This window comes from Alligator mississippiensis, chromosome 10 (genome assembly GCF_030867095.1).
Source record: "Alligator mississippiensis isolate rAllMis1 chromosome 10, rAllMis1, whole genome shotgun sequence".
NCBI classification, from domain to species: Eukaryota; Metazoa; Chordata; order Crocodylia; family Alligatoridae; genus Alligator; species Alligator mississippiensis.
In genome coordinates this window covers 71915169-72028000 of record NC_081833.1, presented here as the reverse complement: position 1 = coordinate 72028000, position 112832 = coordinate 71915169, and the positions used below count along the sequence as shown (strand labels likewise).

Sequence of the window (112832 nt, the reverse complement as noted above, 5' to 3'; positions counted from 1 at the left end):
ACCCAGAACGGCAGTTCTTAGGATCGTGGAAAAAAGACAAAAAGAGACATGAACGTGGCTGAAGCAAATTAATTGAAACGTGAAACCAGTACTGCATTAGTCAGAGCCCTCAGGAATGGGTTGTGCCACCAATGAGTGAAAAAAAAGAAGGGGGGAGGAAGAAGGAAGAAAGAATTCGAAGCCACGTTTGTGCCTCCCTTTATGTTGGTTCCAGCTCTTTGTTTAACCCAGAGCAGCCATAAGGATGCTCCGATTTATATCCGGGTGCCTACAGCCCCAAGGGTCCCCTGCCCTGCACCAGGGTTGCTGGATGGAGCAGGCAGGTGCAGGGGCGCCATGGGCAGGGCACATGACCAGGCAGAAGGGATGGGGCCACGGGAGGGTGAGGAGTGGTGTTCGGGAGCAGGACAGGTGGATGGGGCTGGTGCTGGGGCTGGGATCGCAGGGTGGTGGCAGTGCAGAGCTGGGGACCGGGATCTGGGGCAGAGCTGCAATCCTCTCCCATGACATCCCAGGGCCAGTTCTGCAAGCAGGGGCACGCAGGGGGGTGGGTCATGGCTCTGCCTCGGGCCCTGGCATTACACTGTCGCTGCTTAGTGATCCCGGCCTTGCCCCTGCCCCACTCCTGGATGCTGCTCCCCACCTGCCTGCGGCCCCATCCCATCCACATAGCCAAGCGCACCCTGCCTGCAGAGGTCCCATCCCAGTCGCATCTGCCTGCTTTGTCCAGTGCCTCTGGTGGTGTGTGTGGGGCAGACGGGGCTGGATAGGATCAATTGGCTCCCCCCAACCCCACGCCAGTTGGTGTAAGCAGCCGTGACGCTGGGGAGGCTGAGGCTGGGTCAGCACCCCCTCCCAGCTCTCAACAGCTCACCAAAACTCCTGAAGTGGCCCTCCAGCCCAAATAACTGCTCTCCCCGATCTACTTGGTGCCTCTGCCCCATCTCAGGAAACTCTTCCACCCCCACAAAGCACAGAACAAGTCTCTTCTTCCCGTATCACACAAAGTTAAAAAAACAAAGGTTTATTCAACTTACAGCATATTTAAAATTGATTGGCTTTCCACGCCACAACTCATCTTAAAATCACCCCCATAGATTGCAGCTACACAATTAAAAAGCACAATCACATTTAAAAGGCAGCATCAAACGTATAAGTCTCTGTCACAGTCTGCTCCAGCATGACTTGATTATTTAAAGCTACGCTCTAAAAACTGATTTACGCCATATCCCTTTGATCTCAATTTCAATTTCAGAATGCTAACTCACAGTCATTGCTTTAACTGATAGGGACAGAGCAAACACTCCAGGAAAAGGAAAGGCTAGAATATGAAATCTGCTTCTGTCATGTCTATTGCCCAAGCAAATTTATCTTGATGGGTTTTGCTGTAGATTTTCTCCAGCAGAACACCCCAGTTTTTACACCTGGAAACAATGATTATTTAACATTATCACGTGCATGCGATAGGCAGCCATGGACCTTTACCGAGAGAATAAATATGTGGTCCTTAACATAATGGAAATGATAACTGAGGGTCTCTGAACCAAATTTCTTTGATAGCATTAGGAATCTCTCTCTCAGGCCCTGGCATTACACTGTCACTGCCAAGTGATCCTGACCCTGGTCCTGCCCCCTGGTCCCACTCCTGGATGCTGCTCCCCAGCTGCCTGCGGCCCCATCCCGTCCACCTGAACGTCAAACTGCACAAATGCTTTGACATGCCTTCCTGAATCAGGACTCATGGGCCACATCCAGAATGCACTGGAGCTAAGCATATTTCCCATGGACTTAGATCAAGCTACAAGCGATGACCAGGTTTTAAAACCCCTGGACAGGTTGGCAACTTTGAGACTAAGTGGGTCAGAGAGAAATGAGCTTTTGTAGGCAACAACCGACTGCATCAGATGCTGTGAATGAACTACACCAGTATATTTAAAGGATACAACGTTTGTTACTGGACAGTGCCTCTCAGACTTGGGAGGAAGGACTCGCCACGCGACAGTGATCCGAGGATCCAGGTAGTTCAGTTTGGAGGTGCCCAAAGCAATTTGCTTGTTTTCTTCCCGGTCAATCACTTGCACCTCCGGTTTCTGCAAACCTTCTTCTTTTCTTTGCACTGCTTTTTTCTTGCTCTGCATTAACCTGTGGTCAAAGGATGCCATTCCTTTTCAGGTAACTGATATGGGTCTCACCAGAGACGATCCGAACAGGGTGTGGGGCTTGGGGCAAATCAGCTTGTGCAGGGTCCAGACGCAGTGGCAGCGGTGGGAGCGGGGTGGGGTGGCGAGTGGCCAGATGAGAAGCCAGTGGCAGTGGTGGCACGGTCACCAGCACCAGGCAGGCCCTGCAAGATGGGCCGTGGCTGCTCTGCGGGGGTCCCCAAAGCGCGGTTGCCTCGATTCGTGCCCCCGTAGTGATGGCCCTGCTCTCACAGTTCCACTCACTCACTAACAAAGGAATAAGCAAAATAGATCTACAGTTGCCATTAATCCACGCTGAGTTTTAAGCAATAGAAAAGTAGCAAAGTGAAGTTTGGTCTAAAGGAGCTTAAGGGAGCCTGGGAGCAGGCAAATCTGAATACGCTAACACTAGCACGTACTCCCCTCGGACACAAATGCTGGGCCACCTGCATACGTGACATGGCAGCTGCAAGATGACAGTTACGTTCTTCAAGATGCATTGCACATATTGTATTTCCCCACAAACAATACACACCTTTTCCCCAAAAACTAGCTGCTGGAAATTGTAGTGCATAGTATATATGAGAAATATGGTAAAAGCAGTTTCTGTAGTCCACAGAGCAGAAAGATGAGCAGGCTCAGCATCCTAACTGCTGATCCTAAATTACTTTCTAAAAAGAAAGATCTTTTCTTTCTTTCATTCTGCCTTTCAAAAAAACAAGGTGTGTATCTTATTCCAGGGCAACTTCAGTGCAGGAAAAGATGGTATTTACATTCTGCTGTGGGTATGCATTCACCCTGTGCATTTTCAGTAGCAGTACCACTGTAACAAAGCATACTGCGTGCTCTCAGCCAAAGGCCTGCCTGCCCTTAGTTCCTTCTAAGTGGGATACTGTCAAGGACAACTCAAGCTATGAGGGTGGAGGGAGGAGTTGGGATGTATTCTTGCACAACAAACTGCAAGGAGCAGTTAGTGTAGAGGAAGCAGCTGTATTTTCACCTTGGGTTGACTGTGCACATGCACAATCTAATGCAGAGGGCTCCCAAACCATTGACATTGCAGGCACTGGGACTTTGAAGCCACTATATGAACTCCGACTGACAGCAGCAAATGCTGGAACAGCAGCGAACGAGGGGGGCAGAGCAAATTCAGCTGAGAACACAGATGGCAAAGATAGTAATTTGTGGTGCTTCTACAGAAGAAGCGAGTGCAGAAGCAGTTTGTGTTGAAGCAGAGATGGGATGGGATCTTGAGATAGGAATGGATCTCAACAGAGCCATGGAGTTGCCACCTGGGTTAGTTAATCCCAATGACAGAAGATGGTGGTGGTGCTGGTTTCAACAACACTGAGTACACCAGTCCTCATGGGGAAAGTACTCCCGTTGGAATCCTGATTCAGCGCTGGGGAATTCATGGTGGTGTTTGTGGGGAATCCCTTTATGAGAAGATGAGGCAGCCATTCTTGATCTCAACCAAATAAAACCCAAAGACTCTTGCATCCTGGTTTGGAAAAGGAGAGACGTTTCTTCCCTGTACTTGGAGCAGACAGAACCAGAAAGGCTCTCTCTGTGGAGCAGCTTTTAGGTTTCTCAGGGATGAATGCACTTCGTCAGGGGATGTTCCAGCCAAGTCTGTTCCAGCAGGTGCTCCCTCAGGCAAAAAGTCTCTAGATGGCCTCCAGGAAGACCAGAAGAACTAAGACAACCGAGCACTCATCTTTTAGGCAGACAAGGTTCTTTGGGTAAGCCCAGTATCTTTTATTACACCAACTCGAATTTGAACATTGTCTGCCTAGGTCCTTAGACCAGGGGTTGTCAACTAGGGTGCCTAGGGGGTATGTGCAGGTGGGCCAGGACAGAGCGCCACCATGCACGATCCTGCAGTGCTGTACAGGTGCTGCCTGCCCGGCCAGATGTGGGGGGCAGGGTAGGCTTGCATGTGGTGACTGCTGCTGCTCCATGTCCGGCCGTGCGCCCCTGCCCCCTGCTATTTGGTGGCTGGGGGGGGTGGGGTACAATGATCCAAAAAGGTTGAAAACCCCTGCTTTAGACCAACATGGCTACTACCTACACCACTTATCTTTTAAGTGTTCTTGGCCTAATCAAAGCAAGCACAGCTTGAGAGTCCATCGTTAGCTCTACAAGAGGCATGCTGCTTGAAATTTGGAGACTTCTGCTTGATTACAAATAAGTCACAACAGGAGATTGGGAAGAAAAATCTCCCTAAGGGAAATTCCTTATGCTGAAGTTAAGGAGTGTTAACTAGTTACAGTGAAAAAAAACATTACTTGGAAAGAAACTGGAAGCTCCAATTCTCTCAAGGTGCCAAGAGATAGCAAGACACCCAGGCCTTTTCACAGCCTTGCTTGAGAGCATGAGGCCACATTGTGGCGTGCTCTGCCATAGCATACCACGCTCCCATACCAGTCTGCAGCATCACGCCCCCAAACTGAAACTGCAGTCATCTGCTAGTGTATGAATTGGAGCTTTCCATCCATGCGGCCTGAGTGTTCACCTTGCTAACTCTGCAAAGTCCTGCTGCTGTGACTCTGGACTGCAAATCCCAGAGACCTCGGGGGCCGCAGGAAGAAGAAGCAGACACACATCCCATGCTGGCTATGTGCCAGAGAGCTCTGCTCTTGTGCCCCCTCCCTGGTTTCTGGCCTTCGCCACTGCAGGCATATGGCTGCATTTCATGTATCAAAAGTGATGGTCTGTCCAGTTGTTTCTCAGTTTAATCTCTGCACTTTAGACTAACCTGCAAAGACTGGATCAATTCAGCCTCGGGCTTTTTGACTGTCTGTACTTAACCTATATGTTCTCCTCTATTATATGACTAATATCTATACCTACTAGTACAGGCCAAAATATACATTGGTATCATAGGAGTCTGCGACTGTCACTAAGCAAATGGATCCATTGCATTAATGCTTTTTAGTGGTTCGCGGGGGAATACCAAGTGAAGTTAGCAGTATCACAGGCTTGCTTCCTGAAGGGGACTAAGCTGGTGACTGAGGTAAAGTTTTGGTGGTAGGTTGATCCTCCAGGTGGGAAGTTTCTATGACAGGCACCAAATGATTCACTGCTCCCTCGGAGCTATATGAGAAATTATGGACTGCAGCTGCCATACTTGGAGAAGGAGGCCCCCAGCATGATTTTACTCGTCTTTGCTACATTCCAGGGAGGGAAGACCCATAGCTGTGTGTGACTGTTGGAATAAACTGACTTGCAAATCAATTGAATTTGCCAGCAGAGATGGCCAAAAACCACACCCCAGCTCCCAGCTGACTCTTGAAAGCTGGCAAAATTCAGAGCCACCTCCAGTAAAATATTTTAAGCAATCAATGACCACTTATGACTATCCAAGTACTTCAACAGCTACCCCAGAGCTTCCCAATGATACAGGCAGAACCTTGATTTTCCTGTTGCAAAACCCACAGGAGACTTATCATTTTCGCTAAAAGGAAAACCTCTTATAGTCATTAGCCATGAGCTAACAACGTTTGATGCTCATCCGAGTAGACAAAAATCAATGTCATGGACATCTTAGCTCACAGTGTCACAGAGTCATTTGCAAACTGCTTTCTATTCCCTCCATCACAATTCCAGCGCTCTCTGCAAATTCAACAGTCTGTAACTTGTCAGCTTTTAAACCAAAATGACATCTGCAGGAATTGTTTGCAAACAACATCAAATTCGCAGAGCTATCTAAATGCAAAACACGGTCCTCCTCATTTTCAATTAATTCAATTGCTTCTTGATGAGGATTGGTCCTAGAGTTGCTGGAAATATGCATAATGCCCAGCAAGGAGATGGAAGTGTTGTTATGAAACCAGTCGAATGGTCCTCAGAATTATGGACTGAACCACGGAAAGAAAGTAATTGGAAAAGCTTAATAATGTGTTTCAGAAATTCATTTTGTGCAACTCAGCATTGTTGGTATGTCACTCACATTCTCATCGGTTATTTGCTGAGCATCATCGGTGCGCTGGCCAGAGAGAGAGAGAGAGACAGTTACAAGCCAAAGACCTAACAATCCTAAATGAAACATGAGAGCAGAGAGGAACAAGTTGATCTATAAAACTACAAAAGGACAAGATGTTCTTACAAGGGACACAAACCTGTGTCAGCCTGATTCAGTAGATGGCACTCTGTCCTCTGCAATGAAATTCCAGTGTGGTGTTAAAGGGAGCTGGCTGTGCAGCCTGAAGAGGCAGGTTCTCATTGAAATAAAAAAAATCAAGCTGAAGTCCTGGATCATAATAATTAATACTGAGATACTTTGCCAGTAAGCTGAGATATAAAGAGCCATGGCACTTCTCAGTAGCAGAGGTGTCAAATCAGTGGCCATTTTGCCTCCTTAAGCTCCCCCTAAAGTAGAAATTGGGCACAACGGCATCCTTCACTTCCTGTCCTAACCCGTGTCCCCTCATTTTGTTGCAGGATTTCAGCCCAGTGAGGGACTGTGTTCCAGTTTAACGAGAGCGTTCTGGTGAACGGGGGACGAAAAGGCATTGCAAACAGCCAGTGTACGCTGCTTATTCTCAAGAACAGCATTTCACCATTCACACAAGTTTCATAAGGACCCCTGGACAATTAACCAAATTAAATTGTACTCACTTCTTCAATTTTTCACTGTCGCTGCCCTTCACATCTTGCTTAGCTTGCTTCAGCTCTTTCTTTGCTAGGGAAAGCTGTTCCCTCTTGGTCTCAGTCTAAGACAGGAGACAGAAGGGAGCATTTCAACTATGACAGGTCTGTCAAAATACAGGTGTGGCAACAACTGAAAAGTTCTTAGTTGTAGCGAGTGCAGGGACTGATAATGGAGATAGGCCAGAGCAACACCAAATAGCCCAGGCATGAACTCTGTATATGAGGGTTATTTATTTAGACCCCCAACCAAGACTGGGGCTGCACTATGCCAAGTATTGAATATATATATATTTATTTTTTTTTTCTTTTCTTTCTTTTCTTTCAATACTTGGTATAGTGCAGCCCCAGTCTTGGTTGGGGGCCTAAATAAATATCCCTCATATACAGAGTTCATGGCTGGGCTGAGCTATTTGGTACTGTTCTGGCCTATTATCCATTATCAGTCCCTGCACGAGTGTGTGTGTGCGCACATACATACATACATACACATATATATATACACATACACTATATATAATATGTGTGTGTTTGTATGTATGTTTATGTATGTATATATGTATGTATAGAGAATGAGAGAGAGAGTGTGTGTGTGTGTGTGTGTGTGTGTGTGTGTATAGTGAGGGCCAATCCTTTCCCCAGAGAGCTCACAATTCAAGGGACAAGATTTAAAAAAAAAAAAAGTGAGATGATATGGAGCCACACAACAAAGAAAAGCAAGATCAGTGACAGCTGGGATTAGCAACCATATCTAACATCCTCTGCAGACCTGTTTGTCAGCTGGGATTGACAAAGAGCTGCTCAGCAAAAATACAATCTACAAATATCTTTGAATAAGAATATTTCAAAACATCTCCCAATGAGCGGAATATTACTAGCAAAGCAGCCCATAATGAGGGGAAGTGTAGTCATCCATGTCAGACCGCTGCTGTCTTACCTTAGCTTGGAGATTAGCCATGGACTGCTCAAAGGTCTTGGGTGGTGCACGCTGGTGGTTGCACAGGACTGCAACCGCTCTGTTAGCTCTGTTGTAGGACAGGATTTTGGCTGGGATGCTGTCTTGAGCTAGGAAGAAAGAACGAGCACAAGGCTGTTTAGCAGAGGAGTCTTGCTGAATAAGCAGTGTTGGCTTAGAAATGGTATTTAAAAGGTTTGTTTTTTGGGAATTGGCTTCTAGGTATATGTATATGGTCATATATGCATATATTCTTGCTGAATAAGCAGGAGGCCTCAGTTATAACCTAGTTCCTTGGTCTCTCTCACCATGTGCAGCATGCCAGATTCTCTTCCTTTTTTTATACTGGTTCACCAAGAATACAGCTCCGGCTAAGACGATGAGGTTATATCAATGTAACCCAGAGTAAGTGCAAGCAAACCCAGGTTGTACATGTCTACATAGTCCATACTATGGGATATGTGTGATCATATAATTCCTGTCATTTTAGGTGCTGTCCTATAATTCTAGTGAATCTTACCTTTTCTGGATAGATCAACTGTGCAGCCAAAACTCGCAGAAGCAAGGGTAGTGGAAGCAGACTCTTAATGTATAGACAGTGATTATTCTTAAACAACTGGATGATAACTGGCAGACAAGGTTCCTTGGGTGAATTTGATATCTTTTATTAGACCAACCCAAATGGTTGGAGAATAGTTATTAAGCAAGCTTTCGGGTTCAAAAACCCTTCGTCAGGCTAAGGAAGCTGCAGCAGTTGGTGTGTGCTCTTCCTGGATGGAATGAAAACTAATATTCTCATTGTTTCTTAGTTTATACCAGCACAGAACAAGGGAGAGTGGTGGCCCGCTCCCCAGACATTTATGGAAGCACGCACCCCTTTCTAAACTTACAATCTGTGAGCGCTTTCAGCTGTTGTTGCAGGGTAATAGAGGCATTGTACGTTAGAAAAACCTTGGCTGTCAATCCCTCCATCAGACACTGAAGGTACTTATTAAGCATTGAGGTCTGCAATCAGAATGATGCACCTTTAGTTTAAGAATGACTTACTCTGGCTCTACACTTAATCAAGGGAGTTTCTCAAATGCTTCTGTGTTCACAAAAGCTGAGGAAAAGGTGCTCTTTCTCTACGTTTTCTGTAAAACTGTAACACTTTGTCATTGTCTGCTATATGAATCAGCAGGGCCAAAGTGCTTCGAAGAGCTACCGTGGCACCTTCCCAGCATCCTGAGGTTTGGACTCACAGTACACTAGTCATTCTCATCACAAGTAGGGTTTTCTCTTCCTTTGATGTATCCAGGCCCTGGAATACTCATACCCATCTTGAAGTGGAACCTTGAATCCAGGACTTTATTAATGGCTAGCGAATTTCCCGTCAAGAATGATGGGGGAAACAGGGGCAGGCAGGACGAGGCGCCGCGCACCACCACCCCGCACTGCCACCACCTCCCAGGAGCAGGGGGATGGGGGAAGCTTGCACACAGTGGCTGCCAGACACTGGCCCGCACTGCTGCCACTCCATGTCCAGCCACGTGCCTTTTCCTCCCGCATGCTCCGTGTCTGGCACCATGCCCCTCCCCCCCCCACTCCATGTCCAGCATGCAGCCCCTTCCCCCTGCTCCCACCAGTGGAGGGCAGTGGGTGGCCCCCACCCCTGACCCCATGCTGCCACCACTCCGCATCCAGCCATGCACCACAACCTTCCCCCCAGCTCTGCATCCGGCCCCACAACACACCCCCCACGCATGTTCGGCCATCTGTCTGTCTGTGCAGAGCACTCTGATTGGCTGTTTCAGTAAGCATTGCAATTGGCTTCCGAGACAGCCAATCAGAGTGCTCCAAGAGCGTTACGGACAGACAGACAGGTACATAGGCAGACGGACTAAGCCCTTTATGTATATAGAATAACCAGTGTAACAGCAGCAAGTCCCCACATCATTTTGGGGGCTTTATTCATGAGAAAGAACACATGCCTCCAAATCTAGAAAACCTAAAGAAAAAACCATACCAGGAGTGGGGGAAAAGGATACCGCGCACAAGCATGTGATAGATGATTGGCACACCATGTTTTCTTATGGGGCAGGAGTAAGATGACGTGGCAAGAGGGGAGAAAGAAGGAACAGAAAAGATGCCAGTGGGACTAGGAAGGGGACGGGCGGAAGGACTAATCAGGCAGAAAATAAGGATCGCAATGGTAAAATAGTGGCTACATGTTACTTATGTCCAGAGCCCCGGCTGGACTTCCCCTCACCACCCCACAGCAGCTGGCAGTGGTGAAGAGAGTTTGGCTCCAGACGGCTGAGTCCATCCAGGAGAGTTTCCGCTCCTCGCAGACTGAAGGCACGTCAGCATGTTGCAGCCTTTCATTTTGGCTGTCTTGTGTCCTCTCCTTGTTCAGATGCACTTCATACTACTTCTTATTCCATTGTGCCTGGCTCTTTATTATACTAGATAATATAAAGAGAGTAAAGACAAGGAAACTGCACAGACTCAATTTTGCCCTCTCCTGCTACTCTAAGACCAGAAGAACGAGCTTGGCTGGGTATGACGACTCCAGGCCTCATCTTGGCAGAGAAAACCTTTGCCTGCACTGGAAGCCACACATCTTACCCAGCATCCCTGGTGGCTGGCCCTCAGACGCTCTGTCCTTAAATGCATACAGATAGTAGTCAGAGCAGCGATAGTTCACACATCCGCTGTGATCCCACTTCTCACAAGCAAGGATGGAAAATTTGGCAGCTTTAGCGTTTTTCTGCAGAGCTGGATCCATCTGTGTCCCCTGCTGTTTGGGGGCTTTAAATTAAAAGAAATCCAAACCTCCCTTTAGGTTCTGAAAAACATTTTCAAACGCATTGCCTCAGCCATGATTCTTCTCATGACACTCTCCATGGCTTTTCCACACCAGTGACTTTCTAATAGCAGTAGAGAGAAAAGAAGTGCTCCATAAAATAGCATTAAACAAGGACGCTCAGTGGTAATTAAAGTGGGAATGGAGAGAAGGGAACACTGGGTAAAACCTGCAGGAATGTCTCTTTGGGGCATTTCAAAGAGTTTTTTGAAATAACATTTCTGTCTTTTTCTGGAGCTAATTATACATTTGCTGCACACTATGCAGAAGGCTAAATTAATTGGAAGAACAAAGGTAATTTGTTGAGGGTTGGAGTGAGGCCACTGATGCTCATTTCCCTTGGGAGGAAAAAAAAAAGAGTTTCTCTTGAAGTAATGACTTTCCTGGAGTTTGGCATCAATAAGGACAAAAACATGGGACCAGGACTTGCATCCTTTGGCCCCCCACCACCTTCCTCCTATTCCAGGGGCGGGCAATTATTTCGGGCGGAGGGCCGCATACTGAGTTTTGGCAAGTCGTTGAGGGCCATATTACAGGCAGCCAGGGGCAGATATATATTAATTTTCTAATGTTTTAGGGGCCCCGCAGGCTGGATAGTATGGCCTGGTGGGCCACATCCGGCCCGTGGGCCGCATTTTGCCCACCCCTGTCCTATTCCCTGGCTGTGCCACCCAGTGAGTTTAGTGACAGGAGAAAGCAACAGGTAGGAAGACTTTCTCCCTTTTTTTTTCCAGCCTCCCCTGGTTCGTTCACCATCTGGCAGTAGATTGCTTAGATAAGAGCCGCCAAATTCAATACGTCAATATTAATCACTACCACCACCACGATGGCTCTGTGCAAGGCTCATACTCACGTTCAGCCTGTCAAATAGATCATCTCCCCCTTGCTTGTTCTTCATAAACAGCTGGAGATTTTTAAACACCTTATTAAAACAGAATAGATCATCATCAGTCAGCGCATTGCAAAGATAAATGGGTCTTACATCAGTAAACACGTCACTTGACAAAAGCAGGCAGGAGACCCCATTGATCACATCTGAGAGAATCTGCAGGGCTGAAACCACCACAGATCTGAGCCTCCGCCGTTTCATGTCGTACCTAGCAGTGACTACGTTTAGTCAGACTGCGCCGTCCTCCGTCTAGCTCAAGCTGTCAGATGTCCTCGATCTAAAAAGGTAAAAATCCCAGATTTCCAGAACGCCGAAATGCATGAACATGCAGAAGCTCCCATTTCTAATGAAAAACATCTGGTCAAAAATCTGCCGAATGCTTGTACAAATTTGTTATTTCCCTAAGGACAGGAGTGCTTGTTTTGCCAGACTTCGAAGCCAGCCGCTCAGAAAAATGTGTGTTCCAGTCTGAGGTTCAAGTATATTTTTTAAATCAAAACACAAGTGCTTGTTGAGATTGCATTTTGTTCTCTTTAGAGGAGAGATTCTTTTCAAATAAGAAAGCATTGTTTGCATAGTACAAGCCTTGAGTTTAATCTAGAAAAATGCCTGTCAGGTGCTTGGCTAGTATTTCCCGTGAAGTTGAAGAAGTTAAGTTTTTGCAAACACATACGGAGTTCAACTCTAGACCCTTCTCCTTTGAAATGGGACCTGAGACAACCGCGCAGCGCTGGGAGACCACCGTGCCAGGGCGCTCTGCTCCATTCCCAACTTTTCCTCCATGTCACTGCTCGACTTCAGGCAAAGCGTTTAACCTCTATGTGCCTCATTTCATCCATCTGTAAAAGAGTAGATAAGTTACCTAATTCGCACGGATGTTATGGAGATTAATTAACTAACGTCTGGAAAATGTCTTGAGATCCTTCTGTGAAAGGCACTATAAGGGCAAAGTATAGCCGTATAACCATATGCAAAAGGTTTATTGCTTAGCACAAGACAGCCTTGCTTTATCCTCTTCCCTTTGCATAATCATGGAGTGTTTTTATTAGGAAAGTAAACTAATGGCTTATTAAAGTCGCTCTGCATGGAATCACATCCTAAGGCCAAAGAAAAGGGTGCTTACTGCAGTTTCCCCATGGGGCGAGTATTCTCATTACGGTACTGCCTCAAGGTCCCACCTAGGATTAGTTGCTGTGCAGAGTGAGCGGTAGAGACCGATATTTTAAACCATCTTAGAGGAATGCACAACGAAGACTGACTTGTTTAACACAGGCTTATTTTGGTTTGGCTGAAGTAAAACTAAAAAAAAAAAAAGCTTGGTTTAAACCAAAGCATCTTTGCCTGTTGAGCAAATCAGCCCTAAAAATAAAAAAAAAATTAAAAAAAAATCACACTCGTGCAGAGCCCACAATTACTGCTTCCAAGGAGTTTAAGATATAAGGGGTGAGAGGCATGTAGGGGAGGAGTGCTCATGATCAGAGGCACGCAGGGGAGAAGTGACATGCCCCAAGTCAAAAAGGACTTCAGTTGCAGAGCCAGAAAGAGAGCCCAGAGCTCCTGACTTCCAGTCCCAGCCCTATCTCCAAGCTCAAGCTTTCTCCCCCACATTTAGAAGCGATTTTCCTTTGCATTTTACCTTCTTTTCCACAGACACTTTGTTGTAGTATCGGATGGAGTCTTTACCCAGGAATCAAATTCCACCACGTGCTTTTCTCCGCCGAGCCCCGGGTGCAGTTTCACATGCTCCACTCTCAGCGAGCAGCAGCCGACTGTATCGGCCGTCTCCCCTTCTTCCTTTTCATTCCCTGCTCTGACAGCCAGCTTAAAACCAGAACAGCATGTGTCATACCTAAGTTGCCTCGGGCCCTGGAGCATCAAGCTGCAAGGACATTACATCTTTGTGTACTACTAACTTGGCTTTCAAGCTGCTGTTTATATCTTTCTGAGCTATGCTCCCAAATTCCTCTCTGGTTTTCTTTTTTTCCCCTTTTTTGCTTTCAGGTCTTGGTCATCCTTCAGAGTCATTTTCTCTCTGTCAGAATTTATATGAGCTCAGACTCAAACCTGGGAGAACCTCAGTAAATATCATCTTCAAAGTTCATCTTTGCTGGGGAAGGCTTCATGGCCCTAGAGACTGGTAATGGAGTATAGAAGAGTTCGCCTTGCATTGGCCAGTTCATCCTCAAGCCAGTGACAAATGAAATGAGTGGTCTCGATCTCGTTCCCATTGGCTTCACTCATCACAAACTGGCATGCTTGTTGGCCACCACAGCAGGGAAGCTGAAGTCAGTGGCAGAACCAGGAATAGCGCCCAGGAATCCTGACTCCTCTAGTGCTGAAGGGGCATGAAGAATAAGCAGCCTATATCCTCATGAGGCATTAACTCATTGGACAACGATACCTATTTTCTAGTTGATATGGGATGATGTGAAGAGTAAGAGAAACACTTTCAAATCAGATGACTTTGGTTTAGACCAAAGCCTTCAAGCAGGGGCAGTTGAACTGGAAAGACATGAGTGGAAGGACAACTAAAGAAAAGAGAGCCGTTGGCATCTGGTGAAGATGGAAAGCAAATGTGCCTGCATGAGAAGACAAGAAATTGTATTCATGAGCATACAAGAAATTCCACAATTGGGGTGGATGCAACTTATCCAAATCACTTAATGTAAATCAGGAAAAAATGCACCAGAAGGTTACCTGGGAACCATGATTGAGGACACCATTTTGGAGGTTGAGGTATGTTATCTAGTATAATAAAGAGCCAGGCACAATGGAATAAGAAGTAGTATGAAGTGCATCTGAACAAGGAGAGGACACAAGACAGCCAAAATGAAAGGCTGCAACATGCTGACGTGCCTTCTGTCTGCGAAGCTCGGAAGAAAGTAGGAAATGCTAGGAAAGGGAGTCCTGGTGGTATTGAAGGTTGTATCGTTTTAAATTGGCAGTGGACGATCTGTCCGAGTTTGGGAACCGCTGCTCTAGAGAAGGAAGAGGTTCCTGAAGTGCGACTGCCTCCCTCAAATTTCGCTGAAGTAAAAATTAGGTTACCCAAAGTGTTTCTTGGGTCCCAATCCAAGTGCTCCCTTCACTTAATGAGCACTGTTTTTATGGTGATTTAGACGAGAGCTTCAGGCTTCCAGGGGATATCACTGCAGCCATCCTGAAGGGCTAAATCCAAGTTCCCCCAACACAGGGGTCCAGGGACCCAAACACCCATTCCCATTAAAGTTAATGCAACCCAGGCATCTAAATCCTTCAGATGCCTGGGTTGAATGTGCTTTGATAGTGAGTCAGAGCTTCACACTCGCTATCAAAGCACCTTCTTCAGAGGTATTGAGTGACGGGGGGTGGACAGAGTAGGCATCTCGTCAAAAAGGGCATGGACCAAGCATGCCCGTCCAGATAGGGCAACAACAGGTCTGCAGTTTCCTGGTGAAAACCCCAGTACCGATTCAGTGCGGAGAACACACTGGGAAGAAGCTCTGGGTTCTGCCACACGCTTTGTGTAACCTTGTCCCATCATTCAATGTTTTCCTTTCCTAGACAACAACTCATTAACTCGTCACTGTCCTTAAGCTTCAAAGCACTGCAAAGTATACTATGACTACTGATGATCAGCGAGTAATAGGGGGTTGAATGGAAATAAATAAAGCCCTACTCTCTAGAGCTGGCTGAGTCTCAGCCATTGCCAAAGATGCTCTCCTGGGTTGGGAGTTAACTTGCCCATTCCAAGCTTTCCTGCCCAGGAGATGCTCAGGGAGTTACAACTGGCATTGGCCAGCCGGTCCACCGAGGCTGGGAGCAGACTGCTGCTACCAGATAACAGAGTTATTCCTTGGGCTCAAGCGATAGAGACTTGTGCGAAAAGCCTCCGAGTCGGTCCCGGATGGCCTGTTGCAAAGGGCTCATGCAATTCAGAAGCCTGCATAACACTGGTAGGAAATCACCATTGTGGATCTGAACTTCAGAGGTCTACCCCAAGCTTATAACAGAAAGAAGGATGCCAAAGACACTGTGTTCAGTGGCAGCCACTCAAAGTACCCAGAAGCAACAGAGGGGCCTGGAAGGACTGAGCTGAAAAAAAGAAAAAGAAAGAGAGTGGGCACAGCCAAGAAGTATCTTCATCAAACCAGTGCCTGTTTTAAAAAATATATAAGGGAGGTGGAGGGAGAGTGAAGGAGAAGGAAGGTGCTTGGGGACAGGTTCTGTTGGACAACGACGGAAGCACTAACCTTTGGTGAGTGACAAGTGAGGTGATGTGGCTGAATGCTAACTAAGGGGCTTGAATTATTCATGCAGAATTCAGTGTGAAGAGGTTTAGCCTAATAACCTTTTGCAGCATCTCCCTGGGCAAGGGATTTCACTCAAAACAAGATCTGAGAGAGACTTAGATAGGAAATGAAAACAAAAGCACTAGGATCTTCCCCACTCTCCCTCCCATCACTGCTGTGTGACTTGATAGAGGACACAATTCTCTAGGGCTGGGAGCCTGATACTTTTCTCTAGCAACAAATTCGTAGTGTTAGGTAAAGACTGAAACAAAAAAAAGCAGCCTGACATTAAATTCATGACCAGCTTTCTAGTGTAAATCATACAATATAGTACTGAATGTGCCAGGCGATCAGGTGCTCTGCCCTTACCCTGGCACAAGGGAATGGTCTGTGGGCTTGAAGTGGTGATTTCAAGCGCTCCTTGGGTAAAGGTTTCTTGCACAAGCAGGAGATGGACTTCATGGCCCAGGAGGCCCCTTCCAGACCCATATTCCTATGAGTCAGCCTTAGTTTTGGCTTTTGAAGGAGATGCCAAAATGCAAAGCCTTGTTATTTCCCATTGATAGTTGGAAAGATCCCCATCACCAGAGCTAGCACTCATTTGTATCAAGCAGCAACAAGAGATAGACAGGGAATTTTGCTGAAGTGTTTATCTGTAACGGGTAAATATATCAAGTGAGCAAACCACCACCTAAATATCAGCTGTGGGAAACGTTGTCCTCGGTTGTTTTAGAAAATCCACACGGCCACAATATTTATAATAGATTTGCACGGCTCGATGCATTTTAGTGCATCCATGCAGAGGGTTCCCCCATCTACAAGCCAGGATGCCTCAAATGCCTATATTTACTGGCACCCAACACTAAAAAGTCTTCAGAGCTACAAATTTTAACTGGCGTGAATGTGCCAAATATGTTCATTCACCATAGGTAATACCATCTTTAGCCACTGAGAAGTTCTGATGTCAGATCACAATCAATATGACCAGGTTTGCATGACACCCAAGTGCTCTATAATGCGAAGGCTGGGTCTCCCTCAGAAACCAAGCAGGTGCCATCTGCAGTCTGCTGTCATAAGAAAAACATAGAGGTTCTCAGTGCTCAGGGTCCTGCCAAGCCATGGAGGATCGTATTTTTAAGAATGGATAACCTAGGGCCCGACTCTATCCCAGTTATAGCTTCTTAGGCACTGAAGTAGGCGTACATGCCTAAACATGGTTCTCTCCTACCCTGTTCAAGTCCTGAAAAATCCATTAACACATCTATTTTCATTCTCATCTTGCCCCTATGACCCAATCACAACAAAATGTGCTCATCTCCCTTATACGATGGTTTTGAATGATCTTCCACAACTCAAGTAGAGTGGAACAGAAACACGCTTGGGTGCAAACGTCCACTTCTGTGCTTGAAAGCAGAAAAGCATCTGGCCCTTATTGCTCCTGAAAGGTGGTGTATTGACGGCCCTGGGGACCGAAATGGTGCATCCGCCGGTAGAGCAGGTGCAGTAGCAAGACAAACCCAGGGATGGGAATAGAGTTCAGTTTCCACACTCATTCCCTTCTGTCAGCACCAGTGCAAATCAGTGTCAAGAGCCTCAAAGCTAAGAGCCATCCGGGTCATGTCAGGTCATCCGTCCCACTGACTACCTGGCAGACAGAGCATTTCCAACCGAGGTTGTTTTTTTCCCCACTAGCAAGCTGGATCAGAACCAGAGATATCAGATCTACATCCTACTGCCCTCGCATTAGCCATCCAGCCCCACACCACTTTCAGGAAGGGTCTCAGTCAGGGGTCATTTTGTCTCAGGATTTCCTACCTTATCAATGAAGTAAAGTGCAACTGCTCGTTGCCACAGCTTCATTTCCCTGGCTCTCCAGTCCAGGCAGTACGGAGCCCGGATCCTGTCCGCACAGGTCTTCAGCTTCCGGGCAACTTCATACTTTTCCCAGTCCTTTTCTCCCTAGAAAGGAAGAGAATGAAATCAAGTTAAAAGGCAGACTACAAGGTACTAAAAAGTGACTTCATCTTCCAAGATCAGACCAAATGAACCACCTGCTCCAAAATATCCCCAAGTCTTTGGGAGGTTTGGAATCCAAATCCAGCACTGGACTTCATAAAGGCTCTTTTCCTCAGTCTGACACATGTAGTAATGTGCCATGCCTGGTGAATCCCTGGACATTTCCAGGTTTTCATGTGCCCATCTCCCCTATATGGTGGTTTTGAATGATCGCCAATGTATTCACACTCACAGACAAAAGCAAGCACAGGGCGGATCTAACAAGCTGCTGCTAAGCACTTGTCAAAGAACAGCAGCATCTGAGCTCCCCTGGAAATATAAGGGACCCTCCAGTCTCTATTTTCCAAAAGGAGACTTACTTAAAATAATACAATTAAATATTCTGCAGTAACCACATCAGCTCGCAAGCCCTGGTTTTTGACTTGGGTCTGTTACTGATGAACAGCAGAAATTCAGGGCAAAGCTAAATATTGTCTTGCACCTGCTTGCAGCCGCTAGATGGAGCCACAGTCATTCTCCAGGCTGAAACTTGGGGATGTGGATGAATTGGCTTAAAGAGCAATGGAAAAAAACGGTATCTGGTGTAAATAATATATTTGCAACACTTGCGGCGCATTTGCACACGGGGAGGTTCTTCAAATAAGACTGGAATCTCTGCTATAATCAAAGGATATGGAGCAGTACATTATGCAGCTTAAAATAGACCCAGAGATTGGTTGAACCAGTTACTGTAACTGTCTTTCATCTGCAAAAAAACATTTTAGTAAGGGCATAAATAGCAAGCAACTGCCAAGGGTTGATGTGGATCCTGTTTGGTAAATCTTAGCATCTGGCTCTGCTTGGGATGTATGGCTTCATTTACAATGTATAGGGCCCAAAACAAGCCCTGGTGAGCAATATATTCTGGGCTAAGCTCGAGGAGACCATTATTCCAGAATCATTGCACTGAAATATGGGTTTGTGAAGAGAAACCGTGCGACCAAGAGCCAGGCACACAGTGCAAGTTCAGATGCTCAGTAGAGGGATTTGCAGTGGGTGGATGGAGGGTTTGTTTCAATCCACTTTTTGAAAATACTCTGGGCAGGACTGATGTGATGGGAGCCCGGCCGGGAATCAGACACCATAGTCCCCAGTGAAGCACAGCCGTGGCCAAACACAGAACTGAAGGGGTCGCAACCTCCTGCTCTTATGCAGCACTTTCCATCGGCAGATCCCAACGTGCTTTTCCAGAAGAGGCCTCTATTTTTCAGATAGGAACCAGAGGCACAGAAAGATGCACTGATTTGCCCAAGATCATCCAGAGGGCTTGGAAAAATTGGTCCTGTATCTCCTTAGGCTCAGTCAAATGCTCCGTGGTGGATGGTATTAGGTACACAGGGCAAATTAGATCTGCCCCTTTATAGACTGACTAAATCAGAGATGTATAGCATGAGTTTCATGAGCCCGAGCTCACTTCCTCATTCACGAGGTACACAAGCCAAGAGGTCAACATACAAGACTTGACCACATGACAGGTCTATTGCCAGTGGCATCTAATAATTGAATGCGATGGTGCCCAAAGCCACTGAGCAGTGTTAATGCCGTATTATGCCAGGTACCGTAGAAAAATCTAGGAAGACCTGAACTTTCCCTTATATTGACAACGGAGTTTGGAACTGGCACCACGAGACTCCTACCAACCCACAGCCTTCTGCGTGCCCGGACAGAGAACAAGACGGCATGAGGGAGCCTGGCAACCCTTTCCTACAAGTGGCAACGCTATCTCTGGCAAGGACAGAATAGGAGAATCAAGATATGAGATTACCACCCTCAGAGACTGAAGAGCATCTCTCTTTTCTACCCAGAGGCAAATACCCCTCTGCTGTGACCCGGAGAGCATTTAACGCAGGACAGCAGCCGTCTTGCCTATTTACTCTCTTCTGGCCTCTTCGCAGAAACAGCTAATTCAGCTACAACTTTTGATTTTTATGTACGTTAACTATTGAAGCAAAACAACTGGCAGCGAAGCGAAGCTTCAACATTTGCTGTGCTCAAATGCTTGCCTCTTGGCTGTGATCGAGTCCAAGACATACTTCTCCCTCTCACAACAAAAGCACGTTCTGCAATGGAAAACAGTGGCGTAGGCATTTTAAAGGACTCTTTCCCATCTGTATGGCCTCTGACACCCTAGCTTCTGATGATTATTTTTGAAACCACAGAGTAAGACCAACCTTCAGCTTACAGTTGGCATTCAGCATGACATATTTGACTGATCCCTGCACGTTTTCTGTCCAAGATGCCAACCAAGTGACTGTATTGTCATGACGAACTTCTTTCCATGTGTGTCTTGGTGGGGGCACTGGGATGTTGGAATCCCTATACGGGGAAAAATACATACCCACGTAAGCCTTCATGAAGTAGCACTTATCAACTACATTGCTAATCTACTCTATATTTAAATAACTAGTTTAACTCCCATTGAATAGCAAGCGGGCTTTGGGGGTGAAGAGAAGATCAGAACAAAAAATTCAGCTTGTTACAGAAATGTGGACTCAGAAGAAGTACATACAGAGAAAGGGAATAAAGAACAGCGGACATCTGTCACAGTACGGGATGCACTTCTGCTCAGAACATCTTTGGGCAGAAGAAATTTGGGGGGAAAACAATGTCATTTTTCAGACTATAACAGTGCAGCAGATAATAGAAGAGAAGTTTGAAGTAATAAGTTTAAAAGGCTAGTCTATGCACAGAAACTAGTTGTGTCATTTGTTAATGACTAGACTTTGCTTGGATACGTAGAAAAATATATATTGTGGGTCCCCAATCAGCTAACTTTCCATTTATCTATGCTTACACTGGGAATTTATTCTCTTAATGCACTTGCTAATGGGACAGTTATTTACTTTTAAAGGCTTTACTGTGTTCCTGTATTTTGGTGTGGGCAAACTACTGATTTCAGAGGTGCTTTGGCAAGAGGTTCATGAGTATGAACTGACCTAATGTTGCTCCTCCATCCCCAAAGCCTCCCCACTCCCTCCCCCCAACCCAAGATCTCAGCACATTCATATAATCTCCTATTGGACTATAAAGGCCAAGAGACCTCCTCCTCTTCCCAATGTTGTGACCTCCAGCCTTGTTGCTGGTTCCCAGGTGCGGTTCTCAGAGAGACTCGCTGTCAGGTCAAGGTGCAGAGATAACGGCAGAGACGCAAAATGGAAGTGGAGCGCAAACGACATCAGAACTGGGTTTTTGGTTGTAGCCGTGTTGGTCTAAGGACAAAGGCAGGCAAGGTTTTTTGGGGTAGATGTGATATCTTTTATTAGACCAACTGAGTAGTTGGGGGGAAAAGTTCTTTGCAAGCTTTCGGGCGCAATTGCCCTTCTTCTGGCTTTGAAAGAGAGTTATCCAGGAAAAACCAAGTGGTGGGGGCAGCATGGCCTGGGAGAACATGCAGAAAGGCACTGAAAAGCAGACAAGCATCAAAGAGCTCTGAAGCTGGCTCCCCAGCACTGTTGCAAGGACACCAGCCGCGTGCAAACAGACCAAGAGGACTTGACGCTTGCATGAGCTAATGAGCACCAAGTCGGTAGAGGGCTCTTGCATTTTCTGACTGAAGAGGCAGCTTGCCGGCGAGGAAGAAATTTGCAAGCCATCACTTCTTTATAGCTCCGATTTCCCTGGAGCAGGGGTTGGCTCCGCAGAGCTATGCCAGGCAGGGGCGACGTGACTTCCAGCAGATGGCAAGCTTGGGTAAAGCACGTTGCTGAGACAAAAAGTAAGGGGAAAAAAATCTCCAGCTTTCTCAGCAGGGCGGGAAGCCTGCATATTTTACTCCTAATTCACAAAGGAAACAGGGAAACAAGTGCAGTCGCCACCAAGCAGCACAGAGGAGGGCGTAAGGAAAACAAACAGATTAATGAAAATAGCTTTGTGCCATACAGAAACTAGCAACTCCCCCCTTCTCTAAAATCAGAACAAGACCATAAAAATAAATACTTGTGCCAGCAATTTGATGAGGACCTGCTCAGAAATGAAGGGCTCCCTTACTCCTTCTCCCCCTACAAGGGCTTCAAGGCAGCAGAAACTGGGGAAAAAGCAGTAAATAAATTATGAAAAACACACTGAATTATTCACTCCTACCACCAAATATTGTTGATACACAAAAAGACCTTTAGCTTTCATGGGTAGCAATCCACTCCCTCCTACATACTACAGGGAAAAGTTGTTCCCAGGGAAAGAACTGGAGTAGGGAGTTGTTGTATTGAAAAGCTTAATTAAGTAGTGGCTTTGTTTCTCCAGCTCAGCCAGGTGTCTCAGCAATAAAGATAGTTATTTTTAAAACCATCTGCTGCTTACATAAACTTTTCCTTCAATGATCTCAAAGCATTTTACATCCAAAATTCATACTGTTATTCGCCGTGGCAGAGCAAGGGACACCACAAATCTATCTTCACTGCCAAAAAGCTGTTTTCCTTTTAAGACAGTAAGACAATTGCCGTGCCATACTATCCTAGTGAAGACAAAGGTGCTTTGCACTTCTTGCCACAAGAGAGTTAGCACTAACCCTCCTGACCCCATCCGAATTTGCATGATGGGCCTCATAGTAACCCTACCATGCCCTGTCTCTGCCAGGATTTTAGAACAAGACAGCTAAAATGTGTGAAGAAATCCCCCTCTCTGCCCTGCCTTGGGTCATTGCACACGGCCCTTCCTCTTTCTCCTGTGTGCTATTTGGTTTAACCTGGTCATCTAGGTGACTGGACTGTAAAATTTCCTGAGGGGAGAGGGAGCTCGCTCTTTTCCTCTGGCAGGCATTTTGAAAGCAGCAAGCAGAGCCAGGCTCTGGCTGAATGAAACTTTGTAAGTAGAAACCTGGAATCTAGCTAGTAGATCAGTACTAAATAATTCAGACACGTATTAAAAGGGTCCCCAAATCCATTCTCTGTAAAGGTTCAACTTATTTTGGTTTGCTCAAAGTGGTTTTTTTTTTCTATTCCTTTGTTCTACCCCTCCCCCAGTGCCTTGCCCTGATCAATAAAGGCATTGGGTTGCTGCATGACTGGCTGTTTCTTTGTGAAAGGGGCTGAGAGACAGACCTTCATTGCTCCCTTAGCTGGGCCAGCTACATTGGGTTTGGCTTTCTATTTTCCTCCAGTGCTGGAGGCTATCTTTGGATGCTTCAGGCCGGAAGAAACACCCCGAAATATTACCAGTGGGCAAAAGCACCCCCAAGGCTTACACAGTCTGTGTACCCTGGGCTGCACAGAGTCCTAACAGAGACCGGGGCCCAGGTGGTGGCAGCGTTACCCCAGGCTTGCAGGTGTTCTCCAGGAAGGGGAATAGCTCCATGGGGAGACTCCTGAAGTGTGGTTTTGGGTCTGGCACAGTGAGATGGGTGGCTCTGCATAGTAGCATCCCCGAATGGGCAGCCACAAAATGCATTAAGTGCACATGCTTTCTTAAGGGTGTGTCTATACACATCAATGCAATCCTGTGCAGATACTTAAGCTAGCTCTGGTAGATGGAGCGGCATGCCTATCCTAGCATAGTCCAACCCAGACTAGTATATCTCAGCTAGCTCCAAAACTAGATGTTTACTAGAAGCAAAACCACCTGTGTTCACACAGTGCTCCATTTCAGCTCATGTATCCTGCTTCTCTAAATGCACGCTTACTCTTCTAGTGCCCAGCCTGGCTTCCTCCGAGCTGACCCAGATATCTGTGCACAACCGTGCACAGTGCAGTACAGATGCACCCTCCATGACTTGCCAGAGGTCACAGAGTATGTCTACACTACAGACTGTAGTACAGTGAGGAGACACCAGAGCTAGGGCATGCACCAGAAGCAGCGTAGCTGCCACAGCATTCCTGCATTCAGGCAAGGAGTTGGTCAAGATGACCTTTGAGGTCCCTCCCCAACCTACGAGTCAAAAACACTGGAGGCAGATTGCTTAGATTTAGCTTGGGCATTGTTACACTACACTGTGCTCTGCAATGCAGACAGATCCACAGTTATCCCATGGCAGAGCCAGGATAAGGGCACCTAAGTTTTCCCACCCCACCTGGAAAATCCTACAAACTGGTCCCGCACTGTCTCTCCTTTTATTCCTAAGCTGCTATCAGAAGAGGCAGTTATCCTGAAGTACAATGCCTATTTTTCCCCCTGTAAATGGATCTCCACCACTACCAGGTTTTGACCTAGCTGCATGATGAGCTTGCAGTGAAACAGCCAGTTTTTCCCTGGCAGCTCTTAAGCAACCTCACCATGATATAATCCCAATAGGGCCACCTCGCAAGTCCTTGGAAGTGCTGCTTTTCATTTCCTGGACAAGAGTAAAAGTTAATAAACCTGCTATTTTAAGAAGAGCCTTTGACTTAAGTCGTGGGCCTGAGAAAGAACTTAGCAGAAAATAAATAACTAAAATAAAAGCCATCCAGCTCAGAAGCCTCTATTCCCCAATGTGAGAGTCAATTAGTTATAATCAATTAAATAAAATTAAGGGAAACCAGGTCACCGGGGGATGGGGGAAAGAGAATGATAAATGAAATACCAGTCTAGCTGTAGAGCGGGAGGAAGGGAAGCGAGGCGGGAGGGAGGGAGGAGGTCACCAGCGAAAGAACGAAATGGAAGCAATTGAAAAGAAAAGTTCCATTTACAAACTCTCCTTATTGCAGGGAGAGCGGAGAATGCCCTGATGTGTCAGCCCCTGAGGCCTTTGTCAAGCCTTTTTCAATTGATTTAATTTTTCTGCCTTCGCCAACAATTTCTGGTGGGCCTAGGGAGGTGGTTAATTCACAGAGACCGGCGCCTGCGGTGTGCCCTGCTTTGCATCCCTCAGTGCAGCCGGCATCACCTACTCTGAAACAGGCCTCTACAATTTCTGTTTTCACATCTATTGGGATGTTCTGTCCCATTAAAATTAAATTTGAGACTCCTGCAAGGGGCTCCATGGACAAACCTGGACACTGAAATCCACTGTACAATTGCATACCCTACAGCCTCAGCAGCAGCTACGGTCTCCTATGAAGTCTCATTTTAACCTAGATGGATCCTCTACAGTGCATTGCCAGGCAGGTTATGAAATCAATATAATCAGGAGAGTATTCTCCTGTTCACAGTTTATAAATTGTCGTTGCAGTAGCTAACTTCACAGAGCTATCGACTCCAGCATCCTGGCTCAAGCTGTGTGTGTGAAGGGCGCTGGATGCAGCTTTGTCTCCTCCCATTTTGTGTAGGCAACATACACCGATGGGGATATTGCTACACAGAGAAGTTACGTGGCTTGTCCCAGGGTCGCAGAGAAAAATCTGTGGCAGAGTTGGGAACTGAGCCTCTATCCCTCAGCTCTTGGTTCTGCACTGCAATCCTACGGCCATCCTTGTTTCCCCCAAGTGCAGTTTCAACTTGCGCCAGATAAACCAGCATCAAGATGCCCGGAGTGGTATCACATCACCCTTCTCTGTCATTCCGCCCCACCATTTCTGCAGGAGCAACGCGTTCGCAAGGCATGAGTCACTCAGTCACAGCAGGTCTTTTTAATTGAGGACACTTGCCTCAGAGTAATTTGAACTTTCAATTTCTTTCTTTAATGAAAATCATTTCATTAATTTCAAACCACAAAGGTTAACCTATAGCTCCCTAGGTTCTTGCTTTTTCATCTCTCTCTTCCCATGCCTGACATTTGCTACATCTTAAGGAAGAATCTTCATTATCAACTAAATGATGCCAAGGCACCACACATGCCCCTTATTCCCTCAAGCTTCATTTGGTAACTTGATTGTTTGGCCCTGCATAAAGATAGATCACATTACAGATATCCAAGTCCCAAGAGTCTGTGGCAATCCTCCAGCATATCCCATTTGTGTGCACTCACGCCAGCCAACACCACTTGTTCTTCATACTGTTCTGGGAACTGCTTCTCCCAGAAATTAGAGCATGGTATTGGCCAATGAATAAGGACCAACATGAGTCAATCCTGGGTGTAACTTCTATTTTTGAAGCCACTGCCCCCAAAAGCATCGATCTGGATGGAAGAATCCAAATATTAGAACTCCCCACTGTCACTCCCGAAGCCTGGCATTTTGGAGGTCTCACTACATGCTGGATTTATCTGGCTGCCTTTTGCTTCTTCTCAACCTAAACACTTAACTCCCAAATTATCCAGTTTTATAATGAACACCTCAAATGCAGACTGAAGCATGAAGATTATTTTGTAATTTAGGTTGCTGATTTACATTATTGTAGCACCATAAAGCCCAGGTGCCGTAGAAATACAGAAGACAAGACAATCCTTTCTCCATATTTACATATTAAAGAAGATGCATGAATGAAGAGGCCACAGAAGTGCAAACAGTCCTGTAAAAATATAGGAAGGCGAAAGCAAATGATGCAAAATACCGTTTGTTATCTACACATGAACATAACTCAGAAGAGATGGTGCATAGCAGGATGAATAGAGCAGGAATGAAATGGCATTAGCAGCTCGGGAAGTTGCCGTTTCAGGAGGGCAGCACCTGGTATATTCTAACCGTTATGTGTGGAAACACTGGGAAGGCTATAAATGTAGCAAAACCACTCCAAATTTAGCAGCTTCATCCAGTGTTACAGTTGGGCTAAGTACAGACATTTGGGGGTGTTGTGGGGAGGTTAAATCTATTCAAAATAGCTGCCTAATATCAGGTAAGTCAAGATTGGGGGGGCGGTAGCCAAGAGGTTAGGGGTCCATAAATGCCAAGAGCTGCATTTTGCAAGCAACACTTGCTTCTGTCTGACGTGTTTGGAAGGGGGCTGTTCAGGAGCTTTGCTGAAATGGTGCTCGCCTCTCACTTTGCATAATGTAATGGACAGTGACTGATGGATCCTGATACAAATGACTTCCACCCACAGCAGTGTTAACAAAAAAATTAAGATGACAGACACCATGAAATCCCAGCTTCGCAGATTTTTGTCCCCTTCTTTGTTGCTCACAGTGAGCACTGTGTTTGAGGAAGCCCTGAAGCTCTCTTCCAGAAGAACTGCCACAATTTTTGCTACCACAATTGTTTTTCCTCCTACAAAACATAGCAGCCACTGTTGTGATTACTGTAAACGGTATACTGCTGAAGTCTAATGTCTATTTGCAGTGTCTGCCTCTAAAGTCTTTCACTGGGAACTGGCAGGTTTCTGGCCATGGACAAAAGCTCCTGTACATATTTGGCTTCCTTATGAACTATGCACACTGATTACAAGGAAACGAACATGACATCGTGCAACAAGGAAAATCATTTGTTTAACAAGAGTACAGGGCAATTCTTCTTCTAGACATGAATCCATCTTGCACCTGCTATCACACAGCATTATGAATATGTACTTCAATGCAGTTCTCTCGGTGTGCATATACATAGGGTGTACAAACATACAGGCAATGGATAACCTCCCTCTCCAACATAACGGTCTGGATGAAAGCAACATCTAAGCGATGAGAGATAAGAGGTCTGTCTCTTGGCCCTGCCACAGACTGTGTGGGGAACCTTAGGCAAGACATTTAATTTCCCGTAGGCCAGTCAATTTCTCAGTGTTTTCAAATGAAATGGAGAAAATAATGACAGAGCCTCTCAATTCTCTTGCATAGGATGTAATTAATTAATATCTGTGGAGCACATTGTGATCCTCAAATGAAAGGCATGACATCAGCGCAAGATATAATTATTTACATGGTTATTAAAAAGTCAATAGCTACAAGGCATATAACTCCATTTGGCAGGTATCTCACATTCAGATGAAGTTACCATGAGGTCCCAGCAGAGTACTTTCCTGTAATTATGCAAATGACTCTGGTTACAACTACTGGATGTGTTTACATAAATGACCTTGATTTTTAAGAAAGATCCCCTTTTTCAGGTGTAGTTTTGTACCTGCAATTAACTGTGGATTCATGTGAAGCATTTCAGGCATCTACATATCAGACCACACCTGCAAATGATGAAGGCAGACATCTTAATGCTCGAATTTTGGGATCCAATTACTTCAAGAGAGATAATTATGTGGAACAGTAATGAAATTAGACTGCAACATGAGTCTGGCGTACAACCCTAAAACGTGGTCCATGAAGTATGCACTTGGCATGTGGACGGAAAAGGCTAGCGGGAAGGAACAAAGTCAATGAGTGAGTCGTATCTACAGAAGTGCCTGCCTAATGGAAGGTGCAGGGTACTGTGTGAATTTATCTTGATTTATTGCCCAGACTTATATTTACTCACATATTACAGATGCTTTCTCCACTCCATCCACTCCCATCCCTAAAAAATTAGCCTCCCAAAATGTGGATATCTTAAGTTTGATTTTTCTGCCCAGAATAGCTATAGTGGCATGTCTATACCAGAAGCACTGAGGTAGCCTATTGACTTCTTGGCTCATTATAATTTACTCGATTTCTGCTAATTGCTCTTTGCTCAAGAGTTGTTAATGACCCCCCATCCTTTTTAATGACTTTGATGTTCCACAAGTCAAGCTATCCCTTTTTCCGCAATTTTGCAGTTTGTCTGGTACTCCTTTTCTCTCTCCTCCTATTTCACAGTCCAGCATACTGTTTTTAGCTGCTGCTTTTTTCTCAAAATCCTTGATCTCCTTATGGAGTCCTTCAGCAGCAGCTGCAGTTTCAGCTTTTGGCTGAGCACCAAGAACTGCTGTCAATTCAGCTGTGAAAGGGTTAAAACTGTAGCTTTTGCCTGAGCAGGAAAGGGAAGATGAGTGAGCTGAAGATTAGGCTCCGTTCCTGCTGTGTGATGCTATAACTCTGGGAAAATCTTTTTTTCTTCATTCTGCCTTCCAAAAAACAAGAATGTATTGAGGCCGTGACAAAATACAGCATTTAGATATTGTTACCCCGAAGTCACACTGGTTATTGTGGTTAAAAGATGCCACTTTTTGAAACACAAGGAGGCATTTAAAGACGCGAGTGAGCGGCCTAAATGAAAATATGACCTACGTTCCTGTAGTTCCATCAAAGAACATCCCTACTTCCCCCAATGTCGATGCACTGTAACAAGAGGAAACTGGCCTTGCACACTGGCCATTCAGCATGGAAAAATTATACCACAAGCCATGGAGAGAAATCTGAGGTTCAAAGCTGGAGGCATGACATGGCTTCTCATAAATGTGTCATTCAATAAAACCTATGATCTGCCCAGCTGGCAGATTTCCCCATACATACTCATTCCACTTGGGTTTGCTTTCCCAAGCAACTTAACCTAAATGCAAGCAGGATCCAGGTCTCAGAAACAGTTGTGACCATGGCAGATGCCGCTACAAAATACCATCCAGGAGAAATAGTAAAACCCTTACACTTGGAAGTTGATATAACCCAAAGTGTTTTATCTGTAGCTCAGAAAATGAAAGCTCCCCGCTGCTAGGACATGTTGCTGCAACAGCACTTAAGCTCAAAAATGTCACAGGAGAAACAAGAGAGAGAGAGAGAGAAGGCGAGCATGGAAAAAGAAAGCTTTCAATGAAACCCCTTGCAGAAAAAAAACATTAAATACAACAAATTCCACAGTATCAAATCAGCAGCTCACAGCTTTTTGCAGACTCAGGCTTAGTAATGGGGAAGCTGTCCAAGCCAACAGAGCATGGTATGAGAGGGACAGAAAAACCTTGCAGAATCAATACACGAGGAGTCAGAGAACCAAAGAAAACGAGAGGCAGCGGGGTGGAGATAAAGCCTCTGTTTGAAAAGCTATTCCTCTGTCGCTAGCAGAGATCTCCCTGCAGAATCTGGAAGATGACAAAGAACAGCCATCGCACGCAAGAAAGGCCAGAAGCGTGGTCTTCCCTTGTGTGCATAGAGTTACTTGCACTACCTCCTAACCATGGAGAGGAAAAATGACTGGGTTGATCTGACTGAAGCTTTTGCCTCTGGGGAACAGCCGAACTACCCAGAAGATGAACTTCAGCTTTCAGGCCTGTCACTCTCCTCAATGCTCCAAGAGTGAAAAACTAAGCCTCTGAACAGCTCCTGAGCATTTCTACTAGAAGGGAACTATATTCCTATACAGCTCTGGAGCAGCAGCGTAAACTCCCAGGCCTCCAAAACACTCTTGCCTCTAGTTTTCCAATTTTGAAACATCCTCTGAAGCCTTCAGAGTTATTGCGACTTTGAATATTTTCAATGCCTTTTTTTTTTTTTTGGACAGAAAATGTAGTTTTTTTCCATAAACATGTCCGGAAGGCAAATTTTGATTTTGAACTAATTTTTTCAATTTTCTGACGTGAAGGCACAAAGCTTTGCATTTCCGGGGAGTTTGACATTAAACTGAACCTGTCTTTTGTGGCATGATGCCTCGTGGCCCTATAGCTAGGCTCCTTGGCTAGATGACAACTCCCGGGGAGCCCCTCAGCCATGAGACTCTCACGACGTATCAGCCTTCCCAGTCCTCTAGGGGAAACAGCAGGGCGGAAAGCATCTGAACTGCAACTTCAAACGAGGCATCACAGCACAATAAGCAGAAGCACTTTATTGTCAAGAGACCTCAAAGCAAAATGTAGCTGTTGGGTTCAACAAGCCAAAATGAAACATTTGCAGTTCAGGAGCGTCAAAACATTGTTTCAATTAACTTTCATTCTGCCATTTTTTTTACACTCCAAATTTTTTTTTCAGAACACTTTATTCTGTGAAAAATCAACATATTTTACATTTCTTTGTCCCAGTGCAGAATGAAAACAACATGTTTCTATAAAAGAATTTCCCAGATGATGAACATTGTGGTTTTTGCTTGGCTTAGGCCTGTGCGAAGCTTCGGCCGCCGATTTGATTCGGTGGAGATTTGGCCCGATTCAGTGGCTAAAATCTCCAAATCTGAATTGAATCAGGAGACCCTTTAATCTCTCCGAATCGAATCAGAACCCTCTAAATCGATTCGGAGAGATTCGGCGATTCGGACATAGACACAGCTTTAAATGTTTTTCTACATACCTCTAGGTAGCAGGGGCTCGTGAATGCTGTGATGCTGGGGCAGATGGAGCGGCCCATGGGAGTGCGGGGGGTCCCCAGTGTACTCAGCAGCAGACCCGGAAGTGGACCAGAAGCACTTCTGGGTCTGCCAGGGTGTGCGCAGGGCCCCCCCCCCCACGCCTCCCCAGCTCGATGACTGGTGCCTCCTGGATCTGGGGGGGCACCCAGGGTCCCCCAGCAGCCAATCGCCGAGCCAGGAGGGTACAGGGAGGCCCCCCAGCGTGCTCTCCAGTGGACCTGGAAGTGGACTTCCAGTCCACTTCTGGGTTCACCGCCAAGCATGTGGGCCCCCCCCATGCTCCTGTGGGATGCTCCATCCGCCCCACCATCGCAGCATTCAAAAGCTGTGCCTAGTACCTCAAGGTATGTAGAAAAATCATTTAAAGCTGTGTCCATGTCTGAATCGGCATCGACTCTTCAGATTTGGATTCAGCCAAATCAAACCAGGGACAGTGATCTGAATCAACAGATCAAATCACTGTCCCCGATTCAGGCCGAATCCAAATCAGGATCAAATAGGGCCCATTTCGCACACCCCTACTTTGCTCTATTCAGCATACTTCCATGGCAGATCTCTCTCTGTCAGATGCACCACTGAGTGGTTTTGAAAAGTCTTCCACATTGACATAGCTCAACTTCTATTGAAGTCAATGCTTGAACTTCCATTGAGTTAAATTGATGCAGGGTTAAGGCCTGAACATTTCTTAAAAGAAAAAAAATGCCAAAAAAAGGGAATCATCTATGAAAGAGAACTAAAGCATTACAAATACATCACAATTCACTGCAATGGATAGCAGACTTCTCTTCTACTAAAATGGTGTAGCCAACAGTCTGTTGGACTAGTAGAAAAAACCGATGCTTGTGTTGTACTGGTACAAATATCAATCTTGCTATCAGTAAGGAAAAATATGCAAAAGAGATAAAACTCAGCATGATATGAAATGAAAAATCCATTGCCTTGTATTAGGAAGTGAATATTTCCCTTGCTGATGACAATAAATGATTGATGATTATGTGTATTTTAAAGAAGTGCCTTTCAGTCCATTTCCTTAGGGTGGTTTTCATTGCTAAAAGTCATAATGTTAAGCTGTGGTGTCCCAGTAATCTCTACAAGAGCGGCTTACAATTTGATGAGTTAAGAAGGATCTTTTACAGTAATGGGGATAAATAGATAGATCATGAGGGAGACATCTTTTGTTTAAACAGAGATCATAATCTTCCACTGGGTACTGTAGAAATACTCTGACATGAATTACAGCTGAGCAGATACTGGCTATTTTACTAGTTATGGTGCACTGTTCCCTGAGCTGTGTGAAAGTACCCATCCCTTAACCCAGGGGCAGGCAATTATTTTGGGCAGAGGACTGCTTACTGAGTTTTGGCAAGCCATCAAGGGCTGCATGACAGGCAGCCAGGGCAGATAAATATTAATTTTCTAAATTTTTTAGGGGCCCCACAGGCCAGACAGAATGGCCTGGCGGGCTGCATCTGGTCTGTGGGCTGCATTTTGCCCACCTCTGACTTAACCCTTGGTGTGCTGCAGTTCTGCACCTAACAAGACACCTGGTTTTTAAAAGACATCTTTGCAAACAACAGAGACCATTTCTACAGATGAACAAATTAGATAAAATAGGTGCACAGAGCCATTTAAATATCCCTGCTCCTACTTGAAGGACACTATTCTACTATGAAAAAGAAAAACTAAGTTGTCAAAGGCTTCCAGTGCTTAATTTTACAGTCCTTGGTAACAATCAAAATCCCAATGTGTAGTTCAACGATCTCAGGTATGAGGCTAGGAACATTTTGTTAGATCAGTTTAATTCTCCCATGACCCCACAAAACAAAACAAAATGAAACATACTCAGTCTGCACTCTCAAAAGCCTTTCTAGCAAATTGGCAGACAGCCTATTCTAACAAAATTAGACCGTACTTGCTGCAGTTGATGATAACATCTTCAGGGAGGATTCTCTTCTTCAGCATCCCCTGCTTGGGGTGGTCTCCTCGCCCAAACAAACCAGGAGGCTGTATCCTAAGTTACCAATTCGCTCTCGATGATGGTCCAGGACACAGTAGCCAAAGTCCTGAACAACTTTCTCATTGGCTTCCTTTATTCTGTAACAATGTGAAGACAGAATGCATTACAATCTAGTCAATGGAAATGGAAAAACGATCATTGCTTCTTATGTGTATTACAGTATAACATACAGAACAGCTCCTATGCCCTAAAGGTCAGGCCATCTAAAAAATTAGAGAAGAGAGGAGAGAAAAAGCAGAAGAGGCAGAGAGAGACAGGTAACACAGCTGAAAGAGGGAGATCAACCTAATCTGACTTTTTTGAGACTTTATAATCACTTTCTGATGGTGTCTTGCATCCAGTCAGTTAATCCAACACTGTCTCCTTCTATATCATTTCTTGAAAGAGATACTTCAATACTCCAATTCTTTGGAGTCAGAGGCTCTGCAGAAATACCATAACTTACTTTCAACACTGATATGACATCATCATGGGATTCATCTGGCTGGCACATTTTTTTGCTACTATCAAAAAATATAGGCTTGCAGTGACCATATTTTGATGAACAGCCTAAGAGTGAGCAGACACAGGCACTGTTCCTGTTGTAAATGAGTAAATCCTGTTGTCAAAATACCCTGTAGCCTAACTAGAAAAGCACAAGTGCTACTTCTGTCTTGATTGCAAGCTCCTTCTAACGACATCCTAATTTCAATCATTTTCTTTAATGTGCCTCTCATGGGTTGGCTGTTTTAATTAATAAATATTAATATTTATTATGTTTTTTCACATGTGCAATTGGTCACCATTTCATTTCTGCTGGGTTGTCTTAATTAAAAAGAGAAATTTAGGTTGAACCCATGTTTCTTTAATTCTGTTTGTTTGCAAAACATGTATAAAATCCTGTTTCTCTGGACACTGTGGAAATCAAAGAGGAGGTGGTGTCTTTATTCACAGTTCCCACCCCCTTCCCAGCCAACACTCAGCCCATGAGCTATCCCCTTCTGTGCCCTCTCTCAGTGCTCTATCCACAGTTTTTATTATTGCTGCATCCTTATCTTTCTGCTATTTCTCTTTCTCTCCTCCTGCTGTTTCTTAACTTGCTTATCACACCCTTGATCATGAGGAATACACTGGCAGTCAGAAACCTGAGGCCAGAGCCAGGAGTAGGGTCAGAAACAAGCCAGAAGACAGTATGCCAGAATCAGGAAGCTACGAGTTGCACCGGGGCAAAGAAGCCAGTCAGAGTCAAGCCACAGAGTCAAGGACAGCAGCCGTGGATCATACCAGAGCCAAGGACCACGGATCAGGCCAGAGTCAGGAGCAAGCCATGGGTCAGCAGCCAGCTACAGATACCAAGAACGCCAGAATAGGGAACTAGAGGATGGACCAGAGTCAAGGCAAGGTGCTAGGGTGAGGGCAGCTGACAAGCTCACCAGGAGACTTGTCATGCAGACAGCTCACCACTTCTGCTGAAACTGCTGGTCTGGGGTAATGTCCTGCCCACAAAGCAGCTAACTGACTACTGGAAGGCTAACTCATCCCGAACCAGAGCCTCCACTATAGGCCTCCATGTACTTTAGTGAGAGCAGTAACCCCTAAGATCCATAAAGACAAAATCATTGACCACCCAATGCCCAATGGCAATCCCTCTTGATTCCACAGTGGTCTCTCCTTTGCCTTTTTTTCAGGTAACAAGATGTGCCTATGTTTGCGGGGGAGGTTTTTCTATTGTTTTAGCTATGTGAATGAAGACAGTTGTTATACTCAGCCTCTATGATGTGCAATCCAACCAGAACAAAATGTGTGAAATCTCCCTGGGTGGAACATCTTCCATAGAAGACCTTTAAATTGACAGGACTCAAAGTTACGTTTGCTTTCATGAACTACTGTTATAAAAGGAAGTGTGAAGGGACTTGTGAATTGGCAAGCTACCACAGCGGGTTATTCTGAGTTTCAGGCTCTTTGTTTTCAGGCATTGGTTATATCTACATAGACTTTAATAACACGCAGAGCATTTGTTTCACAAACACTGCTTCCGAGTGTGAATGTGAAAAACTATCTGCTCTGCGGACCTATCGTTGCATGCCAAATTTCAGAGCAGAAATCAATTTTACATTAGAGCTGAACTAACTTTCAGCAAAAACGTAATGAAGTGTTTATAACAATCACATTGGCATAGCCTTAAAATGATGGTGGCATTAGTGGTGCTACATATGCACTTCAGCAAAAAGAGAAGAGACGTGATCGTAAAAGTTCTCGTTACAGTCATCTCCAATAATGAACATTAACGGTGAATGGAATGAACACAAACTTGAAAGGTTAATGGCCTTTTTCTAGAATGTTACTGAAGTTTATTCCATTGTTAAAAATTGCTCTTTAGATCATACAAAATGCTATTCTTATTTTGAACATAAGGGCGGGGGCTGAGAGATTAATATACTCAATTTGCAATTAAGAGGGAAAGCATGCAAGCATTTGGGTGCTTCATTTAAAGCACACTTCAGGTTAATTACATGATTTTTATAATGAAGATATTTTCATGAATATTTAGGATTGCTGCATTCAGCTTATTTGATAATGAATAAATTGATAGGCAGATGATTTCAGCATTTCCATTAGAACAACTGCAGAATAAATGCTGAAATGCATTCAAGTGAATTGAGAATGCTACTTCCAATTTCACTGCTTCCCAAGTCTAATTAATAAGTTGCGTTGTTACAATTAATCATAGTTAAATGGCCAAAAGCGTGCATTGTGTATGCTCAGAATACTTTTTATATGCATATTATTTGATATATCGACATCACTCATGTCTGTTCTGGATAAGCATTATTTACCATAAATGTTTAAATACTGGGTATGACAGTTGTGAGGCTACTCTGGGTTACTGGGCTCTGTGCTATATGACTGTAACAAGATGCATATCGTAGGAATGCTGCTTGGCTTCCATTGCATGCTATTGGGAAAAAAAAGCAGGAAACATGGAAGTGGAATGAAATAATCACCCATCTAGTACAACTTCAGCTGTGTTGTCATGGAACCAGCTCTAGCACTATATTTGTTTCAGGTGGAAACACAAAGATGTTAACTAATGTCAGGTCTGCTTGGTCCGGCCTGGACTACAGAATGAAGTTTTTGATGTAGAATGATCCAGTGAATACGACACCAGAGAAGGAGTCCAGAAAGATCTGGCTTCTATTTTGGGTTCAGCCAGTGCTGGGTGACTTTGGACAAAGCTCTCTGTGCTTCTGTTCTGCTTTGGCTTTTTTCTTGCTGATTTATACTGTGAGCTGTTCAGGGCAGGGGCAGTTTTTCAATACATATATAGTGTCTATTGCACAATAGCGTCCCCAGACTGGGGCCTCCAAACCAACCAGCCACTGTTACCAGTGCATTGGAGAACAGAGAATAGACTGTAAAGTTCAAAAGATCAGAAAGTTAAATGATTAAATGCAAATTGCATAGATTTGTAGTTTCAAATAAAAAAAAAGGTGTTTAACTAGCTTTTCTTATTTGACAGATTCTTCTTTTCTTCCATCTTTCTTGTGTAGTAGGTAGCCATCTCATTGAAGTCAAACTTGGTGAGGTCAACGAGAAGCATCCTTTCTTCTATGGTCATTTCCTACAGAAAAAAAACAGGAGACAAAGAAATCATTGCCACAGCAGATGGGGAGATGAGCCATCTAAATTTCACATAGCTACTGAACTAAATGGGTTCATGTTCTTAAGATTTTAGTTGGTCAAATCCAAATGGGTTCTACCTGGTTGAAGCTGAGGAGGGAAATAAAAGTTATGCAAATATTATTCACTGATGGAGAACAGGGAACTTTCCATACAAATTGAAGGTTGGTTTCCTTCCTATCAGCTCTCCCTGTACATCACAGAGAAAAGAGCTTGGAATTTCCTGCCAAGTCTTCATTGGAAAAAAGTCCCTTTTCTACACGCACTTGGCCCACGCACTGTGAAAAGACAAAACAAGGAACTTGCCACCAACACTACTAAATAAAACCAGGTGGAGAAACTTGAATGGAACAGTAGTCCATCAAAATTGAAATGCTTCACAAAATCTAGTCAATGATGAAAAGGAGTGCAGGAATGGGCCTGTTATTTGAAAGGGTCTGGAAAAGGGTTCCAAAAGAAGCAGCTTGCCCACAGACTGTGACTCCTCACCTTTATTGTACAAAGAATGGATTCCCCATTAATCTATTTTACAGTTGACTGATTCACTTCATGATCTAGCTCCACGTTACCAGTTTTCTTAAGCAACTACTTCTCTGTGCATGATCGCTGAGTGAAACTTCACCTTGGTATAAAAGTCTGTACTGGACTCTATGCATCACCTGAGTTCATTAAAGGACCGAAGTGATACATGAAAACTGATGTACACCCTTTACCTTAGTGCCAGTGTTACCCAGGTTATCCTTTCTACTGACTGATGGCTAGAAAATGATATTTAGAGGTTTGCTTTTAGGAATTGCCTTGTAGGTAAAGTAGATATTGTATTAGAATAATGGTCCAAGGGAACAACAAGGGTTAATTGGTTTCAAAAAGCCTGTTTTGAACAAAGTTTCCTTCAAGGCCTACTGTGCCGATAGCCAGCAGACAGCTGGGAAATTGAAGATGTGTACCACACTGTTTTATAACATGAGATAAGGTAGCATTAGGTCACAGTGCCCAACTGCAGAGCCCTTGGGATTTCTGGTTTTGGTGGACAGACCAAGTTAGGAGGCCCTGTAAATGAGTAAATTAAGATGTGTGCATGTGATGGGTTTGTTGGAACAAAGGAATATGCTGCCAGGACAGAATGCGGATAGTATGATGACCACAGGGAGACCAATCAATGATTCCCAGGAATGAACAGTCAGAGGGGAGAAAGAGTACAAAAGAGGGACTTCAGACCAGCAAAGAGTCCCCAATGGGGGAAACCCAAAGTCACACAGCGCAAACCACCAGCCTGTCAGCCTTCCTCATCCATTCTTTTCATTATTCATTACCAAGTGGATTTCTCCCCTCTTCTATTCTGTCCTTGGTGTACTAGCTCTTATAGAAGAGGCTAGTTTTGTAAAGCATTTTGGAATATAGTCTGCAATGATGCCGTGAAAATCCCACATGTTATTCTCAGCTGAAGTCTTTTCTCTTGGTCTTAGAAAAAAGTAGCCTTCTTCTGATCTACCGAGAGAGCATTTAGATTTTATTTTGCCTGGCCATTCTGCAGCTTGCTAATTCTTATTCTTTCCATGTATTAAAATAGTGAAGATTTCTTTTAATATCACATCCAAACAAAGCCTAAGAGCTTCTCTCCACTTGTAAAAGTTGCAGACCAAAAGCCCTATCCAGAGACTAATGAAGTCAACAGAGAGACCTCTATTCACTTTGCTGGGCTTTGGATAAGGCCCTAAAAACAAACAAAACAAACAAAAATTTCTCCAAAAGTACTTTTGTCATGATTCTGCATAACCAAAATGAAGTTCAAAATGCAGGAAGAATGTTATGGAAATTGAAATTAAAATATGCTGACAATTTGTTAATATTTTAGTGTTAAATCTCATATAGAAATACAATTAAAATGGATTATTAAAGGTTTTCTGTTGGAAAGGAGGGAAGGACCTTTTCGTTTCCAATTAAAGTTAAGATGCTAAATAATGCTGAACCACTGGCTCTTTTCAGAAGATCCAAGATAAATTGCTTTCAGTGGATTCTGTTTGGATGTATCCAAAATTTGTGTTAACGTTTACAAGTACCTTTATCTGCAAAGAACACCATGGCTTAATTTCCATGGTGCAGTGATATATAGGCCTCCAATAATGTTCTCTGAGATTATACAGTTTGTTCTTCATTTCAGAAGTGTCATATTATTAGACCTGCTAGCCCTGTAATTTCTTAAGAAGTGATCTCTTATTCATGGACTGTTTTGACATGCTATTTATTTCTGAGTGGTCTTGGGCCAGGAAAGCTTACTTGGGTAACTAAGCAGAAAGTCTGGTGCTATAGAGACTGTTTTGAGGCTTTTTATCCATTCGTTTTACTAATAATGTGTTCTGATTTTTTTTTTCAGTCACTCACAGCTCTTTAGAACTATTTAAAGTTTTGGGGTTTTTTTTTCCATTTGAATATTTTGACAAATAGGTTTGGTTTTTTGGGTTGTTTTTTTTTAACAAAAATTAAAATATTAATGGGATTTTTTTTTTTAAATTTAGGTGAATATTTTTGTTATTTATATAAAAACATCCCAAACCAGAATGTTTTTCACATCACTTTATGGTATTTCATATGATGTGATTTTTAACTGATCAGGACGGCCTCTTTTAGAGAGGCTGTGTGAGTGTGCGTGTGTGTACGTACACACACACACTTGCAGAAATGTTTCAGCTTTGACTTAAGCCTGCCAGGATTTCTCAATTTAAATGCTTGTTCACAGGGGATTCTTGATGAAGCATCAAGCAAAGAAGAAAAGACATTACATTTCAATAAGATCTAAATTAAATAAACTATTCATCCAGAGAAGTGCAAGAAGATAGAACACGGAGTTCCTTTTTAAGAGGGGTCTTTTTAGAGCACTGGGAACTGAATGTTCTGGCAGTCTGTGAAGTACACCACAATTGAAAGCAACCTATCTTATACATTAAAATCACCAATCCACTTCAACAGACAGTTGTGCACACAGAGAGAAATTTTGTGATACAAACTGTAATCCATTACTTTAAAAATAGTTTGTCTGTTTGACAGGTAATGTGCACAGCCTTCTAAACCAGATAATATGATCAAATGTCTGATGCTTTCATGCCATAAAGGAACATAATTAAACCACGCCAGGCAAAAAAATCTGGTAGTTCAATAACCACCTCTGTGCAGTGTATACAAGGTATTGGTGACCTAAAATGCATGGTAAAGTTCCAGAAACATGTAATCAAATCCAGGAAGCCTAACACCTTTAAGTCATACCAAAATGATATAAGCCGAGAATTTATCTTCCAGGGTAGTTCATTCAGGTCATTTATGCTAAAGACTTTCCAAGCCATTAGTAAGGTATATGAGAGCAGACCTGTATTTCTGGGAAGTTCCATTATAAAAAATAATAATAAAAAATGACAGGTTTGTGATGGCTCTCCACATTTAATTGGCTGATGGGGAAAAGGATGTGCAATCAGAACACATCAGTGCACTATGATTTTTTAATTAAACAATAAATTAACAGCGAAGAGATCAATACTCAATTCCGTTTGGAAATGCCAGATGAGTTTGAATTCACCAAAGGTCATACACACTGTAGATTAGCTCTCCCAGAAATAATTAGCAAAAGAAGTTGCACTCCAGCCTCTTAATCTGTTGCTTGTTTTGAAAAATGTGAAAAATTAGTAATTTCTGATATTAGGAAATTAATCATCAAGTTATTTCTATTGATAGGTATGCAATGCTACCAGTTTGAAAAATGGACTCCACATTGACAAACTCATATAAAACTGAACCTCTCATGAAGTTCAATAAGGACAAGTGCAAGGTCCTGTACTTAGATGGCACAATCCCATGCACCGGTACAGGCTGGAAACCAACTGGACAAGCAGCAGCTCTGCCATAAAGGACCTGAGGGTACAGCAGACAGTAAGATGAATATGAGCCAACAGTGTGCCCCGTTGTGAAGAAGGGTAACAGTGTACTGGGCTGCATTACTAGGAGAGTTGCCAGCAGATCAAGGGATGTGGTTCTTCTCCTTTATTCAGCACATGTGAAGCCACATCTGGAGTACTGTGTTCAGTTCTGCACCTCCCTGCCCAAAACAAGATGTGGACAAATTGGAGAGAGTTCAGTGGAAGGCAATGAAGGTGATTAGGGGGCTGGGTAATATGACTTGAGAGGCTGAGGGAACTGGACTCATTTAGTCTGGAGAAGAGAAGAGTAAGAGGGGATTTAATAACAGCCTTCAACTACCTGAAGAGTGAGTCCAAAGAGGCTGGAGCTGGACTGTTCTCAGTGGTGGCAGATGACAGGACAAGGAGCAATGGGCTCAAGTTGCAGCAAGAGAAGTTTAGGTTAGATATTAGGAAAAACTCTCTCAGGAGGAGGGTAGTAAAACATTGGAACAGGTTACCCAGAGAGGTGGTGGACCCTCCCTCCTTAGAGGTTTTTAAGACCCAGCTAGACAAAGCCTTGGCTGGGATGATCTAGCTTGGGCTGGTCCTGCTTTGAGCAGGGGGTTGGACTAGATGTGGCCTCCTGAGGTCCCTTCCAACCCTCATTTTCTATGATTGTACAATTCTAAAACAAAGTTGGAGCTAGTACGACTAGCTGGGGAAGCCTTTCCTCTGGACCCTTTTGACAGAACGTGCTTGTAGAGGTGGTGATGCCCCTGATTCTGAAAGTCTCCTTCTTGGCAGATCCACAACCACACTGAGATGTATCCAACTCCAGGCAAATGGAAGAATGGCTGGGAGGAGAGGTCCACCAATTAAAGAATGTAGCTATAGGGCTTGCACAGAAGTACTTATCTGACCACCTTTAGCATATATATGTTAATTGTTGGAATAATAATGCATATCTCTCAGGTTCCATAGCAAAGGGCGCCCTAAGAAATAATTAGGTAGAATTAGCTATGAGGAAAACAGGACAATTAACATCTGTTCCCCATTTATGTGAATGACAGTGTCCAAGGGAAGCAGGCACCTGAATTAAAGGCAGTTTGTGCAAATTTAATCTAAACAGTAGTAGCTGGAAGCTTACTGATGTAGCCAGGGGAATATGACCCCCCTCAAATGGCTACCAGAGGACAACAGTCTGTTACTATTTTGGCCCACTATTAAGCCTGGACAGACAATCCAAGACCACCGTCCCCAAACTGGACCTAACAGCAGAGATTCGTCTATGTAACCCTTGCAGCCCCAAAACATAGAGTAGCAATAAAGAAGAACTGATGCAGCATTTTGGTGTTTACTGGACAAGAGACAAAGGAACTCGGCACGCCAGTGCTTCCTGCTACACGTTGGCTGCCACTCCAACGTAGGCTCTGTTTTAAATATAGTTGGCTTTATCTTCTAAACCCCAGACAACTCGGTATCAGATACTTTAAGGACTCCTCCTCTTTCCCCTTCTCTCCATAAACACTTCACCTAGTTTTGTGTTGGCAAGACATCCTCCTGGCCAAGAAGTTGTAGTATAACTAAGGAAATTGAAAAAGGCTGCTCATCAAATTAGAAGGCCTTACGCATTGGGGGTATAGTTTGGAAGCCCATAGATTTCTAAAGACCAAAGCTAATCTGGGAAGATTCCAGTTTATTCATACTCAGAAGAAACTGGGTCAAACGGCTGAATATAGATTATCTTCTGTGCTCAAGAGCTCTGATGTTATTGATCAATAAGATATTACCATTCTCCTATAAGGCTTGACAAGGGCACTAGGTGGAAACGGACACCCTGAGGAGGTTTTCTAGTGTGTGCTCATAAGCCAGAGGCACATCTGACAACTCTGAAGTATCGTTCCCTTCAAACAAGTCAGAGCCTGAAATCGTCAAGAAACTGACTCCCTGCAGATAATTAGAGAAGCAAGCATGTAGCTGGAATCACACCTCAATATGGGAATGAATAACTTAGCAATAACTCCATCATTAGTACAGTGGTAGCCTTAGGCCCCAATTATATCTAATTTTTTATAGTCTTAAGGATTTGATGCTCTGTTCAAAGAAAAAAACACTAAAACCAATGAACAAACATAAAAACGAAGGATGACTCTTTAGAAAGAGCTCCTCCCCCCCCCCCCCCCCCTTCATTTTGCAAGGAAACATCTCACCTAGGACAGATAGGATTGATTTTGGCTCTGACAAATGGTATCAGGAGTAGTGTGAAGTCAAAGTGCCGTTCTGACCAGAAGTAGGTGTCAGGCTTTGGCACGTTTGGCTGGATGCAAGTGCTCTTGCTCTTTGTCCTGTATTCTCTAACAGCATGAAAAAACTCAATTCCAGGATGGAAAGGTAAATGAGCATATTAAGCTAAAAGGAAGGCATGCGCATCTACAGACGTGCATAGACACACAAGCTCATGCTCCCGAAAGTTTGTCTTATGACTCTGATGCCTGCCTTTATGTTTATGTGATTAAGGCTTGCAGGACTGCTTCTTACAGTAAGCGGGCATCTTCCCAGATGGGACTTTTAAAGCAGTTCAATCTCCCAAAATGATAGCCTGATCCCACTCTCAATGCTAAATGGAGAGTAGTGCTCAATGAGGCCATTACTAAATGGCCACCATTCTTAATATTTTGTGTGTTGCAGAGACAGGCAATTGCTGTAGAAATCTCACAGAAGCACAGGAAAGCAGTGTAGGAAAAAATACAGGCTGCTTCTGCCTGTGGCTCTACTCCTTGAGTAGTCATAATAAGACTCCTTATCTTGTCTGCAGGTAGCTGAAATCCCTCTCTCCTTCCCGCACACCATTACGCTACTGCAACGATCAATGCAGATGGGCCCTGCCCGAATAGGCAATGCAGCTACTTCATTACTGATGCACACTGCTGTTTTGTATTATGTTCTCACAGATCATTGGGGGGTCTTGAAGAAAGTTAATGGCTGCCTGTGAGTGTAGGAGCAGTTCCTCGGTGAATCCCAATAAACCAGTGGATCCCACCAAAGACGTCCAGGGTCCCGGAGGAAGTGGCTTCAAGATGGCAAAAGCAGTTTTGTCTGAGAAGGAAAGTACTGTTTGATCCTGGACTCTGTGAGCACGCAGCAGCCTCTGACCTATTGCTGTCTGTAACAGCTAAGCAGACTGATGAGAAAGCATCTCAGCTCCAAGCTGCATTTTTGGGTAGACACGCCAAAGCATTTTAAATAGCAGCTTCCCAGAACACTGCTATGACCATCATGAGGGAGGACTGCGCCTTCTGAAATGCAGGAAGCAATGGCAAGGCAGAAGACAGCAGGGAGAGGGACCCCAGTATTGCTATTTGCATGCAACAAAGAGAAACCTGGATAAAACCTCATGTGCCAAGACTGGAACTAGGTGTGCAGAGAAGAGCCTAGGACTACTGGCCAGGCCTGAGAAACTGGTGTGAGAAAAGTCAGCTTGTTTAACTGGGGAACTTCATAACCTGCTGGTGAAGGAAGATAATACACTGGATATACCTAATAGGGCTGTATGAAGCTTTGGTCCCTGATTTGATTTGGCGGAGATTCGGCCAGATTTAGTGGCCAAATCTCCGAATCCAAATCGAATCAGGAGACCCTTTAATCTCTCTGAATTGATTTGGAGATGTTCAGAAAGAGTCGGTGGTTCGGCCATCGACACAGCTTTAAATGTTTTCTCTACATACCTCGACATACCAGACACGGCTTGTGAACGCTGCAATGCTGGGGTGGATGGAGCATCCCATAGGAGCATGGGGGACCTCCTGCATGCTCAGCAGCATGCCCCGGGGGGGGGTCTGTCCCACATCCCCCCAGCTCAGTGATCGGCCACGGGGGGACCCCAGGTGCCCCCCCCCAGACCTAGGAGGCACCTGTCACCGAATCAGGGGGGTGCGGGGGGTGGGCCCTGGCACTCCCCACCCCCCCCACCCCAGGGGACCTGGAAATAGACTGGAAATGCTTCTGGTCCACTTCTGGGTTTACCTCCGAGCACACGGGGGCGCCCTGTGCTCCTCTGGGACACTCCATACACCCGAGTGTCACAGCATTCATGAGCCGCACCTGGTACCTTGAGGCATGTAGAAAAAACATTTAAATCTGTGTCTATGGCCAAATCGCTGATTCTCCGAATCGGCATCGAATCTTCAGATTCGGATTCGACCGAATCGAATCAGGGACAGTGATCTGAATCAACAAATTGAATCACTGTCCTTGATTTGGGCTGAATCCAAATCGAATAGGTACCGTTTCGCACACCCCTAATACCTAATGGGTGAGATTATGCACAGGACTTACTGATGTGGAAATGGGAATTGGGGTTTCCTTAAAGGTACCAGTTCTTAATTCCCAGCCTCAGGGTGACTCCTTTATACCAGAGGCAGTACTTCAGAAGTGACTGCAATAGTGAAGTGACTACAAAACTGGAGAACATCTGGGTGGAATCAGCGATTCACAGGCATCCAGTGGATCGTGAAAGGCATTATTTTCCCAGTGGGCCAGATGACATTTGCCATCAGTGCGGAGGCAAAGGCAGTCAGAAATGGAAATACCTTAAGCAAAAGGAAGCTCCATCCAGAGAAACTAAAGGCAGCTGGTGCTGATTCATTAGGACCACCAGCAAACCTATATCCCTCTCCACCAACCCCTAAAAGCCTTGTATTTTATACCCATTTCACAAAGAGATACATTGAGGCACAAAGCAATGGAGAAGGTCCCCAAACATTACAGCCAATCAGTGGCAATGCTAAAATCAAAATCCAGAGCACTAATTCCCAAATTTCTGTTAGCACCAAAAGGGGAAACAGCAGGTAGAACATGACCATAATAACAAACATCATCTAAAAACAGGAACCATGCAATCAGGCAGATATTATTAGCAAAGAAATAAGGAGAAGGAACATCAAAGCACTTCCATATGTTTGTTTATGACACAAGTGCTCTCGGTGCCATGGGCTTAGTAGAAAATTGACACGCTGCTGAAAAGAAAAATAAAATCTCAATAAACTTTTAACCTCAGCTTAGAGATTTTATTGTATTTGCGGGGCATTTCACTAACTTGGGTTAATGTTCCCTGAAAGTTATAAAATGGCATTTAAAAACACATCAGACAGGGCTAAAAAATTCAATGATTTATTGATGAGAATTACTGCTATCAGGAAAAAACCAAAACAATTACTGCATACAGGAGTCCACGGGAAAAAGCCTGAGAAACGATCTCCCTTCTTTTACACCCAGGTGGATTCATCTACTTTAAATGTAAATGCAAAGAGAAACATTAAACTTCTGTTAAGATTCTGGTGTCTGCTTTAATGTCTTATATCTCCAGCAGCAAGAAAACTGAACTTCTCCTATTAATTACAGGACTCTCCCCCACTACTAAAAGCTGCAGCAAAAATGTTCAGTCCAAGGGCTGGAAAAGCAGCTCAGAAGTGGGACGGCAATTCAGTCTGAGCGGAAGAAACGGATTTGCTGGAATAATGTATCTGCCAAGCTTTGAGAAAACCTGCAGCACCGCGCTAGTCCTGTTGCCGTCGGCATTCATCGCTGCTACGTGCATATCGAAGCAGAGAAGCCTAAATGAGAGCTAGCAAGGGCTGGAGCCGCTAGTTATCGGAAAGGAAATATATAGAGAGTAAGTTAATTGATAGCTGCAGCATTAGGCTGATAGACCTTAAAACATATTCCCATAGACTTCAAGAATCTTAAACCTTACGAGGCATTTCAGATGCCTAAATCCAAAGCGTTTTCTTCCCAAACCCAAACTATAGGCATTTGTTTTAGATTTTTTATTTTATTTTATACTTATTTTATGTAAAATTATTGTGAGATTATATATATAATATCACAATATATATCATATCTCGTATATATCATATATTGTAATATAATATCACAGAACATATCACAATAATTCTAAACAGCCTGTGTGTGGTCTCTCACACATTCATTTAATGGCTCTATGTTGTGATGTATGATCTATGCATGATCAGATAGATCCCAATCTCTCCTCCTAACATATCATGTGTCATAATACCAGGCTCCCCTGGGCAAGTTAAAAGCTGGGTGCCCGACTCCACTAACAGAACTGAGAATCAGCCGAGTGTTGGCCTTGGCCAGGCAGTCTCACGTCCAGTTTGAGACCTAGGGCTGTCTGGGGACCGGGCTGACGGTTGTCGGCTCCAGCCCAGGCAGCTCCGGGATATGTTGCCCTTGATCCCTGGGTCTTGAACTGGACCTGCGGCTGTCTGCCCAGGGCTGACAATGAGCTGATTGTCAAAACCCCACATCTAGCAGCTCTGGCCAGCCTGCTGGGTGAGGGCGAGCTGAGGCTCCCAGCACGGTAGTTAATGAACTTAATTGCAGCATAAATGTAATGAGAAGAGGGAGCCACAGGTACACAGATAGCTCAAAACATGGTTTTTCTTTGGTTATTCCTTTTCAGCTGCCAAGCTGAACAATCAGTTATCCAGACAGTCCTACTTAGGAGTCAAAAACTCCAGAAAAAAAAAATCATTACTCAGATGTTACCTCCCCCACAGTTGCTGAGTTAGTTCAGGTGTCTGCAAATGTGGCAGTTTCCCTACTATACAGGTTTCTTTGAAGTACTCCCAGCACCTCATATATTCAGGCCTCCCCACTCGCAACCATAATTTCTAACCGGGAAGGACAGAAAAGTCTCTCAAAGGGATTGCACTCACTAAGTGCCATCTGAAAAGCCAGCCTGCACTCCCCCAGGGGAAGCAATACCACCTGCATATTGACATACAAATGCATAACAACATAACACGAGTCCAAAAGGATTCTCTTAAAATAATCTAACATATGAAGCGTGACATTTCACACAGATTGACTCAAGCTGTAGTGTTGACATAACAGTAGCCATTTCCCCAAAAACAGATGCTCCTCGGAGGATGCCGACACCGTTGCGGAAGTCAAAAGATTCTATACCGTGACTTAAACAAATAGCAAAAGCAAAGCTGTGGAAAGCAGCATACACATCGGGTTATTTCATTTGGGTTAGTTATTAAAATATACACTGCTCACTCTCTGCTTACACCAAAGCCAGTGTAGAAGGTACTCGGCGCTTTTGTAATCTAAGCCTCTATTTATCTGAGCTGGGTATCAATACCGAGGCCAGATTCCCCGCTGAAATAAACCAGGATATCTTCATTAACTGAGGCTGACCTACTACAGTTTACACCAGCGACTCTCAACCAGGGTGCCGCGGCCCTGTAGGGTTCCTTGAGACCCTGCCAAGGATGCTGCAGGATGCTGTGCAACGTCAGCACTGTTAGGTGTGCAAACGTGATTCACAAGACAACCGTAGAGATTTTAAATAGGAATCTAGAGTGTTTAAAGCATTCTGATCTATTGTGATCCTTCACAGTTGTGTGGTGTTTCTAGCTAAAAAATGAGTGAAAACTAAGAGCTGGCATTTTCCAAAGGGTGTCTTGAGCTTGTCAAGGGGTGCCTTGAGCCCAATAAGGTTGAGAACCACTGGTTTACACATCTAGGCGTCTGCTCCCATGGATCTAAATTCAGCTTGCAGAAGGATCTCCAGAACTGAAAGATTATAGCATTACATCCCGTTCCCCCTCTCAGCAGGTACAGCATCATCTTTGCAACATGCCCGAGATCCACAGACCCACCATAGTCCTCTTACCACATCTTCTCTCTCTCTGGCACTCAGCACTCCTGGTGTGCTGGCTCCTTCTAGAGAAGGAACGGTTTACTGGTAAAAAACAGTATGAACAAGGAGACACTTTAGGGAAATTCTCTGTGAAGAATGTCAATTGGTGGATCTGACAGCAAGGTGCCAGAGCATTAGAGCTGAAGGCCAAAATCCTTGAATTAAAAGGGGGGAAAAATTAGCTTGCTTGAAGGCAGTTTCTAGACCCAAAGAAAAAGGAGAAAACGGAAGGAAATGGCTGTTCTCTTCTCCTCTGAGTATTATAACCCCACCATGACTCCTCTGTGCTATGCAGAGCTGCATGGGGCCACGCATTTAGGGTTTGTCTAGACAAATAAAAGCGCCAACACTTAGCCTTGATGCTAGACAAAAGCCAATACCTCCTAGCTCAATTCAGAGCTGACTTCAGGCAGCTTGACTTGCCTATTCCTAGGCATCCGTGCATGGTAAAAACACAAGGAAAGTCAATTTTTACCTTCTGCCAGTCAGCAAAGAAGTTTTCACAGGAAGTCTTCTTCGTTGTGTACTCATGGTCCAGCATTTTCGCAAAAAAGCCAGCCACCTCCTCCGCTGCCAAGCTCAACTTATTGGGCTTTCCTGAAAGAATCCGCAAAAACTTCAGTTGCTGTAAAAAGTGACGTTCAATTGCAGCTTCATGTAGGTCAAGGATACTAATGTATATTTGGTAGAGAGGAGCACGAGCGAAAACCCGAGCACTGATCACTTCTGAATTTCTGTTTGCATTGGACCCCAACCTGGGCTATTCAAGCTCACGTCCCATTTTTTACAATGTTAATACCCTTAAGTAGTGATTTATTTGTTTCTTCCTGGAACTTCAGTGCTCAAATGCCTTTGGACACAAGTAATCTGTGAAGTAAGCCCAAGTTGGGAGCAGAGGATGCACAAGCAAAAGGAGTTGAGTTGAAGAGTGGAGTTGAGTCTGACCCAACGCGAATGGTTTGTATAAGAGCAGAATTGTAGATTATTAGCGTTTGCTAGGTGTCCCCCATGTTTGCAATACACCACCAGCCCTTCCAATCAACCTAGAAGTCAAAAGCCAATAGAGGACACTCAGAACTGAAACAAACTATTTACTTCAAATCCCTCAAGACAGCAACACTCTCTTCAGACGTCTGTGATGCTGACACTTTGCTTTACCCTTCTCACATGTTAGTCCAATTACACATGAAGCGTGCAGCGGCTTGGACGACTGTCTCACACATTGGCAGACCACTCTGCTACAATTTGCCATATAGAGCTAACACCATCTATATTGTTGTTTTAAAAATCAGGGGGGGGAAAACGTTAAAAAAAACCACAACCTTTGGGAGTTGCTTTCTGTAAAAGGATGATTGGGTAAGATTTCTCAGATTGATTGTTTCTTCAAATGATTCAGCAAGCAACTCACATGCAGAGTGGATAGCGGGTAGTGTCTGGACTGGATTTGGGAGGTTCGGGGGGTTTCGGTTGTTTTTTGTTTTGTTTTACCCCTACGACCAAACTGCTAACGTATCTTCTCAGCATAAAGGGAGGATTTATCCAAATGTGAAGGTGGATTCAAATTCAATTCAATTCCTCAGAGCAATTTTATTATATAGCAATCTTGAGATGCATGGAGAGATTTATTCTCTGTAATTCATGTGTTTTCCAGCTCCAGGATTGAATGGACTCTTGCATGGGTGACACTGTAAATGAAATGACCATTTCTTAAAACTCACGTGAATTTAGGGAATGCAAGAGGTGCAGATTTGACCACCCTAGAGACAAGATGTCTGTTCATACACAGAATAGATATAGTGCTATGAGAAGCAGTGAAACTTTCCCCTGTGCTTCCCTCAAATTGGCCTCATTAAATACAGCTAGAGCTAATGGTGCAGCTGCTGGGGAAGTCTCTGATGCAACACTTTTTCCTTGGAAAGTGTCAGTCCATCAACAATTAATTTCTTTGTGTAGAAAAAAAGCATAACAGTTTCCATGAAACTCAGCGGGAGAGAGATCCAGGATGCAATTTCCTGTCAAAACAAGAAATGCTCCATTTCAAAATACCCAGCAACCCAGTGGTTAACACAGTTGCTTGGGATAGGGGAGACTTTCTCTACCTAATTTAGACTAGAGACCTGGATTTCAGTCTCCCATTTAAGTAAGTGCCCTAACCTCAGTGCTATTGGGTTTTCTGCGATGGGTGTCTCTCTTTTTTTCCTCTTGGGTGTGTTAACTTCGCATAAATAACTAAATGTTCATTAAAACAGAGGCTTGATGCATGGCTTTTTACCCACCAAGTAATGCCCTGATCTCTGGGCTACTGGCTATTCCAGGGATGGGCAAAGTGTGGCCCGGGGGCCAGATGCGGCCCACCAGGCCATTCTATCCGGCCCGCGGGGCCCCTAAAACATTTAGAAAATTAATATTAATCTGCCCTGGGCTGCCTGTCATGCAGCCCTTGATGGCTTGCTGAAACGCAGTAAGCGGTCCTTTGCCCAAAATAATTGCCTGCCCCTGGGCTATTCAGTAGCAGACCTACCTTAAAAAAATAAATAAATAAATAAAAAATCTTGATTTTATTCTAATGCAGGATAGGAAAACATTTGAAATCTCAACCATTTTCAGTAGCATGAGAATACCATTTTATGCCCAGCTCTAGTTAACAGACTGATCTGAAATGTAAACATCTCTTCAAAAATTTTTTGAATTGCTGTCAATGCTAATTATAGTAATGACTGGTGCATGGACATCTAGATGATGGCAAACAAAAACTAAAAAAAAGATAGTGATAACTTTAAATCAGTAACACCACAAGCAGGGTATGAACCATAAATAAGTAGCTGTAGAGGGGAAGACACAGGTTCTGCTTGCGATATTTCCTGTAAGGTTTCACAGGGACAAAACTGCTGGATACGTGGTGTAACTTGATGAGCATGTGTTTGGTATGGAGGGGGTATAAGGAAGGTGGATGTGAATTTGGGAGCTTACCTGGGAGGTTTTGGAAGGTTACCTGGTATACAGGTAACCCCCGCTTAGCACTCTTAATTGGTTCCCAAAAAAACAAGGGTTAAATAGAACAGTATTACGCTAAACCAATTTTCCCATCACGATGTCTGTGAGCATTATAACGAAACTCGCTAAGCACTAAGTGGAATTGGGTATCAATGTAAAACGAGCGTCATAGTGAAATAGCGCCAGGTGGGAGTTGCCTGTCTAGTGAAAGGAATATGACAGTACGTCTCATGCTGCTTGCGTATTAGGAGATTTATTTCAATGTCAGTACTTCTGAGAGGACTCTTCCATTACGATTAGCTTCAAACCTTCTATCTGGAAGTCGGTTCTAAAAGTCATTAGCAGCACTTGATTTTTACTTCTTAATCCTGAAACTCGGAAGTTATAACAAGTGAATGCTGTTTAATCAGTATGTTAAGTTTGAAATATTTTCTGCTGAAACTATAGAATCACTTCAATGGCTTTTCCTTATTCAGCTATACTATGACAGCTATTACAGTAATGCCATTTTGTCAATTAGCCTTTCATCTTTTTTTTTTTAAACATAGATCCATTTTAAACCTATCATAGATTTTATGACACACTACTTTAATGCATCACTTACACACTTGTCACTTGATTTTCAACCTTTGTCCGGGGCTCCAAAGCTACATGACAGTCCGTTCAATCTTAAGAGAGCAACGCAATGTACATAATCCCTTTTCACTTGCATGGGAACCCCATTTCTACTTTGAAATGTTAATAATTTCAAATAATGGGAGGAGGTTTGTTCGGAAAAGAAAGTTTCTCCGGACAAATTTTCTAATGCACATCTTAAAATAAGAGGGTGTATAACAGTGTATTTTAGGAACACTACCGCAGACACACACATATTTAAGTTCTGTTGACTACAGTAGGACTCATGCTTTGTTGCATCAAACACTATGCAAACTAAAAATAAAACTTTGAATACAGAACTTCTGCTTCATTACCAAATAGTGCTACCAACCCCACTCATGGGTAGATAACTTCAGAACATGAATACAATGTCATTTCCAGAAGCAGGCATTTGAAGGATTGCTGTCTCATTGCAACAGGCTGTAATAGATACAGAGAAGAGTCATTTATTTCATCACGTAGCAATGGATGTGCTTACAGTCAGAAGTAGTGCTGCTCAGGGAATAGCAGTAGTCCTCATTTTGACCTCAATGAAACGGGCACAAATCCAGAGAAATCCATCTGAACCCTTGAGAGTTACTAGTATAATCGAGGAGCTGGGTCCCTTTAACTAAAGGTGAATGTTATAGTATATGGATAAAAGCAGCCCAATCTGGTCATAAAGCCATCATGTAATAGGCTTCTAGAGCAATCTTCACAAAAAGCTTGTTTTACAGTGATCGTGTCGAGGGGGATTGTTTAGATACAGAAAAGAGTCCTCGTTACTGAAGACGTTTATGACGCATTAGGTGCAGACAACTGAATGCAATAATGAAAAAAAAATAAGGTCAGAGGTCTGCCCACACCATATAAACCACCAGGATCGATTTCTATTTGGGAAGGGAATAAAGTGATACTACATCTTCCTGCCTCTCCATCCCCAGACCAAATAACCAAGTACCAATTTATACCTAGGAACGACCTTGGGACAAGTCCAGAGCAAGACTCAAATTCATGCCCCCGGATTTGAGGGGACACGAATACATTAGCTATTCTGCCCCTGCATCCTTCCTAAATGAAGCTGTCTTAACAAAACCCAGCAGCCCAGATGTTGCTCTGGAAACGGCCAAAGGAAAACAAAGGCCGACGGTTCCAAAACTCGCTTCCTACTACAGCGTTGTACTTTTAGTACCAACTACTTATTTACTGTCAATGGTATCCAGATAAGGAAAAAGGAGCCTCAGTGAGATTATTTTACTGAAAAAGCTCAGAACAAGCATCCCATTATTTATCCAGCTTGACACCCAGTCATAAGTAATGTGAACTATACATACATATTAATGGTTTCACTGTTAAGCAAATTGAATGTTCTTCAAATTAAGTCAGATTATTGGCCGGAAAGGTTTTGCTTATTGCTCCTGTAGTGGAGAAATACTGTAACATTTTATTGCTTTTTCAAAAGCTGAAGAAGGTCCCCTCCCCTCTGCCAGTTCTAGTGTATTAATTTTCACATTTTATGAGACATTCAATTATATGAATTATGGACGGGAGATCTGACCTTGTTGCAATTTATGTTGTTGACACCCCGGGTCAACTTTTTCCAAATCCGCTGAGCATCTGTGCCTATGTACATTTTGCAAGTAAGTTATAAAATACTAAGATTAGTCATGAATATCTGCATTTGTCTAATTCAGGTTGAAAGATAGAGTGGAAAATATATCAGTACTGACACTGTTGAACCCAATAAAATTTTAATTTCCTCTTCCCCACACACATCTTTTCTTGTTTAACTTTAAATCAGTTGCTAAATCCATGTAAAACTTGTTGGATATGCAATTATGCTACCTGATCAAAGAAATATTTAACGGTAGTTCAATGTAAAAAAAATAAATCTGCAAATTGGAAATGGCTGTATAACAAAATGGCTCCATAAACAAGCGAAGATTTTATATCTCAAAAGCCAAATAAAAAATGCTCCAATATGTATTGAGAATCTTATCGTCACAGAGCTTCAGCATTTTAATTTAAACTGTATGGTTTCTCCTATTTATCCAGCTACATGGGGACAAATTTAGCACTAGTATAAATGAGACTAACTGATGAAGGCAAGAAATTGAAGCATACACACGTGCTTTCCCCAAGCGCCACATGGGCCAATCCAAAGCTCTTCAACAACTACAGGAATTTTTAATGACTCAAATAGCCTTGAGTATCCCCATATTTGAACTATACAGTCATGTGCATACAGAACAGCATACAAATAGTCAGGAAAACATGTGCCAGGGCTTATCAATACTTCATTTTCAAGGGGGAGGGAAATAGAAATTTTGTTCCAAGAACTATATTCAGATGATAAATTTCCCTACATCCACTGTAATTCATGGTTCTTTTAATAATGGTAACTTTAGAAAAGAAAACCATTTTCCTGGCAGGAACAACTTGTGTCGTCTTTGCTTTTCATATGGTATTATTACTTAATTTAATTGGTCATGAATGCAATGTTCAGTTCTCTCTCTCTCAACAGATCAATTATGTGAGCTACCCAACGTGTTTCCAGTGCGGCTAATACCAAAATAAAATCTATAGTGAAACAATTAGTGCACATGAGCTCATTACACAAGACATTAGGACCTTCTGATCAATATTCTTGTCAAGTAGGCAATTACCATTATAATAAAACTTCACATCATCAGGCAGTGGGTCGTACGCTGGGGCAAACAGTGGACCTCGATGTTCCAGAAACTTCCATTTGATACCATCTTCGTATTTCCTCTCCTTCCACCTGTAATTCGTAAGAGGAGAGGTAAACTTTCCACAGGCATCTTCTGGGAGCTGTTCACAAGATAAATATGTTTCTAGGGGCTGAGTGAAAGAGTTTTTGTTCACCTTATTATTACCTGTAGCAGGACTAGAAGTATTTTTAATTCCCAGAAAGACAATTCCTCAGACCAGGAACAGCTAGGATTACATTCCACTATTGCTGAAGGTTTTTTATGTACCATGTGAAGAAGAAAGGGAACATTTAAAAAATGTATTACATTAAGCCGCAGCATTACACTGACTGAAATTCTGAAATTAAAAGGAATTATTCTTTCACTAAGTGCTACTCTTTGCTTTATATTATTTCAACTTTTTTTAAAAAGCATAAGCATATCTTAACTTTTCATTTCAACTACTTAACTTTCCTCCCCACCCATCCTTTTCTCTCCCCAAACAAAATCAATTAAATTTATCAGGCACCAAATATGGAACGTCCTTTATCTTCCCTCTACAAAACCTCATTTGCAAGGTGCTTATGCTCTGTATTCAGCAACACGGACCCAACACCTTTTCATCACCAAAGATTTTGCAAACATTGATTCCCACAGCACTCAACTACAGTATATATTGTATTTATTATTGTATAATAAATTCTATTACAATTTCTATATATTGTAATAGAAAACTATAAAATAGTTTTATGAAAAGAAGAAAAGGTAAGTTAGGTGCTACAGTAATATAATAAGAATATGAATTGTCCAAAATCAGATGTTATGTCCAGTCTTAGAATACAGAAGTAGTTCCTAACTTCCAGAATTACAAGTAGAACATATTGGACAATATCTTTCTCACCATCAAAGAAAGTGAAAGCGTTCACATCTAATTTAACCCGAAGAAGATGATAGCATCGCCTACTGGTGTAACATTATAGCTGATTATCCACAAAGTGTGTTCTACCAAAGGTTAGTAAGGGAGGAAATGACTAATAAGAGTTCTGCTAATTAAGCACAAGTTAAAATACAGGAATGTAACTTTTATTTTTGATTAAAGCTTTTGTCTAAAAACAGTAAACATGTTAAGCTCCACGAAAACTTTGGGATTTGAATGTAAGGATTTTTTTTAAATCAAGGCATCTTTTGTATTTAAACTTGACTTAATAGTATTATGCTAGACGTTAAGAGACAGTTAAACACTTAAAACAGTGGGTATATTGGACCAGTCCCCTGATGAGTAACTTTTGAACTTCACAGCATCATGGGAGTCAGAAAGAAAAGGTATACTAGGTACTGTTCATCCTGTAAAGGTAGATCATTTTCTCTCAGAAGAAGATATCAGCGGTTTGAGATTTGGCTGTGCACATTTATTTAAAAAAAGAATATAAAACCTTAAGAAAGGGAAGGGGAAAACCCTCTTGAAGACAGTAGGCACATACACACAAGATGCTAAATGTGCACTAGCTTAATTTTCACACTTTTGAGAGATGGTGGGATCTCCATCCTTGGAGGTTTTTAAGACCTGGCTAGACAAAGCTTTGCCTGGAATGATCTAGTTGGGGCTGGTCCTGCTTTAAAGCAGGGGGTTAGACAAGATGACATCCTGAGGTCTCTTCCAACCCTAATTTTCTATGATACTATGATCATGGCAAACGCTGTGCTATTTCACTAATGTGCAGTAGAATTAGTCCAGCACATATTAGTGTTACTAAAAAGGTGTGTACTGGTGCTAATGTGTTGTAATACTGGTTACTGCGTATTCAGTTAGTACCTGCTATTACAGGTACTAAACTTAATGCGCAGTAACACATGTGTAGACATGCCCAGCAAGTAAAAATTTTAAAAGTACTTAAATCCTATTGACCTTACCCAACGCTCCTGGAGAGCAGGAGGAGTGTTGGGTAACCTGTTATGCAACGTGCAGCAGTTCATATGGGACAATTCAGTATTGTAAGATACGTTCATTTCCCTGCAACACAAGCCATTGTGCACATTTAATGGTTGAAGTGTGCTATGATTTTGGGTCTTGTATGATGGGAGAGTTCAGAACCATGGGGGGAGTTTACAACCAGAGCTTTCATAAGACAATCTCAGTTTTATGGACATTGGATGATTTTTATCTTTGCTGTTTCTCTCTATCGCACACTGCAAAATTGCAACGTACAAATACAGAATATGCATGAAAATGAAGATTTGTATTGACTTGGCAATATTATGTAGTGTTAAATGAAAATCCCAGCATTGCTAAAATACGAGTCTCTGAACATCTGTACAGTACAATCTGATGCTGCTTAGTTATCAGACAAGTGAAATGTGCATATGATAAGGCCAGATAATACACAAAGGCTACTCACTTGGAAGGTTTTCCCATTCCCTGAAGCAATAAGTGCTAAGTGGAGCTTGAGTATAGTTCAAAAAACGTTGTTAGCATAAATAAGGAAGCCGAGATCTTAGACTAAGGCAGATAGAGAATTGTGCTTTGCTATCAGCTAAAACAGCGGTTCTCAGCCTTTTTGTACAGGACCCATTTGTAAACACTGAGGGCCAGTGCTGACCTAGTAAATAGTTTAACTAGAAAATGGCACCCTGGCCCTGTTGGTGCCCCTCACTCCCTACCTACAGCCCCCTGGTCATGTTGGTGCCCCTTGCTCCCAACCCACAGCCCCCTACCCCCCCATCCCTGCCGGTGCCCCTCACTCCTGACCTAATACCCCCCACCCCCAACCACTCCAGTGTGTTGGGCTGGGAGTGGGTGTGTGGGGGACGGGTGTGGGGCATGGGGGGGGGCATCCACAGTGGGCAGGGGGCTGCAGCCTGACCAGGCCAGCATGGGCAGGAGCTGCCTCCATAACCCAGCAAGTGGGTGCCAGTGTGGGAGGGTGAAGCAGAGCACTGACTCATTGCTCTCACCACCAACCCACTCTATGGCTTGGCTGATGCCACTCCTCTCAGGCTGCAGAGGGGTGGTGGGGTTGCAGACAGCCCAGCTGGGCTGAAGGAAGCAGTGGCAATGGTGGCTGGACCATGGTGACAGGGTACAGCTGTGGTCCAGTGTGCAAGCGACTGGCAATAGGAAGAGGGGAGGGTAGCATGCCCGCCCCCTCCATCTGTTACTCTTCATGCTGCGGGTACCGTGGCTGGCTTGTGGTTCATGGCAGTGGCAGCAATGAGTTGGTGCCCTACTCCACCCTCCCATGCAGGACCCTACTGCTTGGCCATGGAGGTGGCTCCTGCCTGTCCTGGTCCAGCCAGGCTGCAGCCCCATCCTTGCTGTGGGCACAAAAATATGGGAGGCCATATACCTCCCCACCTTCCACTGCATCACATGTGCACCTCCTGCTCCCCAGATGCACCATCTATGCCCCCACAGACTTACCTGCTGTGAGCTGCAGGAGCTGCTCTCCACCCTGCCTGGCGGCCACGTGCATGTGTATGCACACACATGCAGATGGTGCCCCCTGCCTCATCACCCTTCTCCTGCTCCCCCATGTCCCAAGCAGCCCCTTGCAGGCTAGAACTCTGCCAGCCTCAAAGGGGAAACCCACACTTCCCTGCATTTTCCTGTGATTGTTTGTGACCCTTTCAAATATTCTTGCAACCCACTTTTGGGTCACAACCGATAGGTTGAAAAATTCTGAGCTAAAAGTTGGGTGGAGAGCTTAATAATTGGTTACACTATTCTCTTTCTGGCTTTTCTTTACCTTAGAATCATAGAAAACTAGGGTTGCAAGGGAACTCAGGAGGTCACCTATCCCAACCCCTTGCTCAAAGCAGAACCGTCTCCAACTAGATCATCCCAAGCAAGGCTTTGTCTAGCCGGGTCTTAAAAACCTCTTTACTTTTGCCAAGGCTTAGGAACAACCAGGGTTCAAATTACATTTTGATTGGGGGGGCAGGTCTGCAAAAAAAATTGGGCTGCCCATCATAATGGCCTAACAAAAACTGAGACATGCCCCCCCCGGTTATGATTTTCATCTTACAGGGGGCTCAGCTGCCCCTCCCCCAAGCTCTCCCATAATTAAAACCCTGGCAACAACAGGAGAAATTGCTCAGGAAGTAGCACAAGGGATGTGCGGGTCACAGTTCTCGAGCATTTATCTTTTTCACAACTTGGTGCTGCTGTTGGACCATGTTAAGAGAGAGAACTTTGTGGAGTGGCACTAAATAAAAGGTCTAAGTTGAAGCCCATCCTTCTGACTGCTGAACAGTTTAGAGCAGGGGTTTTCAACCTTTTTGGATCATTGTACCCCCTGGCGGCCGGATGTGGGGCCGTGTACCCCCAGCCACTGGGGGTGGGGGGTGTGGCATGCAGCCAGACATGGAGCAGTGGCAACCGCTGCCTGCAAGTTTCCCTTGTCCCCTGCATCCAGCTGGGCAGGCGGCACCTGCACGGCACCGCAGGATCATGCGTGGCAGCACTCCATCCCTGCCTCCCCACATGTACCTCCTGGGGCCTTGTCAAGTACCCCCAGGGGTACACGTACCCCCGGTTGACAGCCCCTGGTTTAGAGATAGTGTTGACATTCATAATACTGTGAGGTGGGATCTTGAATTTGGTGAGTACAACAGCCACTCTTCTTGTGGGATCATTGTAAGGAAATAACAGGTGTCAAACTAAAAGACAAGCATTTTCTAAAGCCAAAAGGAAGAGGCACATGAAGATGCTCAAATTTTGGTCCATGTGGGTGGATGTCACAGGTATGACCCAGGTGTAGAAGATGAGGGTTCAGAAGCTACCAGAAGTCCAGGAGCCAAAGCCAAGTGTCAAAATACTGTATCCCTGCGGAGAAAAGAGACGCATGTAAGTAGCCACCAGCCAGTGTGGACCAGCTGAAGGCATGGAACGGGGAACCTAGGAAGTGCTTTTTCAGCCTGAATGCCGGCTGAAAGGACAGGAGACCTGAAGGAAACCACTCCCTGTGGACAAGCAAACAGAATTCTGGACATTTTTTTCTGTAAATGAAAGAGTCCATCATCAATTGTTGCTCCTAACTGAAAGGACCTGACAGGCCCTGAACGATGGCTAAATTGCTTTGGCCCCAAAAGGCTAATAAGAGTATGCAAGACGCACTTTGAAGGTGAGTGGCTTGGGGAGGAGAACAAAATGACAGGACACGCAACTTTTGCAAGCCAGCCTGAGCTCCCGATGTCAGAAATATTAACATGTTTGTGACCAAACCTCAATCCCCCGGTTCCATGACACTGTGCACAAAGGTAGTGTATTCACAGGTATCTGGATGACATGTGCATCCTGGCAGCCTCTTCCAACCTGAAATACCTCAAGAACAGTCTGTGTTCAAGTAAAGTCAAGCAGAGAAAGGAACCCCCTTTGCATGGGGCTAACTTTCATTTTCTGGCCTCGGGTGAAGCAAACAGGTAGATACCGCATCAAGTCTTCTCCGAGGCCATCAGAAAGAGAATAGCAATAGAACATGTGGGAATATGAAATAAAACATTAATAAAAGCACTTTCCTTACAAGTCATCAAAAGAACCACAGCTACTTTCTATAAGTAAACATCTTTAAAAAGTGATTACCATGAAGATAATCAGGGAATAAAAGTGTCCATTTGTCATTCCTTGTTATAATTCTGGGATGAGAAATCCTTTGCTCAAAGTTAAAACTTTCTCAGTATTGAATTTTCAAGAACCCGTCTGCTTCAAATCTGACAGATTTTATATTGATTTGGTAGAATAACCTTTATCTCAATCAAAAAAGTCTGGCAAAACAGTCCCTTTACAACTTTGAAACAATGAATAAAGGATATCAAAGAGGAAAACCTCTTTGCTTCTAGTCTCTGGAAATAACCTAGAATCCAATACCTGCTGCATACTAAGTCACCCCGGGGAAGAAAAACCAAATAGAATACACACCATAGGAGAATTTTATCATCATCTGCAGAAAAAGAATTTAAAACAAGTTGAAAAAATTTGGGACTACGTTCAGATAGCGAGAATTACAAACACTACACATCAGCAGAAGAGAAAAATGCCAGCTGCAGAACGGGTGCAGATTTTTGTGGCCCCTCGGTATCCTTTGTAATTCCAAAGGATACTGAGGGGCCACAAAAATAGCCACAAAAGGAAATTGCAATAAATTGAAAGACCAGGGGAAGTTTGGAAATGAGTGATTTAACTTAAGGAAGCAAGATCCTCTGCCGAGATATGGAAGCACTTGTGTTATTCTCGTTAGTATTCACTGTTTGTTGCCTACAAGGGCTAGTACCTGGAGGAGTTCAGTGAACAGCAGCTTATCTCCCCAAATAGTGAAAGGGTAGCTTTCTATTACGCTATGTAAACTTCAATTAAAAACTTTCCAAAAAGTTCCCTGGGATAAAAAGCAACCGCTTAATTTTAAAATACATCTTCCTTATCTTTGGCAAAGGCCCAGTGCCCGTTTGATGGACAGGCAGACTTCCCCCACTTTTCAGGAGTACAGTTTTGAAGAAACCTGACAGAGTCTTGGTGCAGATGGGGTATGTTATAAGAGTCGCGGTTAGTCCTTCAGGCATTGACCTTCCAGACCCTCTAGCACCCAACACAATCACATTCGTTATAGATTGGTGGACAGAGCACAGATAGCATCTGCTCCGAAATGAATTCTGCCATCCTTACTGGAAGTAGAAATGCTACAAAAACCAAGTGATAGCCTACAGAACAGCTCTATCAGTGTTTTCCCAAAACAGATGGGCCAATCCTCCGTGCCCTGGAAACTCAGCCAGAGCCACCAGGTGCAGGATTTCAAGTTCCCAGTGGGGAAGCTGCCTCAATGTGCTTTTTAAAAGCCTCCTATGTGCCAAGACCCATGGTACAGGGCATGGACATCTGGGAGTTTCTGGCTTCCCACCTGCCCATGCCCCATATGAAGTGGCTGTAGCTGGGAGTGGAGAGCTCTCAGCCTTATGCCCACTTTTTAAAAGTCTGGGGCACAGTAAGCCTGAGATCATGGACTCACACCATACCTCTCCAATTTGCCTCTGGGAATCAGTCCAGGATCTGGTATTGTCCTCCAACCCAATCCCACTGATGGGGTAGGGGATAGCTGTCCCCCAGAGGCCATGGCGCTGCCTCATGCCAGATCCCTACACTCAGCTGAGCATTGGGATCTATCATGGGTCAATCCTGATATGCTGCACGTTCAATTTAAGGCATGACATAAACAAGCCACGAAGAAGGTACATATTATATGTGTAATATCTTGGTGGTACATTTGATACATTATCATGTCATAAACTGGCTTTAGTGTGTGACTGAGTGGCTATTTATAGTATGATTAACACCTTAGTTGCTATGTAAATGTACCGCATGCATGGTCTTTACATATGAAAGTTTTCTATCTCAGTTGAGCCCCTTCTTTTTCAGAATGTTAGCAAACACATTCTCAAGTTGTTTCTTTTGTTCTGTTTTGATTTGCCAAATTTCATGTACTACAGTTTGCCATTTCACAAGTAATGCCACTTAGCAATGCTTGGCTTGTAAGTCTCACATCTTTATTCTCCAATGGAATGAGTATGACTCTGTCACCACCAGTGGCAGGAATGAATGCTTAAAACACTGATTTAGTATTTGCTTTACATGACTATGGTCACATACAAGCTTTACATTTCTACCAGGAGAATCAGTTCTCCCAGGACAAACCCTAAGGCTGCATCCGTACATGCATGGATGTTTGGTTCTCCAGGGACAAATAGTAGTGGTGCACCTTGTGCTGCTGCTAGTTGTCCCTGGGGCATGCCCATGCTATGCATCCTCTGGCACGCAGCAGGTTACCCTGGGTGGGGTAGGGGAGGCTGGGGCCAGCACTGGGCTGGCCCCAGAAGCCTTACCTGGGGTCCTGGGGGCCTCCTGGAGCTGCAGCAGCGGTGATCCAGGTGCACGGAGCCTGGCCAGCAGCTAGAGTGTGGCTCTGGCTGGCCAGGCTCCGGTTTTGAGTGGCACATGCTATCTCTGCTTTTTTTGTCTGGGTTTTTTGGCCCCTGGATATTTCCCATGCCCCCATGCTGCTTCCTTGTAGTGCTGAGAACACTTGAGCATGCAGTATGTGGCACTGCAGACAGATACCACATGGCCACACTCATCTGGACGCAGCCTAAGTGTACAAAGTTTGACACACTTTCTTCTGGACCAAAAGTGGTGGTTCCTGGACAAAAATAACCCAATTCCAACCAGGTAGAAGTGGCACCCAGGATAGCTTCTCCTGGGAAAGCAGGTACACACTTACTTTCAAGGGAGCTGCAAGGCTATCCTCCAGTATCTCAGCATGCATTGCTGTGCCCCCCACCACCCCTAACTCCATTTGGATTTGGGCTGGACTACACTACTCCAGCTAAGCATGAAGCAAGCCCTTCCCTTTGACCACCTGGGGCTAGGAAAACTGAGCCCCTTTTACCAGCCCTGCACTGTGCTCCAGGGCTGAGAGAGACACAGGGTTGCAAGGCAGCTGTGTCTCCTGCTTATGACCCATACCTGGACCGCTGAGGCACCTATACCCCTAGACACAAACACCCCATGCTCCCGAAGACCCACATTTTGACACTCCTTCAACTGACAATAAAAGATACACTCTTTGAAACTCCTCTCACTGCAAGAAGGGAGAGAGGAAGTAGGGGATGGTGAGCAGAGGTGGTCATTCAGCCAATTTTTCTGCTGGAGAATAATTCATCATTCATTTGAACACTTGCACATGGCTTATGATTAAGCATACAATTTTCCTTTCATGTCCCAATCCAAAACTTAATTAACAAAAACACACCCTTTGCTTCAGAAACCTTTCCATCAGGCCCTCTTTCATCATTAAGAGGGGTAAAATTGAGATGCACAGATGTCAGAAAAAATTAAGAGTGGAAAAAACCTTGCTGAAACAGAATTTGCTTTCCTATTTAAAAATACACAGAACACTTTGTACAGTTTTTACCTGTTTTTAGTGCACATATGGACAGGTGCCATTTTAGGTACAAGATTAAACCAAGAGTGGCAGTACATATGTCTACAAGTCATTCTCCATTGCAGAATAGTTTGATCTTTGAAACTAAACACCAAATGTATTGGCTAATCCTTCAACAGCAAGTGTTAGCAGTAATTTTGCCATGCAGGATCTCTATTTTAAGTTTCCTGTTAAAAGTTTATAGGTGGAAAGCCTCTGATCTATATATAGTGGGTGCATCTACATGTGCATTAATGTACCTTTTCTAATGTGCATTATATTTTGTACCTCCAATATGAGGTAATAAATTAATGTGCATTAGGCTGCCCTAATGCGCAGTAGCATATTTGCATGCTTTTTTAGTGAGGCTTAATGTGCAGTAGACTATTTTACTGTGCATTAAAGCATCATGTAAAAAACTGTGACATTATGCTAATGCACAGGTAAAATAGTTTACTGTACGTTAAAACTCGTATGTAGATGTGCCCACTGGCACATCTAAATTCCCACTTCAATTTGATAGGAACTTAGTAAAAACTTCAGAATGGATCTAGTTCCATTTTCTTTGTACAGGATTCCTTGTGCATTTAACTTAGACTTGAGCCTGACAGCATAAATGAGAATCTTTCCATTTACTTCAGGAAACTTTGGAGCAGGGTTATATCCTGTAAAACCTTTTCAAGATAAAGAGAAAAAGCTAGAGAGAGATGGGGAAAGAGATTCCAAGGTTTGGACAATGGAGAAGAGCAGGTTTTAGATGACTTTGGAAATAAATCAATATTTGCTGAAATGAAGACATTATAGCACCATGTCCTTTTACTGCTAGATATTAACCAGAAAGTATTTAATCAGCAAGACCTGTAATTTTGAAATGGTATTACAAGTACTAACCCAAAATTGAACTGCAATATTTATGGACAATTGGGCAGGGGAAAAAAAATCAAAGCACAGTTGGATTTATTATGAGCACTGAATAGGGAGCGCCATTCATTTTTTAAAGGAAACTGTAGCAGTTAGAAAATGGAGATCCTTAGTAGACTGGAGCTGGTGGAATAGTACAGAAAGGGATTTGCCAATATCTTTGTGACTAAATATTTTGAAGTCACTCTTTGTGTTCATATCTGGAAGTCCATATTTCGATGTGTAGTGATTCATCTGAAAATGTACATGAATCCTGGAAATTGCAAATGGATTTTCAACTGAAAATTCAAACAAAGTGAAAGTCTTCAGCAGTTTTCTTCTGCTTAAAAAGTTTCAGTTCTCCCATCAGAGAACAGATGCAAGACCTTGTTACCTACGTGATAAATCAGAGGATAGTCAAAGATACTCAAAGCAAAGAGTTTAGCCATAATGCATTGTCTGGAATTTAGTTTAACAGCTCTTGAATGAATAGTCTCAGATTCCCCTCTTGCCCTCTCACTCTGGACCATTTTGTGAAATATTGACAAGAAAAATGGACTAAATTCATGATCAATGCCATTATCAATCAATATTTCAACCAGGTCGACTTGTACTGTTCCAACGCAGGAAAACTAAGATTCAATTTAGACTCTAACACTCCTGTTATGTTAGAAGCCATGTGCTTTTGAGTAGATGGAGCAGGGTTGAGGGAGGTAAGTCATGGATTCAAAACCCCGCATGAACTGAAATAAGTATGGCTATATTGCTCTCAGCAAATGAAAATAGAGTTCTAAAGAAAGCTAGTGCAATTCCAAAAGTTTGCTTCCCTCTGATACAAGCCAACATCAGGGATCTTCTAAGCACAGAAGATTTATCTAAGTCTATATCTGAATACCCTGAGTGTATTTTACACAGGCTGTGTGGATACAGGCCTCTTCTCCCTGGTGTGTGTTAATGTTGCTTATCATTGATGCAATGGGAGCAAGCAGTGGAAAAATATTGCCCATAGATATTCATACCAATGCAGAAGGATTTTTCTTCTTCTTCAGTACTCACCAGGGTATCATTCTTGCTTTCCATGAACATTTGTGCTTTAATGCGAATCGACATCAAATGTGAGTTTAGCTAAACAGATTGAATATTGGCTAAAAGCAAATTTGGAACTGCATATTCACAGTTGTAAAATTTACCATTTATACTGTGCCTATAATTAATGCAAAGAGTCTTCCCAAAAGTACCTGTTTTCACTTACGGGTGTATTTGCTTTGGTCACGTATATGCTCTTTGAACATCTATGAAAAGGGCTCCATTTTTACAGGCATGAAGGGCCATGACAAATTAATTATCCTATGACCATGTTGCTGAATGAACAATAAGCCAGATCCAGAATCTCCCCCAAACCTGCACTCATTCCTCAGCGTGGACCACAGCCAAGTGAGTAGAGGTGCCTCAGAGCCAGCAAGATGATCCAGCGAATAAGGAGTCTATTTTTACAGTCATTTTTTCTGAACGACTTGTACTGAAAGTCAGGAGTAAGTTTCCCATAACAGGAGTCCTGCAGAGGCTGGACATACCAATTTCATCCGGCAAAGTGATTTTGACAGATTTTTTTCCTGTTTCCCCTTTTTGTACCTGTCACAACGTTCAGCTGAAAATAGCTTCTAGCATGAAGGGCTGGCAGTTTCATTCACCTTGGCATTGAAAATCCTCATCAGGACGTGTCCTGAAGCTTTGCAGCCTGTCATGCAGCTGCATTTTGGGCGTACTTCCTTCCAGGTCCAAAATGGCTAACTCCAGCCTCTTCACCTGTAACAATGCAAGGCCATGTTACCCTTCAACCAAAGGATCAGAAAAGGAAATCATTCAATTTACCTTACAAGCAGGCTAGATGTAGTTGGAGTCACAATGGCATTTCCTTAGAGTGCAGGTCAAAATGCAGGACTGTCTAAGAAAAAAAAATCTTTTTTCTTTTTCTTTTAAATGTTGACTGCAATGAGTAGTTTCTAGCCATGTACTGTCTCTCACTCATAGGTTTATTTCATTTTGGCAATGCAAAAGACATGTTTTTTCCTGTTGTAAATGTATTTAAAAAAAAAAAAAAGTGGGGGGGGGGAAGTCCATTGGATTAAAAATCATGGAGCAACTCCGTACTCGCATTCACTGGGACCCATTCTGCTCTAAAAGAACAGGAGCTCCTGCTATGGTGCAGGACCTGAAGTGGGAAACAACATCTAGCTTCAAGTCCCTCACATGATCTACATCTCATCCACTTACTCACACCCTCCTCACAATGGATATTCTTGCTTGTGCTCTGGGAATCAATAGACTTACACAGCGCCAAAGCCAGGAATCAACTCCCAATTCTGCTGTTGAGAAAATAGTTGTATACTAAGAGCAGGACCCAGTAGAGCTGGAGTCTCCTATGCCAGTACTGCAGACCTCATCTCTATGGATAGGCTTAATAATGCATATAGCAAGAAGCCTGAATAAAGTTGGTGGGGACAACCTTAATTCTGCTATGTTTTTACTTTTTGAAATCTTGAATTTGTAACATCAACGTTCTTTTAAGCACAGCGGGGGCCAACCTTTTTGGCAGGCAGGCAGGCCACAAATTAGCCCTGCACCCAGCACAAGTGCCGCTCTGATCCACTGCTCTGTTTTTTGTTCCCTGCCCATCTGCTACTCTGCTTCCTGCTCCTGACCCTACCTGGTGCTGTGCTGCCTGTCCCTTCCCTGCTCTGCTGTGCGTCTCGCACAGAGTCTGCCCACGCCACAGGCACCTTTGTTTTAGCACATTTTTAGATGCAGCTGCAACATAGCATGAATTGATTCTTCAGTTTGATGACATATGACTCTATGTGGTCTTTCAGGAGATTCTTTTTAAAACTCTTAGACCAATTCAAGCAAATCAGAAAGAGTGAAGTGAAGCAGACGTGATTAGGAAAATGGAATAGACTGAGACCTTGGTGAAAAGATCCCACAGAAAGGATGCCAGCAGCTAGCCCAGAATTTGTGCTAGGGCAGCACTGAGCTTTCTGAAGTGGAAAGTGCCCAAAGAAAAGTCATGATTTTTTTTAGCATTTTTATTTGCAAATACTGACAAGCAAGAGATAAATCTAATATTCAGAAACAAGTATTCTTGTTATCTTGTGTTCTCCCCCTTGGTATTTAACTCTGCAAGGGAATTAAATATGATTCTGCTTCCTTCTGTCCCATTGCTTTCAGAAAATACAGGATATAGGTACAGATGAAACTACTGTACATTCATTTAAACTTCAGTTCACCTGTGTGGATAAGTAAACCTGCTGCAAACTAATTTAATTCAGGATCATGATCAGGAAAAAAACAGACCCTAAATGTAAAGATTTGAAGAATCAAGTTTGTATCCAGATGTTATTCTTGCCAAGCTGTTAACAAATAAAGAGGAGAAAAAAATTGGACATGTGACCTGTTGGATTATTTATGATGTATAACAACCTGCATATTCAGCCTTCCCTCCATATACTCTGTACCCACAATCTCATCAAGAACTCAGGTCTTTTTTATTCTTTTATCACCTGGAAGTCGGGATCATTGGAGAATTTTAAAATATGAAAATCTCAGACATCAAGGAAGTGAAAACTGATTAACCAAAGGAGAATAATGTGGATGGCAGAGTCCCTGCTCTGTTTTAGATAAGATGGTGATATTACTATAAGAAAAAGCTAAGCACAGACTTTACTATATTATCTAATGTTAGCATCCATTTGATTCCCGTTACGAAGCTGAAGAAAATGTCTTTGTTAAGTATCAAACCACCCCCTCTTCAATTATGTTTTCCATTCTCCTTAACATCTATAGATCATAACCTCTAGCAAAACCAGATGGAACACTTATTCTGAATATTTTTAAGGCTAAAAGCAAACTTTTTTTTTTCATTCCCTCCTACTCATACGAACACACATACACATACTTATTTAAATCAAGTGGACAAGCAAGAAGAAAGGATGCAACCCCAGTTCATACGGCTCTGGAACTGGGAACCTTCCATGCCAAGGCCTACAGAGTTGGGAATAAGCCTTCCATAAAGCACCAAGGCAGGTCCATCGCTTAGGAAAAGTAGACCTAAAAAAAATGCCTTGCATTTGAAAAATTATCTGGCTCTATCTCAATCATGACGTTGGTCCTTGTCTTTAAACTATTTTATTTCCTGACCTTGCAGGCAGGGAGCATGCATTTCAGGACCACCCAATCTTCTAGATTCAGAGAGATGCTCAAGAATGTTCTCATGAAGATCCAAACAATACTAAAATATAAGCAACCGATATGACAACTCTGGCTCGTGCCAGTTAAGAATAAATAGAATTTCCCCTCCTCCAATGCAATTATTATGCAGATAAAGAGTAAGATTACTTATGAGATGCCTATTCCACCATGCTCAAGTCCCCCAAAAATACAGTTAATGCAAACGAAGGGTGCATCTTGCTTCTAGTTGCTGCTTTTGGTCAGACTTAGTCTTCAGACTATTACAAAAGGAGGTACATTCATATTTTTTCAGGGACTCAAGCGGGTTTGGAACAGGTTCATATTTAGGTGTCTAATATGCGAACTAGGAGCTGGCCCTAAGTGTTTTTGTAACAGCACAGCCCAGATGACTTTGATGCCATAGCATTTACCAGCTACGCGATTTCTCACTGGATGCTGGCAGTATTTCAACCCTGTTACATCTGTGAAATGTTTTTAGGGTTCTCTCTAAGTAAACATAGCACCATAAAACATAAGTATAAACATAACAGTTCTGTGGCAATGACAGTCAAAATGTCAATAAATAGTGAAGTTAATGACAAGACATTACATGAAAGAGACCTATCATCATCTTCTGTCAATAAAAAAAGATGAGCACAAAACTGAGCACATAAGAATTCTTCCGGCTCAGCCTTTGGATATATATATTTTTAATGTAAGATGCTAAGCATTTGCTTCCAAGTGTTAGCCAATAAAGCTACCTTTCAATTGTTTATTGCTATTAGTTTTCACCCTTAAGCTATCAATCCAAGAAAAACAGCCACACAAATTATACAATTTACCTCTAAACTAAAAATCAGGAGAGTGGGAGCAAATGATCTCCAATCTCAGTGGTGGAATTAGCAGCAAAATATTTTACAGCAAGCAGTTACTTTGCTGAAGAATCAATTGAGACAGAAATTGTTGGTGGGCATACCAGTGCAATCTCACACTATTAAAAAAAGACAATAAGCACCAACTACACAGAAACTTATGCATCAAGGAAAAAAAAAAATCACATATAGCTCTAGTTCTCTTTATAAATGGTCATTTACTTTAAACTTCACTTACACAACAGATATTGAAGGACCGCTGTTTCAAGACCAACATGCCTACCTGCCTATCGGCTAGCACCTCCAATGGTGACAACTCCACAGCTACCCACGGCAACGTGTTTGAATTTTTGGACGCTTCTTGTAAGAATATTTTTCCTAATATCCTCATGTGTTCTACAGCATCTTCAGCTCGTTACTTCTCGTTTGGTCCCAGTTGACTAGTGACAACCATGGAACCCCTCCCGTTTATAATGCACAGTGTGTTTTATAGCCTTTTGCATTTCCCCTCAAGTCTTTCCTTTAGCCTAAATATGTTTGGCATGTTCTCTTAACCTTTCCCTGTTATTCAGTCTGGTCACCAGAGATACATTTGACTGAATACCAATGAGCAGGAAACTGAGGTTAGCTGCATAATATTTTGTTATTGGCTCAGCATGTATTTTTCAGACTGCTTAAAGTTTACATCCTTGACAGTGCAAAGCAGCCCTCAAGCCGGCTTATCTGGCTACCTGACTAATCCCGGCATCAAAGCAAGTCTTCCTACTTTCACCAAATAAATGGAAAGACCCCCATTGCTTTCAGGAGGTTTTGGATCAAACCCTCGAATAGACATGGAGGGGATGGGCCGGTGCTTTGCAAGGTAACAATCAGGGCCCTCCCCTCCATCTCTGAGCAGCACAAAGCATCTCTTAGCCACAACTCAGAACCTGGCCCAATGCAATTATTTTTACATGTTGAACATGAATCTGACACAACATTTCGACTTTAGCTTCTTTCTTGGCTTTTGACAAGACACATTTCACCTTACAAGGAAGGACATCAGATGTTAAGGAGAATAGCAAAGTCCCGCTTACTGCAAAATCCCAAAAGGTGCTCAGTAACAAGGTCCTTGAGGGTTGGTTTTGCTTTGGGGTTTATAGCCAAACCACTAAAACATTTTGACTGCAGAAGTCTAACCCTACCGCCGTCACCGATTTTGATCTGACAGTCATAGGCGGTGCTTGGAAGAGCTATTGCTACTTCATAGGCGACAAAATGATTTAAATCTGTAGAGACAATTAGACATAAAAGCATCCTCAATATAAACCCTGGGTTTTTTTCGGCTGTTTTGATCTCTTTTTGATCACAGAGATGAATCTGAAAAGAGCTAAGTGTATTCAACAAGAATTTTCTTTTATAAGGGCATAAGCATGATTGTCAACTACAGAACAGATTACATCTTGTCAGCAAAAGACAACTGACATCTCTTAAATGGTGGTTTGTGTATATTTACCCAGGCAACCTACAGGTGTTCAAATGAACCACAAAAAATGTCATGGTTTTATTTTCCTGGTAGAAAAAACCTCACAGGGATAGCACTGAGCGAATGTTACAGGGGCCAGGTGGGTGCTGCAGAGGGACCCCTGTGCACACATCCTGGTGTGTTCTGCAGGCTCCCTGGGCTGCTGGGGAGTCCCGAGAGCAGCCAACCACCCAGGGCAGTACTGACTGGCGAGCTGCCCTGAGGGACCACATCCTCCTGGGGAACTCCTGCTCACAATCCCTCCCCTCACCTTCATTCCCTGCTGTGAGGTTTTTGAGAGGAGACCCAGAGTGCCTCTCTTCTTGTTAGTTGCAGGCGCATCAATGTCCACTCCAGCAATTGACCCCGTGCACAAACTCACTGACTCTGTTCCTGTGTTGGCAGCTCCTTTTCCTCCCGCTCTTGTCCCTCCAGAGTACTAGGCACAGAGTTGGCATGGCCTTTTTGAGCTCATGCGACAGAAGTTTGGGCAGGGGGCTGGACTCGATGATCCTCCAGGGTCCCTTCCAGCCCAAATGTCTATGAAATCTATGAAATGTGGTCCCCATCTTTAAAAAAGGGAGGAGGGAGGACCTGGGCAACTATAGGCCCGTCAGTTTTACCTCAATCCTGGGGAAACTCTTTGAGAAGATCATCAAGGAGCACATCTGTGATGGGCCGGCATCGGGGATGATGCTTAAGGGCAACCAGCACGGTTTCATTAGGGGCAGGTCATAGATTCATAGATGTTATAGATTCATAGATGTTAGGGTTGGAAGGGACCTCAATAGATCATCGAGTCTGACCCCCTGCATAAGCAGGAAAGAGTGCTGGGTCTAGATGATCCCAGCTAGATGCATATCTAACCTCCTCTTGAAGACCCCCAGGGTAGGGGAGAGCACCACTTCCTTTGGCAACCGGCCCCTGCCTCTCCTGGACATGGGCCAGCCTGACAATGCCCGCCCAAGACCAAATCTGGCCTGGCCCCATCCTGCCAAGCTGGCCACACCACATGCTGGCTCTTGGTCTGCCTGAATTTGGTTGGGTTGCCCTGACTGTTCAGGGTCACTTGCAGGGACCAGAGCTGCCTCAGCACTCTGCATCTCTCTGTAGCCTTGGAGCACAGTGCAGGGCTGTGTTTTCCTGGCCCCAAAGTAGTCATGGGAATGGGTATGCTCTGTGCTCAGTTGAAGCAGTGAACTCCAGCTCAAATCTCAAATTGTCTCCTTGGAGCTGGGGGCGGGGCAGAGAAACGCACACTTGGATGTTGGAGGACACCGATGCAGCTTATCACAGAGGTCTACACGCATTCAACAAAGCCCATGTGTGTGCTTACCAAACCAAGTGTTCAGGCATATTAATGGCTTTCCTATCCTGCCAAAAATTCAAAAATTCAAAAAAGTGTTATTGTTTTGCATTGGATGAAGCAGACACCTTTGAAAAGCAAGAGATTAGAAAAAGAGTGCACCTCACCAACCCCAGAATATTTACTAGGTCTTCCCCCATCTACTAGGCTACTAAATAAGGCACTCATCTAGGATTTAGGATATCCAGGTTCAAATTCCTGCTCTGCCTGATTCAGGCAAGGAACTTGATCCAAGGTCTTCTTTTTCCAAGGCAGGTACCCCAAATCCATGGGGCTGTAGACTTAGTGTCTCTCCTCCCACCCCCTTCCTGTTCTGGTTGCTTACAGAAATATTTAGTTGCTTACAGAAAAGTGAAACATCTCCAATAGGGGAGAAAAAGGCAGGGATTGAAGCTACAGTCCAAAGATAGGGCACTTAAATAGGACCTGGGAGACAGATGAAAGTCTTTATCTGAATCAAACAGAACAGTGACTTAAAATTGGGTCTCTCTAGTAAGTACCCATTCATGCTGGGCTGAAAGAGTTAGTGAGCCTCTTCTCCCCAGTTCTGATCAGAAATTTTACCCTAAACCCAAGAAACCGTTCCCATGTATATGCGCCAGGAAAAGTTTCAGTTTTTGTGAAAGATTGCTTAGATGAAAAGTTTCATCAAACAAATTCCTGACCAATTTATTGGCAAGAACTGTCAAGCATCATTGCACTTGGAGAAAAAAAAAGTGTTATATTTAACTTAATTTAAAACCTTTCCAAAAACTCCTGTAATTAATTTAGAATTAAACACAGAGAGAGACAATTATAATTAACAGAAAGTTTAGTCAAGAAAAATGGGGGGGAAATATATATCTTGATTTATTGACATGAATTATAGCACTACAATTTACAAAACACCTTGGTCACAACTCATTAACCAGACAAGCCTCTCCATATAAGACTATGAAGAAGCATAGAAAAATTATTGAGAATGACCCTTTAACTTATTCATGATGAGTTTTCTATTCCTATCTCAACTTAAAGGGCCAAATTCTCAGCAGACTGAAACTTGGCCCAGTTTTCTTGGTATACTATCATCAAGTTCATGGTCATTAATTACTTTTGATGATGGAAGATTTTAATGGGCATTTTCTTTGTAATTGATCTTTTAAAATAATTTTTAAAGTAGTTTTAGATCTCAAATAAGTTGCTTCAACACTTCAGGCTTTAATTATGGTGTAAAAATTCACCTACTATTTTATCTTATTGCTTAATAATCCTACAGTTACTTGAGAGCAACTTAATTAAGCAGTGGTGTTGCACTGACAGGGAGTTACAAACTAATTAATGACTTCCTTTCTTCTGATTAAATGCAGAGGCCACTGGTCCTGAGAAGCATACCCATCAGCACAGGAATGATTTACTGTTTCTTAAGCTCCGGCCTGCTGCTGGGGCACCATGGCATTGCATGCAATAACTGGTTTTAAAGTTAAAATGTGGATTACTTCTGCACTGCCACTCTGCTAGAGGCACATGAGATATTAATATATCACATAGGGAGGTTAGAGATGACATGCCTGTCATGTTTTGAATAATATCCCAAGGGACTAGAGACAGCACCCTGCTCTCAGTACTCAACATTCAATTAATGTAACCAATGCAAAAGGGGTATTTATGCCTTCCTTTTGGAGGTCTTTCGGTAGTTTTGTCTTTTTCTTTTGGCACGTTCATCCACCCTGGTGCAACCCTACAGTGCAACCCTACAGACTAGAAAGGGCTGCACCGTGTGCAAGAAAAGCAGAATTTCACTCAATCCAATGAAGATAGTAACTCTACGATCAAAGATTTGAAAATACAGGCAGAAGCTAGGACAGGCTGGCACCTTAGAGACTAACTGGTTCAGAGAGACATGAGCTTTCATAAGAAACAGCTTACTTTGTCAGACGCTACGAACGGCTGTCACCCTACCTTCTGCCTGACTTCAGATTAGCGTGGTTCATCCACCTCTCTGCTCATACTTGAAATAGTAAAGGCTTGGCATAAAAAAAGTCTTTATCATGCTGTTTTGAAATCTGCAGGTTATGAAGCACCCTATAAAGAGCAGATCTAGGATACTCACTGGAAAAACACTAAAGCCTTTATTTGTGCTAGTATTCCCACAGTTCTCCTGATTGGGAGAAACAAATGGGTAGCTGGCTTCGGAGAAAGGCAGATGCAAGATTTGTTTTTCATTTCTCATTGAAACTGCTGTGTGGGAAAATTCCCTCGAGCAATTTGGAACTTATAATAAAGGCTGTTGTCTCAAATCTTTACCGTCTTCTGTATTTAATTACGGAGTTAAATTATGGTGTTGAATTCTGCAAACAATAATGCACCTTAGTCTGATGGCAAGGCTCACACAAGTCAGATTATGCACGCATTTGTTTGCAGGATCATACACTCCAATTTCGAAGAGTTTACTTTTTAAAGAAGTGGAGGTAAGTTATTTCGTTAGCAAGGCTGACTGAGGCAGTCTGCTGGGAATAAAAAGAGGTCATTGAATACCGACTGCAAAGCAGGTTATTCTTTTTTTATTCCATTCAAAATGAAATAGATGAGGAATTTGTCTACCATATATTTTTAGAACGCTTCTTTCTAGAGCTCATAAAGCATAAGCAAATGCAACATGGCTCTTACATTTCCCAGTGGTTTTAAAGTAATCCTGGAAAGGAACACTGACGAAAACAGATAGGACGAGCATTAGCAAGTTTCCTTTATATATATTTTCCTGTATATTTTTCTGTAGAAATTAATTTTGGCACTTTAGAATCAAGTGCCAAAGTGCTTTATTTGGTGTTCCTTTCACAGATTAGCATTGCTAACCAGTATATCCTCTTTTGTTGCAAGAATACAATCTTCTCGAAAAAATATCACTGTGGGTGTGGGACTAAAATGCTTTCGTGAAAATGAATACAGAACAGCTTTTGTAGTTCATATGGAATTTACTGCAAATTTATAGCAGTCACAAGGAAGGCCTTTTATAACTCACTTAGCCGCATTCCCCAGTTCTCTGGGGAGTAGTTTTTTAATCTCCTGAACTTTTACAATTACTGAGGCAATTGTTCAGTAGAACTCTCCTGGGTAATTAGGCGCTCCAGATAAAAAAAAATCCTTGTGTATTTCAGATGGTGCTACATCCAGGGATAATTTATACCCCAAGTCTGAACCTTCCTAAGAAATATAAGAGCGCTGGAATTCCAATTACTGAATTCCAAAGCAGCAGGAATTATAGGCTGATGGGACCTAATAATCCCGCTATTTAATATACCGAAACATCTTTTGCTCAAGAAAATAAAAGTTTTACTTTGTCTAGAAAGGATTGACTAAGCTCCACTTAAAAAGAGAATAGACCATGGAATTTAAACAGTGTCCATTTCCACGTTACTCATTTAATTCACTCATCAGAGCACACATCACATTTAAACCATGTTCCTTAATCTACTTCTAAGGGTGCAACTGTTCAAAATTATACAAGCTGATAATTCTAAACCACTTTGAAAACACAGGAGCTGCTCGTTTCTGCTACCTAAATGTCAGTTGACATTTAGGTTCATATTATCCTCTTGCACTCAAATTATCTATTGGCCTGTAAAGTAAGGTGGCCCAGACCTTAAATTCTGTTTGGAAATAAAAGGGTAACAACATTTCTCAGTTGCTGGAATAAAAGGAGTGTGAGAGATCCAAATCTCAGCATTTTAAAAGTCTGGATCAGCCACAGGCACAGAAGAGCAGCCACAATCTGCACGCAGCCAGGAATGCATCCCAGCTGGGTGTAGAGCAGCAACCTGCAGGTAAATTTGTGGAGGGAAAGGGCGGGGGGGGCAGATTGAAGCCCCCACAGTGAGGGAGGGAGTCCTGGGGCTGGGGCATGTCATGGGACGGAGCCATGGGTGGCTCATCCAGGTGTGCAGGTGGAGGGGGCACAGCTCCTTCATGCACCCCCAGGGGAGACATGTGGGGGGGGGGGCATGTGCCCCCTAGATTTGTGTGCAGGGCAGAGGTGGGCTGCCCTCCTCAGGCTGGGGCTTTGTGCTCTACTGCCTTTGCCCCAGGAGCCATGTGGTGGCCGCGCCCTGTGTCCCCTGCCTGCCTGACAGTGGGTGACATGACATGGGGTTGCATGGCTCCTGGGGCAAAGGCAGCAGTGTGCAGAACTCCAGCCCACCCCTGTCCTGCACACAAATCCAAGGGGGTATGTGCCCACATACCTCTCCCAGGGCTGCAAGCAGCAGCAGGGAGCCACACTCCCCCACTCCCGTGGCCCTGGATGAGCCACCCATGACTGCATCCCATGACCTACTCTGGCCCTTGGGCCCCATTCATCCCAGCCCTTGTCCATGCCCCACTACCTCCCTCACCATGGGGGCCTCAATCTGCCCTCCCCACCCCTTCCCTCTCCCCCTGCCCCTTCCCTCCACACACATATCTGTTGGATTCTGTGTCTGTCTGTGTGTCTGCCCCTCACTCCTAAGCCACAGACCCCTCTCAGCCCTGCTGCTGCCCCTCACTCCTGACCCGCAGTACCCCACATCCTGCCAGGGCGTGTAGGGATCCCCCTTCCCGTGTTCCAAACCCCCCACACACCCACAGGCCCCCACGCCTTCACAAATTCCCTCCCCACGCACACCCTACACCTACCCCCAAGCATACAAAGTACATGCATAATTCTGAGTTTTTCTGCACATAATTTTGCATTAAATTGTGATTCATTGCAACTATTTTTTTCATTGCACAACTAATGGCAATCACATTTTTAATCCTTTGACAGCCTTAGTTAATAGTTATATTGAATAAGGGCTGTTCCTGTATGGGGAAAATAGAGGACAATAAGCATGGGCACTGTATAATAACTCTATTATAATTCTAGAATGGCCTGATCCAAAACCCATTGAAAGTCACTGGGAATTTTCAGTTAACTTTGACAGACTTGGCATTCAAAAGCAAAAGAGAGAGTCTGATTTTTAGGAACAGAATTTCACTCAGTTATACTTTCCCCTCAAAATGTTGTACCTGGAGGACTTTTTTTCTCCATCTACCTCAACCACCTTTAAATTGAATGATAGACAAAGCTAAAACCTTTGTGCAATATATTGAAAAGGTTCTCTCTCCTAATTAAATCAATAGGGGAAAACCAGTCAGCAGCAATTTTGTTTCAGTGTGATCTCACTTCAGCAGATCACTGAGGAAGCTGAACATTTTTTGCCCAGAGTTTACCCTCTGAAGTAAAAGAGTTGAAAATTAAATCACTGAAAGAAGACGGCTTCACTACTCACTCCATCATTCTGGTTATTCTTTTGTGGCATTTCCTCCTCTTTTTCTGTCTTTATTTTCTTTTTCCTTCTGAAAATGCATGAGAAAAAGTTGGCAAAATTTAAGACGACGTTGCACAAAGGGGGGAACATTAATTAGCTTAACATTAAAAAATACTATTCACTGGCATCTTTAGGATTATTATTTCTATTTGACAAATCTCAGAAACTTATACCTGAAGGTACCTTATCATTGAATTAGGCTGGTGCTCTTACATCTGTGGAATCCCAGGCCCAGGCTCAGAGGTTTAAAGGGAACCTGAATTTATCAGAGCTCCCTCAAAGGCTAGGGACAGAAATTACACAAACCGGTACAAGTGATCGGAAACCAGTTCAAAACTGTAACACAACAGAAGTTCAGTGTACATAAACTGCTTTCAAAATGGAAGAAACTAGTTTAAGATAAACCTGGATGGATGTAGTATCAGACTTAACTGAATTAGTTTCAGTCAGTTTACTGAACTTCTGTCCCAGATTCCCTCCAACTCCAAGTTACCTCTCAGTCATCCCAGGATACTTTCCATCTCCCCACAACCCTCTACCCCCACCCCCACCCTTCGTAGGGTGGGCAGTCTAGCTTTGGCCAAAGCGGTTTGCTCCAGCCGGGAGGGGAGGCATGCTCTAGCACCCCCCTCTCCCTCCGCCAGCTTCTTGCTTGAGCTACTCCAGGCATGTGGCTACATTTCCAGAATCAAAAGTGAACGTCTGTTCACTTGCTTATTGGTTCAATCCACACAGCTTAAACTAACCTACAAAGATTGAATCAATTCAACCTTGGGCCTTTTGACTACCTGTACTTAGCATAAAAAATTATTTGGTTAGTTCAACATGAAAGACAGGGCTGCTTCAGGTGAGGACTGACAAGTCCAGACACAGGGATTCATCTAGGAAAGGAAGAAGTAGTATACAATATCACCTTGCCTGGCCCTCAACCAGAGCTTCTAATGTCTTATTTTCACATACGCTTTCTTCACTCCAAACATACTAAAACTAAATGGTCATCTGCAATTATTGTGACAACAGCAGCCATCTACCTTTAAAAGGTTTAATCTGCTGGTGACAGAGCAAGATCTGATCTCATCCCTTTTTTTATTAGGTCAAAAGCAAGACATGTTGAAGAGCCTTAAATCAAAATATATGGTTTTATTTTAGGTTCATATTCAGGGCTTTTAAAATATTAGCTATTTTAAACTTGTTCATAAAATTTTCATATTAGTGCTGGATTATAGTGAAAGAAAACTCTCGATTGGTGCCAGCCAGAGACTGAAGGTGAAAGAATCATGGTAAGCAGAGCCTTTCCAACACTGATGATCTCAAACTACTTTCTCTATCCCTTTCACCCGCTGTTGACTACCTGTTCCAGACAGCCTTTCCAGACTCCACTCCCTCCCATACAGCCTCTTACCTTTTGGCAACTTCCATGACTTTATTTACCCATTCCTACCCTCCACTAAACTGCTTCCTCTTGTCTCTCTTTTTACCTGACTCCAATCTGTCTTCACATCTTTGTCCCAAATACATTTAATAAAAGCGCAAAATAACTAGACCCCACTAGAAAATAATATTTAGAAAACAAAGCTAATACAAAAATAATGCAATTTAAGGGATGCTTGTATCCTATTCATTCTGTTCACCCATCCACCAACTGGTCAAAGACATGGAAATTTCATGTCACGGGAAATTCTGACATTTTAAAGTTTTTCTTTCACCCCAAACAAAACCAGGAAGTTGGTATTTCAAAATTTTCCATGAAATAGATTAAAAAAAAATACTTTGGGATCAACTGAAAACATTTTGTTTCTATTCTAGCATTTCAATATTATTAAAAAGATAAAATACAAAATAAAATCAAATTAAAAAAAAAAATGTTTTGACCTAATTAAATATTTTTCTTATTTCCCCCATGCCACAAAACAAGATGCCATTAAAACTGGCATATTCCTTTGGAAGTTTTAATTTGGACAAGATGGCATTTTCCTCATCCTTTTTTGACCAGCTGGAATTGTATTTGCTTTCTCTCCTCCTTCCTCTGCATCATCCAATTAGACTGGAAACTCTTTGAGACAGAAATTGTGTGTTACTAAGCTTTTGAATAGCCTCTAGCACTGTGGGGCCCAGGCTTTGTTCAGGGCTTGTAGGCACCACCAAAATATAACACAGTGGGTTAAGTGAAAGTCAGAGTTACCCAGATTAATGTTTTGCTGAGATGCTTGACCATCAGTACCTCAAAAGCCAATAGAAAAATGCCTGGGGATAAAATTCCTCTATAACATCACGTAAATACCACATTGTCTGCAATGTATCACAGTGCCCCTGTACTCCCAAATGCCAGAGAGTAATAAGTAGAAAACATTTGTGTAGAACCTAATGCCTGTCACAGCAAGAAGGATTTTCCACTAAATTTATATTCTACAGAAAGTTCCTTGCAAGCACCTTTGTAAAGAAGCCTCTTATTTTGTACTGATATTAAGATGCACTCAATTGAAAGATTCACATATATTTCCTTAGCTATGGTATTAACAGTCATCAACTTCAGAATCTTCTCTTCCTGGAAATGGAACGGGTTATTTCAAAGCTGTTCTCTCTGTTTGGCCTTTGTTGCAGTGTAGCAGGGTGTCTTTTCTTTTCAAAAACAGAATATACATTAAAAAAAAAAAAAGCAGATTATTTAACTATGACTACAGTTCCATCATACAGAGAACATCTTGAGATAAAACGAAATGTTGGGATTAAACTTTGACTATATCCTCAGCATGACTCACCTTCCCAATAACTGAGTCAATTATCAAATACCATGCTTTAGTGGTCTGAGCAGAAAACTGAAAAGCAGGAATTATAATCCTGATCTCAGCAGTGATTCCCTCAGTGGTCTTGGACGAGTTATCTAAATCTCTTGTGTGTGCATGTGTGTGTGTTAAATGAGGATAATACTTACCTCCCTCATAAAAACAGAGTGAAAAACTTCATCTGCTAGGCAGCTGAAAATGCAAAATAACAGGTTGGAAAGGAATATAAACTCCCTGGAACCGTGCTCCTATGTACACAGCAGGAAGATTCTGCATACTGTTCTTACCACCTGTTATTAAGAACCAAAAGATGCTGTGCCTTTTAAACGGCATTCCCCCACCAGCCCTAAAAAAACCCCTAAATACAGCAAAGAGCACCCAGCAAATACTGTATTAAGAACTATAACCCAAAGAAAAGCAACAGCAAGTGATCCCACCTCCTACTTTTCCCCCCACAAAATACCTCCACTGGGAAGAACTCCCTAGAGCCAGCCAAGAGAAGAGCTGACGGCCACATGCAATCCATTTGCAAACTTACTGTACTAACCTAATTGTAACAGGGGGCCTGCTCCACTACTGATAACTCACTGTGGCCTGCCCACCTGTTTCTGGGCTAGCTGCCCACCTTCTTGCCCACCATGCCTTGATGGTAATTAGTTAATTGATCTTAATAAGCAGGAGGCTGCTCATTTCTTGCCCCAATGCCAGGGGGTGCTATCTGAGGCTCCGATCCTCCCCTACACAGTAGCCCAAGCCTTGCAGATGGCATCCATAGTTCTCACAATCACCGGCCCCTCGCTGGGCCCCAGAATCCTACTGTTGAACCCCTCTACGATCCCTCCATTCTGGCCGCCTAATCCGCCTTCATTTTCAGCAACATAGCTCCCTGACCTGCTTCCCCCTCACGGGTGTGGTCCCTCCTGGGACCTTGGGCTACTAGCCCTGGCCAGTTGAAACCCCAGGCCCTCAGCTCTTGGGCGTTCCTTGTGGTGGGCCCCCTGGCCCTTTGACCCTTCTGGTCCTGGCCCCAGCATCGACCAGTCGGGGGAATGTTCAGACAGGTTCATGAGTCCATGGCCTCACACTCTTCCTCTGGGGTCCACCTTCCAGAGCCTACAAAGGGGTTAACCCACACGGTTGTGGGGGCTAGGGGTTAAGGCGCCCCAACCCACCTTTCACCAGGGTGGTAACTGGCCTGGCATTTCCTGGGGGCTCCCGCACCACTGACAGCCCCACCAGGCCACCCACTCCCGGCAGGGTATAGTTTGAGGTCGTACCCAGGACCAGGAGCCTCCTGATCATCCCCTACAGCTCCTCCCTTACCTCCAGATGATACCAGTAACTCTGCAGCGAGGCTATGTTGTTGCTTGGCTCCCAGCAGCGAAATGCCCTACTTATATGGGCAGCCCTAAATCTAAAATGGCTGCCCCCATCAGGCACCTGCTGGCTGCTGTCTCAGGCCCTTAAAGTGGCAGGCACAAACAGTGCCCTGCCACACTAATGAACCTGGCTGGCATTTAGATACAACAGCGATGCCCTGGGCACCACTACCAAGTCTGATTGACTGCTGAGGAGTTTATGCTTGGTTAGGGTCAGTAAAACTGGACTCTGATAAGAAAGAGTAAAGTGATTAGTCTATGCTATGGTGACCCACGATGCTAAAGTAGAGGGGCTGCTATGCTTTGTATCAGCTGGACCATTTTCAGGGCACACCGCTTAATTTGGTTATGTTAGATCAGTCAGCATTTCTAAAAATCATAGAAATATAATGTCTAATGTTCACAGCATCTAATGAAGTAAGCCCTCTGCTTATGAAGGCTTATGCTATGCATCTCTTACCTAGTTAGCCTAGAAAGGTGCAAATCTACTCTGCCTCCTGCCTGCCTTCAGACTAACATGGCTAACTATACTTCTCTAAACATTATAAGCCATTTACAAGGTAACAAAGGAATGAGATGAGAGTGCAGGGTAGAATAAGAACATCATTTTCATATTTTTTCTTTTTCTCCTTATGGTAGCACTCATGGGTGACTTTAGTCAGAGGGGGCACGTGCCCCCCCTGAGCCAACCAATCAACAAGGATCGCTCCGACTAGGAAGCAGCTGTGGGGCTTCAGCTGGCACTTGGGGGGGGGGGGGGACACCGGCCCTCCTGCCTGTCTCCCCTGCCCACCACCTACGCGGGGAGCACAGCCTGCGCAGCCTGCACGTGCACCCCCATGCACCTCCTATATGTCACCACTAGTAGCACTGAAATGATGTTGCAGCCACGATGGCTCAGGAAACATGCCAGCGGCAGGAGTCTGTGTGAACCAACTGCATAGTTGAGATAGATTTAGGCAAGCTTTCAGGGTATCATAACGTGATACCTGAAAAGTGGTCTCAATATGCCCCTTTTTTTCCTCTCCCCTTTCCTACCCTTTGTATTATAATCACTGCTTTCTATTTAGAAGCTCTGCTTCCTGCAGTCACTTTACAACATCTGATGAAGTAAACCCACTGCTTACAAAAGCTAATGTTATGCTGTCTGATATAGATAGTCTATACAGTGCAAATCTGCCCTGCCTTTTGGATGACTTGGGACTAACAAGGCTAACCGCCTCTCTCCCTCTAAAGCTAGCCTAACCATGCAGTTGGTCTAATAAAAAGATATCCCTCACTCCAAAATCTTGCCTCTCATATTTATCTCCTTATACTTTTCTAGCTACAATTCATCTTTTTCTTCACATTGGCTGCTTCTTTATCTAACATTTACAGCTGTTTTATTGATCCCCGGGGCATTTTCTTCCATCTGCCATGCTAACAGAAGTCTGGACCATCCAACTTTGTTCTCCTGCCTAATTCTCCATTGCACATGGTTTGAAACAAAAGCTGATGAACATGCCAACAAAACTTACATTTCACCTAGCTCCGAGTCATCTGTCCTCTTCCTTTTTTTCCTTCTCTTTTCCTCTTTTTGGACAGGGATGAAATTGGAGTCTTCCAGTTTGTTGATTGTTGTTGAACTGCAATGGAAATTTAAATTCTGACTGAGAAAAGAAAGTTTGCCTCTGACCCTTACAAAGTACATTAATACAAGCAGGGTTCCTAAAACCCCCTTTTGGAGCAGGGCAGGACACCACTGGGATGAGTTGAAGAAATGAACACTTCTGTCACTCACCTTACGGACTCATTTTCTTTCTTCATTGTATTAGATCCTGCCTTGCTCTCTTCCTTAAATACAAATGACAGATTATATTAGATGCATACATGATATGGATTATATTTCCGTCACCACTAAATTAGCTGTTAGATTTTGTTTGCAGCATATTATTGACAGTTCCCTGATTTAAGCACCTTTTCTTTTTTAGCCTCTTTTTCCCCTGCCTTTTCTTTCTCATTGTTGCTGGATGGGGGAAGGGATTCTACAGGAGACGTCAAAGGCTCCATCAGCCTACTGGAAGAGGAACACGATGAAAGGAGTCATAGATATCAGACATACAACCAGATTTGTAAACATAAAAAGAGTATCAACATAAAAGTAATCCAAGCTGCATTTTAAAAAGGTATGGAACAATCTTGTATAAGCATGCCAATTATTAAGTGCAGCCCTCAGAGCAGATTAACGTTTCAGTGCTAGCTGTCGCACAATCAAGTGTTGTTAATCAACGATCAGAAGCAGCTTTCCCAAGTGTTGCTTAAACCTAAATCATTCTCTTAATATATCTTCGTGCCCTGTTTATTACATACGTTTTGGTCATTTGTGTTTGAAACTCTGATCAGAAGTTTAATCAATTTGAACCCCAATTTGTAGGCCACAAGCAGCTGAAAGGTTATGAGATTGTTCAGCCAAGCGCTGTAGTTGCCAGGCTGTACCATGATAAATACAGATGCAACTCAGAAAGCCCATGATCCTTATCACAATGAAGCATGACCTAAAACATGCCATGCTGAGAGTGGTGCTCTATGCAAGGTCTTTGACCAGGTGTCTATCACAGCCTGCTTCAAGCTACTTCCAAAGTTTTGTTTCTTGAGGGTCACGCTTTCTTCACCAAATGAAGGATGTTATTAGAATTTTCTTTTTAAAAAAGCAGCAAACACATGCACTTGGGATAATCTGTTCTCTAACCATAACTACTCAATTAGTGATGTGGCAAGGCCCCAAGTCCTCTTCTTATTCATACATAACTGAAATGAGACAGACCCATCTGAAAGGGGATGCACTGCCAGATGTGCTCTAATGAGTAATGCACTCTAGTCCAGCTATTTGCAACAACATATTGCTCACAAACTTGTAGCTCCTCTGCACTGTGCATTCCAACATTTCCTTGCCAATTCCTCAAATCTCCTCCCCCTTAATTAGATTGTTGTAGTGGAATCCCCAGGAAATTGTTGGCATCATCAAGCTTTGCTGATCCAATTACACTTGCAAACTAATGGGTTTCTATACACACACAATTATAATCAAATACCAGTCTGAGGAAGATGAATAGGTTCTCCTGGGGTTCATACGACCAATAGTCTAAACTATCCCAACATAAAGCAATAGGCAAGCAGACACTATGGACACTTGCATATTTTCTCGCTCTGAAATATTTCTATTCCTTTAATGTTGGCCTGTGCTGCATTGCATAATTTTATAGATTGGCCTGCTATGTGAACTATAATAATAATAATAATGCATAGCAATATCTAGATTGGTCTCTGGATGAGGCTAAACATGAAATCCATTTAGAAGTGAAATGCTAGCTCAAAGTGTGGCTGCCCAGTTATGCAGGTTTCCCTTGCCAACCGCTATGGTTAGGTTCCTGAAAGTTCCCGTGGTTGGCAAGACAAAAGGCTTATGGCAAAAATGGCAGGTGGCGGGCTGATGCGTGGCCATGGAAAACCGCGGTTACTCAAAACTGTATACCGTGGTAGCCAAAATGGTATATAGAATATTAAGAAAGGATGCTCAAAACCGTGGTTGACACAACCGTGGTTGGTGAGGGAAGCCTGTATTACATGCTGTATCTTTCCAGAAGTATCCAACACTGAGGACTTCCTTGGCTGCTGGTTGGCCAACTGATTTCCTGATTGGTTGACTTAGACATTTACAGATTACAAGAGGATCCTACCTAACCAAGAACCTGCATTTGTGCAAGAGTGTTGGACTGGATGACCCTGAGGTCCCTTCCAACCCTATGATTCAAGCAGCATAGTATGGCAGGAAGACTCCAGGATACTGGAATTTACTTGCTGTTTAAACTGACAAAACCTCAGGTTTTATTACTTTTAGGGCCAGATAAACATGCCCAGTCTTCAAAAGATACCTTTCCTGGTAAGAGGGGAACAGGAATGACAAATGGCTAAGGTGGAAGAAGTCCTGGTGTTTGAGAGAGAGGCTGTCTCACAAAGTTCTCTGGTAACTTTATTTTTTAAAGATTTTCCTTAAAAGTATTTACTGCAGAGCATTAAAACTTGTGGGGGGTTTTTTAAGTTACAAAATGTTCTCAGGGGGAGACAGGTGCAATAAAAGCTTAAACAAAATAGCTTAAGTACTACTTGTTTTGCCAGTACTACCAGGAATCGAAGGATTTTGGAGTGACACATGATGGCTGGTGTGCTCACTTGCATATCAATAACCCAAAGGCTCTTCTAGCTTTCACTTTTCTCATTGCAGCACCAGTGTTTGAACTCTGAACCAGCCAACACTTGGGCATGTTTGTGCCTACGCAGAGGAATGTGGGCCAGTGGTAATGCAAATGATAATTTGAAGGCTTTCCCCTGTTTTAGCCTCCAGACCTTTGAATGTGCTTTACAGCAACATGCCACAGTAACATCCAAGGAATCATCAGCATTTAATGCTGGCAGGGAAAAGAAATTCTTACTAAAAAAAAAAAAAGTGTCTCCCTCTGCCATCAGGAGTCTCTTGTAGAGTTAGTCATTTTTTATTTTAAATCTTCATGGTTAGAAACAAATTACACTGGACACAAAAAACCACCTAAATTGTAAAATATTGCAACTGTTACAGGGCAAAAATGAGAACGGGTATAGAATGAACTTTATTTTAAAAAATCCTAAGAATTTTGTATCCAGAGAGATGAGTGTGTGGGAGAGTGTGAGTATGAATGCAACTAGCAGCATGAACATCTCTTATGGGTCAGATTCTTAAAAGCCCGCTTTTCTGCACCCCTCCCCTACAGACACACACATCCTAGTGGGACCTACCAGTGATAGGCATACAAAAGCAAGATTTGAAAAATCTGCCCCCAAAAGGTTAGTTTTGAGCATCAGAATATTTGGCGGAAGGGAACTAAAACAAAAGGGAATAGAATTCAACATGTTTTCCCCATCTATCCACATCCAGTTTCATAGATTTCATAGACATTTGGGCTGGAAGGGACCCCAGAGGATCATCGAGTCCAGCCCCCTGCCCAGGGGCAGGAAATCAGCAGGGATCATAGGATCCCAGCAAAATAAACATCCAAAAGCGTCTGGAAGGCATTCAAAGTGGGTGCTTGAACCACCACAGCAGCAGTCTATTCCAAACTTTGGGGGATCGGACAATAAAGAAGTTCTTCCTTATGTCCAGCCTGAAACGGTCACAGAGCAGTTTGTGACCATTTGATCTTGTCATCCCTTGGGGCGCTCTGGTGAACAGACATTTCCCCCAATCCTGGTGAACACCCCTGATAAACTGATAGGTGGTCACCAGATTGCCCCTGAGCCTGTGCTTTTCCAGGCTGAAGAATCCCATGGCTCTCAGCCTCTCATCATAAGGTCTGTTATCCGGACCTCTGATCATGCGCATGGCTCTCCTCTGCACCCTCTCAAGCTTCTTCACATTCTTTTTCAACTGTGGAGCCCAAAACTGGATGCAGTACTCCAGCTGTGGCCTCACCAAGGCAGAGTACAAAGGGAGAATGATGTCCCGGGATTTGCTTGAGAAGCATCTATGAATGCAAGCCAGAGTTTTGCTTGTTTTACTAGCCGCAGCATCATATTGAAGGCTCGTGTTCATCTTGTGGTCAATCATAACCCCCAAGTCCCTTTCATCTGCAGTGCTAACCAGCGTAGCACTGCCGAACCTATAGACATGCTGCAGGTATTTCCTCCCAAGGTGGAGAACCTTGCATTTTTCGGTGTTGAACACCATCAGGTTCTCATCTGCCCATTTCACGAGCCTGTCAAGGTCAGCCTGGATCACCCGCCTGTCCTCAGGTGTGGAGGCTTTGCCCACAGCGTCTCATGTCAATATGTCATTGTCCCCATGCTTCAACATGGCAGTGGGGGCGCTTTAATTAAAGGTCTTCAAATGTGCTTGAGTTAAAGTACTCCATCACGATTTTGAAACATGGGGATGCCAATACACGAGACACGGAGCCTGCTACAGTACACAAATTAGCACACTCCAATTCGCTGAAATTACAGTGCATCGGAGCAGCCTCCCTGCACGTGTGTAGGTGCCCCTAGATTCTACAGTTAATCCCAAAACACACCACCTACAGTTCTACTGGTTATAGCATTATAGACCTATGCCAGATTCAATTACTTTTCATATGTATTTGGACCAAGGAAATGACAATATACTGGCTCACACACATATTCTTATGCAGACTACTTCCAACTAAACTGAGGTTTTCCCCTGGATTGAAAACAGCACAGGGAGATCAAGAAACATGACAGATATTCTGATCTAGAAAAAAAAAGAGAGAGACTCAGAGCACATTAGAACCAAACACTTTCTAGACCAGTGGTTCAATCTCTTTAGATTCAAGACACCCCTTGATAGATGCAGCATCCCTCAGAAAATGCTCTCTTTCAGTTTTTGCTCATTTTTTTAACTACAAAAAATAGAGCAATTCTTCTGTTGCAAAGAAAGGCCACAACAGGTCACAGGGCACATCTACACATGCAATTAGTGTGTCTCAATAAACTCCAGCGCAGTTTGCACTGGAGTCAGCAGCTCCTGGGTGCAGCATCTTGACCTGGGACAAAGCAGACATGAGCTGGCAGCAGGCTCAGGGGGGTCAGCCCTGGCTTCAGCTGTTATGGAGTTATGTGGCCGATTCCCCAAGCCTTCTGCCAGCCCAGGGCTGCTCTGTCCCGGCTCAAACTGCTGAGGTCCTGGCCACCATCATGACATGCTTTCTTCACAGTAAATGGCTCCACTGTAAGATAGTACTGTCCCTGACAGTATTATTTTACAGTGGAGTTAATTAACTTACTATACCCTAATGCTGGTGTACGTGCAGATAGTGGTGCTTTACTGCAAAGCTAATTAGTCAACTCCAGAGTAAAGTGCACTCATAGACGCACCCATAATGGTTGGAATGATGTAGATTCCTATTTGAAATCTCTAGGTTTGTCTTGTGAACCGTGCTTGCACACCTAACAGCGCTAACATTGTGTAGCACCCCACGGCACCTTGAAGGGATCTCAAGGTACCCCAGGATGCTGTGGCACCCCGGTTGAGAATCACTGCTCTAGATCGAGCTGTACAAAAACCAGAGTGGTTTCAATCTGCTGGAATCCATGCAAGACAGGCACTTGGCTTCTTTAATCTAGATTCTGCTACAAATCTTCCATGTGACCCTGAACAAAAACACTTAACCGTTCTTCTTTCAGCCTAGCAATTATCCCAAAGTGATATTGGGATAATTCCAGTCTACTTCACCATGGCAGAAAGCAAAGCAGTACATAAATGACAGTTATTTCAGGCTTGTGTGCACCTAATAAAAATAAAGCTAATAAACTCATAGGTTTCTATCTGGTTTGGGGAAGAAGCTATTGAAAACAGTTTTCACTTGAAAAACACAACAAAATTCTTACCTGAAATTCAGGCCATAAAGCTCCAAAGTTCAAGAACAATAGTCATATTTTGGTTGGTCATACCTCAAGTTAGAAAGCAAATTTACACCCAGTTTTGAATTTCAATCCAAAATACCATATACTCTACTCTCAACTTCAAAATGTATTTGACTGAACAACACATTATGTTAGCACATGAAACACCAGTGAACAGCTAATATCTGATAGCCTGATCCATAGACAGGCAATTTCTATCTAAGAACAGTTCACACGCTGGTCACACAAAATCAAAACTTCACCCTTTCCCAACCTCTGGTATTGCTGGATAACAGCATTGCCAAGAGAGGGCAGAAATGCTTGCATCCAGCATTCGCACATTCTACATAGCTGGTAACCAATTAATTTCTATTTTGAAATATATGTACACACTTTTGTTTTGTAAAATATTCTTATTAAAAGCAAAGTTGCATCATGTGTTTGCAACAAGGATTTTAATTAAACTGTCAGCTTTTTTGAAGCCACAGTTATCTAAGGACAGTTCTTCAGCTGGCTCCTTATTACATTTGGATTTAATCTTCATTAGTTCCTTGCTAGTGGTGGCTTTACTCTCTGCTCCCATCACAAAGAAGATTCATAGATCAAAATGACACTTCCTCAGGAAACCCCTAATTCAGCCAACACAGTTTGCTCATCAAAGATACAAACCAGCTTATCAGAAATTGATTTCCTCTGCATAAATGAAAATGCTGTATTACAGAAACCCAACAGCAGCCAAATTATCACATGTCAATAGTGTACTTGGCCCTGCGGAAGACAATTTCTGCTCCAAGGGATTTGAGGGCTTTATCCTTCAAATACTTACTAATACGCAGAGAGTCTACTCCTGGCAGAAGCTGTTTACATGATTAAGCCTTTTCCCCCACTTTCACCTTTAATAATACAGCCCCGGTTTGCTTGGTTTATGTTTATTCTTAATGAACCTGTGAAGTTCCAATCTATTATTTGATAAGCAAAAGCATACTTTCTGTGAAATTAAATATCCTTCAGGCGTGTGTTATTTGAATCAAGTCTTGTATTTTCTGAAGTCACAGAGAACTGCTTACCTGTGAGATTCCAATTCTTATAACCAAGGCACTGTCATTTCATGAAAAAAAGAAAAGCCGAAAACTAAAAAAACCCTCTCTGCATCTCACTGGCACATTTGAGACTCATTTTATTTTTATACATATTATATATGTTTGCACACCTAACAGTGCTATACGTGTATACATACACTTACATGCACACACACACATATACATACACACATACACATTTACAAACAAACACATACACATAATTTTATATAATAAAATATAATAAAAGTTATATAAATTATATAATAAAATAGTAACATTTATACAATAAATATACTAAAATTATATATTTTATGTAAATTATAAAAATAAAGCTAAGAAATGAATGAGTTTGTATCTGGTTTGGGGAAAAAGCTATTGAATACAGTTTCCACCTAAAAAACACAAAATAAATCTTACCTGAAATTCAGGCCATATTGCTCCAAAGAAAGTTCAAGACAAATGGTAATCTTTTGGTTGGTTATACCTCAAGTTAGAAAGCAAATTTACACCCAGTTTATACATATACACATATACATACACACACATTACATATATTAAAAATTATTATATATTACACCCAATATTGAATACATAAAACCCAGCATGTTTTCAATATCTATATCTCTATATCTAGCTATATATCCATCTCTATTCAAAACATAGCATATATATATGCTATGCCAGTATCACTTCCATCACAGGATCCTACCAGAGATTCAGCCTGGGCACATGGGAGAATTTGTTGAAAAAGATTTACCAGAAGCAATCGAATTATGGAGAAACTCAGTCTTTTTGAGTGCAGTCTTCTAAAATAATGATTGCATTTTGATTGCACCAAGGATCTAAGATTTGCTGCCGCAATGATGCTTCTGGGTAAGGGAACAAGAGCCTCCTGAGACCATTTGGAGGCAGAAGCTGCATATTTTTGAAATGATAGGCCTCATCTCTAAATAGGTCCTCCGTGACCTTAATGAAATCATTATTCTTGGAGGCCTGAATGCAATTCTGAAATGTATGTAGCTTTCTATTCTTGTTAAAATTCTCCTGTATCCCAAAGTCCCAACAAAGAAAAAGCAATAGCATCTCAAGGGAGCTTTGGATTGAGTTACTCAACTGGACACAGCATCAGAAGGGGAATTGAATTTTTTTGAAGTGGCAGCAAGTAACTTTTAATAACATACCTTGAGGTTTGAGAGCTTGTTAAAAATAAATAGTTCATTTGCCAGCTGAAACCCCCCCCCCAAAACAAAAACTGAATCCTACATAAATTTTGCTTTTCCTTGAACAAATCTGCTACTTGTTAAGCATATGTATAGCTATTAGCTGAACTGAAAAATAAAAACAGAAAAAGAAGAAAAGAGCCTATAAGTTTTCATGGCAAGGTGCAAGAGATCATTCATGCCAAATAGGTATCCTTCAGAAGACAGAAATGCAATGATAGTGAAACGAATAGAAAGGGCCTAAAGTATGGCAGGAGAAATGTATGATGGTGATTTGGTGCTCTAAGATTAACCTTAAAAAGCAGCAAGTAAAAAAAAAAAAAAGTTTATTTTTAAGTGTAATAAAAAGAAGGAATTCCTGAAATTAATGGTGGGTAAGGGACAGTAAAAAGTGCAATCAAAGAACAAAGACAACATTAAGAAGCTAAAACATTTCTTTCCACGATTCTTCATTACAGAGCATGTTGGTAAAACATCTACTCTGACTGTTTTCAATGAATAAAGATGAAGCATCCTCAGATATTGAACTTTCAGTAATGATAATCCTGGAAGAAACTGATAAATTAAGAAGCACCAGGTAACCAGCATGTATAAAAGTTCTGGAAAACGGAACAGAGAAATGGTTGCTAAACTAACATTACACAGTCATTAAAACCAAATGTATCAGCAGAATGGAAACAGGCAAAACCCTCTAAAGAAAGGTGCTGCTGAAAATTACAAATCTGTGACTCTCATACAGGGGAAGTCAAATGAAAAGATCAATCTAGAACTGAGTTATAAAATATATCAGTAACTATGGTCTTCGTCTGCCTTCTGCCAAGTCAAATCGTGGCTCTCTAAACTATTAGCATTCTGTGAACATGTCAATAAAAGGAGATATAAAAAAGCAGAGCTAGTTAACAACTGGACTATCACAAAGCCTCCAATAAAGCTCTGCAAACAATTTTGTGTGTTGATACTGATAGGCAAGAGATAAAGTGCCGTCTTCCCTTCCCAAGTTTGACCTTGACCAGCTGAACTGAAGATATCATCCTGGCTAAGCACAGACCATTAAAAAGCTTGTGGCTGAATTGATTCAATTTTTGCAGGTTAGTCCAAACTGTGTCGATTAAACTGATAAGCGAGAGAACTTTTGATACTGGAAATTAAGCCACATGCCTGCAGTGACCCATGCCAGAAGTTGGGGGGCACTACAGCCTGCTTCCCTGCTCCATTGGAGCACACAGCTTGGCCAAGGCTGGCTTGCCTGCCCTGCAAGGGGGGTTTACAGGGGAGGTGCAAAGCCTCCTGAGATGACTAAGAGTTAACTGGGAGCTGGAGGGAATCAGAAGTTCAATAAACTGATTTAACCTAAATCAGTTAAGTTTGATACCACATCCATCCTGGTTTATCTTAAACCAGTTTTGGCCATCTTGAAAGCAGTTTATGTGCACTGAACATCTGTTGTGTTACAGATCTGAACTGGTTTCCAATCACTTATGCTGGTTTGTGCGTAACTTCTGTCCCTAGGCCCCACATCTAAATTAAAGATAAACTTGGATTTGAGCAGGGCTAGCTAACTCAGCCTCTGTCCATGATCTAGACAAATCCTGTTTGTTATTTTATTTATACCAACTGTCTCATAGCATGTATTTGTATCTCTCTATAGATCTATCTATAGATACAGATATTTTACACAGAACATGTAACATGATGGGCTCCCGATTTTAGCTGGTGGTTCTGTGATATAAATAAAACACCCATTTTCAAATGATTTATCTTGCATATACCATACAAGCTCTCGCCACATTCAAACTATGGGAAACAAGTTATAACAAAGAAACCAACACCTTTCCCTCAGCCTCCACACAGATTCCAAGGTGTTACCGACATCCATTTCTATTCTAGAGAAAGATTTCATTCAAAGCAAAGCTTAGAGTAACATAGCTATCCATCAAGATAGAGATCTGTCTCCCGGGAGCCCAGTGGTGGTCACTCATGGGGAGCAGGAAAAGCTTATAGTTCTAGCAGTAAATACATATCTCGTCCCTATGAAAAAAATGGCACTGTTCTTCCGTCAGTGACTAAGGGGTTTTGCACTGAAGCACAGCAAAACACATTCCATCAACCTGACAAGTTATTTGGCATGCACGTGCGCCAAAAAGGCACAGAAAAATCATATTTGAGCCCAAACTGAAAAGGTACGTGTGTCGAGCCTAAGAACGCCATGTTCCAAGGATACTTGCAAGCTGTAGAAATACAGAGCTGTGTTCAGAAATACGAAGTTCATCACATAACTAATAAATATATTTTATTGCTTGTTTCTCCTGAAACACTAGCTAATGAATATACTCATGTCACATAACTAGTGAATATATTTTTAGTGTTTATCCTGAAACACTATAATACCCTGCTCTCCCACTGCTAATTTTCAAAACCACCTGTTCTGTTATCTTTTGAGAGCGCAGTCAAAGTTCACCACAAAAAATGTTTAGCTATTGTCATCCTTTTCCATCCCTGTGCATTTTAAATAACAGAATTAAAAAAAAAAAAAAGTGGGTTTTTCTGCAATATCTGGATAGTAGGTCTAAATGTCACAGCTGCCACCCTTCCTCCCCATTTTTTCCCCTCCAATAGTAATAATTTTACTTTAAGTTCTGCTATTTTACTAGCACGAGGCACAAGAAGCAGTTGTCATCGTGCTGCGCAAACAGAAGACAGAGAGAGAGGATGTTGCAAACGTGTGGCAGCGCCTGAGACAGAAGGTGTGAAAATCAATTACACAATGCGAAATGAAAAGCATGCATAGGTAAATACTGATCTAAGAGATGTCTTCAGTTTAGAATTGGGAATCCTTTCAGTGACACGCTGCAGAATGCCACTTCTGGCAAATGATTACTTTGCAAACACTAGGTTAGAGACTTGACATGATAAAATCTCTCTCTTAATGCTTGTTTAACTAGACTGAGAAAGGATAACTGAAGGGCTGAAGAAGAGTAAGGCAGGTTTAAAAGTGCATGAAATGTGTTTAAATGTACAATGGACCATCTTTTATTATAATATTATTCATGCACTTTGGGGCATCAGCTCTGTTTTCTATAAAGTCTAGAAAAATACGGACCAGTGCCTTGGGTTTTAAAAGATAAGCACTAGAATATGCCACAGAGCACGTAGGTGGGTTCATCACGGGGATGCAGCAGGTGGTTTTCTTCCTTTTAAATGAAGAAAAGACTTAGGTGAAGAATTAAGCTTCAGTGAAGACATTTTAATAAGGGATTTGAAAAAAAAATTAGACGTTGATCAAGAGCCGGCCTTGGAGGGCCCATCACAGAGTTTCTGCATGATTTCAGTGAGAGAGACTTGTAAGAGGGAATCCCAAATTCTAAATTAAGAACAAACTTTAACTCTTTTCCTTACAATACACAGACTTCAAAGCAAATGGAGTAAACCAAATATGAAGATTGAAAGAACAATCAGCTGGGCTGCTTTTCTGCAATAAAAGGTTAGAGACAGAAGTGGGATTACTCGCATGATCTAAGTCAGGCATTTGCTTATGTGATTTGGTCAAACAATGACTTGATGATGAAATTTGACAGCTTAAAATTGAATAAGATGCTTGGGCACTTCAGAAAGAGAAAATACGGAATATATTGCAGTGGCATAATATCAAATACCTTTAGTAGCGATGCATTCTATTTTAGCCATCTAGACTTAAGATGTTTATTAGCAGTAAAATTAATTACAGACTATATCTATATTTTTAGAAGTTTTTTCAGAAATATAACTGAAGAGCATAGAACATGTTTTAATATTTTAAAAGTACATTCCATACCAACTATTTAGCATGTCTGCAAAGAACAGCCATTTCACATAACGTGAAGCAACGCATTAATATGGTAAATATATAATTTAAATAGTGACAATAACTCCCCTGTTGAGGTGCAGATAACTCATGGTTGAATTAATGCTGGCTTTACACTGTGCATATTCCATGTATTTATTTTGTTTGAAGCAATTATATGAAATGAAAAAAAAAAAGTAAAGAAAGATAAACAGATTAAACAGATTCTGAAAATGGTAGACAGATAACGAAAAACTAGAGGTATAGTTGGATTTAAGAACTATTTGTACTACAGGCACAACCAAGACAGAGGACCCAATTACAGCAGATCTAAGGGACTCAATATTTACAGCTTTAAGCTTGTAAGGAATATTTAAACATGTTCAGGAACCATCTATACTACAAATTTTAGCAATGTTATAACCAAATCTGGAACCCAGCTACATCTGTAGTGTTGACTTGCCTCAGAGACTGCAATAACCAGGATCACTCAACTTTGAATGTTAGAAAAGTTTGAACCACCTTTACCTCAAGCATCTACCATGTTGAGAAGTCCAGCAAAAATTATTAATTATTTCTATTTATGTCCTACAATACTAAAAAATGCAAGGGATCATTTGAAGTTAATGGAAAGCAAATGCAAAACAAGTAGTACGAAGTTTCATCACATACACCAGATAGCCATCTCACTGATTTCATTTTTGAAAAATATCAGAGCAAGTCACTGTACAGTGTGTGGCTTTTAAAGGGGGCAAATTGCAATTTTAATCAATAGGACTGGGGTTTTTCTTTATAAAGCATGCTAAGCTGTGGCTTAGGCAAGAAATAGAAAACTGTCCTGGCAACCAAAACAAAACTGAAAATCTTAGCCCAAAACCTGTATTTGCCTCATACAAGCACATGTATCAGCCAATATAGAATAACATCCTGTACTGAAACCTGCTTGCAGCTCTAATATACATTGAGTTAATTAGCAGTGAAAAAAGGACATTTAGAGGTTTGGGGTCAAATTCATTAAGGGTGGAAATAGGTTCAATTCTGTTAAAGTCAATGAAAGAGTTTGCTTAGGCCAGCGGTAAAATTTAACTGCTTCATTTTTCTCAAACCTATTAATTTTCAACTAAGTGAAGTTTAAATTGGCTGTATTAAGTGGCTGAAGGGAATGGTGCTTCTGCAACTAATATCTGAAAATGTCTAACACACTCTAAATTAGCAAAGAAAACATTTGAGACACCCAAACTTTATCATTTAACTTGGTAGCATGAAGATGGGCATTAACGTCTAAATAATAGTTCAGATTTCAAAAGCATAAAACATACATTTCTGACACGCTATCTATATAATGTTTTATAGTGTCCCTCCATTGCATACATCATAAAGTACTGAACACACAGTAAATAACCTATAGTTAACAGGTGCATGCATTGACTCAGGCTAATTACAGACAGTTAAAAAGTCCAAGGCTGAATCAATTCAATCTTTGCAGGTTAAACTGCATAGATTGAACTGATAAGCAAGTGAAGAGACATTCACTATTGCTTCTGGTAATGCAGCCACATGCCTGGCCCAGGTTAGAAGTTGGGGGTGGGGGGTGCTACAGAATGTCTCTCTGCTCCTGGAGGGAGCTGGAGCAGACAGCATGGGCCAAGGCTAGTCCACCCACCCTGCAAAGGGGGTTTGAGGGTGTAAGTGCCCGTGCCATTCCTTGGCTGGATGCTTACCCCTCTCGGCAAGGCTACCTGTGTCTATGTCCTTGCAAGTAGACAATTTGACCCGAGGACTTAGCTTTGACTGTGCTGAATGCTCTTACCTGCCACGACTTGGTGTTAAATTCTTTTAGTAAGGATGGGAGGAAGATCTATCCCCTTGCCTCGACAGGTAGTCCATTCAGGCACTGTCCCTTGGGACTCCGCCTCCCCTACCTCAACTACCGCCAACCTGATGTCACAGTCTCAATGAGGTAAGTACAGTCTCGTTGTCTTTCTGTGGATCTCTCCCAAAGAGTCTCCACATGAAGCAATTAAGCTCCTGGAATCTCCAAGTTCTTCTATGTCTCTTACTCTTATTACATCATAAGTTCCCCGTAATGGGGAAATTTACTGTCCTTCCCTCTTCAGTAGAAATGTTGTTAGGGGAGAAGCTGCACACTGGCTGCTCACAGCCCCTTTACTCACACCTCCGTTGCCTCTCTCTTTTCCTGCAGGTTCCTCGTGGTCCAACGGCCAATTGTCATTCTGAAGACTCCATGCTGTTACTTTAAGTAAGTAAGCAGGCCCCTCTGAGCCAGCGTCTGTGGGATCCAGTCCTGTCTCCCACCAGTCTCCCCTCCCAGGGCAATACGAGCCGGGACGCTCTTTTCCATGGCTTCGGGACCTCACTTCTGGTCCCCCTGCTGATGCCTCCTGAGAGGCTTTTATCCAGCCACCTGGATGGGTTCCACACCAATAAATGGAGCCAGCGAGTGCTTGTAAAGTGTGCCGGTGCTGGGGGCGGGGTTTTCCCCATAAGCGTCCTTGCTGGTCATGCTGACTCGTCTCCCTTTTGTGGCATCCCTGCCATTTCTGGTAAGTCCTTTCTAGTGGCAGCTATATTCTGGCTGCCACAGCGGGGGAAGTGTAAAATATCCTGGGGTGACCGAGTTAACTGGGAGCTGGAGGGAATTTGGGACAGAAGTTGAATGAACCAATTTAACCTAAATCAGTTAAGTCTGATACTGAATCTATCCAGGTTCATCTTAAACTGGTTTCGGCCATTTTGAAAGCCGTTTATGTGCACTGAACTTCTGTTGTTTTACAGATTTAAACTGGTTTCTGATCACTTCTACTGGTTTGCGTGTAATTTCTGTTCCTAGCCCCAGAGTATAATACAAACTTATGGTAGGCAAAATTAGCTTCCCCAAACACTCAGAAACTGCCAAAAAATCTTAAAAATAAACATCGAAGCTTTCAGTATTACCAAGTTGAGGAAGTATTAATTTAGGAGTCATTGTAAGACATGCCAAAAAAATGAAAAAAAATAACGGAAGAAAATACCTTCTCTTTTTATTTGTACTCCTTAGGTGTCCTTGGGCTCAAATAAAACTGTTATATAACTAGTAAGTTACAATGATATTCTTTCATTTTTATATTAATATATTCAATGGTGCCTAGCAGTATAAAACGAATGAAACATTGTGTGTGCTTATAGATTGATTTTTTTTTCTTTTTAGTGGGGCATTCAGACTATCTTAACACATTTCAGCTTAGGCCATTTCATCTCTCAAGCACAGCTTTCCTTGAGGGCACTGTCTGTAGTAACCATCAAAAGTGTCAGAGAAAATTATGTATCATAGTTCTACATTCTCCAAGTGAAAGAAATACCTCAGTTGTTGTTACCATGATCTGATACATACCTAGAGTGAACATCAACACTAATAAAATTTAAAAAACCCCTAAACTTACTATGGCTTGCTATAGGGTACCATGAAGCATTTGGCTGGATTAAAAATTCCACTTTGATGTGGTGTTCAGGTTTAGCCTATTTAAATTCTCCCCATAAGCACCACTCCAGTTTCCCTTATAATTAAGGGGGCACACGACTGTTTACTACCGAGATCCCTGATGAGACCATTGTGCTGAAAACTTCATATTCCTTTCAAAAATACACACTCTGTCAAATTCCTCAATCATTTGCTTTGTAGTAAGCAGAAAGAGTTGTAGCAATTTATTATTAAGATGGCTAAATAACATGGGTGCCACTTTAACTTACTTCCTCCACTCTGCCATAGGCTTAGGGATCTTAATTACAAGAATAATTGAAAGAAAGCTGAAACATAACTAGCTTCGCTTGAAGCATAGAAATGAGTGCATTTAAAACATCTTAATTGGTGGAATAATTAAAAAGCAAACAAAACGAGCTTACGTCTTTTTTATTTTTTTTTTAAGGAGTGGGTGGCAAGCCCACAGGAATTCAAAGACTAGGGCTGGCACAATAAAAAGCAAATTGAATGCTAAATATTGTCATCAAAACATGCGCTTGCTGAAAAAAAATAATCCCACAGCATATGAAACAATTCTCTCTCGATGTTTTTTACAAGGTTAATACAATGGAACAGCTCTTTCATGCACAGGCCTTAATGCTTCAACAGTCTGCCATCCCATATCACATCTCGTTGAGATGCAAAAAAAGAACAGCAGACCGGGGAAAAGGCTCCCAGAGATGCCTGCACATCCTGTGACTAAGCTTGGCACTTGCTGCAGTCTCTCAAATTTAGGTTGAAAACCTTTCCTATGACTATAATTCTCCTGGCTTAGGAATTATTGTATCATTGTCTGCATCCTCTTTGCATGCCGAAATAAAAAGATGTCCAACTGGCCAATCTCAAGTGGGCTTCTCTTCAGTTAAACATCTCTACCCCCATCCCCCTTGCTTCCACAAGGAAACGTTCAGATAACCTGAGAACAAGCTACATCCCTGGATATAGATATTAACATCATGAACTGGTAAAGGAATACACTCGATTTCTTTTTAAAAACACCTTCGAACAAAGGGTTAGAAATGTCTGAAAACATCACTGGAAAACATCCTAGCTTCAAAACTTCAGAGAACATGCTCTGTTTGGTTAAGTTTAACCCCGGGACTAGGGAATCCAAACTCATGAGTGCCATTCTCAACTTTACCGAGTAATTCTCACATTGTCCTAAATAACATATCCAACCTTGGTTTATCTTCCTACTCAGCTATATGATGGACAGTTGCTGATAAATGCTTTGGAATTAGAAAACGATACCTTTCTATTATGCAATATTTGTATAAATTATTGCAGCTTAAAGATTAATCAGCTGCATTAAGTTCTAGGATGAAAGCTGCAAAATAAAGGAATAGATCTCATCAACAGGTCAATAGTTTTAAAATCCTGGATTAGTCTTTCTTAATCCACATTAATAAAAAGAACTGACAATAAAAACCCTCACTTTTTAAAGCAAATAGCACCACAATTAATAGGTTAAAAAGGAGAAAAGGCTCATTCTTTAATTCCTTCAGCCTCCGATTCCAACATCACTAGTTTCTCTTTATAATAACAATGTATTATTATTACATTGGACTATACACAAACAGAGCTGTTCTTTTCAGTTTCGAAACATATAGGTGAATGCATAGGAACATAGATTCCTACTGTATTAAGTGGAATCCAAGATGACTTAGAATTTAAGACATCTAGATATTCTGAATGATTATATTCTAGACATGGAAAATTTATCAATTGTTTTAATTTTCCATGTCTAGAACTTCCATGTCTAGAACTTAATGAACTAAATTCATTCTCTCCACTACTTTAATGGGACCCCCTGGCTGCCTGACCCTCCTCCTCCCCTCCCCCTCCCCCCATGCCAGCATACCCCACATCAGCCCCTTACCATTTGCACCCCTGCCACCTACCACCACTTACCTTCCCCTTGCTGCTCTGTCTCCAGCTGGGGCCTCTCTCCAACTAGAGCAGGGAGCACAGAGCATGGGCTGCTTCTGGGCCCAGGCTGGCTATGCAGCAACAGCACCAGCAGCACTGGTCCCACCTCTGGGGCCAGGTCTGAAGCTGCCACTGCTACTGTATGGGTCCCAGCTTGGGAGCCAGGGCTGAAGCCACCACGACTGCTGTGTGGCTAGATGGGGCCGGATGCAGCACATGCTCTATGCTACCTCTTCTGGCCAGAGCAGGGCCCTAGCAGGAGCTAGAGCTGCAAGAGGAAGGTTAAGTAGCTGCGGGGAGCAAAAGTGGGTGCGGGGAGAGGAGTCTGTGGGGAGCAGTGACAGCAACTGTGGCTCCAATTCCCAGCCCAGGCTCAAATGAAGACATGGGGCTTCCCCCTCCCCCCACCATACTGAATGAAGGAAAAACCTCATCTGAGATTCGATTACATATGGTGAGTTAAAAATACAAAAATGTACATACGATCTCTGACACCTAGTTAACCAGGTACAGGTGCAAGAGTCACAATTTTGCACACACGTAAATCCATGCAACTGTAAATGCCTAAACATGATTTTTTCCCCTGCACAACAGCCATGTAAACCTAACAGAAGAACCAAAATTGTTCTGTTCTCTTCATCAGTTCTAAATCAAGCTCCAGGATATCCTCAACCCAACAATTTCAAGTGCCAACATGCATGGTGGTATTGACACAAAATAGCATTTTTCCCTCAAAGGGAAAATCCCCCAAGAATCCCTACAATTTATAAGTCTTGTGTTATAAACTGAGGTTGTACCCAGGTCTCTTATTTGCGGACCCATTTTTAGGTTTCAACAGCCACCAATGCAATATTTGCAAGAAGCCATCTGTAGCATTAAACAAATCCCCCCTGAGTTTTTTCCCCCTTTTTTGTGTAACTATTCTTACTGTCACTTTAAGTAAAATAAAGCTCTGTGCAACACACATTTAGTTTTTCATGCTCCAATTTGTGGGTAATTTCTTCAGGGTCAGTAATCAATAAAAGTTTAAATGAGAACTATGAACTGGATAGGGGTTGCATTTAGATCTCTAAGTAATGACATAACACTTTCACCCAATTTCATATACTGGAGCGTATAAAATTCACAAAGTTTTTCCTTCTTAAATTGGACACAAACATTTACATTTCAATTTCTACTTGTAAACCTTGGGGGCATAAACTAGTTACATCAGCAGTGTGCATTTTTGCTGCAAAATTCAGACCCAGGAATAAAGAAGATGGCATTGCAACTGAAATGTAATTCTGGAACTGCCTGTTGCATCGAGTATGTATTACATTTGCTCCTTAAAGCCTGGGACCCATGGACACAGCAACTTTTAGTTTTCACAGTCATACCAAGGAGAGTGCAACAAAGAGTTCAAGTGCTTATTAACTTAAGGAACATACAATGACCCACAGGTAATACTAGTACTTTGTTAACCAATGAGTACAGCACTTACGTGAAGATTCAGGCATATCTTGCAAATCCCTCTCTTTGAGACAAACAGATGGCTCTCGTCTCCTTCAGGTACTTTATGGCATAAGCTAGTGTGACATCTGAAACCAAGTATTGCTCACTAGTACAGCGACAACACAGCCTACATATTTAGGTGGAAATTGTTTTCTGAAAATTGAGCAAAGAAAAGGTGGATTCCAGCATGAAGCCACCTGTGTTTGCTTCCTCTCAGCAAATGTAAAGCTAAAAATATTGTTCATTCTAACAATATTGCCTGGCAGCTATTTTATAACGATTGAATCTCACTAATTTTATAAGTGTTATTTTCCATGATACAGTTTACCCAGTTCATTGTGAAACAATAACAACAAAGAAATGGTGAAAGGGGTTAAATACAGGGTGTACAAGCTCAGAAGGCCCCTAAATTGCACTAAAAGATGTGCCCCTACTACCACTGTTACCCAAGCAATCTAAGTTAATGCTAGTTTGGGCCTGCCTCCCTGGAGGGTAGTTAAATGTCAGCTGTGTAAAAAGACCCTTACTCTATGCTTGTGGCACAGAGGAAAATCAAAGCACTGTCATAATATAATAAATATTAATGTCTACCCCTAATAAATGAGTTTACATCCAAAAATGATTAATGAGGCCAATATAACGCAGCCTCAGAGTAAATACACTAAACAAATAATTTCTATCCTCTTACATCACACCTTTCTTCAAAGCCGTCTTCTGCAGTGAAAACCAATCAAATTGTCACTAGACAATTTGATTGGTTTTCACTGCAGAAGAGGTAGAGGTATTTCTATTGTATTTTCACTAGAGGTATTTCTATTATTCTGGTAAATGAGAAGCGGGGCACAACCTGGAGAACAGAGAAACCCCTGTGACATCTGAGATTTTAGTGGCCATTAGAGCAAGCGACAGAAATTACTACAGGAGTGTTTCACAGGTTTTACCCTAATTAAAACCTTCATACTCTGGGGAGCTTGCTGTTATCCTCATTTTATACATGACAGCAAATACTGTCTGATGCAGTCCTAGGCAGGAATTCTTTTGTTGCTCTCATGCTCCCAGTACTGCGGCATGCCTAACCAAGAGAAGTGTCTCTTTCCCAGCAGTTACCTGAATGGCCCATGCTGTATGTGGAGTCCATGAGAGCTGAAAGAAGTCAGAGCATCAAAACTTCTGAGAACGGGTTCTGTTCTGTTGTGTTTAGACTTGGGAATCCAAGTTTGAAAGAAATCCTAGGCATGAAAGTGGGCCTGAATAATTGCCTTTTTCCAGCTTAGGTACCTTGCTCAGGCCTTCCCACTGAGCACTTAGATCACCTAACTCCTCTTCTGAGAGTAAAAGTCCACTGACTAGTTGTAGGGATGTGACTGCCTACTTTTTGCATAATAGCCTTGTGATTAGAGGGCTTGTCCAGGAAGTGGGGTTCTGAGCCCCCCCAAATTTCCTGCTCTGGGCTAACGCTCCAACCAGTAGCCTACCAGGCAAGAAGTGGGTGCCCCTAACACCAGCTGTGTTCTTGAATGAGAATGACTAGGTGCTATCCAGAGTACTCAGTTCAATGATGTCAGTGAAAGCTAGGCATGCGGTGTGATCCAATGCAGGGGTTGTCATCTGGGGGGGTATGCATAACCTCAGGGCTATTTGGAAAGGGGTTAGGGGGTATGTGTAGGCAGGTGAGGATAGAGCACCGCCACCCACCACCCCATGCTGCCGCCTCCCAAGAGCAGGTCTGGAGAGGGCGAGGGCAACGGCTCACCTCTGTGGGCCACGCAGGCACCGCTCAGCTGGCCAGACGTGGTAGGGAGGGGGCTTGCACGTGGCAGCTGCCACGTGCAAGTGTCCCCTGCTCCGTATCCACCCGCCATCCCTGCTCTGCCAGGAGTGTACCCAGCTCCTTAAAAAACGTTAAAAACCCCTGTCCTAATGGATCAAGGAGTTGGGTGGAGGTCAAGCATATCCCAGTTGAGATTCAGATCACAGCAGAATTGTTGTACCTACAACAAGCTTGAACTGGATTTTTCCTAGCGTGCTCAGCAGCTTAAGTCTGGGCACTACACATCTTAACAGGCCAAAATGGAGGCACCCAATAAACTTAGCACCCAAAGGGTTTGGACCTTTCCAAAGTTGCAAAGGATGTAGTTTACATCCAAAGGAAGCTCAGGATGTAAACTACAGATCTTTACTGTAGCCAATAGAACAGCTCCTTTTTCAGAGCTTTTTCAAAGTTGTTTTTCTTCTGTTAGCTAGTTATATAAAACATGAATTGAAGATGCTAAAATAAAAGTCACTGTTATAAAAAAGAAAGACAAACTTTCCAAACACATTACTTCCACATAAATATGATTCTTTGTTTTCTAAAAAAACAACTAATAGTGCAATGCACTTCTTAATTTCTCTCTTACTACTTTTCTTAAATCTGTTAAGCATTTTAAGATATATGAAATGCCACCGTACAAAATAAAGTTGTATTGGATTTTAGAAAACCAGTGGGCATTCACTCCCCTTAGACCCAAACAGTAATTGTAAAAGAAATAATATTTATGGAGTAAACAGAAGTCTATAGTACATATTAACTCCTTATAACATTTGGTAAACTCTCCAGAACAGATGCACTCAAGAGCACAAAGGCCTGAGGCTGAACCATGGAAACTAAATCACCCCGATCTCAAGTAGGCAGAAAGAGAGATTGGCCCATCCAGGTCAAGGCTGAGGTCATTAGTGGACAATGTAACAATCTGTACTGAAACCAATTACACTACAACAGCCTTCTACTTTAATAAAGAACTTTGATTTCCAGGGTTTCAGGTCACTTATCCCCCAGATACAGAATTCACAAACTCTTAGTTTTGTCCAGACTCTATTAAACTATTAATCTCCTGACTCCTCTAACATGGTGAGAGAGAGACGAAGGGGGGGTGGAAATGAAGTAGTCCAAATTGCAGTTCAGTTAAGCTATAATGGGGACAAATTTAGCTCAATATCTATAAAGAAAAACTGGGCGAGACATTAAAGAGCTGTTGGTTGGTTTACCCTTTACATTCTGTGATAGCCACATCAGATTACAATGGAAGTTAACAGTTGGATGTATTCCATGACATAACTTTCCCTCCTCACATCCCCTCTTTAAAATCCTGATTATGGAAAGGAGAATTTGAAGATAGTCTTCCAGAATCCAACATCATATTCAGTCTGGCGTCTACTGACTAGGTAGAAGCCCAACTGAGAATTGATGTTTGGAAACAAAGTTAGCCCAACAGAACCGCCCACCACCCTTCAAAACCCTAAGTCTGTAATTAAGGATAAAAAGTGTGATGAGTGGGCTGAAAATAAACAAGTGGAAAGGGCAAATTGCTATCGTACTGTATCATACATACACTAACCTTTGTACGAAGGAAAATGCTAGCTTCATACGCAGGTCTTAAAAGCTGCCACCCAGCCAGTATTATGGGAGTTAACAATCTGCATAAGTTTTTCCCTGCTTCTTTTCTAGTGTATCTTTACCCATTAACATTGACATTGACATCTACAGGATATGGAGCATGCAGGATGTACTGCTGAGTGCATCTCCATCTACTATCAACAAATATGCCACATAGGAAGGGAAAAATAAGAAAAGAGAAGGAAGAGCCATTTTAGGGAGAAAGAAAGAGAATAAAACCAAAAAGAGTGATAAGAAAAGTGAAAGATTAAATTAATTAAAAGCACTAGTCTACCCTAGCCAAAGAAAGCATCTGATGGGCATCTGAAGATCATTTGCGCTCCATAAATCTGTTGATGGCCCACAGTTACTATGATGATTGGTGTCACATAGATACAAAGGCCCAAAACACTTAGCAGTAGTTTCGTTATTAAGACCCCCAGTCCTGTAACCAGAACACCATGAAGTCAACGGACCTCTTCAGAAGAAAGAAAAGTCAGCAAGTATTTGCAGTACGGGCACCTAAAGTGATGATCAAACATCATTTAAATTAAACCAATTTGCCACATTAGTTAATATACTCAAAATAGATTTTTTTTTCATGAACTAAAATTAAAATATTCTTTCTTAATTTCAGGGGGGGGGGCGGTATTATTATTATTATTGTTATTATTTAATGGCGCTTTCCTGAAACTACTTGAGTAACAGAGTTAAGTTCCCACAGAATCAGATTCTAATAGTGGGCCCAATTCTGAAAATACTTACATACCTAGCTTAATCACCCATAGGATTACTGACCATACTAAAGTTAAGTATATGCATTAGCATTTGTACAATCATGCCCATAAGGATGAACACAATGATCCTTAAACAAAGTTCTAAATTAAATTAATTAAGCCTTTGTTTAATTAACATCCAAAGAATTTAGCCTATTTTGGTTGAGTACAGCTACACAAGGCTCATGTAGTTAAGAGCTAAATAACTCTCCTGACAATATCATGCACACCTAAATTAAGTTTAAAGTTAAACATTAGCTGCAGCTACAAGCATACTACTTTATTTCATTTTAAAGAACAAAAAGCTTTGGGATTTGTACCAAAACAACCTTTAATCCCACCATTTTAACAACCCTAACTTAAGGGTTTAAATATCTGAAGAACCATTACAGAAGCTAAACAAAAAATCCGCTTTCCACTAAATAAATACAGTGTAGGTTTATTTCAATAATGCATTAGGAGATTTATTCAGTCTTCAAAATAAAGCCCTTTTTTGTCTAAAATTATCCTACAGGCTCATTTCAGATCTATCACTAAACATGCTCAGAGCTTAGAAACAGAATTTACCAATGAGCTGTAACCATGAAAACACCACTTCTGCCCCTTTCACCAACCACTAAAGCTGGAAACTTTTATCACCTCTTATCCCTGTTACTGATTCTAAAGTGAAAAAGGCTATAGTCATAAGGCCTTTTTAATATGTTCGATTACTTCATTTTTAGTATTTTCTTTTATTCTGAAAGGTGTGCTTTGAATTGGAAAACTCCTGTTATTGCCTGCTTATGAATGTATAACAGCATCTCAAAATCATGGGAGCCCTTGCCCTTACCCCTACGGCAAGTGTGAAGTAATATCTCTTGATAGTCTTCTTTAGAAAGTTAAAGGCTTATTTCCTAATGAGACACATTAGGTTTGGGTTTGCTTCCAATGAAGTTACTGAAAGTGGTGCCAGTGGCTTCAAAAGGGAGTATGATCTTATCCTTGTTATCTGGCCCTGGCTATACCAATACTTATGCTTAACTTTACAAGATAGGCATTGGCAGCAGACATGGATAGAGGTGCACCTTATAGACTAAATGAATAAAAGATGTATAAGCTTTTGTGAGTCACAGCTCTCTTATTCAGAAGCCATAAAAGGACATGCAGAGAGCAGGCTATCAAACACGAGTGATGTAAATAAAAAAGCTAGGGAAAGGGAGAAGGAAGAAAAGAGGCAGGAGGTATGGGAGAACAACCAAGCAATAAATCCATAGAGACATGAGCAAATGTTGTTTCTTTCAAGTGGTTTATGTCTTTGTATACAGGTAGTGAGTCCTCCACAAAGTACAAATGAACTAGGGTTTTTTTAAATTTCTTTTTATTTTTTTGTTTTCTAAGATTGACTCAACTACTCATGAAATGATAAAACATACTTAGGGTCACAGTGTTTCATTAACATCAAAGTGGCTATGCCAGTTATACTGGGGGAGAACTGAAATATACAGTTCTTTTCTTGCTTTAAATTTAAAATGATTAAAATAGAGAACATAAATAATCAGACTGACGTCCAATAATTTATAGTTTATGTTTTGCTTGGATACTGAAACTTTACTGCTAAAAATTAGCTGTTAGTTGAAACTTTACTGGTAAAAATTAGTTACCGTAGTGTACTTACAGTTTTTTTCACTTTCTGGTTTTCAGGCAAGAAGAAACTTCCTGTATTCAGGCTTTCAGAAACTAGGAATATTTCATTTTTTTTAAATGTCACAAAAACATTTCTGTTCATACTGAGTTTTATGATTTTTTTTCTCCTTATTTAAAAGAAAATGCAGTTTTTGACCTCCTGATCTATTTGTTTACCTAACTCCTGGACCCCAACTCAAGTGTTCCTGGAAAGGGATGTAATTTTATTTTTCAAACCAAGAAACAACTTAAGCGAGACATTTTTTTTTTTTTCTGGGAGAAAACAATCACATATCTGTTTTACCTGGAAACCTTTCATCTCACTTAACAATGGCATTTGTTCATGAACAATGCATGTGGGCTTATATATATATATATATATATATATATATATATATTTGTGTTTTTGTTTGAGGAACAAAGTATTGTTGTGAGTATAATGACAACGGATGGATTGAAATATCTATCCGTTTGAGAAAAGGAGAATAGATATTTACTTAAGAAATGTAAAGCAGTGCTGAACCCTTCTGGGAGATGCTGAGAGTTTAGTGTACGGAGGGGTCACTCCTGCATTACTAAGGCAACTGGAAACTTTACCACTGAATCATACATGGGCAGGATTGGTCCATAAAACCTACACTTGTGCATGTGCTTTACTCTCCTACTGGAAATAAAACCATCAATCTTACTGCCCTGTGCTTATACCTGCAGCCAGGAACTGAGACTAGTCCAGCTTCAGGAAGGGATGTAGGTGCAGAGTAGTTAAACTGTTTTACCATAGCTCCAAAGCCACGGATATAACTCAGATTGGATATAAGGAAAAACTTCTTCATGGTTCGTGTGACCAGACTCTGGAACAGACTCCCAGTGGGGGCGGTGCAGGCACCTACCCTGGAGATCTTCAAAAGGAGACTGGACGCACACCGTGCTGGGGTTATTTGACCCTCGCAGTCTTTTCTGCCCAGAGCAGGGGGGCTGGACTCGATGATCTCACAAGATCCCTTCCAGCCCTAAACTTCTGTGAATCTGTGTCTGAGCTGTGAATGTGTCAAAGCTACCCCACACCTTCAGTGACCTGGCTGGAAAAGGGTACATGGTCATTTAAGCCTGGGTGTCAAAGGCAGTATGTTGGATGCCATACTACTTTCCTCCCATTTGCCACTGACTACAAAAACCAGCATGCGTTAACCATGCTAGCTCTCCCGACCGCTAGCCTTGGGAGGAACTGGGATGCGTGCTTTGGGCATGCATTTGCAAGATCAGGGCCGCTGTGTCTTGAATTTGAAAGCTCATCTATCTTTTTGCCAGACACATAGGTGGTCCAATAAAAATATCACCCTAAGAAATCTTTGCCTCTTGCATAATTTCTGGACTACGGTTACAACATCACTTGCAGAATAGGCTGGGTTTTTTTTAACATGATCTTTGTCCTTGCAAGCAGAGTGGGAAGCTGAAGGATTGTTGTGACATCATCTAGAAAAAAATACGAAAGAAAATTCCCTCTCTCGGCATCACTGCGGCTGAAAAAACCCTTGTCCATCCTGCATTGTTACAGCACGTTGCTTTTGGAAGCTCCTTTTTTTTTCCTTTCAAAGTTAGAAAGTAGCTTTTTAAGTGCTAGTGAAAGGTACCAATTTCTTTAACTCCCCTTGAAACTGCAAGATTGGTCTTTATCAGCAGAGCAGGTGTAAGCATAGGCCTGCTGTATGTCCCAGTGATGGCCTAGGCCCTACAAGATCTGCAGCTAAAGTAGGGAGTAAATTCACTCTCCAAGCTCATCCATTCCTTAGCCTGCCTATGAGCAACTCTAAAACGCCAATTGTGACAGATGCTGTAAACTGACAATACCAAATTTGACCTCCTGACAATCAAACACGACTGCATCAGTGGCTCTTAAATTCAAGGCTGTATCAGAACGTTGTTATTCTTTTAGAGAAGTGCCTGCTAACAGGCTAGTAATGGTGGCTTAAAAAACCCATTGCTGTGATCCTTTTTAGTGTTCAACCGTCATGAGGTAGTGGTTAGTAATTTGGGATTTTGCCCCTATATTTACAATTAAATTGACTTTGAAGACTGGCATTGATTTTGATTACCACCGTACATTTGGGCAGCAAGGAGCGAGGGGGAGGGGAACTGGTTAAAATTAGAAGATGCCATAAAAAAAACATGTCAAGTATCTAACAGAGGAGTTGTCATCTGTGATTGTGATACCAAAAGAAACTGTAGCAGTCTATGAAATCTATGAAATATGTCTGGATAAGACATTTCTCCTGCATCCTTTTTACTGAAACTATACGAAATAGCGATGTGCATGTACCTGTAGCATCCTATGCATGAGATTGCAAATTCATGAGCATCTCATAGAAAAAATGCAGGGAGAGGGGAGTAAAAAATAACATAGCGAGGAAGTCTTCTAGAGTCTCAAAATTTGTTCCAACATTGAATTATGTTTCTCTTGAATCTAAGGCAGTGGTTCTCAACCTTCCTCAACTCAAAGTACTTCCTCTTAGAATCGAGGCAACCCATGGAAAATGCCATCTCTTGGTCCTCCGTTATTTTTGACTACACAAAAATAGAGCAGTGTTTATGCTGCAAAGAACTCAGAAAGACCACCACAGGGCAGAATATTATTGCACTGTAGATTTGTATTTGAAATCTCTGGGTTTATCTTGTGACTTACATTTGCACACCTAACAGCATTAACCCTGCAGGGTTCTCAAGGCACCTTAGGGTGCTACAGTACCCTGGTTGAAAACTGCTGCTTTGAGGCCAACCAGATGCAATTAGCTGGGCAATCAGGCCCATTACACTGGGACTCCAGTTAAGGAGGCAGGAAGGTTCTTATGGAACAAAGTGCAATAGCAGAATGTGGCAACTGAGGCCCTTACTACACATTACATATATCACACAATGAACTGGTGAAGTGCACAATAAATTTAGACCAGAGACACGTGCAAATTATCACAAAAAAAATGACTATGCAGCTATAACAAAGCCAGTCAATTATAAAGTTAGTACAGGCAGACCTTGACTTACAAGGTTTCGAGTTACAATGTTGTGCACTTACATTTATAACTGGACAACCTGTCTCATACTTTCTTACGTGGGTTTCAATTTTACAACGCTTGATCCGATGTGATGCCACGCCAACGAACAAGTTCGCTGCATTGCCCATCTCTCTGGAAAACACCTGTCAAAACTTCCTTGGACGCTTTCTTTGAAGAAAGCAGACAAGACTCCAGAAAAACCTGCAGCCAAGACTTCTGAGAAGACTCCAGCCAAGAGCCCTTCAAAAAGTCCAACCAGGAGCCCTTCGAAAAGGGGTAGTTCAGCAAAGTCACCTCAAAGAAGTCCTTCCAAATCCATACGATTGCTATTTACAATATAAACACATTAATGTAGCTAGATTACTCATCTATAATTGATTTGAGTACAAAATTCTGGGTTATTTTTGGTGAAAATAGAGTATCGGGCCTTGGTTCAGGAACCAATCCCCTATTTATGACATTGTTTCCTATGGGGAAATCGGTTCCAAATTTCAACATTTCGACTTAAGACGCCGCTTGCAGGAACAAATTGTGCCATTAAGTCCAAGGACTGCCTGTATTTGAAAATGTGTAACAACTCTATAACTGGCTTTTAACCCGTTTTCATGAGAACGTCTCGCAGAGCCCTCGGAGGCCAATCCTGTGCTCACTGAAGCCGTTTGTGAAACTCAACCCTGAAAAAATGTGTGGTTCAATACCACTAATTGCCCACGTGCCTGGTTTTATTTGTTTCCCAAGTGCGCCTTTTCCCCCTTAAATAAACCCAGATCAACCTATTTGATGTGCCAAAGGGAAATTGTAGTCCAGTGCCCACCAAGAAACTATAAACCTCCCTTAATAAGAGGCTCTGGGGACATCAACTAATTTTTTGGAATAAATAGGAAAGAAAACTGTGAAGGGAGCGAGGTCACAGGTAACAAGGGATCTAGAAGAGAGCATTGAGCAGACCATGCTGGCCAGCGCCCACGGCCCCTTGAGCAATTTGAGGGAGCCTGTAGACACCGACCAGCGAAACTCTGCCCAGAGACGTGAGTGGAAGAGCAAGAGGACAGCCCCCCACGCGTGCGGCTTCCACCCTGACCAGAGCCTCCAGATCACAGACTGAGGGCCCTGCTAAAAGTTCAAATGAAAACAGAATACAAACCAGCTCTAGAGAGGTTGCAAGTTTTTAAGCACTAACTTTATCGCTGGTTGGTTCTTTTTAGGGGGGTGGTGTAGCTGGGGCACTAAAGAACGCATTGGTAGCCCAGTGGTTGGCAAGTTCAAGTCCCGAGCAGCCGTGATCACAGTGTGGCCCTGTCAGATAACGCCAAATCCGTGAATTCTGCTAAATCCCTTGTCACACGAATGAGGAAGAAAGGCTTTTCTTTCAAGTTGGAGCATCCTTTTTACAGTGCGATAATGACTTTGTCCATATGGCTGGGCTGAACCTATTGCACGATTCACCTGTGAACAGTGTGATAACGGTCTCGCACGTGTGGTTGATGGTGCGATGCACCCTTGACTATTGTGCTAACAGCTCTGAACGCATGGCCAATGGTGCGATTCACCCATGACTAGTGCAATAGCGACTTTGCACACCTGGCTGATGGTGATGCTCACAACTCGTGTCATAATGGCTTTGCACGTGGCTGGTGGTGCAATTCACCCGTGACTAGTGCGACAGCAGCTTTGCACACCGTGGCTTGTTTCAATTGCAAAATTCCC

The 112832-nt window shown here is 42.7% G+C and overlaps 1 pseudogene; it reads right to left on the bottom strand.

Moving 5' to 3' along the window:
- Positions 1-1008: 1008 nt before the first annotated feature.
- On the bottom strand, positions 1009-81743 carry LOC102571723 (DNA topoisomerase 1-like; annotated as a pseudogene).
- Positions 81744-112832: the final 31089 nt, after the last annotated feature.